General features: G+C 35.4%; 6 protein-coding genes across 12 annotated transcripts; all 6 read left to right on the forward strand.

Moving 5' to 3' along the window:
- Positions 1-886: 886 nt before the first annotated feature.
- On the forward strand, positions 887-31,323 carry LOC141906744 (uncharacterized). 2 transcript variants are annotated; one of them, XM_074796056.1, is made up of 64 exons: positions 887-1,120; positions 1,653-1,784; positions 3,411-3,701; positions 3,799-4,134; positions 4,909-5,244; positions 5,677-5,946; positions 6,677-6,775; positions 7,964-8,038; positions 8,119-8,160; positions 9,379-9,423; positions 9,563-9,637; positions 9,944-9,991; positions 10,226-10,255; positions 10,336-10,386; positions 10,472-10,534; positions 10,843-10,926; positions 11,199-11,246; positions 11,329-11,367; positions 11,527-11,544; positions 11,629-11,676; positions 11,769-11,822; positions 11,976-12,023; positions 12,574-12,642; positions 13,191-13,229; positions 13,381-13,536; positions 13,737-13,772; positions 13,848-13,865; positions 13,990-14,037; positions 14,438-14,503; positions 14,636-14,683; positions 15,178-15,261; positions 15,523-15,567; positions 15,652-15,702; positions 16,022-16,057; positions 16,317-16,334; positions 16,543-16,590; positions 17,428-17,517; positions 17,599-17,676; positions 17,767-17,814; positions 18,585-18,638; positions 19,446-19,481; positions 19,717-19,734; positions 20,173-20,220; positions 20,309-20,395; positions 20,564-20,611; positions 21,115-21,198; positions 21,392-21,436; positions 21,603-21,653; positions 22,325-22,369; positions 22,914-22,931; positions 23,786-23,833; positions 24,094-24,180; positions 24,262-24,339; positions 24,432-24,479; positions 24,661-24,714; positions 25,541-25,585; positions 27,843-27,896; positions 27,981-28,022; positions 28,126-28,167; positions 28,882-28,908; positions 28,983-29,012; positions 29,313-29,348; positions 29,437-29,490; positions 30,014-31,323. In XM_074796056.1, exons 2-64 carry the CDS (start codon positions 1,670-1,672, stop codon positions 30,220-30,222), a joined length of 4,581 nt encoding a protein of 1,526 aa, XP_074652157.1. In that variant the 5' UTR covers positions 887-1,120; positions 1,653-1,669; the 3' UTR covers positions 30,223-31,323. The 2 variants fall into 2 exon arrangements, 1 of the variants encoding a protein (XP_074652157.1); XR_012619410.1 differs by lacking the exons at positions 23,786-23,833; positions 24,094-24,180; positions 24,262-24,339; ... (9 more) ...; positions 29,437-29,490; positions 30,014-31,323 and adding an exon at positions 22,011-22,232.
- A 1,590-nt stretch (positions 31,324-32,913) lies between these two features.
- On the forward strand, positions 32,914-36,896 carry LOC141907567 (uncharacterized). Its single transcript, XM_074797248.1, has 6 exons — positions 32,914-33,046; positions 33,513-33,833; positions 34,549-34,588; positions 35,024-35,066; positions 35,358-35,467; positions 35,719-36,896. The coding sequence occupies exons 1-6, from the start codon at positions 32,947-32,949 to the stop codon at positions 36,227-36,229; spliced, it is 1,125 nt and encodes a 374-aa protein (XP_074653349.1). The 5' UTR covers positions 32,914-32,946; the 3' UTR covers positions 36,230-36,896.
- Positions 36,897-37,499: 603 nt separating this feature from the next.
- Positions 37,500-71,199, forward strand: LOC141906693 (uncharacterized). 4 transcript variants are annotated; one of them, XM_074795977.1, is made up of 66 exons: positions 37,500-37,732; positions 39,381-39,512; positions 41,175-41,465; positions 41,563-41,898; positions 42,598-42,924; positions 43,857-44,126; positions 44,866-44,961; positions 46,144-46,218; positions 46,299-46,340; positions 47,495-47,536; positions 47,675-47,749; positions 48,056-48,103; positions 48,384-48,413; positions 48,496-48,546; positions 48,633-48,695; positions 49,113-49,196; positions 49,469-49,516; positions 49,604-49,642; positions 49,798-49,815; positions 49,900-49,947; positions 50,029-50,082; positions 50,248-50,295; positions 50,553-50,621; positions 50,991-51,020; positions 51,243-51,281; positions 51,433-51,588; positions 51,789-51,824; positions 51,899-51,916; positions 52,041-52,088; positions 52,489-52,554; positions 52,687-52,731; positions 53,226-53,309; positions 53,462-53,506; positions 53,591-53,641; positions 54,302-54,337; positions 54,591-54,608; positions 54,817-54,864; positions 55,281-55,370; positions 55,452-55,529; positions 55,620-55,667; positions 55,960-56,013; positions 56,662-56,697; positions 56,923-56,940; positions 57,260-57,307; positions 57,392-57,520; positions 57,686-57,733; positions 58,337-58,420; positions 58,574-58,618; positions 58,783-58,833; positions 60,289-60,324; positions 62,960-62,977; positions 63,334-63,384; positions 63,531-63,620; positions 64,212-64,289; positions 64,379-64,426; positions 64,616-64,669; positions 66,610-66,645; positions 66,733-66,786; positions 66,871-66,912; positions 67,015-67,056; positions 67,276-67,302; positions 67,393-67,422; positions 67,514-67,549; positions 67,634-67,687; positions 68,295-68,333; positions 69,993-71,199. In XM_074795977.1, exons 2-66 carry the CDS (start codon positions 39,398-39,400, stop codon positions 70,115-70,117), a joined length of 4,578 nt encoding a protein of 1,525 aa, XP_074652078.1. In that variant the 5' UTR covers positions 37,500-37,732; positions 39,381-39,397; the 3' UTR covers positions 70,118-71,199. The 4 variants fall into 4 exon arrangements, with proteins under 4 accessions (XP_074652078.1, XP_074652080.1, XP_074652081.1 ...); XM_074795979.1 differs by lacking the exon at positions 56,923-56,940; XM_074795980.1 differs by lacking the exon at positions 53,462-53,506.
- Positions 71,200-72,846: 1,647 nt separating this feature from the next.
- On the forward strand, positions 72,847-75,231 carry LOC141907851 (uncharacterized). The gene is made up of 5 exons (XM_074797595.1): positions 72,847-72,947; positions 73,486-73,806; positions 74,529-74,568; positions 75,004-75,062; positions 75,215-75,231. The coding sequence occupies exons 1-5, from the start codon at positions 72,848-72,850 to the stop codon at positions 75,229-75,231; spliced, it is 537 nt and encodes a 178-aa protein (XP_074653696.1). The 5' UTR covers position 72,847.
- A 109-nt stretch (positions 75,232-75,340) lies between these two features.
- LOC141907605 (uncharacterized) lies at positions 75,341-76,855 on the forward strand. The gene is made up of 2 exons (XM_074797296.1): positions 75,341-75,446; positions 75,697-76,855. The coding sequence occupies exons 1-2, from the start codon at positions 75,367-75,369 to the stop codon at positions 76,205-76,207; spliced, it is 591 nt and encodes a 196-aa protein (XP_074653397.1). The 5' UTR covers positions 75,341-75,366; the 3' UTR covers positions 76,208-76,855.
- A 1,286-nt stretch (positions 76,856-78,141) lies between these two features.
- Positions 78,142-108,719, forward strand: LOC141906847 (uncharacterized). 3 transcript variants are annotated; one of them, XM_074796282.1, is made up of 71 exons: positions 78,142-78,298; positions 79,016-79,125; positions 79,517-79,801; positions 80,311-80,646; positions 81,418-81,753; positions 82,219-82,488; positions 83,203-83,301; positions 83,391-83,435; positions 83,934-84,026; positions 84,108-84,185; positions 84,265-84,300; positions 85,326-85,400; positions 85,481-85,522; positions 86,378-86,419; positions 86,557-86,631; positions 86,938-86,985; positions 87,258-87,287; positions 87,368-87,418; positions 87,504-87,566; positions 87,870-87,953; positions 88,249-88,296; positions 88,379-88,417; positions 88,627-88,644; positions 88,729-88,776; positions 88,869-88,922; positions 89,030-89,077; positions 89,298-89,366; positions 89,902-89,931; positions 90,181-90,219; positions 90,368-90,523; positions 90,724-90,759; positions 90,843-90,860; positions 90,985-91,032; positions 91,435-91,500; positions 91,625-91,672; positions 92,167-92,250; positions 92,446-92,490; positions 92,575-92,625; positions 93,289-93,324; positions 93,586-93,603; positions 93,814-93,864; positions 95,419-95,508; positions 95,590-95,667; positions 95,757-95,804; positions 96,083-96,136; positions 96,798-96,833; positions 97,067-97,084; positions 97,404-97,460; positions 97,545-97,673; positions 97,841-97,888; positions 98,465-98,548; positions 98,748-98,792; positions 98,877-98,927; positions 99,272-99,307; positions 99,558-99,575; positions 99,789-99,839; positions 100,063-100,152; positions 100,234-100,311; positions 100,403-100,450; positions 100,649-100,702; positions 100,959-101,006; positions 104,431-104,484; positions 104,569-104,610; positions 104,708-104,749; positions 105,474-105,500; positions 105,600-105,629; positions 105,705-105,737; positions 106,036-106,071; positions 106,160-106,213; positions 106,752-106,790; positions 107,503-108,719. In XM_074796282.1, exons 2-71 carry the CDS (start codon positions 79,038-79,040, stop codon positions 107,715-107,717), a joined length of 4,959 nt encoding a protein of 1,652 aa, XP_074652383.1. In that variant the 5' UTR covers positions 78,142-78,298; positions 79,016-79,037; the 3' UTR covers positions 107,718-108,719. The 3 variants fall into 3 exon arrangements, with proteins under 3 accessions (XP_074652383.1, XP_074652385.1, XP_074652384.1); XM_074796284.1 differs by lacking the exon at positions 99,272-99,307; XM_074796283.1 differs by lacking the exon at positions 78,142-78,298 and having other exon boundaries at positions 78,859-79,125.
- Positions 108,720-110,910: the final 2,191 nt, after the last annotated feature.

Below are 110,910 nucleotides of genomic sequence, written 5' to 3' on the forward strand. Positions count from 1 at the left end.
AGTATAAATTCATGATATTCAGCTACCGATGGCCTTTAAATCGTAGACTGTTATGAGGACTTAAATTTTTTAAATGGCAAATTGACATGTCAATCATCTTCAGGGGCGGATCCAAGTAAGGCCGAAGCCTCCCCTTATCTCTTTTGCCAAGAAAATATTCTCACAACCCGGATTAGGAATGTAACAAATATAATAGAAAGTCTTTGTCATTCATTTTGTTCTTGATTTACTCTAGATGCCCCCAGAAAATGATCCATTCCTTGATTCCCTTAAAAAGATATATAAAATATAGTACAATATTCGCAGTCAATCAGTTGGTTTGTCTCATTCTTTTCTTGATGATTTATTTTCTTTTTTCCTCTTAACTACTTCGGTCAAACAAGAAACATTACACGATGGTAAAAGCTTTCCTAAAATAGATGTGCTTTAAGATTTCATTCAGAAGTATCGACAGGATGAGGATTCCGGAATACTGGACGGTCAAACATTCCACATTGCTGGGACAGTGAACTTCAAAGCTCTATTGCCAAATGACCTTCTTGGAGACAGGTTTGACTAGAGGTGTTATCATTTATATCGACTCGTATTCTATTCATCCATTATTAGATCAAGCACATTCTAATGATCTTAAAATTTTTATCAATATGTTCATTTCAGTTACTTTCACTTTGTCTCACTTTAAACCCATGTTTTAGTCTCTGGTTTGCTGTTACACATTTTTTCAGTTAATCAGACGGTTCACAGATCATTTTGTGCCTCGATAAGTACAAACCAATCACTTTGTGCCTCGATATTTACCAACCATTGATATGTAGATGAACCGACCGATGTGTTTTACCAGGTGTTATCATTATATTGACTCATATTCTATTCATGCACAGCGTTTATCGTTGACTCAATACATTTTGTATAGTTCCATTATTCACCCTCTAAGGATTATATTTTATAGGATACTTCCATTTTTCAAGATATTTTCTTCGGGCTGATAGAACATCTTACGTGAAGTTAACAATTGATCGTTCAGATTTTTTTGACTTTTCAAATGCATATCAGAATCGAGGATTAGTTGCTTTGTTTATGGATATTTAGAGTAGTTTCACTTTGTTTTTTTTTCATTAAGGTAAAAATCATTTCCTCATTAAACTCTTTTCACATCTGGGTTTCGTTTCATGAAAAGTTTTAAGCTTTAGACAGTTAAATATGAATTGTTGTCCTCATTACAAACTTGAAGTAACCAATCATAGCAGCTGACCTTGAGAGATTCAAGTTATTTTCACTCTGCTTTGTAATATTGGACCCCGAGCGAGACTCCTGGTTTTGATGTACACAGTCTTGTATGCAGTGACTATCCATCACTTGGACGTTACCAAAAATACAAATGAAATTGAAATGCTGGTCGAATTAATACTAGGAATAGTTCGTTAACTCATTCGTCGCCTAGGAATCTAATTGACGTTTCGTCTTCGTAGTTCTCAACTTCCGCGACGATTCTAAAATGAGAACTACTAAACCGAAACGAAATTTCGATTCCTAGGTAGTTAAAGAAATACGATCTTATTCCTAGAATTAATTCGGCCATCATATCACAAACTCCCAATCAGTCTAGTTTTCTGTATGTGATAATGATCTGAAGTTTGTGTCTTTATACTTAGGCAATGAATGAACCAAGATGAAGAATCTATGGAGGAATCCGCAGAAGTGTTTAGTGATCTACGTGATTATACTGTTGAATCTCATGGCGAACAACAACAGCCCACAAGCGTTTAGAGTCAAGAGAAATACAGGTAAGACAACGTGAAAGAACATATCATAGAGTTTATATGGAGAATGTATTACATAAGATGAAACTTATCACCAGACTTTGGAAACTTGTATTTGAAATATCTGGGACAAAATGATAGTAGCTGAATAGTCCACTTGAACTGATACATTTACCTCGAATGAAAACCCACAATCTCTCAAGTGTTTTACATTTTACCATTAAACATTTTAACTATTCAATAATTGTATTTTATCTTCTAAAACTCCATCTACACTTGATTCTTATACCCGGGTTATGCGTCTCCACTACGATGCTGGTTTTCCGCAAAACCTGGGTTTTAGAAACCGTATTGAAAAAGAAGGGTCCACTCCTTATTCAACCACGTTCGCGTAAAACTTTTAGAATTTTTACTAGAAGTGTAGAAAGTAGACCCGCGCAACGATTGAACTTAAAATTGAACTACAGATTGGTAGAAATCCCACAATAAAATCAGCGAAAGAAATTGAAATCAGAATTCAGAATTCATTGTAAACGAGAATATATTTCGAGCAACGTTTCGGCTAAACACAACTATGAGCCAATCATCAGGCGTACCGATACACGAGATATATTTAACAAGATATTTATACAGAAAATGAACTGAAGAATGAGTGATCGAAGTTAAATACAGAGTAAAGTTATTCAAAACATAGACAAGGAAACAATAGTAGAAAGAGTTAAGCAACAGCAAACAGCAAACTAGGGGTAAAACGAGGAGGTAAATAAAACACAAAACCCGAAACTAAAACGAGGAGGTAAACCACAGGGTAATCTAACAATCACAGAATACATCACAGGCTGTGTCTCAAAATCATAGATAATGCGTGTGAATATTAGATCTTAAAAACATCAAATCAGATTATTGTTTATTTCTTGTCGAACCTCTTCAAACGGTGACAACTATCGGAAGACAATTTGCTTAAACAAGTCTGGGGCTCTAGTTCCTCTGAAGTCGGTTTAAGGTGAATGAAATTGAGATGTTAATTGGTCAATTCTGAACAATGGCTCTGACAGAAAGATTGCCATTTATTTCAGCACCTGATGGAGTTGTACTGGACAGTGTGAATGTATTACCGGGTACAAGAATATTACGTATATTGTGTATTTGATATTTCAGCACCTGATCTAGTTGTACTGGACAGCGTGAATGTATTACCGGGTACAAGAATATTACGTATATTGTGTATTTGATATTTCAGCACCTGATGGAGTTGTACTGGACAGTGTGAATGTATTACCGGGTACAAGAATATTACGTATATTGTGTATTTGATATTTCAGCACCTGATCTAGTTGTACTGGACAGCGTGAATGTATTACCGGGTACAAGAATATTACGTATATTGTGTATTTGATATTTCAGCACCTGATGGAGTTGTACTGGACAGCGTGAATGTATTACCGGGTACAAGAATATTACGCATATGGTGTATTTGATATTTCAGCACCTGATGGAGTTGTACTGGACAGTGTGAATGTATTACCGGGTACAAGAATATTACGTATATTGTGTATTTGATATTTCAGCACCTGATGGAGTTGTACTGGACAGTGTGAATGTATTACCGGGTACAAGAATATTACGTATATTGTGTATTTGATATTTCAGCACCTGATGGAGTTGTACTGGACAGTGTGAATGTATTACCGGGTACAAATATGTTACTGTCGCAGGAAGGTAAAACTGTTAGTATTACCTGTAAACAGAGCAGCTCTGCAGCGACTGGTGTAGCATTCCAGCTACAAGTGAATAATGGACCAGAAGGGACCTGGATTGCATTACCTTCAGAATCAGCACCAGTTTGGGTTTTTCAGCCCGATGCTCGTAAAATGTATAAATGTGTGGCCATTAATTCAGCCGGAATTAAAGAAAGTCAAATCTACCAATCAGATGTAATCAGTGAGTATGCATCACTTATCAAATAATGCTGGGAAAATAGAAAAAAAGTTTCCTGTGCACATGTTATATTTTTTCGTGCATATAACTTTTATTTCAGGTATAAAGATAAATGAAAACCCGTGTAAACTGCATGAATTCAAACCATCACTAACTTGTACTTGTAAAGCCACTAGTAAGATTGGTAATCCAATCATCAAAGTAAAATGGTATGCTGATGGATTTACTGAAGGTTCAACGGATATTGATCAGATTCCCGATCAAGGCGTAAATACTCCGGTGAAAGATGGAGTTATCAACAGGAATCAGATGCGGTTTAATTTAATGCTGTACGCAATATTGATTCAATGTCGGTTATGGAAGTATAATGGGATAGAGTTACCGAAACAAAAACTTCAAGAACAAATACTACATCAAACTCCAATGAACGTTACGTGTAAGTTGGAGAATATTTTCATGAGAGATTTTTCATTCGATATCAGAGTGACAATAATACATGTTACATCGTTTATTCTATTGGTAACTGCCCATAGTTGGAGATTTAAGAGTTACTATTTCATAACGACTGGTGATAATGCCTATGAAATTCTTTCGTTTTAATATTTGGTCCCAAGAAGGTATTTCGAATACTGAAGCGAATTGTTAATAATAACATTAAAAGGACTAGAATATGATTGTGCATGAATTTGCTTTTGAAATCGAACCTACTAGAAAACGATTTCACCTTCAATGATTAGGCTTAAGATTTTGAGCCCACATGGAAAAATTGCAGCGAAATTGGTTAAAATGTTGACGTAAAAAGTTCGTTTCTGTAACAATTGTCGTCTTCGGGTATTCTTATGGCTATATCAGGGATTTTTAGTTTGTAATATGGGACAAAGCTTCTTGAACCGGGACAATAGGATCACGCACAACTCACCAGAACAAAGGATTCTTTTCATGAGTGCGATAGATACGCCACCTATCGTTGATATGTATTGTTGCAAAAACAAATAAACTATATTACAATATAATTATGTCGGGAGTTACACCGTTACATTTCCGTCGATTCAAATTTCGACGCCCTTGATAAACACACATTCCTCGGAGCGCAAGTAATATTTTACCATGTTTTATGGACGGACGTTTTCTCGATTTTGCACCGATCAGTGAAATTGAAGTGGATAAACATGATATCATCCAAAAATATATTTGCATCTTTATCTTTTAGATTTTCCCGATGAAATTGAAACACCAGATACTTTCACCGGAGAACCTGACATTAGAAATGAAGGAGATGTTGTAGAATATACTTGTAGAACAGTGATAGGAAGGCCCGATCCTACAGTGATATACCAACAGAAGAGAAGAGATTCTGAACGATGGCAGCCAATTCCTGATCCACAACCTCGTAAAGTACCTCTCAAAATGGGTTTAAAAGGTTTTGATACGACGTACAAGTTCAAAGCTGATTTCAAACTGCACAATGGAACGTCATTTCGATGTGCTGTAAAGGAGAACCTTACGTTTCCAGAACCTCGACAATTTAATCCAATCATTGTTCATTGTAAGTAACAGTTTCTTTCTCGAATTCGAGAAATAAGTAATTTTCCCTGCAACAATACAGACCCCAGTGATAGTACAGACCTATCCACACATATAGTATGACACAATGTAACCATGCTAAGGAGGAACATGGCAGAATCTCATGATGTCATCAGGTTCAAATCCCTGCCGAGGGAGGAACGTGGCAGAATCTCATGATGTCATCAGGTTCAAATCCCTGCTAGGGAGGAACGTGGCAGAGTCTCACGATGTAATCAGGTTCGAATTCCTGCTGAGGGAGGATGTGTCTACTATGTGTCTACTGTGTTTGTACTGTGACAGAGTCTCACGATGTCATCAGGTTCGAATCCCTGCCGAGGATGATGGGTCTACTATGACAGGGCTTAAGAACTGTGCTAGGTTAGATACTAATGTTTCTTTGTTTTTCAATCAGATTTTGCTGCACCAGTTTACAAGAAATCCAGTGAAAATGAAACAAATGCAGCGTATATTGTAACAGTTAATAGTTACCCATTGACTCAACAAGTTACATGTGACCCTCCAGCTGTCGTTCAAAAACTATCAAACTCTCAGTGGAATATAACGATACCTATCGTAAACAGTACCACAACTGACTATAGAGGGCGGTGTTTGGTTGATGGTATTAATGAAAGGGTTATTGATGTCGCTGGTTATCATCACGCCGGTCCAACTGATGAACCAGGTAAGATTCCGGGTCACGACTGGATGAATTTTACATGAATTTGAAGATTCAAATGATTCAATTCCATGACATTATAAAACTCGAGGCCATCATCTCTTAACTCGAAATCATTTCTACACAATCAAACAATTTACTTATGAAAGTCGTTATTTTCTAAATTGTCACAAAACCTATTAATATATTTCAAAGTCTCAATTTACTAAGTCATTTGTCATTATTATTGGGTCTCATTTTACTAGGTGTAAGTCGTCATTCATTTAAAGCGTCACATACATACATATTACAAAAAAATAATTTTTGTATTTTACCTAAAGTGTAAATCATTTAGATTAGTCAGCACAGCGGAGGAGTCTCGTGACGTCATCAGATTTTAAATCCGTGCGCGATGACGTAATTCTCTGTGTCGTCAGAATTGAGCGTTTTCTATTATTATCTGTGAATTCATCACATTCAAATATTACACAATGATTTAGCATCTTTAACTTTCTATCTTGAGGCTGTTTGACCCAATCAAGGAACGATTAATTTTCTCCCATTTTAAAAACAACTTATTTGCTTTATTCAGAGACTATTTGAGCTTTGAAATTAAGGAACAATTAATTTTTGTTTGACCTAGTTAATTATTCAATTAAATTGCTGTTACTTTTATCAATAGTTACAATGGAACTATTTCTAGCTTTATCTAATTCAATTCAATCGCATCACCGATTAGTTTGAATTTCCGTTTCAGATGCAGGAAATGGAGGAATTGTGGCTGGTGTTGTAATCGGTATATTACTGATATTACTGATTCTAATAATACTGTTTATACTGTGGCGTCGTGGCTGCTGTAAGTTTTACATAAAACCATCAATAAATCTGAAAAACAATAATAAACAAACTGCAGAAATGAAATACTCTATTAGGGGTAGAAAACCTAATGATGAACTGGTGGAAATTGTTAGTTCTATAATATATCATATACAGAATGCTAGAAATCCAAAAGTAGTGAACACAGCTGGAAGAATTCAGGGGTCCCAAGGTGGCCAGATACAGTTCATTCTCAATTATCTGTTCAAATTTCATTCATGCAATTGAATTCAAGAATGTTTGGAACTTAGAAGAACAGAATGTTATCATTTCTGGGATTCAGCACGGGTTGGGTCGTAGTTTCAGATGGCAGCAAACATGAAATGTGCTACGACCAAACATTCACCGATTCCATAACAATCATTTTGATAGAAACCGCCGGCATAGGTTTTCTTAGCCTCCAGGAGAAGCTACTAAGTAACATCGTTCTCTTCACAAATAACGGTGTTTGAAAAAGTATCCATTTTATAATGTTTAGCATCATTCAACTTTCAATCAATTTTCTAGACACAATACGCGCATTATTCAAACCAGAATTTAGATGCACGAGACGCATTAAAAATCTAAAGCCAGAATATGCATAATGTTTATTTATTTTCGTCTGACATCGATCACTTTCAGATCTGAATCAGTGCGGTCTAAATAAAATATCGTTTTTATATCTATTGTAAAATGCAGCATTAATTGAATTATCTAATGGCGAATGAATTACTCGTAGATGCACAGTCTTCGGTACAGGCTCGATACAAGTCTCTGCGGGGTCATCAATCAACGTTGATAGGTTAAGATTTCTTGCCTACGTAGGTTCTGCATTTTCTCGTTGGGAAGTATCGTTAAGTTGTTGGGTGACGATAGTAATAAATTATCACATATGCCTACCGGGTATCGGTAATGAAAACTTGCGCCCGGTTCCTTGTCCCAGTTACCATTTATTGCCAACTAGAAGAAATTCCGTAAATCTCTGATTCCGAAAAATGACAGTACCGGTTTAAACTCGAAAAAGTTACGCAGTATCATTGGTTCAATTGTCTCATGGCATTAGTATCCATGACTATCTTTAGTGGGTGGCTCCATGAATATCCAAATCACACTGTTTCTTTATTGGGTTGATTTGTCAGGTGAATGTGCATCGTGTAAATAAACAGTATTTCTGTTTTCTAATTTACAGTACCGTGTTTGGGTCCGAAATCTAAAGATGTGATTGAATTGTTGCGTTGGACAAGTGAAACCTGGTATGAAAAAGGTAAGATTCTCTCACATGATTTACTGCACATATTCTCAGATATCGGTTTGATAATTTTAGGTGTTGTTTTCTCTTTGTAGATCATGAGAATTGGGTGAAAACACGTGACCAACTGCAGCCGGGTATTCATAGAATTATTAACCCTTTATTTCTATTACCTGTAGAATATCTTGCATGAATAGAGTTCATAGTTTTAGAAATCATCCACTAATCATCTGAAAGATACACAACTGATTTTGCTTCATTATCTAAACTGTAATTATCAATTTAAGTTTATGGTTAACAACGTAATTTCTTGAAGATTTCTTGAGAATTGTTTGATCAATTGTGTTGATATTTCGTCTATATATGTTTTAACACACATCTGCAGTCTTTCTGGTGCATGCCTAGCGATCATTGTTCTTTAAAGAAATCAGCATTTCATGCACATTTTCGAAGTCTATGGGAAATTTCAAAGATATTTGGCTCATTTTTATTGAGGTCTGAAGTGGACAAAACAACATGCTCCGTAAAAAGACATTGGCTTGATCGAAATCAAGATGACTAATTTTCGATTTTCGTTTTCAAAAATCAGTACTATTTGCACATCATATTTTGAGGTTTTCTAGAGAAATTTTAATAGATTCTTTAATCTATTTTTTTTAATGTTTGGTTTATACATGTATCTACCCTAGATGTATCAGCAGTTCTAAAAATGAATAGTTGGAATCAAGACTGGCGGCTATTGTTACTCGGCAGGGCGGTTAAAACGACCCTCTCCTTTTTTACCAGGTCTAGAGGCTTTAAAAGATGGTCGTTTCTCAATATTTGTTTATTATGGAAATCTTCTTTCTGACCAGAAACTAGTCCATATTCACTTACGTGGAAATCCTGGACTTCACTTGTAGCAAGTGAGGATCCACCAGGTGCAAGGAGGCAATTCCTTGCTATTTTTAGAGTCTGACCTTTTCGTGAGAAAGAAGAAAAAGCATGTGAAAATCCCTGATAATGTGTAGGCCTAAGCGTTGTTGTCGTCGTTAACCGGCGCTTTTTTCGGCAGTCCTCCAGTTCATGGTGTTTCATCGATAGTTCATTGATGTGTTTGGTTGAATGACTGGACTGGTTCCGGGTCAGGCGTATTGTCTGATCGTGCCTAGAACGCGTCACCACGCATCTAATTTTAAAACGTTTTCCGCGGGAGGACGCCCACTAATTTAACCCCTCCCTCAAATCCTGGATCCGCCACGTAAGATGCGGCAATTGAGAATTCCCATTGAAAATCAACTATACACGAGAAACGTTTTTGGATGTCGTTTTTTCATGTTTATCTGTAGCTAATATTTGTGTTGTTTGTTTAACAGTTGAAACTGGAGACTTTGAGGTCATTGAAAGGTCATTAAGTCCAGGTATATATTTAATGGTTATTGTAATTTCATTTCAATAAAACAATATAAACTCAGATAATTCAGTTATAAATCAACTACTTGTTCGTAACGTCGATGAATTCATTTAAACAATTAATTTATTGTCAATTTTTCTTTCTAGAAATTGTTAGAATAATTGTCGATATTTATGGAACTAAGAATGATTGGGAGTTAACGAGGGATAAGGATAAACAAGGTAAGAGGAGTGATGACTCAGTTGCCAAGGTAAGAGCCAAACCGGCTGATTTGTTTGTTGCAACCCGGGGCCGGGCTTATAGACTGGTGTTAACTTTAAACCCGGGGGTTAATCTAATTAATTTTCAATTGAGTTAACCCTCTGGTTAAAGATAATACCCGCCTATAAAACCGGGTCCTGCATACAATACTGTACCGGAATATAACACTTCCCCGGGCCTCCTATCTTCATCCAGCAGTAATTCAAACTGTTTGATGCTCAGTTTATTCAAATATTGAAAAAAATGCTTTCTATATTTCATTTCAGCAATAGCTATCAGAGAATTTCTGTTTGGACAGTTATCAAGTGATCAAAGTAAGTAATTGTTTACCTATAGTTTGTTTTAAGTTTATGTACGCATGGGATGTATGTAAACATGCGCATGTGAGTTATGTGAACATGCACATGTGAGTAATGTGTACATGTACATTTGATTGATACATAGTAAGTTGTGAGTTGGGTAAACATGTTCATGTAAGTTAACATGCACATGTGATTAGTTTACGTGTTTTAAGTTAACACAAGTTTCATCAATGTTTATATTTTCAGGTATGTTAGATTTGGTGAAAGAAATTCTAAGTAAGTTTACGAAACGACTCAATATTTCCTCTTCAACTCGAATCTTGGATTCAAATGTGTTTATAATTATCTATTGACAGGAAAATACGTGAGAATAAACGATTTAAAAACGAAACTATCAAATGAGATCGGTAAGAGTTGATTGAATACAGTTATTGATGTATGAGTTTATTGATTATTATTCAACTGTCAACTCATTTTGTAAATGTATTACAGATACATTACTGAACAAGAAGAGGTCAATAGATGGCGCTGATGCAGTTTACAATAGAGATGAAGGTACCGTTATTATTTACTGTTCAAATGAAATATTCAGCTTCGCAGATAGAAATGTAACGAATTCTATTCAAGATGGCCGCATGGCAGCCTTTTGGCAATAATGAATAAACCTTATAAAAGCGACCAGTTTAAAATTTCATCTTAAAAATATCAGACTAGAGCTTCAGAAATACTCAAGTTACAACAAAATTATCAAATTTACAATTGTTATTTAAGAAATAAGATGTGATATAAACTAGGGGTAATGATACAGCATGAAACAGATTTTCAATTAAACTAATTTCAAATCTATTTTCTCCGTGTTTCAGATGAAGTTCATATTAGTTTTATGACGCAATTGAATGAAGAGAAAAGACCCCTGACAAACAAAGAGAAACAGTTCATCAGACATGGTCAGTAACACTATGAATTCGGTCTGAGTTCAATTTTCACATTTAGTTGACTACACAGGGTTACCACGAGTCTTAAGAGTGTTTAAAGAACTTACTGGCGAAAATGGCTTACTTTTTGGAAAAAGTAGTGATTTACTGTGTCGCTAGTGTTTAGGATTTATCTGTATTTATCGATTTGCAAAATAAAACGAGCGCCTGTGAATCACACTGAGCTTTTTTTCGTAGGTTTCAAATCCCCAGTAAATGGTTATAATGAATTTCTATATTTTCAGTTGCTTCAGCAGTTGAATTTATTGTTGATTTCTTTGCTAAAATGTCCGGTAGGTTCCATAAATCATTTCAGTAAAAATACTGTGGAGTTTGTTGTGGAATCATTGAATAATTGGTTTATTTTTACTGTAGATGCTGAATTATGTGAACGAGGAATATTCAACATTAAACGTAGGTTTTAATTCTCATTTATCCTCAACTGAGCGTATAAATTCACGCGCGCTCTAATCTACTGTACTTGTACATGTGCTTTATAATCTACTGTACATGTACAAGTCAGGTCTCTGAAGTTTATGTACGTTCTGTAAATACTTTTACCTTGTATTTCAGCTACTGTTGAAATTGCTGGTAAGTTATAATATTCACTATGATGTTTAAACTGGTGCTGAGTCTGTTCATTTATAACTGAAATATCACTGTATCTTTTTATAGAAATGTTTGTAAAAGATACACTTAATAAAGAAGTTAAACAACAGAATGGTGAGTGTTCAGTTAATCTAGGAATCTATCAAGGGAGGAGGGCTTACGACTATAAACTGATTACAAATTAAACATATTTTCTCTAATTACAGGAAACCTCGTCACACAAATAGAAAACCAGAAAGTAACTGATGAAACAAAGACAGGTTTGTTGTACATTAAACTAATAATCATAATTTATCCATAATTTATTCAGATGTTGTCAATATTAAACTATTTACCGGTACGAAAAAAGTGTAGATACAAATTTATCCTGCAATAGTGAATAATAGAAACTGTCCTTATGGTTGATATTACAGAAATGGGAGTGGCCGACTGGGGCCGTTTTGTGAACAAAGATATTTGTGGTAAGACTGAAAATGTTATTCTTTCCCGTTTTTTCACGCTAATTACAATCGTTTTGTTAATGAGAAATCTGAAGTACAATAAAACCAGCTAGACCCGGTGATGTGGAACAATTGGCAACGTTGTCAAAATTCATCCGCTTTCTGGGAAATTTAACGTGTTATAAAACCCGGTTAATCCAGATGTATTTGGATGAAATTCTAGTTAGAACTAATCTACCAGATCAGTTCAAACTAGAATTTCATGAATTTCATGTATTGTAATTTCATTAGAATAACATGAATATTGACCAGACAAAGATATTTGAGCGAAAGTTTTATTCTTTTATTTTTTACGTTTATTACAAATCGTTTCGTTAATGAGAAATCCGAGGTACAATAATAATATCACTACCTGGTAATGTGGAACAATTGGCAACGTTGTCAAAATTCATCCGCTTTGTGAAAAATTTAAGGTTTAATAATACCCGGTTAATCCAGATGTATTTGAGTGAAATTCTAGTTTGAACTGATCTGATCAATATTCATGTTATTTTATTCTATTCATTTGTAGAATCAGTTTTATTGGCGTCAAGTTTGCAGAAATTAGAAGAGAACAAACATTCTACAGAACTAGATAAAAGTAAGTGTAAACTTTCTTTGTCCCTAGAACTAAATTTACAGAGTATTTGATGACCATGAATTGAAGATGAAATTTATTGATGTCATCAGATTATCAGAGGCATCTGTTATGATTCAGAGCCACGTTTTAAGTGGTTTTAAACTAAGAATGTTGCTAGGTGACAGTTTGTGTTGATGTGACTATTCTTAAGACCGAGTTCGAATCATAGCTTGAAGAAACCGTGTTTTGATTGTCATGCATACATCACATGGGGTGGCTCTGACAATATCCAAATCATATCATCATTAGAGGCTAGCTGAGGGTGATTTCTGTCCAAATCTTGCATTATGGGAAATGATTTTGTGATAAGTTTATTTCATTGTTCAACTGTTTTTCAGGTATCTATGAAATAAGCCGAGCTATCCACGTGATTTCTCTTAATTTTCTGATAAAAAAACTTGTTGGATTGAATTTTTATCAGATATTTGAAAAGAGGTTTAAAATAGCAGTGTTGATTTTAGCAGTAGTTGATGCTGTGTTGGAATCATGAATTATATTCTTTTTTTCAGAAATTAAATTGAAAATCGCAGTTTTTGAATCTATCAAAGGTAAGAGGTTTATGTATAGATTGCATCAGAATCAGCAGGGTTTATTCCATCATTTTCCAAGATTCAACTTAAGCTCAATTTGTTTTCTGAGAACTCAATTTCAGTTCTGATGTCATTTTCCTGGTAATTTATCTTCACGAATCACTTCTAGAATTGTACGCTGAACGAGCTGAAAGATTTCAGAAAGAACTCAAAGAGAAACTGAAACAAGAGGAAAATGAAGAGAGAAAAAATGAGGAGGAATTGAACAGAATAATTCACAGTTCAGTTTGTCAGGCGTTTAAATATATCACTGATATGAATGAAAGTAAATATCGATTTTATATCTCAAATTATACATGCACTTAACATGTCACATATTATGTGTGAATGAATGCTCATGTAACATGTTCATGTGAATGAATGCACATGTAACATGCTACATGTAACATGTGAATGAATGCGCATGTAACATGTTCATGTAAATTAATGCACATGTTGCATGTTTAGTTCTCTGATATATTTCAGAAACTCTGATGGATAATAAAGTTGTAGGATATGGAGGTTTGTAAATAGTTCAATCACAAACCAGTTTTCATCGTAAATAATCTGTTTGATTTTTCTCAATTTATATTTCAGTGAGTCCAGAAGAGATAAGTGAGTTCTGATTGATATTTGTTAATATTCTCAGTACAGTAGACTGCGCGCTTGCCGCTGATTTCATGTTGTAATTCGTCATATTTACCTGTTTATAAGTTGCAGTGATTTTCTATATTGATAGATTCTAAACTACGTGAATTAGCCGATAAAGAGTTTGAAGACAGGAAAGGTACCGTACACATTACAAAGTGTGATGATGCTTGAATGGATTGTTTTGATATCGGTTACCCTAGATCCGGGTGTCGTACATAGAAAGCAAGCTAACCATTAGACCATGGGCGTATAAATTAGTCTAGTTTATACGCTCATGAGTAGACCAATAGAACTGTTTAGTGTTTATACAGCTTGTCCTATATGCGGAACGCTGTGACCTTTTTTGAGCCCAAAAAGTTCATTTTTGCCCTGAATTCCGAGACCTGTAGCTTCCGAATGGTTTGCCATTTTTCATTGAAATTCGTTATGGATATTTTTCGAAGGGCTCTTAAACATATCAGATGGGCTGACGTTGAATAATGGAATTTAGTAATGTTTTAAATTTTATTGATGTTTATGATCAATGTTTATTACAGTCGGTATAAAGACACTTGTAGAGATAGTGCCTCTAATACTGAATATACCGCACCAAATCAGCACTGGTAAGTGACTACACTGAAACTGGATGTTTGAATTGAAATTCAATACAGTAAACTTTAAATTTGTCGAGAATCAGGAAAATCGGTTTATCACAAACTTAAGGAATCTTTATTTGAATTTAATTTAATTTGTAGACTTGTATTCAGCTGGACGAGATCCAGTTATTCTGCCGGATCGAGCAGGTATTGTATAAGTCCGTAAAAAACTTAAGATAACCAGTTTAATTCCATTCCATAATCATGCCGTTATCAAACGCCAACATATTTCAGGGAATAAATCCCGCAAATCTAAATTCAGTGGAAATACCATTCTTTATAATGCCTTGTACTTCATCGGTCCCAACTGTTGCATCATGAAGGACTTTCACTGTGAACAAAATTTGAGTTTTTTAAGAGCATTAGCCTGAAATATTCTGCAACTGATCTTTGTCCCTGAAAGGACGATTAATTCTTCTAAGTTCTTGTAACGAATCCTTAAACTGCTCGTTATTAAAACCAGAAATCGCTCTTCCGTCATATACCTAATTGTTTGGTTAAGGCCCTGAAAATGGGGTTCTAACCATGGTTTACTGGTATTTTTAATGTCAAAATGCAAACTTAAAGCAACAACGGTTTTATAATGAAACCACACTCAATGAATGCTGTGTCTATGTTTGCTGTTTTTATGTGAATTTCAGTGGAATATTTCAAGGAAGAATTCATTAATGCAATACAATCTGATGAATCATTGACAACTGCTACTCAAACTGCTTTAGATAACGGTAAGTAACATCTACAGTAAACTACATTTGCATCTACAGTAAACTGCATTTACATCTACAATAAACTACATTTACATCTACAGTAAACTAAATTTACATCTACAGTAAACTACATTTACATCTACAGTAAACTACATTTAATACATCTACAGTAAACTACATTTACATCTACAGTAAACTACATTTACATCTACAGTCAACAATTAGATACGTTTATTCACTAAGATTGTCAATCATAGAAATTTGTTTGTGGTTTTTTAGAATCAAGTAAAATCAACGAATTCTTGAGGAAAGAAAAGTCGAATGGTAAAATTGTTTGATAAAATGCGGATAATTTGTTTGTTTTCACGAACCGAAAAATAATTCAAACGTTTTTCTTCTATTTCTTAGTTAATAGAATTTATGGTGAAGTGAAAAAGAGAATAGAATCAATATCTACAGGTTTGTATTTTAATGATTTTCTATCAATTCTTGCATTTAAATGTCGGATATATTTCCTCGTGTTGAGGTTTCTTTTCATAAAGCATGTTATAATATATCATATTTCTAATAAACATATCATATCATATCATATACCACTATCATATACAATGTCATCAAGTACATATATAAAATACGTATATCACATATCATATCACGTCATACCAGACATCATTTATGCTTGTAAAATGTGATTTTGAAGGTGATGAGTTTTGTTTTACTTTTTATCACGGATTGATTCATTGCTGAATTTACGTTATATTTCTATTTGTGATTTCAGAGGAATTAAATGAACGAGGAATCGTAGTTTATAGAAGTGAGTAAAAGTCAATTTGTCTGATTTGAATTCTAATCTGTTCATCAATTCCATAGTTTTCCTGTTCCATAGTTACCCTGATCCCATAAACTCCTAACAAGAGACTCCCAACACTAGAATCATAACCCCCCAGTTATTTTTAATTCAGATCTAAATCAAATTAAGTAAGAATTTTATAGTAAAAGTGAACTGTATGAATTTAACTGTTTAGATCTAATTAATGTATATTTATTAGTTACTGTTGTTTTCTGTTTTTCAGTAAAAGATGAAACAGCGAGTAAGTACTGATAACAACTTCCATGTTAAAGTTTAGATAAATATATATATGTCATGTCCTGTTTTAAATAGTAGTGGTTCTTATTAAAATCCAGTGAAACCGTTTTACAGATGATGAAAATACTTCCTTCAAGACTAAAGGAAGGATTGTGAAAGAAGATCATGTTTCTCTGTCCCTGCAGTAATCTATTATGTGTATTATTTTTCAGTGAGTCACATCAAACCAATTATTGCAAACAGAATCCTAGATTTTGAAGGTGAATACTGTTGACTGTTAGGTGTTCTTATTAACGAATTAAACCGGTACCGAGTGGTCGACTAGTACTGAGTTAGGGTGAAGGTCGACTGGCATTGAGTAAGGGTGAAGGTCGACTGGTACTGAGTAAGGGTGAAGGTCGACTGGTACTGAGTAAGGGTGAAGGTCGACTGGTAGTGAGTAAGGGTGAAGGTCGACTGGTACTGAGTAAGGGTGGCGGTCGACTGGTACTGAGTAAGGGTGAAGGTCGACTGGTACTGAGTAAGGGTGGCGGTCGACTGGTATTGAGTAAGGGTGAAGGTCGACTGGTACTGAGTAAGGGTGAAGGTCGACTGGTAGTGAGTAAGGGTGAAGGTCGACTGGTATTGAGTAAGGGTGAAGGTCGACTGGTACTGAGTAAGGGTGAAGGTCGACTAGTACTGAGTAAGGGTGAAGGTCGACTGGTATTGAGTAAGGGTGAAGGTCGACTGGTATTGAGTAAGGGTGAAGGTCGACTGGTACTGAGTAAGGGTGGCGGTCGACTGGTACTGAGTAAGGGTGAAGGTCGACTGGTACTGAGTAAGGGTGAAGGTCGACTGGTACTGAGTAAGGGTGAAGGTCGACTGGTACTGAGTAAGGGTGGCGGTCGACTGGTATTGAGTAAGGGTGAAGGTCGACTGGTACTGAGTAAGGGTGAAGGTCGACTGGTAGTGAGTAAGGGTGAAGGTCGACTGGTACTGAGTAAGGGTGAAGGTCGACTGTATTTTTAAGAGGATATTTGACGCTGTAGCAGCATATGAAAAGTTTACAACATCAGTCGATGTCACAGTTGTTTCTAATGAGCATTATATAATTACAGATTCACTAGAGACTGTTTTAGAAGAGAAATGTAAAGACAATCTCAGTATGTGGTCATCAAAACAGTGGGAATATGATATATCTACCGCGAGTAAGTTCAAGGTGAAATCAGTTTGTGATTTATAATAGAATTCTATTGTATAAAAACTTGTCTATTGTTTATTACATGTAGTGTCTGTACTCAGTGAATTTACCAGTACAACTTTAAAGACAAACACAGGTTATTGGAAACAAGTCAAAGAATGTTTCGGTAAATGATAAATTCTTGTTTCGCTTCTGAATGTTTTTAGTGATCAGATTTTTATGTTTTGAATAATAATTGTTTGTTCTGTTTGAATAGGAGATAAAATTGACAGTGAAAAAAATACAACTGAACTTACAAAAACAGGTGAATATCAATAGAATAACAGTTCTTTACTCAAATTAACAAATTGAATTTTGAAGTTGGATATCGAGTCTAGATATTTTAATTTCTCTGGTAAACTATTCCAGAATTTCGCTCCTTGAATTTTCATAGATATATACTTGTATTTAGATTTAGCAAAGATTTTGGGTGTTCCTGAGAATGAAAAAATCTTAGTGAAAATATTAGTTTATTTACTCCACAATTATACAATTGCGCAGAGCAGAAAATTATTTTACAATATACATTGCGACATTTAACATTTGAAATGTATTAAACATTTGCGTATATACAACGCCAGTTTTTTAAGGGTTTGGCAATTTGACTTGAACAAATCATACAATTTTACGTTATTGGGGAATCTCTAATAACGCTCCGGGATGTATCTTGCTCTGGATTCCTGGGGCAGACGAGTAAAAAGTGATATTCGTCCCCCACCGCCTCTAAATCACACTTTTGGCACGGCCTATTGGCACGGGCAATTATATAGGACTATATATATAACCACTGACCAAGTGAACTAGTTCTATTGGTCTAAATTTTTAAGTGTGTAACTGTAGATGAGTTAAATCCGTTGCGTTTAAACTAGGAAGTTACTCATTATCATCGGTTCAATTCTCGGCTAGAAATCGAGCATAGCTTGAAAAAAAACATGTTTAGAGTGTAAAACTAAGAGGTGTTTGAAAGTCGTCTTTGTTTACATTTTTTATCGGTATGAAAATTAAGTCAAACAAATTTTGTTTGTTTATACGTAGTTGATGAGTGTTTGGGTGAATGCATTAAAACAATGGTTGATGAATGGAATCCTGGTGAGTACCCCTCATATGGTGGCTGATAAGGGCCACGAAAATATGTCCTGACAAAAAAATAATTGCGTAATGAAAAATGAATTTCCATCTAAAAATATTCGTGAGTAAAAATAATTTGAGTTCAATTTGAGTACAGGACTCAAATGCAAATCGTAATTTCAGTACCTGAGTACCATAAGCTATTGGACCTTGAGTGAGTACCATTTATTGACTGTCGGAATAAGTCAGTATGATGAGAGTACATGCGGAGTACTTTAGCAAAAATAATAGACATGTATACTTATAATCGCGCTGTTGTTTTAATTCACCATTAATTAATTATTACTCACACAATCAGTTAGACAGCTGTCAATTCGACGCCTGTGATAACAGTTTGTTTTGTAATTAATTGTGTGCTCAAACATGTCTGTCAACTTTTATAGTATTATATAAATAGAATGTAAATCCATGAACAGCAGTTGAGTTTGAGACGAGTCTTGGAGCCTGATACATCTTTCAGGCAAATTCCCAAGCTACTCGATTGAGAATCTAAAGAATAAAATCGTCTACGTTTAGTGCTGAAAACTACTAGCTTTCTCATTGTTGCATAACTCAGGATTTAATCGTAGCTGGAGCTTCCCCGAAAGACGAGTTAGAACAATTAGTTTTGTTAAAGTACAGTCATACAGTCACTCAACTGAGTACCCGGCCCCGGTTACATGAATTGTGTGTAAAGGAATTAAAATGATGCTATTCAGAGATCAAGTTGAAACAAACTGCAAAATGAACAAGGTTAAGTGACAGAATTTCATGTTTTGTTGTTTGTAGATGCTTTCAAGTACAACAAGATGATTATAGGGACAGGTGAATATATCGTATATGAATCACCTAGGGCCGGTTCTATAGTAATCATTATAGTTAAAACCAGTCTAAGACGATTTCGGTTTTACAGCCGATCTAACAACTTAGAACCAGTTGTAAGATTTAAGACGAATTTTGGATTCAATTTTCGATTATGGAGCCGGCCACTGGTTCAATGAAAAACCAATTTGAATTCATAATAAAAATCTGTTTGATTTTCTATCTATTTATATTTCAGCGGGTCCAGAAGAGATAAGTGAGTTCTGAGATGAGTAGAATTTATTTTAGATTTTCACTATTTTGATCTTTAAAGTGATTGTTAGATGTGTGTAGTGACGGGTACCGGCATCTGTGTGAACTGATGCAGACAATCACGCACGATTCATTGGCTTCACAAGAGCAACAATCATTATGAGTTCAGTGATAACTTGTTATTCATAATTGCCGCCCCCATAAAACATTTTAATGCAATTTATTTCTCCAGATATTTTATACAGAAAAAAATATCACTAAAATAGAAGCCAGTTGTCAATATCATCACGTGGTGGACCTAAAACCTTAAGTAACACTTATCTGTTTATCAGACAGTTGTAGTCAGCGCTTGCCTCTGATTTTGTGGAAACAATGAATAATAGTGACGTCGAATTACAAGTCACACGAGTTTGTTTAAGTCAGTGATTTTCTATATTGATAGATTCTAAACTACATGAATTAGCTGATAAAGAGTTTGAAGATAAGAAAGGTACTGTACACATTACAAAGTGTGAAATTCAACATCTTTCATGTCTTAAATCTTATTGATGTTTTATGATCAATGATGTTTATTACAGTCATTAGGGAACAATCATTCGAACGTATAAAGACACCGGAAGAAATATTGCCTCTAAAACTGAAAATACCGGCACAACTCGGCACTGGTAAGTGACTACACTGAAAAACTGCATGTTTGAATTGGAATTCGATACAGTAAACTTTGCCTCGAATAAACTGTTAATATTTCACTGAGTTGAGAATCAGGTTAATCCTTTTATCACAAAACTTTCAGTATTTTCAAAATTTTAAGATTTTATCTAAAATTTTTGTAGATTTTGATTCAGCTGGACGAGATGCAGTTATTCTGCCGGATCAAGCAGGTATTGTATAAGTTAAGTCTGTAAAAAAAACTTAAGATAACCCGTTTAATGTCACTGATCTCTTAACGCCAACATATTTCAGGGAACAAATGCCGCAAATCTAAATTCAATGGAAATACCATTCTTTATAAAGCCACATATTTCATCGGTGCCAACAGTGGTATTATGAAAGACTTTTTCTGTGATAACAAAATTTTCAGTTTTTTAAGAGCACTAGCCTGAAATATATTCTGCAACTGATCTTTGTCCTTGAAAAGACGATAAATTCTTCTAAGTTCTTGTAACGAATCCTTAAACTGCTCTTTATTAATACCAGAAATCGCTCTTCCGTCATATACCTAATTGTGAGGTTAAGGCCCTGTTTATGGTGTTCTAACCCATGGTTTACTGGTCTTTTGAATGTCCAGGAAGTGAATGTCTTTTAAAGCGACAAAAGTTTTAAATTCAGAAACCACACTCAATGAATGTTGTGTCTATGTTTGCTGTTTTTATGTGAATTTCAGTGAAATATTTCAAGGATGAATTCATTATTGCAATACAATCTGATGAATCATTGAAAACTGCTACTCGAACTGCTTTAGATAACAGTAAGTTACGTCTACAGTAAACTACATTTATATCTACAGTAAACTACATTTACATCCATAGTAAACTACATTTACATCTACAGTAAACTACATTTGTGTACATCTGTAAGACTACATTTATCTACAAAATCAAAAATTAGATACAGTTATTCACTAAGATTTTCGATTCTTGAAATTTTTTTCTATTCTTAAGCATCAAGCGAAATCAACAATTTGCTGAAGAAAGAAAACTGGAAAGGTAAATTGTTTGATGAAATGTGTGTAAAATGTTTATTTTTACGAATAAAAAAAATGAATATTTTAGGAACCACAAATGACTGGTTTATTTTAATCACTTCTATGATTTCAAATTAACTGCTGATTTTACTGTGTAAAACAATTTAAAGATTTTCTTCTATTTTCAGTTAATGGAATTTATAATGATGTGAAATCCAGAATACAATCAATGTCTACAGGTTTGTATTTCAACGATTCACTATCAATTCACCCATTAAAATGTAACCGTATTCTCCCCCGGGCAAGCGCCCTTTTTGTGACCCATATCATATCATTTCATCACATCATACACTTGTATAACGGTTTATTCCAATTTCGCCGCTTATTTATTCCAATTTGGCCTTTTTCCCAATCAACCCCTTTTCCCATTTTGCCCCTTTCCTATTTCGCCCTTTGTTCACATTTTCACCCCGTTTTTGTACATTTTCAAAGAAGCTTAGTTGAATTTAAGCTGCATTGTAACATGATTATGTTAATTGTGCCTGTGCCTAAATAACTTCAGTCATTTAGATTATGTGAATTTCAATCAAAAACAGAAAGGTACAAGGTGGAAAAGGGGCAAAAAAAAGATTGGCGGGGCTGAAAAAATGGTAAGGGTGAAATTGAAAACGAGTGAGATGGGAAGGGGCTAAATGGAAAAGGGGTCAACTAGGAAGGGAAGACATCTTGTATATCATGTCAACACGCATGCACGCACGTCGCACGCACGCACGCACGCACACAATCATATTGCGTTACGTCATTTTTGCTTGTAAAATGTAATTTCGAAGTTGATTAACTTCATTTTATTTTTCATCACGGAACGATTTTCATTGCTGAATTTACGTTCTTTTTCTATTTGTGATTTCAGAGGAATTAAAGAAACGAAAGGAACGAAAAATCGTAGCTTATAGAAGTGAGTAAAATGCGTGTTTGATTTATTCAACAATTCCACAGTTTTGAGTTACCCTAAACCTATTAACACTAACACTAGACTCCCTTCCCCTAACACTAACTAGACTTCTAAGCTGTCCACTATTGAGATGAACAAAATTCAAAGAAATAGAAAATTAGGATATTTTTTTCTCAAAATCGCTTCACATCGCAAAAATACCTCAAACTCTTGACAAAAAACATAGACCAATATTACATACAATCTTGAAAATAAAGTATAGAATTAAAGCACACTGAATAATCATATAATGAATAATAATGATAATTTCAAAAAAAATAACAGAATTAAACATCAGCAGAAATAAATACTCATGAAAAAGAATAAATCTATAACTTTTTTTTGAAAGATGATAAAAGCGTTTAGTCGCAATGATATTCTACAAATGAATAAGATTTAAAGAAATTTAGATTTAAATGAAAACAAGTGAAAAGTGAACTGTATGAATTAACTTGTTTATATATACTCAATGTTTATATATGAATTATTGTTGTTTTCTGTTTTTCAGTAAAAGATGAAATAGCGAGTAAGTACTGATAACATCTTCCACATTAGAGTCTAGATAAATAGATATTTGTCATGTCCTGTTTTGAATAATGGTTCTCATATAGCTCCTAAATCAGTTCAGAGTACTTGAAATGCTGCACGAAATGCTGCCTTAGAAAGGAAACATTTCAGGGGCTTCCCACATTCATCAATGGATGAAATTGCCCGTGGAGGCTTCGGGCGGATCTAGCCTAGGTTTCTGTGAGTACCGCTCAACTGTGGAAGGGTAAGCCCAATCATAACCCAATTACGGTACTCCCTCAGAAAATCGTGAAGTTTTCTAGGAAATATTTATGAAAGCAATAAGAAGGTTACCATTTTCGATTATTCGAATTAACCATTTCTATTACTTCTACCAGATTACTAGCCTGGAATATAACATACATGGTGTACAACTCAAACCCTGATCAAATTCAAATCAACTCATCGATAATAACTCGCTTGCCAGGGGTAATTTCTTCCTGTTAAAACGAGATTTTCACGAGGAACGTGAAAAATAGAAGGGTTTTTCTACAAACTGAGTACCGTTCAAGGCGGTAGTAGGTTACGGTAAGCTGGATCCACCCCTGGGCGGCTTGTTCCACAAATTTGGGGTACTACATGTACTATTACTTCTTCATGGCTCGTAGTATTTGACTCGCAGTGGCTTTCGACTTAAATGAATAAATCTGTGGAGATGAAAAAATTGTCCTGATTGATCTTCGATATCCCGGTTTATTTATAAATCAGTACAATCAATATTCATTCTCTGGTTTATCGACTTGATTTGTAGATGTGAAAGGAGAACATGTTTCCCTCTCCCTGCAGTAATCTATTGTGTTTATTCTGTTTCAGTGAAAAACATCAAACTAATTATTGCAAACAGAATCCCAATATATAAAGGTGAATACATTGTGTAGACTGTTAAGTTATACTAGCAAAGAACCAGCCGTCCTGAACGGGTTTTATCGTGATTGAGTTTGAGTTGATTATTTTACTTCTCATGTGGAATACACAGTTATTTCGCATAAAGTCGACTGTATTTTGTAGGAGGATATTGTGACGCTATAGCAACATAAATAGTTTACATCAGTTGACATCATGATAGTTTATAAATATGTCTTTGCTCCTCATTAGGTACATTTTAACATTTATAATTACAGGCACGCTAGTGACTGTTTTAGAAGAGAAATGTAAAAAGGCTTCCAGTTGGACATTCAAGAACTGGGTTTATGATATATCACTCGTGTGTAAGTTCACAGTGAAATTAGTTTGTGATTTATAATAGAATTCTATTGTATAAAAACTTGTCTATTGTTTATTACATATAGTGTCTGAACTCAGTGAATTAACCAGTAAAACTTTAAAGACAAACACAGGTTATTGGAAACAAGTCAAAGAATGTTTCGGTGAATTATAAATTCTCGTTTCACTGAATATTAAGCTTTTTATTAAATAATTCAATCTAAATTTTGAATAATAATTGTTTCTGTTTGAATAGGAGATGAAATTGACAGGGAAACAAATAAAACTGAACTGACAGAAATAGGTGAATATAAAAAAAGATTCAGATAAACAAAATCATTGAGTTCATTAAAGATGAAATTAATCAGATCTCCAGAGGCATCAGTTTTGATTCAGAGTAATGTAAGATAAAAGTGTTTGAAAGACGTCGTCACTGTTTGATTGTTCACAGTTTGTATCTATGTGAAAATTTAATTTGTTTATAGTTGATGAGTGTTTGCGTGAATGCACTAAAACAATGCGTGATAAATGGAGTTCTGGTGAGTACCCCTCATCAGTACTTCTCGTGAGTACATCTCATGAGTACCAATTATGAGTACCTCTTTTAAGTACTTCTCATGAGTGAGTACCATATTCAAATAACTACCAGGCATCTTGGGTACGTCAAGTACAGGACTCAAATACAAATCGGAAATTGAGTACCCGCGAGTAACATATAGAAACCAGAAGTTTAGTGAGTTTAGTAATTTAACACAGATTAACAGTCCGGTACCTGAATAAAGACGTTTCCAGTTTCAAGGCGCCAGTGAGTTTCTAGTGAAATGGCGGTGCGCAGTGGGAGACCCCTTTGGCGTGTAATCTCGAACTCAAGCGGTTACAAATTAGTCGTCAGGAAAGATATTCAAAGAATTTTAATGCAGGCCCAAACTGCAAATAACCCTCTTTAACCTCTGCGAAAACTGGAAATATAGCTTTAAGAGATACTTAGATATTTTAAAATTAATAAATATCGCGATTTCTTTTACGCGCGGTTAAGATATGCGGTCCTTGGTTCAACATTGTCACTGTTCTCAATGTTTGCGTTCAAAACATCCAAAAATCATGTATAAATGCTGTATAACTTAAGTTCATCGAACAAGGGACTGCAGAACTATATGATATTCAATCTAAAGTTATGTTTGAAAAATGAGCGCAAATTATCGCAACAATGGGGACCTCGAGGGACCGCCACAAAATGACGCCTAGAAACTGGAAACCCTTTATTATGACATTTAAATGATGCAATTCATTGATCAAGTTAAACTAGCAGTAAACTGGACCAGTCTGAATGACTAGTTTTCTTTAAGCTTTTATTTCATGTTTTAGTATTTTTAGACGATTTCAAGACCAACAAGATGATTGTAGATTCAGGTAAATATGGAAATTCATTCACAGGTAACAGATAAGACTCAATCTTGAATTGAAATAAACTGGTCCCTAAATCTTCAAACTGTTTAATAAAGTTTTCTAATTTAAATATCCATCTTTGAAATAAATATATAGCGAGTTTAGCCCGCCGCACACGGCAAAACATTTGTTTCGCCGAAACAGAAAACACGTTTTTCAGAAAACGTTTTTTGCTCGTGAAGATCGTTTTTCAGTTCGGCGTTTTGTGTTTTGCCTCCCCCGCACACGGCATGACAAAAAACATCGAAAACGTTTTTGCACGAGGAAAAAACGTTTTTTGGGTGCCGTCTGCGTTGGGCTTTATTATTCAACTTAAAATCTGTCTCTTGCATGTGCAAGTCACGGAGTAAACGTTCTAATTTCTTAGAGAATGTCACAGAGTTAACCATTAATTGTTTTTTCCAAATACAAATGTTTACGACAAACCGCAGTCTTTAAAAATCTTAATAAATAACATCCAGGGGCTCTTAAACCTATCCTTAACATACAGGTTGAAATATATTTTATAGAGAATGTTGCATTAAGTTTAGTTTGTTTGCACGAAATCATTTTAACCCACAAGTTAATGATTCAACGCTTTACAATTGTAGGAAAAATGCCAGGGGTGTAAAAGTACAATAGTGAATATAAGTACACGCTTGGGGTAATATAAATTATCAAATCAGCCACGTTTTAGGAAATTTAAAGAGGGGGAACTTAGGGTACTAAAATACAACCAAATACAGCCAAATACAAACAAATCAACCAAATACAACAAATAAAACCAAATACAACCAAATACAATAATTAGTTGGAAATAGAAAGAGATCATTGATAAGATGACGGATAATTAATGCATTCAACTTGAATCTATGTAAATAACTGAATTTTTTCATAAGATGGCCTTTTTCCTCCTACACAATAAGTGGCATTTTTACCGGTGGCATTTTTCCTATGTCGCAAAATTTTTAATAGTTTCTAAATGTATCTCAATTCGAAGTGGTTTCGCGAAGTTCAGTAAACAGAGTGCAATCAAAGAGAAAATGTAATTCATCCCCAAAACATTGCAAATTGGGCACATTCTTTCATTTCTAGGTATATGGAAATTATGTGAATATGTCTATCGGGAATAAATCTATCCAGGAAAATTATGTCCCAGGGAATAAACGCCCTCTGAAAAAATATCCCTTTTCTAAGAAAGGACAAAATGTCCCAGTCTATCATTACCGGTACTTATTTGGTAATTAAGAAAATTTCATATCAAAATAACACGAGAGTTCAAACTTGTTAATTATGTAAATTTCAAACTAAACATCAAAAGAAAGAATTCATAAGTGATCATACGAATTATAAAATTTTAGTATCAGTTCGTTTTGCTTATGAGAATTGTTGTCAACTCAGTAAGAAATCAAAACAATTATTTCATTCAGGGTAATCCTGATAATGAATATCTCAGTGTATCAGCAAATGACTTCACTTTAATTCAAATTCGTAGAATTCGATAGATGATTCCATTGAGCTTAGATTGTTTACCAGATACAGTTTTACACCAAAAATTAATCATTCTACGCTTTACCTCAATGAACAAAGGATAACGCGCCCTAACTCTGCTAACACCGGTAAATTATGCGAATACTTCGTCACTATCATTAGAATTTTGCATAAATACATATTTTCTAATGAGTCTAAATTTTCATATCCGCAGACCTTGCAACCATACATGGCAACAGGGGCAACGCACATATCAAATAATTTAAACATTACGTCGATTGGAAGTTTCAGGCGCCTACCTTTTTGAATAATCGAAAACATAGCTCTCATAGCTTTATCGTAAAGATATTTTCTTGCTTTTGCAAAACTTCCGTTCCAGTTAAATGTAACTCAGAGATACACATTATCTTCAACTTCAATCTCCAATTCCTGATTACCGAACATAAATTTCTGAATTTGCTTAATTCTGGTTTTACTTCGCACAAACAAAGACTAATATTTTCGTTTTATTGACGTTTATCCCGAGTTCAGATTTGCTATAAACGATTAAGTTGGGTTGCCACGGTCATTTCAAAAAGTCCTAAATATCATTCAAAAATAAAAAAAAAGGAATAGGCCACAGGTTTTCTTGTCCTTCTGTCTTGTCTATAATAATTTACGCATATGTCACTAATTTGCAATTTTTCCTTCAGCCCAGTACTGCCCCCTGGTGACTGTATGAGATGTAACAATTCCGTTATTTGTATTGTAGAAGAGATTTTTGAAGCGATAAAAGGCGAATATTTTCAAACTCCCGAATTTAGAAGTAAGTTTCCAATAAAATCAGAACCTGTTTTAACAACCAGAACTCAAATATTAATATCTGTATGTATTGTATTATTATTTATAGGATCAGTTGTGACTGCAGTGAATGAAGCTATCCAGAATTCAGGTATTTGTTAAATATTCTTCAAAAGTTCGAATTCCGTGTTTGAATTGAGCTCAGTTTGACTGAAGGCGCTTTCTTTTTCAAAATGTAAACTTATATTTTACAGATAGATCACAACACGGCAAAACACCAAACTATGAAGCTGCAGGTTTGTAAAACTATAATTTCTGTAAATGAATTTGACTTGATGTGGCTGCTACACAGGACCGAATATCATAGATTAGGGGGCAAAATATTCCCCTGGACCCAGTTTTATAGACTGGTATTATCTTTAACCCGGGAGTTAACTTAATTGAAATTGAATCAAGTTAGCCCCCCGGATTAAAGTTAATACCAGTCTATAAAACCGACCCCTTGGCCCTGGAAACTTTTTGAAAATTGTCAGTAGTTAACATAGTTTCTCAATGTTGCTATGGTGGTTGTCAGCCTGTTTGAGGATTTTCCCCACGAGGATCATTCATTTATTACGTATGCAAAAAATTCAGAAAAAGCCTCGAGTAAGCTGATAATAGTTAGATCGAGTCCACTATGTAGAAAAAGAGTGGATGAAAATGTAGTCACGTGATAAAATTCATCCGGAGCAGAATTGAATTTTAAAAATCATTAAGGTGCGTACAATACGCATTATTATTTACCCCTCCCCCTTTTGTTCACAAAAGTATGCAATTTAATAAGACCCCCTTTGTACAATTTGATTTTTGAGTTTAACCCCCTCCCTACCCAAAATGCGTACCTAATAATTGGGTGACCCCTTAAAAGGTAACTTTGAACCCGCCCTATGAAACTAGGCCCATGATGATGACCACAAAGATGAGGTAATTTTCAGTTGCTTTCCCTTAAGGATTTTATTCTATTATTTCAGTGAAGTGGATAGCTGATAAAATGAAAGGTAAATTGACTGGTAATAATACTCAATTTCGTGATGAGTTTGTGTTGATGTTTACAAAAGAATTCTAATTTCAGGTTTCACGGTTAAACCATCTGAAACTTATGGTATGTAATATAATTGTTATATACAGTTGATTATAACGGTCGCTGTCATCGTTGTTGTCACTGTCACTGTTCACTCAACACGAACATTTATCAGAGAACAAATTTGTAAAATCAAACTCAAATTCAATGAAAATACCATTTATAAATCGCCAAAATTCATTATGAAGTCATATTTTTCATTGGTCCCAATAGTGGCTTGACTATATTTATACATGTATCTTGTGTGGATGCCTCATCTGTCAGACAACTGGGCGGGAAATTGAGTAACAATTCATTAAAAAATCCTGACGTTTTTTTCAGAGAGTAATGAATTTGCTAGACTTGTACGAGCAAAAGGTAATGAATGAATTATGTGTGTTAAAATTGATGTTATCGATTATGATAATGTTTTATGATGCTATACGTAATTTAATTTCTGTTTCAGTAATTGAAAAATCAAGAAATTTGATGGATGAGATACGTGCTATAACAAATAAAAGTAATCAATATTGACTTCAATAAACATTTTACTGACTCGATAATTCCATATTCATGGATTCATGTTTCCACATATATATATATATATAACGTGTCTTGTGGTCCCCAAACCGGAAAATCAGGAATTTCAAAATAATGTTCTTTAAATTCATTTTGCGCTTCAATTTTCTTCGGCGATCTTTTTTTGAAAATCTCCTTCATCCACGAATCACCAGTAAATGTTGACGTCACTGTAGTGTATGATGTTATCTGCTCAATTTCCATCTGGAAAATGAAAAATCACCCATGAAATACTCGGGTTTATTGACTTCATGTAATTGTGAGAACTATCCATAAATTCTGGAGCGGGTGATATATAGTTGTATAAAAACAGTTACAAGCTGAACACATCTAAAACAGAGCAAACTCTAGGGGCTACTGATAAAGTATTGTGAATATAAGTTAAAGTTGACGGGTATCTACACTTAGGGAGTGTGCAGTTGTATTTGGTGTTTGGTTTATATTGTACATATATCTATTTATAGAAGCTCCTCGTAAAGAAACTGCTGGTGATCGTAGATCAGGTATTAACCGACCAGTGAGTGATGATGGTGGGTCACCTGAAGGTGGTTTAGTGAAATATGAAGATGAACCTAAAGGTGCCTGTAGTCAGAGTGCTGCTGATGATAGTCACACAAGTGACACCGCATCGAGTGGTGATCGTGAGCGGGGTGATATCGGTACACAAGTCTAGTACCTACCCGTCGTTCCCCAAAAGGTTTGATTCGACACTAAAATCAGTTGTTGCATTGCAAGACATTGTATGGACAGTTTCTCACCAAACGTTGTAGGGAACCCGAAACAACGACTGGTATTCAGACTAGTACACAGGATTATAACCGCCAGTCTCTAGTGGTGGAACTGGGTCTGGGTGGAACTGGGTGTAACTCACAACTGTGGAACTGTGTTTTGTATCACGCTATTATCAAGATGTTTGTTAATCTCTTTTTGATTGGCTTGAATCATTTGAGATTTAATACGAAAAGAAAAAGAAAAAGATATGAACACAGTTTCTAATAAAATATTTATCTTTGTTATTCGGTTGTATGTAATTTCTGCGCTATTTGATTACTGTAGATCATTGATTGATTATTGCTGAAACGATTAATTGTAATAACATTAGTTAATCAAATAAATATATTTTCTGCTTTTATCTCTCATAAAAAACTGATGTCTCGTTTTTCCGCGTCGTATCTGGTTTTTTTCACTAGCGAGAAATCTTCTCTTTGTTTTGCTGAAATCTGTGAGGCTCACATTTGATTGTTTGACTTTTATCAGTCAAAATACTGAAATGTGCTAAAATATACAGTGTAACTGAAGTAGATGAAATACAGTGCAACTGAATGATTGCAGTATTGTATTGTACCGTAGTTGTAACTCTATCGAGCAGAAATAAATTGTAAACGAAATTTCTTTTTGCTAAATCATCAGCGGTTGTTCTTGGGGAATATTAGGCCTACATTGTAGTCAAACTTACGCTGTATAACTGTATTATGATACAATGTAACTGGTTTACTGTTTTACTATATATAAAATATGTTTTAAGTTGAAACTGTAAATATGCATTGCTGATTGATTTGATAAGTTACTGCATTACTGATTGGTTTGATTGATCATTGAAAACTGTGATTAGTTTTATTTCATTTAATTGAAAAATTGAAAAAAATTTTGTAAAAACGTGACATTTAATGAAACCATTGATGCGGTTTATAAGATCAGCTACACGCGGACTCCTGGTAAAACTTTGTGCCGTGGTTTTGCTAGAAATTGCTGATAATGTAACGTGCTAATTTTATTCGCTTGAATAAAAGAATTTATCTTTATAAATAAAGTCATTTATTTCTTTTTTATCAACCGCAGCCGGAGTAGAACCGACCCCGGGTCGGATGAGGTTGACTCTTGGTCATGTCCAATCTTACCAATAGCTTCCCGTTACCCCCAACTCTAGCCGAATAGGACTCGAACCTAAAATCTTCAGCGTGCCAGCCGAGCACACTAACCACTAGACCATACACCAGTAGTTTGTAAGTGCGTGTCTGGTCAGTGTGGTGAACATTTATCTGTGGTGACTATCAGTCGGGTGTGTGGTGACTGGTGACCATTCAGGTGCGGTGACTGGTGAGTCAGATGTGGAGACACTATTCACTAACAGTGCCCGCTCTATCATTCTGTGTTACAGTTACAGCAGTTTCAATGCAATTGTCAGCAATTTCTAAGAAAGTCGTTTCGTCCTGCAGCTCCTAAAAGTTGCCTCTTTTTCCATAGATGAAGTAGTCGAAATTACACCTTGTATCCATCTCTGAGACTTCTGCCTTCCCGACATCGTGAATGTATTTTACAATCTCTCGGAATTGATATCTTTTATTGTATTTCTTTAAGATTTTCTAATTGATATCTAAAAGTTTGATAATTTTTGATTTTTCAGTTTCTAAAAATGTATACCTTATTTTGAGTGGAATGGATTGATTTTAGTAGAGACCCGCAGTTTATGGAGCGTAGATGGATTATAAAAGTAATAGTTCATTGACTCCAATAGGTGTAAAATGCGATACATTGTTAAACCATTCTTGTCGTACGTGGCGTTGACCTCTTTTACCCGACTGGTATTTCTTCACACCTAAAGGTGCTCGCACATGTCACCCGTTATATCAAACGAGCACCGATACCTCTTGTGAAAAAATCATGAAATTCAACGAAAAGCTTAAGATGTAACTGATTAAAGGTGAGTTTGTTGAAGTATTTAACTCCACTCCAGTCGGATCTGTTCAACTCGGAGATAACCGTTCAACTCAGAGATAACCGTTCAACTCGGAGGATAACCGATCAACTCGGAGATAACCGTTCAACTCAGAGATAACCGATCAACTCGGAGGTAAGCGATCAAGTCGGAGATAACCGCAACTCGGATGTTGAAATATGTTTTTACGGCAGTATTTAAGAAATACATATCATCCAACTCGGATATCCCTCATCAAGTCGGACACTTTTTTTTGCGGTTCCAAAAGATCCGACTTGAGCGGAGTCTACTGTATTCAAGAATAAGAGTCAAACTTATACAGGCCTATATGCCACAATTTCATCTTTCAATTTTCTGACCTAAATTCTAAAATTCTAGTGAAACTTTCGACGATTTTGAAATATTTTCTGAAAGCGGTGAAAACTATGCATTTTGTACAAAAATAAATTTACAAAGCAGTCACTATTTGTGCCCCTGGACTTTGGACCCCGGGGCTGATATGTAGGTCATACGATTATTGAAGGACGACCAGTGATTTTAACACCTTTCGCTTCCTGCTCAACGCTCGAATATATTGAATGTATCACCGGCGCTGATCATCAAAATCTTATCTTTAACTTCCTCAATTATCAGACGAAGTGGAACTCGATTATTATCCTTTATTCTGTACTCTGTATCACAATGATGAACACACGTTCGTTCTTGATAATATACGCGATTTTATTACAACTTGGGAACTTAAACAGCGCAGAAACATCTGGAAATAAGACGCATAATTCAAGTAAGTCACTCGAACCAATGATAGCTTTTTCTGTTGTGTCGATTTCATAGATTTCTGTCGATGAGAATTCAACAATTCAAGGTGTTTGAGACTCCCCGTACATAGGTCTAGCTATACTAACGGGATCTATAAAGGGCCTGTCATGTGAATAAATTACCTAGAAGATGTTGCAGGCCCGTATGCTGCCTTTCTTTGTTGTGGGCAGTTCTCGATTACTGTATAGGAGGGGGAGCGTTTTGTGGGGATTCCCCAAGAAAACTTTGATCATTTAAAGCCATCAGTTTGAATTCATTACTGGCTAATTTATGTATAGCTGTAAACAAACGACTGTGTAGGACTGTGTAGGAACTAGAGATTTTGCTGGGGGGAGGGGGTCACGTGGTGGAAAAAGGACCTCAATAGATTATTCGAAGTTTGTGCGTTTTACTGTTTCATAGACTATTCATATTTATTTATTCGTTTTCAGTGATTTACCCGAAGCCTGTTCCCGATGGAAAACCCGATATTAAAACAAAAGGACAAACGATTGAATATATTTGTAGAACTAGTGTTAAATATCCTACAGTTATATTCCAAAAGAAGAGAAGAGATTCAGAACAATGGGAAACAATTCCAGACGAACTGATTCGTATAACTAGAAATGTGAAATATATTACTTCTGCTTCACTAGAATTCAAAGCAGATTTCAAACTGCACAATGGAACAACATTTAGATGTCTCGTTCTTAAGGAAGGCCAAACAGATTTTGATTATCTTCAGTTTGATCTAATCGTAGTTCATCGAACTGGTAAGTAACAGTTTTAAAATGTGAACCTTCCCAGTCTGGAATCCTGCTACTAAATAAACATCGAATCTATCAAAACAAATTAATATTGAAACACAGCATCCTGTTTCTTTTAAATTACTTCGCAGTCAATTGCATGAATTTATAGTTTAGCAGCTACGTATCAAAAGTGCGTTTATTGTAGCGTATGACATGTACATTTTAATGTATTCTGGAATTTATAGAAATAATTCTCAAATTGACGGCCATACGACTCGGCGTGAAATTCATATTTCTGTTTAACGGATATATAGCCGACAGTTTAATTTGTTGTAGCTTCCTCTTTCATATACCCGTCATTTGTTCATCCATTTCTATCTCCGCACAAACATATCTTCTTGTGTCAACTACTTATTTCAAGGTCGCTTGATGAGTTGTTGATTTTAAATTTTGTATATTTGATATTTAAAAACCTGAATTTCTTCATTTAAAAAGTAAAAATTTGTCGCCCTCGTCATTTTTGGAACTGGGAATAAAGCTTTTTATTATGTCTTTTTATTTCAAAAGGGATGTAAAAATAATAAGTATCGGCCGTTCTTGTCACTTTCCCAAAAAGGGGTTGATGAGAAACAACCATATTTATTTGGTATTAATGCACGCGTCAGTAAACTAACCAAACACAACCCAACCACAAACAGTCAAAGTTACTTTCTACAGGTAATTGTTTTTCTCATTTCAGATTTGAATCAAATCCCGGCGACTGAAATCAGTAAATCAGGGTCAGTATCTATTTCACTTAGCGCACTACATAAATCATATCATATATGTATATCATTTCTTTGTTGTCGATGCTTTTTGTGAAATAATTTTGAATTGATATCTCACTCGTCTCATTGGCTTCCGATTAACAGTTCACCTATCATTATTCATCTCAATTTTCACATTTTGCCACAAAAGGTAACAGTACGGGCAATTGTAAAATATGTGACCTCGATATCGCTACCACGAGCCCTGCCTTTTCACTTCTGAGCCCAGTTGCACAGTCGTGACTTAAGTCCAAAAGTAGTCTTAAATCTTAAGACTAGTCCTAATTTATTAGATTGGCAATAGAACTAAGTTGGTCTTAGACTGGTCTTAAGTCTAAGCCTTGACTATGCAACCGGCCTCTGTTCTGCTGGTTTATCTTAATTGTAAATTTCGTCCTTTTCATTCAGAGTTCGTCTGCTTACTGCTGAAAATGTGGCCTCGAAAAACAAGGTCATTATAAATTTAAGTAATAATCCAACTAACTTGTCAAATAAAGTCCCCCGGATCCCAGACACAGAGTCGAATTAAACCCACTGAACTGTGAACCTTGATTTAGGATATAAAAGCGAATTGAATTTTGTAATATAAACTGAATGATTAATTGATTGATATTTGCAGCTTGTGTTGAGGTTTGATTCTATTCTGTTGGTTTCTAGTTTATACCCGCGAATTGTCATCCGGTATATTCTACATCCTTCGAGTTTTCCTTATTTTTCTTTCTCTGACCAAATCGGTATACAGACTGGACTGGACCACAAACCTGACTGGACCATGATGATAATTTACATCGCTTGTGGAGCTATCGGTTTCCTCCTCGTCATCGTTATCATCGTTGTCATCGTCATTTGCAGGTTTGTACTCGTTAATCTCGGGCAGATTTCATATCTAAGATAATGCCCCTATGACGTCATATTAACACGTTAAATAATTTGATGAATCAGTGACGTTTTCGAAAAAAAGATGTCTTCATTCGTAAATTTGTATCTACCTCTGCGCCGATTACTGGCTGAGTCAATCCCAAATCAGCAGGAATAATTCAATATAATGACCGAAATATCCGAAATCTAAAATCTCTTCAACGCTTAAATTACCCATGTTTCAGACGCAGGCGATTGCCAGGTGAAGGTCGTGTGGAGGTTGCGACACCGCAGGTACTCGACGTCTATGACGAGTTGTATGATGACATAGATTCTGTTACTGTGACTGACAAACTGCACACCAGCGATCAGAAAGTTACTACAGATCCGTACGCGAATATCGAGGCCGGGAACGACAAAAATACGGCTCCGTACATGGATATGGCAGCCGCGAAGGGTAAAGACACAGCTTCATATATAGATATGGAAGCCGGGAAGGGCAAAGATACAACTCCTTATATGGATATGGGACCCGGGATAGAAGAGGATACGTACAGGAGTACGGAAACCGGGAAGGACAAACACACAACTCCTTACACGAATACCGGAGCCGAGAAGCGCAAAGATAGACATAGTTACGTGAATACTGAAGCCGGAAAGGCGCGCCGTTTGAAGAAAGATACTGATGAACCCGTGAAAGATGATGTTGAACTTTATTCTTACGCTACTGTTCAATATACTCGCAATAGGCGTTAGAGGGCGCCATTGAGCAAACGACCACTGATTATACATATGCAAAACATGAGGCAATTGATACCTAATTTTTCATAATCTGCTGAGCTCAAAAGTAGAATCAGCTGCATGCATACATTATTCATTTCTAAAAATAACAGACCCGGCAGTTTTAGAAATGAACTGACTACATATTTTATTCTAGTTCACAAAAATGACCCGGTCGACTAGGAGAAACAATTAGGTATGATTCACTAGCCTAAGTTTTAAGTTTTTGATATGTACCAGTAGTGTATTTGATGATCAAACTAAGGAACATCAATTCACTTCGACAATCATTCAAATTCCACTTTTAGCAAATGAAGATTATAGGTGAAATTGCGATGTCAAATGCTTCAGTTTACAGGGCAGTATTCAAACTGTGAAAGTATAAATTCATGATATTCAGCTACCGATGGCCTCGTAGACTCTTATGAGGACTTAAGTTTTTTAAGTGCCAATTGACTTGTCAAAATCATCTTCAGGGGCGTATCCAAGTAAGGCCGAAGCGGCCTCCTCCCCTTATCTATTTTGCCAAGAAAATATTTTCACAACATGGATTAGGAATGTAACAAATATAGTAGAAAGTCTTTGTCATTCATTTTGTTATTGATTTACTCTAGATGCCCCCAGAAAATGATCCAATCCTGATTCCCCTAAAAAGATATATAAAATATGGTATAAAATCCGTCAGTCTTATTCTTTTCTTGATGATTTATTTTCTTTTTTCCTCTTTTACTACTTCGGTCAAACAAGATACATTACACGATGGTAAAAGCTTTCCTAAAATAGATGTGTTTTAAGATTTCATTCAGAAGTATCGACGGATGAGGATTCCGGAATACTGGACGGTCAAACATTCCACATTGTTGGGACAGTGAACTTCAAAGCTCTATTGCCAAATGACCTTCTTGGAGACAGGTTTGACTAGAGGTGTTATCATTTATATCCACTCATATTCTATTCATCCATTATTAGATCAAGCACATTCTAATGATCTTAACATTTTATCAATATGTTCATTTCAGTTACTTTCACTTTGTCTCACTTTAAACCCTTGTTTTAGTCTCTGGTTTGCAGTTACACATTTTTTCATTTAATCAGACGGTTCACAGATCATTTCGTGCCTCGATATTTACCAACCAATCACTTCGTGCCTCGATATTTACCAACCAATGATATGTAGATGAACCGACCGATGTGTTTTACCAGGTGTTATCATTTATATTGACTCATATTCTATTCATGCACAGCGTTTATCGTTGACTCAATACATTTTCATAGTTCTATTATTCACCCTCTAAGGATTGTATTTTATAGGATACTTCCATTTTTCCACATATTTTCTTCGGGCTGATAGAACATCTTATGTGAAGTTAACAATTGATCGATCAGATTTTTTGACTTTTTAAATGCATCAGAATCGAGGATTAGTTGCTTTGTTTATGGATATTTAGAGTAGTTTCACTTTGTTTTTATTTCATTAAGGTAAAAATCATTTCCTCCTCTTTTCACATCTGGGTTTCGTTTCATGAAAAGTTTTAAGCTTTAGACAGTTAAATATGAATTGTTGTCCTCATTACAAACTTGAAGTAACCAATCATAGCAGCTGAACTTGAGAGATTCAAGTTATTTTTACTCTGTTTTGTAATATTGGACCCTGAGCGAGACTCCTGGTTTTGATGTACACATGTCTTGTATGCAGTGACTATCCATCACTTGGACGTTACCAAAAATACGAATGAAATTGAAATGCTGGTCGAATTAATACTAGGAATAGTTCGTTAACTCATTCGTCTCCTAGGAATCGAATTGACGTTTCGTCTTCGTAGTTCTCAACTTCCGCGACGATTCTAAAATGAGAACTACTAAACCGAAACGTAATTTCGATTCCTAGGTAGTTAAAGAAATACGATCTTATTCCTAGAATTAATTCGGCCATCATATCGCAAACCCCCAATCAGTCGCTTGCCGGCTCTGCCAAGACTGAAGATCCTTTCAGAATCGAATCAATTATACCAAGATAAGATATTTATTTCACTCCAACCATAAGAATGGTACATGGAGGCAAGATTGAATACAAAATATGAAATATAAAAATTTACAAAACATAAACAGAATTTTATACATATATACTTTCAGACGAAGCAAATGGGAAAATAATTCTATAACAAAGTTAAGATCCAATTTTTCAGTAAAACAATTTACAGACAAAGCAAGTACAGAGATTGAATTATATACAGCAAAATATACCACACGTATATACATATACACAATTTACTGGAGGGATTTTTATAAACTTAAACCTAACTCGATAAATTGAGCTATTTGTGGGTTAGGATTCGTTAATATTTCAGAGTTTCTGGACATACTTAAATGGATGGAATTATCACGCATATCATATAACATTAATGAAATGCAGGTCATCTCCTCTCTGACTACGTTACAGGCGGGGCACAGTCTTTCACTTCTGTATGAGCGTTCGATCGATTATCTACCGGTAACAAATAGGAACCAATTCTGAATTCGAATGAGCTATAACGCGCAAGACGATACTTTCAAATTTTCAGATATTTTCTTGAACATGTGAATTTAAAAATCGATCATGTATAAGTTTGTTAGACTTTTAAGTGCATATCAGAATGGGTTCACTTAGAATGGTTTAGTTTGATAGAATAGTTTTACTTTTCTGATAAACCGTTTTTCTTTTCATTAAGGAAAAACTCACTTTTTCCTAGACTCACTACACACCAGAGTTTGGTTTACTCCAGACGGTTATATTTGAAATCCATTATGAGTTTGAATTACTGTCCTCATTAAAAACTTAAGTCCTCACCTCATCAAGTTTTCTTCACTTTTTTGTGAATCGGACCCTGACCTACTAGTCTCCTAGACTTGATGTATATCTGTCTGCGGTAAAACATTGAACACTTTTAATTTTTGAACACCATTAATTTCCTATTCTTTTTGCATACCGGTAGAGATATTTACATCTTAACAATTGAACACCTCGTCTATAGAATTTCATAAAAATGCTTGTCGACAAGAGGTTCCCTGTGCAAGAGCGTCGTTGTAAGATGTGTTTAACTGTTTTCTGTATGTGACGATGATCTGAGGTTTGTGTCTTTATATCCAGGTAATGAATGAATCAAGATGAGGAATCTATGGAGGAATCCGCAGAAGTGTTTAGTGATCTACGTGATTATACTGTTGAATCTCATGGCGTACAACAACAGCCCACAAGCGTTTAGAGTCAAGAGAAATACAGGTAAGACAACGTGAAAGAACATATCATAGAGTATATATGGAAAATGTATTACATAAGATAAAACTTATCACCAGACTTTGGAAACTTGTATTTGAAATATCTGGGACAAAATGATAGTAGTTGAATAGTCCACTTGAACTGATACATTTACCTCGAATGAAAACCCACAATCTCTCAAGTGTTTACATTTTACCTTAAACATTTTAACTATTCAATAATTGTATTTTATCTTCTAAAACTCCATCTGCACTTGATTCTTATATCCGGGTTATGCGTCTCCACTACGCTCGCAACACGCCTTCAATGCTGAGTTTTCCGCAAAACCTGGGTTTTAGAAACCGTAGTTGAAAAAGAAGGGTCCACTCCTTATTCAACCACGTTCGCGTAAAACTTTTAGAATTTTTACTAGAAGTGTAGAAAGTAAACCCGCGCAACGATTGAACTTAAAATTGAACTACAGATTGGTAGAAATCCCACAATAAAATCAGCGAAAGAAATTGAAATCAGAATTCAGAATTCATTGTAAACGAGAATATATTTCGAGCAACGTTTCGGCTAAACACAACTATGAGCCAATCATCAGGCGTACCGATACACGAGATATATTTAACAAGATATTTATACAGAAAATGAACTGAAGAATGAGTGATCGAAGTTAAATACAGAGTAAAGTTATTCAAAACATAGACAAGGAAACAATAGTAGAAAGAGTTAAGCAACAGCAAACAGCAAACTAGGGGTAAAACGAGGAGGTAAATAAAACACAAAACCCGAAACTAAAACGAGGAGGTAAACCAGGGGGTAATCAAACAATGGCAAAAACATAACAAGGTTAATCAGAGAGTGAGGGGAAACAAAGAGGGCAGGATAGAAGGGAAAATTAATATAATGCGGGGACAGGTGAAGCGAGAAATTTTGAGATCAATAAGTTGTGGGGAAAATCGATATTCGAATTGTGGCAATTTTCCAGATGTTCAATTATCAGAGCTGATTTCTTAACGTGTCGTTTGGTTTGATTGGGACAGGGACACCGCACGAATACGTTTGTTCACTGACTTATGGCATATAATGTATATTTGATATTTCAGCACCTGATGGAGTTGTACTGGACAGTGTGAATGTATTACCGGGTACAAGAATATTACGTATATTGTGTATTTGATATTTCAGCACCTGATGGAGTTGTACTGGACAGTGTGAATGTATTACCGGGTACAAGAATATTACGTATATTGTGTATTTGATATTTCAGCACCTGATGGAGTTGTACTGGACAGTGTGAATGTATTACCGGGTACAAGAATATTACGTATATTGTGTATTTGATATTTCAGCACCTGATGGAGTTGTACTGGACAGTGTGAATGTATTACCGGGTACAAGAATATTACGTATATTGTTTATTTGATATTTCAGCACCTGATGGAGTTGTATTGGACAGTGTGAATGTATTACCGGGTACAAGAATATTACGTATATTGTGTATTTGATATTTCAGCACCTGATGGAGTTGTACTGGACAGTGTGAATGTATTACCGGGTACAAGAATATTACGTATATTGTGTATTTGATATTTCAGCACCTGATGGAGTTGTACTGGACAGTGTGAATGTATTACCGGGTACAAGAATATTACGTATATTGTGTATTTGATATTTCAGCACCTGATGGAGTTGTACTGGACAGTGTGAATGTATTACCGGGTTCAAATATGTTACTGTCGCAGGAAGGTAAAACTGTTAGTATTACCTGTAAACAGAGCAGCGCTGCAGCGACTGGTGTAGCATTCCAGCTACAAGTGAATAATGGACCAGAAGGGACCTGGATTGCATTACCTTCAGAATCAGCACCAGTTTGGGTTTTTCAGCCCGATGCTCGTAAAATATATAAATGTGTGGCCATTAATTCAGCCGGAATTAAAGAAAGTCAAATCTACCAATCAGATGTAATTAGTGAGTATGCATCACTTATCAAATAATGCTGGGAAAATAGAAAAAAAGTTTCCTGTGCACATGTTATATTTTTTCGTGCATATAACTTTTATTTCAGGTATAAAGATAAATGAAAACCCGTGTAAACTGCATGAATTCAAACCATCACTAACTTGTACTTGTAAAGCCACTAGTAAGATTGGTAATCCAATCATCAAAGTAAAATGGTATGCTGATGGATTTACTGAAGGTTCAACGGATATTGATCAGATTCCCGATCAAGGCGTAAATACTCCGGTGAAAGATGGAGTTATCAACAGGAATCAGATGCGGTTTAATTTAATGCTGTACGCAATATTGATTCAATGTCGGTTATGGAAGTATAATGGGATAGAGTTACCGAAACAAAAACTTCAAGAACAAATACTACATCAAACTCCAATGAACGTTACGTGTAAGTTGGAGAATATTTTAATGAGAGAATTTTCATACGATATCAGAGTGACAATAATGCATGTTACATCGTTTATTCTATTGGTAACTGCCCATAGTTGGAGATTTAAGAGTTACTATTTCATAACGACTGGTGATCATGCCTATGAAATTCTTTCGTTTTAATATTTGGTTCCAAGAAGGTATTTCGAGTACTGAAGCGAATTGTTAATAATAACATTAAAAGGACTAGAATATGAATGTGCATGAATTTGCCTTTGAAATCGAACCTACTAGAAAACGATTTCAAAAGTTCGTTTCTGTAACAATTGTCATCTTCGGGTATTCTTATGGCTATATCAGGGTTTTTTAATTTGTAATATGGGACAAAGCTTCTTGAACCGGGACAATAGGATCACGCACAACTCACCAGAATAAAGGATTCTTTTCATGAGTGCGATAGATACGCCACCTATCGTTGATATGTATCGTTGCAAAAACAAATAAACTATATTACAATATAATTATGTCGGGAGTTACACCGCTACATTTCCGTCGATTCTAATTTCGACGCCCTTGATAAACACACATTCCTCGGTGCGCAAGTAATATTTTACCATGTTTTATGGACGGACGTTTTCTCGATTTTGCACCGATCAGTGAAATTGAAGTGGATAAACTTGATATCCTCCAAAAATATATTTGCATCTTTATCTTTCAGATTTTCCCGATGAAATTGAAACACCAGATACTTTCACCGGAGAACCTGACATTAGAAATGAAGGAGAAGTTGTAGAATATACTTGTAGAACAGTGATAGGAAGGCCCGATCCTACAGTGATATACCAACAGAAGAGAAGAGGTTCTGAACAATGGCAGCCAATTCCTGATCCACAACCTCAAAGAGTACCTGTCTTGGGGGGTTTTGACACGACGTACAAGTTCAAAGCTGATTTCAAACTGCACAATGGAACGTCATTTCGATGTGCTGTAAAGGAGAACCTTACATTTCCAGAACCTCAGCAATTTAATCCAATCATTGTTTATTGTAAGTAACAGTTTCTTTCTCGAATTCGAGAAATAAGTAATTTTCCCTGCAACAATACAGACCCCAGTGGTAGTGCAGACCTATCCACACATATAGCATGTCACAATGTAACCATGCTAAGGAGGAACATGGCAGAATCTCATGATGTCATCAGGTTCAAATCCCTGCTAGGGAGGAACGTGACAGAGTCTCACGATGCCATCAAGTTCAAATCCCTGCTGAGGGAGGATGTGTCTACTAGGACAGGGGTTTGTACTGTGACAGAGTCTCACGATGCCATCAAGTTCAAATCCCTGCTGAGGGAGGATGTGTCTACTAGGACAGGGGTTTGTACTGTGACAGAGTCTCACGATGTCTTCAGGTTCAAATCCCGTCTGAGGGAGGATGTGTCTACTAGGACAGGGGTTTGTACTGTGACAGAGTCTCACGATGTCATCAGGTTTGAATCCCTGCTGAGGGAGGATGTGTCTACTAGGACAGGGGTTTGTACTGTGACAGAGTCTCACGATGCCATCAAGTTCAAATCCCTGCTGAGGGAGGATGTGTCTACTAGGACAGGGGTTTGTACTGTGACAGAGTCTCACGATGTCTTCAGGTTCAAATCCCGTCTGAGGGAGGATGTGTCTACTAGGACAGGGGTTTGTACTGTGACAGAGTCTCACGATGTCTTCAGGTTCAAATCCCGTCTGAGGGAGGATGTGTCTACTAGGACAGGGGTTTGTACTGTGACAGAGTCTCACGATGCCATCAAGTTCAAATCCCTGCTGAGGGAGGATGTGTCTACTAGGACAGGGGTTTGTACTGTGACAGAGTCTCACGATGTCATCAGGTTCGAATCCCTGCCGAGGATGATGGGTCTACTATGACAGGGCTTAAGAACTGTGCTAGGTCAGATATAACTTTTACTAATGTTTTGTTTGTTTTTCAATCAGATTTTGCCGCACCAGTTTACAAGAAATCCAGTGAAAATGAAACAAATGCAGCGTATATTGTAACAGTTAATAGTTACCCATTGACTCAACAAGTTACATGTGACCCTCCAGCTGTCGTCCAAAAACTATCAAACTCTCAGTGGAATATAACGATACCTATCGTAAATAGTACCACAACTGACTATAGAGGGCGGTGTTTGGCTGACGGTATTAATGAAAGGGTTATTGATGTCGCTGGTTATCATCACGCCGGTCCAACTGATGAACCAGGTAAGATTCCGGGTCACGACTGGATGAATTTTACATGAATTTGAAGATTCAAATGATTCAATTCCATGAAACATGATAAAACTCGAGGCCATCATCTCTTAACTCGAAATCATTTCTACACAATCAAACAATTTACTTATGAAAGTCGTTATTTTTCAAAATTGTCACAAAACCTAAATTAATATATTTCAAAGTCTCAATTTACTAAGTCATTTGTCATTATTATTGGGTCTCATTTTACTAGGTGTAAGTCGTCATTCATTTAAAAAGCGTCACATACATACATATTACAAAAAAATAATTTTTGTATTTTACCTAAAGTGTAAATGATTTAGAATAGTCAGCACAGCGGAGGAGTCTCGTGACGTCATCAGATTTTAAATCCGTGCGCGATGACGTAATTCTCTGTGTCGTCAGAATTGAGCGTTTTCTATTATTATCTGTGAATTCATCACATTCAAATATTACACAATGATTTAGCATCTTTAACTTTCTATCTTGAGGCTGTTTGACTCAATCAAGGAACAATTAATTTTCTCCCATTTTAAAAACAACTTATTTACTTTATTCAGAGACTATTTGAGCTTTGAAATTAAGGAACAATTAATTTTTGTTTGACCTAGTTAATTATTCAATTCTCAATTGCTGTTATTTTTATCAATAGTTACAATGGAACTATTTCTAGCTTTATATAATTCAATTCAATCGCATCACCGATTAGTTTGAATTTCCGTTTCAGATGCAGGAAATGGAGGCAGAGTGGCTGGTGCTGTAATCGGTATACTGATATTACTGATTCTGATAATACTGTTTATACTGTGGCGTCGTGGCTGCTGTAAGTTTTACATAAAACCATCATTAAATCTTTAAAAAAAATAAACAAACTGCAGAAATGAAATACTGTATTAGGTGTAGAAAACCTAATGATGAACTGTGTAGCTGTGGAAATAGTTAGTTCTATAATATTTCATATACAGAATGCTAGAAATCCAAAAGTAGTGTACACAGCTGGAAGAATTCAGGGGTCCCAAGGTGGCCAGATACAGTTCATTCTCAATTATCTGTTCAAATTTTATTCATGCAATTGAATTCAAGAATGTTTGGAACTTAGTAGAACAGAATGTTATCATTTCTGGGATTCAGCACGGGTTGGGTCGTAGTTTCAGATGGCTGCAAACGTGAAATGTGCTACGACCAAACATTCACCGGTTCCATAAAAATCATTTAGATGGAAACCGCCGCCATAGGTTTTCTTAGCCTCCAGGAGAAGCTACTATGTAACATCGTTCTCTTCACAAATAACGGTGTTTGAAAAAGTATCCATTTTATAATGTTTAGCATCATTCAACTTTCAATCAATTTTCTAGACACAATACGCGCATTATTCAGACCAGAATTTAGGTGCACGAGACGCATTAAAAATCTAAAGCCAGAATATGCATAATGTTTATTTATTTTCGTCTGACATCGATCACTTATAGATCTGAATCAGTGCGGTCTAAATAAAACATCGTTTTTATATCTATTGTAAAATGCAGCATTAATTGAATTATCTAATGGCGAATGAATTACTCGTAGATGCACAGTCTTGGGTACAGGCTCGATACAAGTCACTGCGGGGTCATCAATCACCGTTGATAGGTTAAGATTACTTGCCTACGTAGGTTCTGCATTTTCTCGTTGGGAAGTATCGTTAAGTTGTTGTGTGACGATAGTAATAAATTATCACATATGCCTACCAGTTATCGGTAATGAAAACTTGCGTCCGGTTCCTTGTCCCAGTTACCATTTATTGCGAACTAGAAATTCCGTAAATCCGTGATTCCGAAATAGTACCGGAAACTCAAGAAAGTTATGCAGTATTATTGCTTCAATTATCTCATAGCATTAGTATCCATGACTATCTTTAGTGGGTGGCTCCAACAATATCCAAATCACACTGTTTCTTTATTGGGTTGATTTGTCAGGTGAACGTGCATCATGTTAACAAACAGTATTTCTGTTTTCTAATTTACAGTACCGCGTTTATGTCCGAAATCTGAAGATGCGATTGAATTGTTGCGTTGGACAAGTGAAACCTGGTATGAAAAAGGTAAGATTCTCTCACATGATTTACTGCACATATTCTCAGATATCGGTTTGATAATTTTAGGTGTTGTTTTCTCTTTGTAGATCATGAGAATTGGGTGAAAACACGTGACCAACTGCAGCCAGGTACCTATTAACCCTATTTCTATGTAGAATATTTTGCATGAATACAGTTCATAGTTTTAGAAATCACCCAACTGTAAATGTCAATTTAAGTTTATGGTTTGTTAACAACGTAAGTTCTTGAAGATTTCTTGAGAATTCTTTGATCAATTATGTTGATATTTCGTTTACATATTTATTTACCCTAGACACACATCTGTAGTCTTACTGGCGCATGCCTAGCGACCATTGTTCTTAAAAGAAACCTCATGCACATTTTTGAAGTCTATGGGAAATTTCGAAGACATTTGGCTCATTTGTCTCGAGATCTGAAGTATACCCTGGACAAAACAACGTGCTCCGTAAAAAGACATTGGCTTGATCGAAATCAAGATGACTAATTTTCGATTTTCGTTTTCAAAAATCAGTACATTTTTGAAGTTTTCTAGAGAAATTTTGATAGAATCTATTTTTCTTGATGTTTGGTTTATACATGTATATACCCTAGATGTATCAACAGTTCTGAAAATGAATAGTTGGAATCAAGACTGGCGGCTATTGTTACTCGGCAGGGCGGTTAAAACGACCCTCTTCTTTTTTTTACCAGGTCTAGAGGCTTTAAAAGATGGTCGTTTCTCAATATTTGTTTATTATGGAAATCTTCTTTCTGACCAGAAACTAGTCCATATTCACTTACGTGGAAATCCTGGACTTCACTTGTAGCAAGTGAGGATCCACCAGGTGCAAGGAGGCAATTCCTTGCTATTTTTAGAGTCTGACCTTTTCGTGAGAAAGAAGAAAAAGCATGTGAAAATCCCTGATAATGTGTTGGCCTAAGCGTTGTTGTCGTCGTTAATCGGCGCTTTTTTCGGCAATCCTCCAGTTCATGGTGTTTCATCGATTGTTCATTGCTGTGTTTGGTTGAATGACTGGACTGGTTCTGGGTCAGGCGTATAGTCTGATCGTGCCTAGAACGCGTCACCACGCATCTAATTTTAAAACGTTTTCCGCGGGAGGACGCCCACTAATTTAACCCCTCCCTCAAATCCTGGATCCGCCACGTAAAATGCGGCAATAGTGGATTCCCATTGAAAATAAACTATACGCGAGAAACGTTTTTAGATGTCGTCTTTTTTCATGTATATCTGTAGCTAATATTTGTGTTGTTTGTTTAACAGTTGAAACTGGAGACTTCGAGGTCATTGACAGGTTCAGTCCAGGTATATTAGATATTTATTGTGATTTCATTTCAATCAAACAATATAAACTCAGATAATTCATCGATAAATCAACTACCTGTTTGTTAACATCGATGAATTCATTTCAAAAATCAATTTATTGTCAGTTTTTCTTTATAGAAATTGTTAGAATAATTGTCGATGTTTACGGAACTGAGAATGATTGGGAGTTAACGAGAGATAAGGATAAACAAGGTAAGAGGAGTGATGACTCAGTTGCCAGGGTAAGTGTCAAACCGGCTGATTGGTTTGTTGCAACCCGGGGCCGGGTTTATAGACTGGTGTTAACTTTAAACCCGGGGGTTAATCTAATTAATTTTCAATTGAGTTAACCCCCTGGTTAAAGATAATACCAGTCTATAAAACCGGGTCCTGCATACAATACTGTACCGGAATATGACACTTCCCCGGGCCTCCTATCTTCATCCAACAGTAATTCAAACTGTTTGATGCACAGTTTATTCAAATATTGAAAAAAATGCTTTTTATATTTCATTTCAGAAAAAGCTATCAGAGAATTCCTGTTCCAACAGTTATCACGTGATCAAAGTAAGTAATCGTTTACCTATAGTTTGTTTTAAGTTCATGTACGCTTGTGATGTATGTAAACATGCGCATGTGAGTTATGTGTACATGTACATGTGAGTAATGTGTACATGTACATGTGAGTAATGTGAACATGCACATGTGAGTAATGTGTGCATGTACATTTGATTGATACATAGTAAGTTGTGAGTTGCGGAAACATGTTCATGTAAGTTAACATGCACATGTGATTTGTTTACGTGTTTTAAGTTAACACAAGTTTGATCAATGTTTATATTTTCAGGTATGTTGGATTTGGTGAAGAAAATTCTAAGTAAGTACAAAATCTCATTATTTTTCTGACCTCTTCAACTCGAATCATGTCTCTAAATGTGTTTGTTATTATCTATTGACAGGAAAATACACGAGAATAAACAATTTAAAAACGAAACTATCAAATGAGATCGGTAAGAGTTGATTGAATACAGTAATTGATGTAATGAGTTTATTGATTATTATTCTACTGTCAACTCATTTTGTAAATGTATTACAGATACATTACTGAACGAGAAGAGGTCAATAGATGGCGCTGATGCAGTTTACAATAGAGATGAAGGTACCGTTATTATTTACTGTTCAAATGAAATATTCAGCATTGCTGATAGAAATGTAGCGAATTCTATTCAAGATGGCCGCTTGGCAGCCTTTTGGCAATAACCTGATAGAAGTGACCAGTTGGGAATTTGTAATATTTCAGTGTGTTATTTCGTGAAATGGAAAGTTACTCTCATGCCATTTTTGCCTAAATTCGTACCATTTTTGACAAATTGGATGCATCAAAAGTTGAGAGGGAAATTTCATCTTAAACGTATCAGACTAGAGCTTCAGAAATAATCAAGTTACAACAAAATAATCAGATTTACATTTGTTATTTAAGAAATAAGACTGATGTGATATAAACTAGGGGTAATGATACAGCATGAAACAGAATTTCAATTGAACTAATTTCAAATCTATTTTTTCCGTGTTACAGATGAAATTCGTGTTAATTTTATGACGCAATTGAATGAAGAGAAAAGACCCCTGACAAACAAAGAGAAAGAGTTCATCAGAGATGGTCAGTAAAACTATGAATTCGGTCTGAGTTCAATTTTCACATGTAGTTGACTACACAGGGTTACCACGAGTCTTAAGAGTGTTTAAAGAACTTACTGGCGAAAATGGCTTACTTTTTGGAAAAAGTAGTGATTTACTGTGTCGCTGCCGTTTAGGATTTATCTGTATTTATCGATTTGCAAAATAAAACGAGCGCCTGTGAATCACACTGAGCTTTTTTTCGTAGGTTTCAAATCCCCAGTAAATGTTTATAATGAATTTCTATATTTTCAGTTGCTTCATCAGTTGTATATATTGTTGATTTCTTTGCTAAAATGTCCGGTAGGTTCCATAAATCATTTCAGTAAAAATACTGTGGAGTTTGTTGTGGAATTATTGAATAATTGATTGTGTTTATTTTTACTGTAGATGCGGAATTATGTGAACGAGGAATATCCAACATTAAACGTAGGTTTTAATTCTCATTTTATCCTCAAATGTTTATAAATACATGTGCTCTATAATCTTCTTTACATGTGCATGTGAGTTCTCTGTAAATGTCCATGTTAGTTTTGTGAAGGATTTGTGAGTTCTGTGGTAAAAACCTTTACTTTATATTTCAGCTACTGTTGAAATTGTTGGTAAGTTGTAATATTCACTATGATGTTTAAACTGGTGCTGAGGCTGTTCAATTATAACTGAAATATCACTGTATCTTTTTATAGGTAAGTTTGTGAAGGAAACACTTCAAACAGAAGTTAAACAACAGAATGGTGAGTGTTCAGTTAATCTATCATTTCCTCCCTGAAAACTGTAATCTGATTACAAATTAAACATATTTTGTCTAATTACAGAAAACGTCGTTACACAAATAGAAAACCAGAAAGTAACTGATGAAACAAAGAGAGGTTTGTTATACAATAAACTGATTATCATAATTTATCCATAATTTATTCAGATGTTGTTAATATTGAACTATTTACCGGTACTGAAAAAATGTAGGTACAAATTAACCCGCAATAGTGAATAATAGGCCCGAATAATAGAAACTGTCTTTATGGTTGGTATTACAGAATTGGGAGTGGCCGACCGGGACCGTTTTGTGAACAAAGATATTTGTGGTAAGACTGAAAATGTTGTTCTTTTCTTATTTTTCATGCTAATTACAAATCGTTTCGTTAATGAGAAATCCAAGGTACAATTAAGCCAGCTGGACCCAGGTAATGTGAACAACTGGCAACGTTGTCAAAATTCATCCGCTTTGTGGGAAATTAAAGGTTTCATAAGACCCGGTTAATCCAGATGTATTTGGATGAAATTCTAGTTTAAACTGATCTAATCAATATTTATGTTATTCTATCCATGTATTCATTTGTAGAATCAGTTTTATCGGAGTCAAGTTTGCAGAAATTAGAAGAGAACAAACATTCTACAGAACTAGATAAAAGTAAGTTTAAACTTTCCTTGTCCCTAGAACTAAATTTACCGAGTATTTGATGACCATGAATTGAAGATGAAATTTATCGATGTCATCAGATTATCAGAAGCATCTGTTATGATTCAGAGCCGAGTTTTAAGTGGTGTTAAACTAAGAATGTATCTCGACAGTTTGTGTCGATAATCTTCAGACCGAGTTCGAATCATAGCTTGAAGAAACCATGTTTTGATTGTTATGCATACATCACATGGGGTGGCTCTGAGAATATCCAAATCATATCATCATAAGATGCTAGCTGAGGGTGATTTTTGTCAAAATCCTGCATTATGGGAAATGATTTTGTGATAAGTTTATTTCGTTGTTTAACTATATTTTCAGGTATTTATGAAATAAGTCGAGATGTTTTAGGTGAGAACTAAATAGTACTAACAAACTATAAATATCGTGGTCTAGGGTCGAGAGCAGACGCTTTAAAAGACATTTCTAGCGGACAAACTCTTAATTTCACTGATAAAAACTTGTTGGATTTAATTTTTATCAGATATTTGAAAAGAGGTTCAAAATAGCAGTGTTGATTTTCAGCAGCAGTTGATGCTGTGTTGAAATCATGAATTATATTCTTTTTTTCAGAAATCAAATTGAAAATCGCAGTTTTCAAATCTATCAAAGGTAAGAAGTCTATGTATGGATTGCATCAGAATCAGCCGGGTTTATTCCATCATTTGCCAAGATTCAACCTGAGCTCAATTTGTTTTCTGAGAACTCAATTTCAGTTCTGATGTCATTTTCCTGGTAATTTATCTTCAAGAATCACTTTTAGAATTATACGCTGGACGAGCTGAAAGATTTCTGAAAGAACTCAAAGAGAAACTGAAACAAGAGGAAAATGAAGAGAGAAAAAATGAGGAGGAAATGAACAGAATAATTCACAGTTCAGTTTGTCAGGCGTTTAAATATATCACTGATATGAATGAAAGTAAATATCGATTTTATATCTCAAATTATACATGCACTTAACATGTCACATATTATGTGTGAATGAATACACATGTAACATGTTCATGTGAATGAATACACATATAACATGCTACATGTTACATGTGAATGAATGCGCATGTTACATGTTCATGTAAATTAATGCACATGTTGCATGTTTAGTTCTCTGATATATTTCAGAAACTCTGATGGATAATAAAGTTGTAGGATATGGAGGTTTGTAAATAGTTCAATCACAAACCAGTTTTCAACGTAAATAATCTGTTTGATTTTCTCTATTTATATTTCAGTGAGTCCAGAAGAGATAAGTGAGTTCTGATTGATATTTATAAATATTCTCAGTACAGTAGACTGCGCGCTTGCCTCTGATTTCATGTTGTAATTCGTCATATTTACCTGTTTATAAGTTGCAGTGATTTTCTATATTGATAGATTCTAAACTACATGAATTTGCCGATAAAGAGTTTGAAGACAGAAAAGGTACCGTACACATTACAAAGTGTGATGATGCTTGAATGGATTGTTTTGATATCGGTTACCCTAGATCCGGGTGTCGTACATAGAAAGCAAGCTAACCAGTAGACCATGGGCGTATAAATTAGTCTAGTTTATACGCTCATGAGTAGACCAATAGAACTGTTTAGTGTTTATACAGCTTGTCCTATATGCGGAACGCTGTGACCTTTTTTGAGCCCAAAAAGTTCATTTTTGCCCTGAATTCCGAGACCTGTAGCTTCCGAATGGTTTGCCATTTTTCATTGAAATTCGTTATGGATATTTTTCGAAGGGCTCTTAAACATATCAGATGGGCTGACGTTGAATAATGGAATTTAGTAATGTTTTAAATTTTATTGATGTTTATGATCAATGTTTATTACAGTCGGTATAAAGACACTTGAAGAAATATTGCCTCTAAAACTGAATATACCGGACCAACTCAGCACTGGTAAGTGACTACACTGAAACTGGATGTTTGAATTGAAATTCAATACAGTAAACTTTAAATTTGTCGAGAATCAGGAAAATCGGTTTATCACAAACTTAAGGAATCTTTATTTGAATTTAATCTAATTTGTAGACTTGTATGCAGGACGAGATCCAGTTATTCTGCCGGATCGAGCAGGTATTGTATAAGTCCGTAAAAAACTTAAGATAACCAGTTTAATTCCATTCCATAATCATGCCGTTATCAAACGCCAACATATCTCAGGGAATAAATCCCGCAAATCTAAATTCAGTGGAAATACCATTCTTTATAATACCTTGTACTTCATCGGTCCCAACTGTTGCATCATGAAGGACTTTCACTGTGAACAAAATTTGAGTTTTTTAAGAGCATTAGCCTGAAATATTCTGCAACTGATCTTTGTCCCTGTAAGGACGATTAATTCTTCTAAGTTCTTGTAACGAATCCTTAAACTGCTCGTTATTAAAACCAGAAAATGCTCTTCCGTCATATACCTAATTGTGAGGTTAAGGCCCTGATAATGGTGTTCTAACCCTGGTTTACTGGTATTTTTAATGTCAAAATGCAAACTTAAAGCAATAACGGTTTTAAAATGAAACCGCACTCAATGAATGTTGTGTCTATGTTTGCTGTTTTTATATGAATTTCAGTGGAATATTTCAAGGAAGAATTCATTATTGCAATACAATCTGATGAATCATTAAAAACTGCTACTCGAACTGCTTTAGTTAACAGTAAGTTACATCTACAGTAAACTACATTTACATCTACAACAAACTACATTTACATCTACAGTAAACTACATTTAATACATCTACAATCAACAATTAGATACATTTATTCACTATGATTGTCAATCATAGAAACTTGTTTGTGGTTTTTTTAGAACCAAGTAAAATCAACGATTTGTTGAGGAAAGAAAAGTCGAATGGTAAAATTATTTGATGAAATGTGGATAATTTGTTTGTTTTCACGAACCGAAAAATAATTCAAACGTTTTTCTTCTATTTCTTAGTTAATAGAATTTATGGTGAAGTGAAAAAGAGAATAGAATCAATGTCTACAGGTTTGGATTTTAATGATTTTCTATCAATTCTTGCATTTAAATGTCGGATATATTTCGATCCTCGTGTTGAGGTTTCTTTTCATAAAGCATATTATAATATATCATATTTCGCATAACGAAGTGGCTACTCGTACGAATAATTCCGTAGGCTATTCGTATGCACCCGTCGGATAACTCTGGAATTATGTGTTCGGGAAGGGATAGGGTTAGGGTAAGGTGAGGCTATATGTAGTTAAAACATTCGACCGACCGTCAGCGAGCTCGGTGGTCTAGTGGTACGATGCCGGCTAGTAATTTACTAGCCCGGGTTCGAGTCTCGCTCAATCCGCTCTATTTTTCTCTAACTCTATTCTCCACACTTTCCTTGAATTTTCTAAGTCGTGCACCTCTGTACGCATGCGCGGCGTTAATCGGCCAATCAGCGACAGTTATTAGCGTACAGATCCTAGTCCCGTACGAATAGTCTCCAGAGTAATCCGTACGGGTCCGTACGAGTAGCCACAGCGTTCTCATAAACATGTCATATCATATTATAAACCACTAGCATATACAATAATAATATATAAAATGTGATTTTGAAGGTGATGAGTTTTGTTTTACTTTTTATCACGGATTGATTCATTGCTGAATTTACGTTATTATTTCTATTTGTGATTTCAGAGGAATTAAATGAACGAGGAATCGTAGTTTATAGAAGTGAGTAAAAGTCAATTTGTCTGATTTGAATTCTAATCTGTTCATCAATTCCATATCCTGCTCCATAGTTACCCTGATCCCATAAACTCCTAACAAGAGACTCCCAACACTAGAATCATAACCCCCTCAGTTTTTTAAATTCAGATTTAGATCAAATTAAGTAAGAATTTTATAGTAAAAGTGAACTGTATGAATTTATCTGTTTAGATCTAATTAATGTATATTTATTAGTTATTGTTGTTCTGTTTTTCAGTAAAAGATGAAATAGCGAGTAAGTACTGATAACAACTTCCATGTTAAAGTTTTGATAAATTTATATATCTCATGTCCTGTTTTAAATAGTAGTGGTTCTTATTAAAATCCAGTGAAACCGTTTTACAGATGATGAAAATACTTCCTTCAAGACAAAAGGAAGGATTGTGAAAGAAGAACATGTTTCCCTCTCCCTGCAGTAATCTATTGTGTTTATTCTGTTTCAGTGTTTCATATCAGACCAATTATTGCAAACAGAATCCCGGGATTTAAAGGTGAATACATTGTGTTGACTGTTAGGTGTTTTAATAATCAAATTAAATCGGTACCGAGAGTAAGAGTGGTCGACTGGTACTGAGTAAGGGTGGCGGTCGACTGGTACTGAGAAAGGGTGGCGGTCGACTGGTACTGAGTAAGGGTGGCGGTCGACTGGTACTGAGTAAGGGTGGCGGTCGACTGGTACTGAGTAAGGGTGGCGGTCGACTGGTACTGAGTAAGGGTGAAGGTCGACTGGTACTGAGTAAGGGTGAAGGTCGACTGGTACTGAGTAAGGGTGAAGGTCGACTGGTACTGAGTAAGGGTGAAGGTCGACTGTATTTTGTAGGAGGATATTTGACGCTGTAGCAGCATAAATAGTTTACATCATCAGTCGATGTCACAGTTGTTTCTAATCAACATTGTATAATTACAGATTCATTAGTGACTGTTTTAAAAGAGAAATGTAAAAAGGCTATCAGTATGTGGCCATCAAAACACTGGACATATGATATATCTACCGCGAGTAAGTTCACAGTGAAATCAGTTTGTGATTTATAATAGAATTCTATTGTATAAAAACTTGTCTATTGTTTATTACATATAGTGTCTGTACTCAGTAAATTAACCAGTAAAACTTTAAAGACAAACACAGGTTATTGGAAACAAGTCCAAGAATGTTTCGGTAAATAATAAATTCTTGTTTCACTGAACGTTTTATTAAATGATCTGATTTTTATGTTTTGAATAATAATTGTTTGTTCTGTTTGAATAGGAGATGAAATTGACAGTGAAACAAATACAACTGAACTGACAAAAATAGGTGAATATCAATACAACAACTTAATATTTCCAGATTAACAAAAATTATTTCGAATTTTGCGTTGAATTCATTGAAGATCGAAATTCATCAATGTGATCAGATCTTTAGAGGCATCTGTTTTGGTTCATGGGTTACACAGTATTATCAGTTGAATTCTCGGCTCAAAATCAATCATAGCTTGAAAAAATCACGTTTAGAGTGTAAAATTAAGAGGTGTTTGAAAATCGTCACTCTTTGGTTACATTTTGTATAGATGTGAAAATTTATTTATTATTCATTTGTTCGTTTATAGTTGATGATTGTTTGGGTGAATGCATTAAAACAATGAGTGATAAATGGAACACTGGTGAGTACCCCTCATATGGTGGCTGATAAGGGCCATGAAAATATTTCCTGACCAAAAATTATTTCGTCATGAAAAATAATATTCCATCGAAAAATGTTCGTAAGTAAAAATAATTTCGTTGTGAAAAATAAATTCTCATCAAAAATATTCATACGCTAAAATAATTTTATTAATAATCGCCTCCTAAATATAGGCGTGAGTAAAAATAATTCCGCTATGAAAAATAAATTGCCTTCCTTCAAAATATATTCCTAAAAATAATTGTGGGTTTTTCCGCTAGTGCACGCGTGCGCGCACGCGCTAGTCGCTAGTCACCCCTGATCTAGCCCTAAGTATAGTATAGTGGTACACACTGTGTGCATAATATACTTAAACTACACGGGGGACATACCGCACAGCTCTCATTTACACATGAATCAGGGTACTACGGTAGAGCTTTGGTTTATTTTTATCCTGAAATTTTTTGATGAGTCCTTGTGAACTAACTTTAGGAAGGGTGGGATGGTGGTGATGTCGTTGGGTCCATGTGAACAGAAATTATGTGGAGGCATTTAAATGAGGCTATTCAGAGTTGAAACAAACTGCAAAGTGAACAAGGTTAAGCGACAGTTTTCTATGAGGTTTAATTTCATGTTTTGTTATTTCTAGGCGATTTTAAGAACCGCAAGATGATTGTAGGGAAAGGTAAATATTCCGTATATAATTCCCTTAGAACCGGTTCTATAGTCATCATTACAATTGAGACCAGTCTAAGACGGTCTCGGTTCAATAAACAACTAGAACCAGTCGTAAGATTTAAGACGAATTTTGGATTCAATTTTCGATTATGGAGCCGGCCACTGGTTATATCAATGAAAAACCAATTTCATTATGAAAATCTGTTTGATTTTCTATCCATTTATATTTCAGCGAGTCCAGAAGAGATAAGTGAGTTCTGAGATTAGTAGAATTTATTTTAGATTTTCACTATTTTGATCTATAAAGTGATTGTTATGTATCCAGTGACAGGTATCTGTGTGAACTGGTGACCAAAATCACAAATGATTAATTAATTGTCTTCACTAAAATAGAAACCAGTTGTCAATATCATCCCATGGTGGACCTAAAACCTTAAGTCGCACTTATCTGTTTATCAGACAGTTGTAGTCAGCGCTTGCCTCTGATTTTGTGGAACCAGTGAATAATAGTGACGTCGAATTACAAGTCACACTAGTTTGTTTAAGTCAGTGATTTTCTATATTGATAGATTCTAAACTACATGAATTAGCCGATAAAGAGTTTGAAGATAGGAAAGGTACTGTACACATAACAAAGTGTGAATTTCAACATGTTTTATGTTTAAAATCTTATTGATGTTTATTATCAATGTTTATTACAGTCGGTGAATTTAATCAAATAAAGACACCTGATGATCAAATAAAGACACAAGATGCATCATTCGAACGCGTAAAAACACCTGAAGAAATATTGCCTCTAACACTGGATATACCGGCACAACTCAGCACCGGTAAGTGACTACACTGAAACTGCATGTTTGAATTTGAATTCAATACAGTAAACTCTGCCTGGAATAAACTGTTATTATTTCACCGAGTTGAGAATCAGGCAAATCCTTTTATCAAAAAACTTTCAGTATTTTCAAAATGTTAAGATTCCATTTAAATTTCTGTAGATTTAGATTCAGCTGGACGAGATGCAGTTATTCTGCCGGATCAAGCAGGTATTGTATAAGTTAAGTCTGTAAAAAACTTAAGGTAACCCGTCACTGCTCTCATAACGCCAACATATTTCAGGGAACAAATGCCGCAAATCTAAATTCAATGGAAATACCATTCTTTATAAAGCCACATATTTCATCGGTGCCAACAGTGGTATTATGAAAGACTTTTTCTGTGATAACAAAATTTTCAAAGGTTTTTTATGCCTGAAATATTCTGCGACTGATCTTTGTCCCTGAAAGGACGAATAATTCTGCTAAGTTCTTGAAAATCCTTTAACTGCTCGTTAGGAATACCAGAAAATGCTCTTCTATCATATGCCGGATTTTGAGGAACAGACCCTGAAAATGGTGTTCTAATCCTGGTTTACTTTTCTTTTGTATGTCCAGGAGAAGAGAATGTCTTTTAGTAATAATAATAATTAATAATATTAATAATAATTAATAATATTAACAATAATAATAATAATAATAATAGTGATGATGATGACGATGACGATGACGATGACGATGACGATGACGATGACTATTTAAAGCGACAACAGTTTTAAATTCAGAAACCACACTCAATGAATCCTGTGTTTGCTGTTTTTATATGAATTTCAGTGGAATATTTCAAGGATGAATTCATCAGCGCAATACAATCTGATGAATTATTGAAAACTGCGACTCAAACTGCTTTAGATAACAGTAAGTTACATCATTCTACAGTAAACTACATTTATATCTACAGTAAACTACATTTATATCTACAGTAAACTACATTTAATACATCTACAATCAACAATTATATATTCATTCACTAAGATTGTCGATTCTTAAAAATGTTTTTCCTTTTTTAAGAATCAAGCGAAATCAACAATTTGCTGAAGAGAGAAAACTGGAAAGGTAAATTGTTTGATGAAATGTGTGTAAAATGTTTATTTTTACGAATCAAAAATGAATGTTTTAAGATCCGCAAATGACTGGTTTATTTCAATCATTGCAATGAATTCAAATTGACAGCTGATTTTACTGTGTAAAACAATTTAAAGATTTTCTTCTATTTTCAGTTAATGGAATTTATAATGATGTGAAATCCAGAATACAATCAATGTCTACAGGTTTGTAGTTCAAACGATTCACTATCAATTCTTGCATTAAATTGAAACCGTATCTTGTGGGGCAAGCGCCCTTTTGTGACCCATATCATATCATATCATTGTATCATAAATAATGCATCATATATCAGCCGGTATATACACTTGTATAACGGTTTATTCCCATTTCGCCGCTCATTTATTCCAATTTGGCCTTTTTCCCAATCCACCCCTTTCCCATTTTGCCCCTTTCCTATTTCGCCCCTTTGTTCACATTTTTGCCCCTTTTTGTACATTTTCAAAGAAGCTTAGTTTAATTTAAGCAATGTTACATGATTATGCTAATTGTGCCCTCAGTCATTTAGTTAATTTGAATATCAATCAATAACACAAAAAGGTCCAAGGTGGGAAGGGAGCAAAATAAGAAAATTGGCAGGGCCGAAAAAATGGGATGGGTGAAATAGAAAAAGAGGCCAATCGGGAAGGGGCGAAATTGGAACACATTTTATATCAAGTCAACACGCTCACACACTCGCACGCATGCACGCACACACGCACGCATGCACGCATGCATGCATGCGAATCCAGGTTAAAATACCAGAAGTAAAAAATGCCAGAGGAAAAATCCCACCATAGGTAAAAATGCTAGAGGTAAAAATGCCAGACGGAAATATGAGGAAAATTAAGTGAAGAATTAACCAATATTGGACCTGATATTATATACACTAGATTTTACATAATGAATGCACAGTTTACATAACATATTCCTATGATCATAAAATTCAAAAAAATGAATGACAAATTTATGAAATAAAGAGAATCACAAATTTATGAAATAAAGTCTGACATAAGCAAGAAATTCATTGGAATCATTAATAATATTCTTATTTGGACGAGATGATATTAAGATACAACACATTTTTAGATCATTGGAAATTAGAAAATTAATGCGCATTTTCTTATATGATTGAAATCAAAAAGTAAAAATAGTCATGATATAACGCATTTCTAGATTAATGAATATTAACGAATTCAAATGAATGCACTGAGTTTATATTTCGAATGCACAGTTCAGATAAAGCATATTTCTAGGCATAATGATAATTATTAATTAGGTAAGATAATTAAATTCAAAATTTTTAGATGAGTTAGTTTGCTGTTTTTCATAACATCAAAACAACAATTCGATGAATAGTTTTTAAGTTTTGATACACTTGTTTCTTATAATCATTAAATCAATTTAACCTTCTGGCATTATTTCCTCTGGCATTTTTACCTCTAGCATTTTTACACCCCTGACATTTTTACCTCTAGCATTTTTACTTCATTATTACAGCATTATTACCTTCAATTTTACTGCATTATTACCGCGTACCCACTCACGCACAGGTCCTTTATCATATCATGCTATGTCATTTATTTTCCATCACGGATTGATTTATTGCTGAATTTACATTTTATTTCTATTTGTGATTTCAGAGAAATTAAATGGACGAGTAATCGTAGCTTATAGAAGTGAGTAGTTTGTTCATAAATTCCACAGTTTTGAGTTACCTTAACCTATAAACTCCTAAGACTAGACTCCTAACACTAGACTCCAAACCCTTAAACTCCTAACCCTTAAACTCCTAACAATTAAACTCATAGCTCTAGACTCCTAACACTAGACTCCTAACACTAAACTCCTGACCCTTTCACTCCTAAAAATTAAACTCATAACCCGAAACTCCTAACACTAGACTCCTGACACTAGACTCCTAACACTAAACTCCTAACATTAGACTCCTAACACTAGACTCCTAACACTAGACTCCTAACACTATACTCCTAACACTAGACTCCTAACACTAAACTCCTAACACTAAACTCCTAACACTAGACTCCTAACACTAGACTCCTAACATTAGACTCCTAACACTAGACTCCTAACACTAGACTCCTAACACTAGACTCCTAACACTAGACTCATAACACTAGACTCCTAACACTAGACTCCTAACACTAGACTCCTGACACTAGACTCCTAACACTAGACTCCTAACACTAAACTCCTAACACTAAACTCCTAACACTAAACTCCTAACACTAGACTCCTAACACTAGACTCCTAACATTAGACTCCTAACACTAGACTCCTAACACTAGACTCCTAACACTAGACTCCTAACACTAGACTCATAACACTAGACTCCTAACACTAGACTCCTAACACTAGACTCCTGACACTAGACTCCTAACACTAGACCCCTAACACTAGACTCCTAACACAAGACTCCTAACACTAGACTCCTAACACTAGACTCATAACACTAGACTCATAACACTAGACTCCTGACACTAAACTCCTAACACTAGACTCCTGACACTAGACTCCTAACACTAAACTCCTGACCCTTACACTCCTAAAAATTAAACTCATAACCCGAAACTCCTAACACTAGACTCCTGACACTAGACTCCTAACACTAAACTCCTAACATTAGACTCCTAACACTAGACTCCTAACACTAGACTCCTAACATTAGACTCCTAACACTAAACTCCTAACACTAGACTCCTAACACTAGACTCCTAACACTAGACTCCTAACACAAGACTCCTAACACTAGACCCCTAACACTAGAATCCTAACACTAGAATCCTAACACTAGACTCCTGACACTAGACTCCTGACACTAGACTCCTAACACTAGACACCTAACACTAGACCCCTAACACTAGACTCCTAACACTAGACTCCTAACACTAGACTCCTAACACTAGACCCCTAACACTAGACTCCTAACACTAGACTCCTAACACTAGACTCCTAACACTAGACTCCTGACACTAGACTCCTGACACTAGACTCCTGACACTAGAATCCTGACACTAGACCCCTAACACTAGACCCTTAACACTAGACTCCTAACACTAGACTCCTAACACTAAACTCCTAACACTAGACTCCTAACACTAGACTCCTAACACTAGACTCATAACACTAGACTCCTAACACTAAACTCCTAACACTAAACTCCTGACACTAGACTCCTGACACTAGACTCCTAACACTAAACTCCTAACATTAGACTCCTAACACTAGACTCCTAACACTAGACTCCTAACACTAGACTCCTAACACTAGACTCCTAACACTAGACTCCTGACACTAGACTCCTGACACTAGACTCCTAACACTAGACTCCTGACACTAGACTCCTGACACTAGACTCCTGACACTAGACTCCTGACACTAGACTCCTGACACTAGACTCCTAACACTAGACTCCTAACACTAGACTCATAACACTAGACTCCTGACACTAGACTCCTGACACTAGACTCCTGACACTAGACTCCTAACACTAGACTCCTGACACTAGACTCCTGACACTAGACTCCTGACACTAGACTCCTGACACTAGACTCCTGACACTAGACTCCTGACACTAGACTCCTAACACTAGACTCCTAACACTAGACTCCTAACACTAGACTCCTAACACTAGACTCCTAACACTAAACTCCTAACACTAGACCCCTAACACTAGACCCCTAACACTAGACCCCTAACACTAAACTCCTAACACTAGACTCCTAACACTAGACTCCTTACACTAGACTCCTAACACTAGACTCCTAACACTAGACTCCTAACACTAGACTCCTAACACTTAACTCCTAACCCCAAGATCCTTTGCTGAGACTAAATTCAGCAATAAATAAAAATGATATTTATTTCTAAAAATCGCTTCACATCATGAAAATATCTCGAAGCTTTTAACCTGAAACATTGAAATGTTACAATATATCAAAAATATCAAATATCAAAAATAAGGTATAGAAATAAAGTAAAACATTGAATGACGATATAATGAACAATGATTACAATTACTTAGGAAATAAAAAGAATTTAGAATTGAATAAAACATCAACAGAAATAAATACTCATGTAACAGAAATTTGTTTAAAGTATTTTTTGAAAGATGAGAAAAGTGTTTAGTTTTCATTATATTCTATAAATAATTAAGTTATATAATGAGTTTTTTTAGATTTAGATTTAAATCAAAAGATGTGAGAATTATATAGTTAAAGTGAACCGTATGAATTGACCTGTTTATATCTACTCAATGTTTATATATGAATTATTGTTTTTCCTGTTTTTCAGTAAAAGATGAAACAGCGAGTAAGTACTGAGAACTGAATCGTTAAACTCTGTCTTGATATTTCCTGCTTTCAATAATACTGGTTCTTAGTAGCTCTAAATCCAGTGAAACTGCTCAAAGGGCTTTACACTGAAATGCTTTCTTAAGAAATAAACATTTTAAAGGCCGCCTGAATTTATAAATGGAAAGAACATCCCGTGGGCTGACTTGACTGAAGGCTAGGCCCCTTATCAATCTTCAATATTTTGGGTTGTTTAGAACCTGTACAGTCAATTTTCATTCTCCGGTTTAACTCAATCGACTAAATTTTAGGATGTGAAAGAAGATCATGTTTCATTCTCCCTGCAGTAAATATATTGTGTTTATTCTGTTTCAGTGAATCACATCAAACCAATTATTGCAAACAGAATCCAAACGGAATTTAAAGGTGAATACATTGTGTTGACTGAGAGACGTACGGGCGAAGGTCGACTGTTTTCTGTAGGAAGATATGTGACGCCATAGGCGAAGTATAGATATTTCACAATATCAGTCAATGTCACGGTAGTTTCTAATCAACATGTCTAATTATAGATTCACTAGTGACTGTTTTAAAAGAGAAACGTAAAAAGGCTAGCAGTACTGCGTTATCAAAATACTGGAAGTATGATATATCTCGCGCATGTAAGTTTATCAGTTTTTGATCTCTAATTGAATTCTATTGTCACTCTGATATGATATGTCACAAGTTATAATCATAAGTATCTACAATTTCATATCGAAATGTTCAAAATATTTCATATCTCTTACTTCATAAAATACTTATTAACTATCAAAATATAACAATAACAATGTAATATGATTTTACTAAATATGTTATTAATATGGGCTTTTATCGTAATCAACATGTCAGACTAGTCATAACGTATTCATAGTAATTAACTCCAGTCAATCCTCATCAATAATGAATTTGTGTCTCTCAAACATATCGTTAGTTTGTGATTCCTGTTGGCTACAACTTGTCTGACACCTCTCCCTCCATACACATGATTCTGTTTAATAAAGACTATGTAAAGTTATGATAATCATTCACATTGTGGGATGCAATACAGATAGTACATATAAGGTTTAACTGCCTGTTCCTGATGGATGGAGTTCTGTACCGCTGGTGTAAATGCTAGCCCCCCCCCCCCCCCCACCCAGCCTACCTGCCGATACAACAACCAGCCGGTTACACTATTGTATAAAAACTTGTCTATTGTTTATTACATATAGTGTCTGAACTCAGTGAATTTACCAGTAAAACTTTAAAGACAAACACAGATTATTGGAGACAAGTCAAAGAATGTTTCGGTAAATAATAAATTCTTGTTTCACTTCTGATTTTTTTAATGGTCTGACTTTCAGGTTTTGAATAATAATTGTTTGTTCTGTTTGAATAGGAGATGAAATTAACAGTGAAACAAATACAAATGAACTGACAGAAATAGGTGAATATCAATACAATAACAACTTATTATTCAAATAAACAAAATGTGTTGTTGAATTCCAGAAGATAAAATTCATCAATGTTTTCAGATCTTTAGAGGCATCTGTTTTGATTCAGAGCCATGTTCTAAGTTTGAAAGTCACATTTTTTATCTCTGTGAATGTTTATTTTATTTAATCATTTTTTTCAGTTGATGAGTGTATGGGTAAATGTACTAAAACAATATGGGATGAATGGAATGCTGGTGAGTACCCCTCATGAGTACCCTTCACGAGAACCATATATTACTAGTAGACTCAAAATGCAAGTCGTAATTTCAGTACCTGGGTACAAACTACTGGAAGTTAAGCCAGTAGTTTGTACCCAGATATGTGATCAGTGAAGTGAGTACAGATATATATATATATATATATGAGTACAGATATATATATATAATTGATGTGAAACTGGCCCTTTCTTGTGCGGCAGCCGCCGCACAAGGAAGGGCCAGTTTCACATCAATTTTACTTAATAAAAGTTGTCATAAGCAACTGATAGTTAATTTTCTTCGTGGGACTGACCCCAGTAAACATTCAATAGTATTCATAATCAATCTGATAATAGTGTATATGTAGGATACATTATCTATTGTCAACCTGACGACATAGTTTGCATAAATGGCGCAATAGAGGTATTCCAGGTTTCAAATAGTTGTTTTAGATTTTCAAGGCTTGAGATATTAAAAAGTTACGCGGGAGTAGGTGATCTTTTACTTCCGCATGTGCGAGGCATTCTAGCTGGGCATGGCGTTAATCGCCTAAGATTTGCATATTGCACTCATCACATTCGGCCATGCCACAGCCTTCCAATATATGTTTCATGCTAAACAACCATATGTAATCATTAACCTCTCCTGCGACTGTAAACATTACATAATACATTTTACTAGACAGGGATCTCTTATTTTCGGCGATAATTCGGGGTAGAGTGGTTTAGTCGTAGTATTCATTTACAAGAAGTTAGATGATTTTTTCAATACAGCTAATCCCCAAATTTCGCAAGCATATGATAAAATCGGTTTTACAAGTGCGTCAAAAAGATGGAAAGACGCGTCGTCCCCAAACCTATTTCTTGTGGATTTTTCTAAAACGTGGAATTGAGCCTTTGCACCACTGTCGGCTTACGTTTTGCGGCATTTGACAAAAGTTCCAGTATGGTTAAATATAACGCCAAGGTCCTTAAACTGGTCGACTATTTCGATTTCACCATTTGCTAAGTGAAAATTGAGGAAATATGGAAGTCTTAGAATGCCGGTTTCAAGTCGAGGACACGGAAATTATTGAAATATAATAAACATTCGTGTGATGTTGATATATAATCTATAACAAGCTTAACAGCTCCTTTTAAGCAGGTAAAATCACCACCAGTTGCTTTATCGTCTCCAACTCGACCATCAGCAATAGATAAGGCGTGATTCATTCTGTAACCATAATTATTGATACCACCAGTGTCACGGTTAAACATGTCTAAAATAGTATGCGCTCTGAGACGGTCGACAGCTTCATTCAGTTTGTCAAACAGACCGTCAACATTTAATTGATTGTCGCCATCGAGAAAAAGATATTGTAGTGTTCTTAGACACATTAGTAACTATCTTCATCACTATGGAAAAAAGGTATCGATCTAAATCATCAAACAAACCAGCATGGCCGTATATTCTTCAGGTTCGGGGCTGAAATAAACGCCGCAAATGATAACGTCTTGTTGCACAGTTGAATTCTAGTTTTACCCATAGACATACATCACTTGTCTCGGTTTTCAATATGAATTTAGCATATTAGTTCTTAACAAAGATTACGGTTCCGCCCGATCTGCGCACTACGGTTGTTTTATTCACGCGTTAAAGCCTAGGCTTTCCGCAAAATTTGACACCCAGGGTCCAGTTACAGTGATGAGTTAGAGTTAACTCTTTGTTAAGATTAGTTCATTTTCAATCAGTTAACGCTGGGTCAAATCTTAACTCAGAACTGTGGAACTGGGTCCAGAAATCCAGTGTTTTCCACCTTTGTTTCGGTTAACACATGAGTACCAAATAGAAACCCTCAACTGAGTACCCGGCCCTGGTACCTGAATTATGTAATTTCAATTCAGAGATCAAGTTTAACAAGTTTTTGTGAACTTATATTTCATGTTTCAACATTTTAGACGATTTTAAAAACCGAAAGATGATTGTAGAGACAGGTGAATATTGTGTAGCTCTGATATTCAGCCTAGTATTGCCCCCTGGTGACTGTATGAGAAGTAACTATTCTGTTATTTGTATTTTAGACGAGATTGTTGATGAGATAAAACGCGCACATTTTCAAACTCCCGAATTTATAAGTAAGTTTCCAATAAAATCAGAACCTGTTTTAACAACCAGAACTCAAATATTAATATCTGTATGTATTGTATTATTATTTATAGGATCAGTTGAGACTGCAGTGAATGAAGCTATCCAGAATTCAGGTAATTAAATATTCATCATAAGTTCGAATTCTGTGTTTGAATTGAGCTCAGTTTGGCTGAAGGTGTATTGTTTTATTGTGCCGGCTTTCATTATGTTTACAGGGAAATCGAAACATAACAAAAAACCAGACTATGAAGCTGCAGGTTTGTAAAATATTTCTACAATCAAACAATAACATTTTCTCATTTGACTGATGTAGTTAAGATGTGATCACTCCCTGATGACCACTAGGATGTGATCACTCCCTGATGACCACTAGGATGTGATCACTCCCTGATGACCACTAGGATGTGATCACTCCCTGATGACCACTAGGATGTGGTTTCTTGTTTTCCCCTCAGAATTATATCTTATCATTTCAGAGAAGTGGATAGCTGATGAAATGAAAGGTAAATTGACTGATAATAAATAAGTTTCATTCAGAGTTGAACAGTTTGTGAGGTTTTTCTATTTTTCATTTTACCAATTTTTAATTACAGATTTCAAATTTCCACTACCTGATATTTTTGGTATGTAATATTGTTACCTCTCAGTGGCGGCTACGAACTGAAATATTCAACTAATCGATCAATTGAGTAAAAATTATGTTGATTTTTTTAGAGCTCAATGACTATGCTAAACGGGCAGAGAAACAAGGTAAAATGAAGATGGAAATGTATGGATAAAATTCAGTCATCAATTTTGGTAATATTTTGTGAAGTTAATTAATTTATATTTCAGTCAGTAATTATTCCACATATTTGTTGAACAAGATACGTGCTATGAAAGATAAAGGTAATTAAAAGTGGCTTAAACATAAACATCTTACTGGCCATAATACTGACCAATACTAAAAAATATATTTGTCAATACTAAATCATACTTACTTAATATTAACTAAATTTTGACTCAATACTAACTTAATACTAACAATACTGACTCAATAAGACTTACAACTGACTCAAAACTAACTTAATACTGACTCAATACTGATTTGATACTGACTCAATGCTGATTCAATGTTAACCAATACCGACTCTATACCGACTCAATACCGACCACTCATTACCGACTCAATACTGATTTAATACCGACTAAATACCGATTCTATATCAACCAATACCGACTCTATACCGACTCAATACCGACCACTCATTACCGACTCAATACTGATTTAATACCGACTAAATACTGATTCTATATCAACCAATACCGACTCTATACCGACTCAATACCGACCACTCAATACCGACTCAATACTGATTCAATACTTAATGCTCAACTCTGATACAATACTTATAGGAACCATCTGTGATGTCTATTTGAGCTTCCTTTTAAAAATATGAAGTTGATTCAATATTATGAAAGAATATTGTGGTTGTGAATTTTATTTTATTTTCAGGCGATTTGAAAAGGAAAGGTTTCCTGGTAAATGAAACGAGTAAGTAAATTATGAAGTCGTTATTAGATTTAGAGCAGGCTCGAGAGATGAAATAGTCTGAGATAGAATAAATCGACGAAATTGAGATGAAATTTAGTTTCGTTTTCGTTTATGAGAAATCTGAAGTATGATTAAACCGGTTTAATCTGGATAACTGGCGGGACACCGGGATGAAATTCATGTAGTTTGAGTAGTTTATTCAACGTTTCGACTATATCCTAATAGTCATCTTCAGGAATACTGTATTCCTTAAGCTAGTGTAGTTTATTCAACGTTTCGACTATATCCTAATAGTCATCTTCAGGAATACTGTATTCATTGAGCTAGTGTAGTTTATTCAACGTTTCGACTATATCCTAATAGTCATCTTCAGGAATACTGTATTCCTTGAGCTAGTGTAGTTTATTCAACGTTTCGACTATATCCTAATAGTCATCTTCAGGAATACTGTATACCTTGAGCTAGTGTAGTTTATTCAACGTTTCGACTATATCCTAATAGTCATCTTCAGGAATACTGTATACCTTGAGCTAGTGTAGTTTATTCAACGTTTCGACTATATCCTAATAGTCATCTTCAGGAATACTGTATTCATTGAGCTAGTGCAGTTTATTCAACGTTTCGACTATATCCTAATAGTCATCTTCAGGAATACTGTATTCATTGAGCTAGTGTAGTTTATTCAACGTTTCGACTATATTCTAATAGTCATCTTCAGGAATACTGTATTCCTTGAGCTAGTGTAGTTTATTCAACGTTTCGACTATATCCTAATAGTCATCTTCAGGAATACTGTATTCATTGAGCTAGTGCAGTTTATTCAACGTTTCGACTATATCCTAATAGTCATCTTCAGGAATACTGTATTCCTTGAGCTAGTGTAGTTTATTCGACGTTTCGACTATATCCTAATAGTCATCTTCAGGAATACTGTATTCCTTGAGCTAGTGTAGTTTATTCAACGTTTCGACTATATCCTAATAGTCATCTTCAGGAATACTGTATTCCTTGAGCTAGTGTAGTTTATTCAACGTTTCGACTTTATTCTAATAGTCATCTTCAGGAATACTGTATTCCTTGAGCTAGTGTAGTTTATTCAACGTTTCGACTATATTCTAATAGTCATCTTCAGGAATACTGTATTCCTTGAGCTAGTGTAGTTTATTCAACGTTTCCACTATATCCTAATAGTAATCTTCAGGAATACTGTATTCCTTGAGCTAGCGTAGTTTATTCAACGTTTCGACTTTATCCTAATAGTCATCTTCAGGAATACTGTATTCCTGATCTCATAAATATGTATGTGGTGTAAGGAACACTTTGGACTTAATAAAACACCCAGAAAAAGAAATCAAAGATAATTCTAACTGAATCAGGGGTGGAATTAGTTGAGGTATTATTAACGATTGTCACTGTTAACAGTAAAGCCGTAATTAGTTGAATTTTCAAGAGGTTGTTCATTTTATGAAACAGACTGTAGCGGGTTATATATAGTTGTATAAAAACAGTTACAAGCTAAACACATCTAAAACAGAGTAAACTCTAGGGGCCACTGATAAAGTATTGTGAATATAAGTTAAAGTTGACGGGTATCTACATTTAGGGAGTGTGCAGTTGTATTCGGTGTTTGGTTTATATTGTACATATATCTATTTATAGAAGCTCCTAGTCAGAGTAAAGAAACTGCTGCTAGTGATGGTCAAAGTGCTGCTGATGATAGTCACACAAGTGATACCGTACCGAGTGGTGATCGTGAGTGGGGTGATATCGGTACACAAGTCTAGTTCCAACCCGTCGTTCCCCATAAGGGTTGATTTGACACTAAAATCAGTTGTTGCATTGCAAGACATTGCATGGACAGTTTCTCACCAAACGTTGTAGGGAACCCGAAACAACGACTGGTATTCAGACTACTACACATGATTATAACCGCCAGTCTCTAGTGGTGGAACTGGGTCTGGGTGGAACTGGGTGTAACTCACAACTGTGGAACTGTGTTTTGTATCACGCTATGATTAAGGATGTTTGTTAATCTCTTTTTGATTGGTTTGAATCATTGAGATTTTATACGAAAAGAAAAAGAAAAAGATATGAATACAGTTTCTAATAAAATCTTTATCTTTGTTATTCGGTTGTATGTAATTTCTGCGCTATTTGATTACTGTAGATCATTGTATAATTATTGCTGAAACAACTAATTATAATAACATAAGTTAATCATAAAATATATTTTTTGCTTTCATAAACTCTCATAAAATACTGATTATATATTTCTCGTTTTTCGGCGTCGTATCTGTTTTTTTTTTCGCTAGCGAGAAAACTTCTCTTTGTTTTGCTGAAATCTGTGAAGGTTCACATTTGATTGTTTGACTTTTATCAGTCAAAATACTGAAATGTGCTAAAATATACAGTGTAACTGAAGTAGATGAAATACAGTGTAACTGATCTAAAGTGTAGCTGAAATACAGTGTAACTGAATGATTGCAGTATTGTACCGTAGTTGTAACTATATCGAGCAGAAATAAATTGTAAACGAAATTGCTTTTTGCTAAATCATCAGCGGTTGTTCTTGGGGAATATTAGGCCTACATTGTAGTCCAACTTACGCTGTATAACTGTATTATGATACAATGTAACTGGTTTACTGTTTTACTATATATAAAATATGTTTTAAGTTAAAAACTGTAAAAATGCATCACTGATTGACTGAAGTATTATCATTGAAAAATTGTGATAAGTTTTATTTCATTTGAAAAAGTTTTGTAAAAACGTGACATTTTATGAAACCATTGATGCGGTTTATAAGATCAGCTACTTGCGGACTCCTGGTAAAACTTTGTGCCGTGTTTTTTGCAAGAAATTTTATTCGCTTAAATAAAAGAATTTATCTTTAAAAATAAAGTCATTGTTTTCTTTTCTATCAACTCAACTGCAGCCTGAGTAGAACCGGCCCCGGGTCGGATGAGGTTGACGCTTGGTCATGTCCAGTCTTACCAATAGCTTCCCGTTAACCCCAACTCTAGCCGAATAGGACTCGAACCTAAAATCTTCAGCGTGCCAGCCGAGCACACTAACCACTGGACCATACACCAGTAATTATTCGACGGGTTTGTAAGTTTGTCTGGTCAGGTGTGGTGAACATTTATCTGTGGTGACTATCAGTCGGGTGTGTGGTGACTGGTGACCATTCAGGTGCGGTGACTGTCGAGTCAGATGTGGAGACACTATTCACTAACAGTGCCCGCTCTATCATTCTGTGTTACAGTTACAGCAGTTTCAATGCAATTGTCAGCAATTTCTAAGGAAGTCGTTTTGTCCTGCAGCTCCTAAAAGTTGCCTCTTTTTCCATAGATGAAGTAGTCAAAATTACACCTTGTATCCATCTCTGAGACTTCTGCCTTCCCGACATCGTGAATGTATTTTGCAATCTCTCGGAATTGATATCTTTTATTGTATTTCATTAAGATTTTCTAATTGATATCTAAAAGTTTGATAATTTTTGATTATTCAGTTTCTAAAAATGTATACCTTATTTTGAGTGGAATGGATTGATTTTAGTAGAGACCCGCAGTTTATGGAGCGTAGATGGATTATAAAAGTAATAGTTCATTGACTCCATCCATCCAATAGGTGTAACATGCGATACATTGTTAAACCATTCTTGTCGTACGTGGCGTTGACCTCTTTTACCCGACTGGTATTTCTTCACACCTAAAGGTGCTCGCGCATGTCTCCCGTTATATCAAACGAGCACCTATACCTCTTGTGAAATAGTCATGAAATTCAACGAAAAGCTTAAGATGTAACTGATTAAAGGTGAGTTTGTTGAAGTATTTAACTCCACTCCAGTCGGATCTGTTCAACTCGGAGATAACCGTTCAACTCAGAGATAACCGTTCAACTCGGAGATAACCGATCAACTCGGAGATAACCGATCAACTCGGAGATAACCGTTCAACTCAGAGATAACCGTTCAACTCGGGGATAACCGTTCAACTCGGATGTTGAAATATGTTTTTGCGGCATTATTTAAGAAATACATATCATTCAACTCGGATATCCCTCATCAAGTCGGACCTTTTTTTTTGCGGTTCCAAAAGATCCGACTTGAGCGGAGTCTACTGTATTCAAGAATAAGAGTCAAACTCATACAGGCCTATATGCCACAATTTCATCTTTCAATTTTCTGACCAAAATTCTAAAATTCTAGTGAAACTTTTGACGATTTTAAAACATTTTCTGAAAGCGGTGAAAATTCTGCATTTTGTACAAAAAAATTTAGACAGCAGTCACTATTTAATGTGCCCCTTGACTTTGGACCCCGGGGCTGATATTAAGGTCATACAATTATTGAAGGACGACCAGTGATTTAAACACCTTTCGCTTCCTGCTCAACGCTCGAATATATTGAATGTATCACCGGCGCTGATCATCAAAATCTTATCTTTAACTTCCTCAATTATCAGACCAAGTGGAACTCGATTATTTTCCTTTATTCTGTACTCTGTATCACAATGATGAACACACGTTCGTTCTTGATAATATACACGATTTTATTACAACTTGGAAACTTAAACAGCGCAGAAACATCTGGAAATAAGACGCATAATTCAAGTAAGTCACTCGAATCAATGATAGCTTTTCTGTTGTGTCGATTTCATAGATTTCTGTCGATGATAATTCATGCACCTGAGGTATTACGCGCGTGACGTCACAGATAGTTTCACCGTCGGTGTTTGAGACTCCCGTACATAGGTCTAGCTATACTAACAAATAGGGGATTTATCAAGGGCCTGTCATGTAAATAAATTACCAAGAATCTAAGATGTTGCAGGCCCGTATGCTGCCTTTCTTTGTTGTGGGTAGTTCTCGAGTACTGTATAGGAGGGGAGTGTTTTGTGGGGATTCCCCAAGAAAACTTTGATCACTAAAGTCGTCAGTTTGAATTCATTACGTGGCTAATTTATGTATAACTTTAAACAAACGACTGTGGAGGACGATACGTGATGGGAAATGTAGTCTAAAAATTCGGAACTAGAGATTTTGCTGGGGGGAGGGGGTCACGTGGTGGAAAAAGGACCTAAATAGATTATTCGAAGTTTGTGCGTTTTACTGTTTCATAGACTATTCATATTTATTCATTCGTTTTCAGTGATTTATCCAAAACCTGTTCCCGATGGAAAACCCGATATTAAAAGAGAAGGACAATCGATTGAATATATTTGTAAAACACGTGTTAAATATCCTACAGTTATATTCCAACAGAAGAGAAGAGATTCAGAACAATGGGAAACAATTCCAGACGAACTGCTTCGTATAACTAGAAATGTGAAATATATTACTTCTGCTTCACTAGAATTCAAAGCAGATTTCAAACTGCACAATGGAACAACATTTAGATGTCTCGTTCTTAAGGAAGGCCAAACAGATTTTGATTATCTTCAGTTTGATCTAATCGTAGTTCATCGAACTGGTAAGTAACAGTTTTAAAATGTGAACCTTCCCAGTCTGGAATCCTGCTACTAAATAAACATCGAATCTATCAAAACGAATTAATATTGAAACACAGCGTCTCTGTTACTTTTAAATTACTTCGCAGTCGATTGCATGAATTTATAGTTTAGCAGCTACGTATCAAAAGTGCGTTTATTGTAGCGTATGACATGTACATTTTAATGCATTCTAGAATTTATAGAAATAATTCTCAATAAGACGGCCATACGACTCAGCGTGAAATTCATATTTCTGTTTAACGGATATATAGCCGACAGTTTAATTTGTTGTAGCTTCCTCTTTCATATACCCGTCATTTGTTCATCCATCTCTAATCTCCATACAAACATATCTTCTTGTGTCAACTACTAATTTCAAGGTCGCTTGATGAGTTGTTGATTTTACATTATGTTTATTTGATATCTAAAAACCTGAATTTCTTCATTTAAAAAGTAAAAAATTGTCGCCCTCGTCACTTTTGGAATTGGGAATAAGGCTTTTTATTTATGTCTTTTTATTTCAAAAGGGATGTAAAAATAATAAGTATCGGCCGTTCTTGTCACTTTCCCAAAAAGGGGTCGATGAGAAACAACCATATTTATTTGCGTGGCCTTAATGCACGCGTCAGTAAACTAACCAAACACAACCCAACCACAAACAGTCTAAGTTACTTTCTACAGGTAATTGTTTTTCTCATTTCAGATTTGAATCAAATCCCGGCGACGGAAATCAGTAAATCAGGGTCAGTATCTATTTCACTTAGCGCACTACATAAATCATATTCTATATGTAAATCATTTCTTTGTTGTCGATGCTTTTTGTGAAATAATTATGAATTGATATCTCACTCGTCTCATTGGCTTCCGATTAACAGTTCACCTATCATTATTCATCTCAATTTTCACATTTTGCCACAAAAGGTAACAGTAAGGGCAATTGCAAAATATGTGACCTCGATATCGCTACCACGAGCCCTGCCTTTTCACATCTGGGCCCAGTTGCACAGTCTTGGCTCAAGTCCAAAAGTAGTCTTAAATCTTAAGACTAGTCTTAATTTCTTAGATTAGCTATAGAACTAAGTTGGTCTTAGACTGGTCTTAAGTCTAAGCCATGACTATGCAACCGGCCTCTGTTCTGCTGATTTATCTTAATTGTAAATTTCGTCCTTTTCATTCAGAGTTCGTCTGCTTACTGCTGAAAATGTGGCCTCGAAAAACAAGGTCATTATAAATTTAAGTAATAATCCAACAAACTTGTCAAATAAAGTTCCCCGGATCCCAGACACAGAGTCGAATTAAACCCACTGAACTGTGAACCTTGATTTAGGATATAAAAGCGAATTGAATTGTATAATATAAACTGAATGATTAATTGATTGATATTTGCAGCTTGTGTTGAGGTTTGATTCCATTCTGTTCGTTTCTAGTTTATACCCGCGAATTGTCATCCGGTATATTCTACATCCTTCGAGTTTTCCTTTTTTTCTTTCTCTGACCAAATCGGTATACAGACTGGACCGGACCACAAACCTGACTGGACCATGATGATAATTTACATCGCTTGTGGAGCTATCGGTTTCCTCCTCGTCATCGTTATCATCGTTGTCATCGTCATTTGCAGGTTTGTACTCAATAATCTCGGGCAGATTTCATATCTAAGATAATCCCCCTATGACGTCATATTAAAACGTGAAATAATTTGATAAATCAGTGACGTTTTCCAAAAAGATGTCTTCATTCGTAAAATTTGTATCTACCTATGCGCCGATTACTGGCTGAGTCAATCCCAAATCAGCAGGAATAATTCAATATAATGACCGAAATATCCGAAATCTAAAATCTCTTCAACGCTTAAATTACCCATTTTTCAGACGCAGGCGATTGCCAGGTGAAGGTCGTGTGGAGGTTGCGACACCGCAGGTACTCGACGTCTATGACGAGTTGTATGATGACATAGATTCTGTTACTGTGACTGACAAACTGCACACCAGCGATCAGAAAGTTACTACAGATCCGTACGCGAATATCGAGGCCGGGAACGGCGAAGATACGGCTCGGTACATGGATATGGCAGCCGCGAAGGGTAAAGATACAACTTCATATATAGATATGGAAGCCGGGAAGGGCAAAGATACAACTCCTTATATGGATATGGGACCCGGGATAGAAGAGGATACGTACAGGAGTACTGAAACCGGGAAGGACAAACACACAACTCCTTACACGAATACCGGAGCCGAGAAGCGCAAAGATAGACATAGTTACGTGAATACCGAAGCCGGAAAGGCGCGCCATTTGAAGAAAGATACTGATGAACCCGTGAAAGATGATGTTGAACTTTATTCTTACGCTACTGTTCAATATACTCGCAATAGGCGTTAGAGGGCGCCATTGAGCAAACGACTACTGATTATACATATGCAAAACATAAGGCTAGAAACAATTGATTATTTTTCATAATCTGCTGAGCTCAAAAGTTGAATCAGCTGCATGCATACATTATTCATTTCTAAAGAATAACGGACCCGACAGTTTTAGTAATGAACTGACTACATATCTTATTCTAGTTCACAAAAATGACCCGGTCGACTAGGAGAAACAATTAGATATGATTTATTAGCCTAAGTTTTAAGTTTTTGATATACACGGCATTTGTAGATTAGACTAAGAAACATCAATCCACTTCAACAATCATTCAAATTCCACTTTTAGCAAAATCCACATGGAGAATGCTTCAGTTTACAGGGCAGTATATATTTTATGATATTCAGCTACCAATGGCCTATAGTTCGTAGACTCTTATGAGGAGTTTTAAGTGCCAAATTGACTTGTCAATCATCTTCAGGGGCGGATCCAAGTAAGGCCGAAGCGGCCTCCTCCCCTTATCTATTTTGCCAAGAAAATATTTTCACAACATGGATTAGGAATGTAACAAATATAGTAGAAAGTCTTCGTCATTCATTTTGTTATTGATTTACTCTAGATGCCCCCAGAAAATGATCCAATCCTGATTCCCTTAAAAATATATAAAATATGGTATAAAATCCGTCAGTCTTATTCTTTTCTTGATGATTTCTTTTCTTTTTTCCTCTTTTACTTCTTCGGTCAAACAAGATACATTACACGATGGTAAAAGCTTTCCTAAAATAGATGTGTTTTAGGATTTCATTCAGAAGTATCGACAGGACGAGGATTCCGGAATACTGGACGGTAAAACATTCCATATTGCTGGGACAGTGAACTTCAAAACTCTATTGCCAAATGAACTTCTTGGAGACAGGTTTGACTAGATCTGTTTGTATCTTGAATGGAACAGAGAACCACGTGGAACATGTAAGACCCTTCAAAGTCGATACCTTGTTTCTCATCAAATCGCGAAGCCGCCCACGTCACTCCCGAAAGCCAAAATAGAATGATAATAATAAAGTTCGAAACCCGCATCAGATTGTTTACGGTCGTTTTTTTCTTTTTAGAATAAAAAACACGTGACGCGCGCGCATGATGACGCGTTGTACGGTCGTCTTTTTATATATGTCGCTTTTTATCGATAATCAGTATTGTGTATTAGTAAGATGATATTCCTCAATCTCAGATTTCACCAAAACCTTCTTTACACTAGAATCGGGGGTCACTGTGGAAACAACTATACTGCCAGGACTGGTGGGTGAACCACTACCAGGTCTAGATGAACCGCTGCTAGGACTGGGTGAACCACTGCCAGGACTGGATGAACCACTGCCAGGACTAGGTGAACCACTGCCAGGACTGGGTGAACCACTACCAGGACTGGATGAACCACTGCCAGGACTGGATGAACCACTGCCAGGACTAGGTGAACCACTGCTAGGACTGGATGAACCGCTGCCAGGACTGGATGAACCACTGCCAGGACTGGGTGAACCACTACCAGGACTGGATGAACCACTACCAGGACTGGATGAACCACTACCAGGACTGGGTGAACCACTACCAGGACTGGGTGAACCGCTGCCAGGACTGGGTGAACCGCTGCCAGGACTGGGTGAACCACTACCAGGACTGGGTGAACCACTGCCAGGACTGGGTGAACCACTACCAGGACTGGGTGAACCGCTGCCAGGACTGGGTGAACCACTACCAGGACTAGGTGAACCACTGCCAGGACTGAGTGAACCACTACCAGGACTGGGTGAAGGTGTAGATGGGACAATGAGTCAGTCATTGACTACGCTTATCTCCTTTACCTATTTAGGTCTTTCACAAGATTGCGTCAAGTTTTTTTTCAACGACGCGATTGAATTCGTAAACGACACTATCTAATTCGTTCGTATACTCCTAATGATAACCAGGGAAGTTCACTCCCGACTACCTGCGATATTAACCAATGCACGTAGCAAGTTGTAACGTATAAAATAGGCAGAAATCTACGTGTTTTTATAATGGCAATAATTGAAACGTATTCTAGTGAGTAAGAGATTAAACTGGAGGGAAACGGTAAGTAAAACATCTGCGAAAATACCTATATATTTACAATCTTAAGTAACATTTGAAAGTGAAAGTACGATTTTACAAATGTGCATTCGTATATGTTGAACTATCTCCCACCGACAGGGATTGAAACTTGTGTCGAATCCCTGTCGAGGGGAGGAAGGTGACGGGATAGGGGTGACTGCAGCCTACTACCGTGACTGCTTTACACAGCGCCAATCATATTCAATAAGGTGACTTGTGTTGTTTGGGTGATGATTAAGAAGGAAAAAGATAAGAATAGTAAAACTGGTACAATTTGCTGACCTTTAGATAGGAATGAATCAGTATATTGATAAACTTATGTCATATCAAACCTGGGTCTTTCATTAAACTATTAGAGGATGGAGCTAGAAATATCTGATTTGAAAAAAAACGAGGGATCTGACAAGATATAGAGTTTAGTAGCAGACTAAAGTAAGCGTAGGATTTTAAAGTGGAAAGAGAATACACTGTTAGATAAAATAACAACTTTTGTGAAAAAGTGAAATCGAAAGTACTTATTTTTGTCTTGTTATTTCGGTTATTATCATATTATACATAGTTTTTTATCGGTCGCAAATTCAAAGTCGATGATAGCGTTTCTATATAAACACATACATGAGACGTGTGAGAAGAACGCGGAGTTTTCTCTACATAACAGTCGATTCCAATGATACCAAGTATCCAAACATATATTTCAAGGTGACACGTTAACGCCTTGAAGATGAACAACTGGATCCGTTTGTTAATTCTACTGCTGGAAATCTCGTTCAATTCAGAAGCTGCATCGATACGAAATAAGAGAAATACTGGTGAGTTAAAATGATGAACTACTTTTAAACTGCAGCGTCCGTTTTTATAGACTGGTATTTCAGCACCTGATGGAGTTGTACTGGACAGTGTGAATGTATTACCGGGTACAAGAATATTACGTATATTGTGTATTTGATATTTCAGCACCTGATGGAGTTGTACTGGACAGTGTGAATGTATTACCGGGTACAAGAATATTACGTATATTGTGTATTTGATATTTCAGCACCTGATGGAGTTGTACTGGACAGTGTGAATGTATTACCGGGTACAAGAATATTACGTATATTGTGTATTTGATATTTCAGCACCTGATGGAGTTGTACTGGACAGTGTGAATGTATTACCGGGTACAAGAATATTACGTATATTGTGTATTCGATATTTCAGCACCTGATGGAGTTGTACTGAACAGTGTCAATGTATTACCGGGTACAAATATATTACTGTCGCAGGAAGGTAAAACTGTTAGTATTACCTGTAAACAGAGCAGCTCTACAGCGACTGGTGTAGAATTCCAGCTACAAGTGTATCATGGAGGGACCTGGACTGCATTACCTACAGCATCAGCACCAGTTTGGGATATTGTACTTGACGCTGGAAACATCTATAAATGTGTGGCCACTAACTCGGCAGGAATAAAGGGAAGTCACATCTATGAATCAGATGTGATCAGTGAGTATGGTGACAATTTGAACTCTAAGAATCGGCTTGTCACGTGATAATTTATTTCTCCTCTGCAACTGAACCTAATTTCAATATTGCTGGGATAGGCTGAAAATAAGCCATGATTATAATTTCCCACAATCAGTTCAGAAAATGGCGAATAGATCGTGACGTAATCTAATTTATGTTTGATCTTCGTTTCGGCGTTAAATTCATTGTTATCTTCAGACAAATTCAAACGTTGACTCTACAAGAACTTATCGTCTTTTCTGAACTGATTGACAGATCTCTGGTACTGACTCGGATGACAATTACTAAACCAGTAGCCTTCATACATTTACTGTTCATTGTCGGTTATCTGACAATACATGTATTTTTGTGCCAAATTTCAACGCTCTTATTCTCTGTGGAAACAAGTCAGCATATCCTTTCATTCAGCACTTATCAAATAATGCTGGGTAAATAGAATAAAAGTTTCCTGTGCACTTGGTATTTTTTGTATATATTTTGTATTGTAGGTATAAAAATAAATGAAAACCCGTGTAAGCTGCATGAATTCAAACCATCACTAGCTTGTACTTGTAAAGCCACTAGTAAGATCGGTAATTCAAACATAGCAGTAAAATGGTATGCTGATGGATTTACTGAAGGTTCAACGGATATTGATCAGATCCCCGATCAAGGCGTAAATACTCCGATGAAAGATGGAGTTATCAACAGGAATCAGATGCGGTTTAATTTAATGCTGTACGCAATATTGATTCAATGTCGGTTATGGAAGTATAATGGGATCGAGTTACCGAAACTAACACTTCAAGAACAAATACTACATCAAACTCCAATGAACGTTACGTGTAAGTTGTATAATATTTTCATGAGAGATTTTTCATACGATATCAGAGTGACAATAATGCATGTTACATCGTTTATTCTATTGGTAACTGCCCATAGTTGGAGATTTAAGAGTTACTATTTCATAACGACTGGTGATCATGCCGATGAAATTCTTTCGTTTTAATATTTGGTCCCAAGAAGGTATTTCGAATACTGAAGCGAATTGTTAATAATAACATTAAAAGGACTAGAATATGATTGTGCATGAATTTGCTTTTGAAATCGAACCTACTAGAAAACGATTTCACCTTCTATGATTAGGCTTAAGATTTTGAGCCCACATGGAAAAATTGCAGCGAAATTGGTAAAAATGTTGACATAAAAAGTTTGTCGTCTTCGGGTATTCTTATGGCTATATCAGGGATTTTTAGTTTGTAATATGGGACAAAGCTTCTTGAACCGGGACAATAGGATCACGCACAACTCACCAGAACAAAGGATTCTTTTCATGAGTGCGATAGATACGCCACCTATCGTTGATATGTATTGTTGCAAAAACAAATAAACTATATTACAATATAATTATGTCGGGAGTTACACCGTTATATTTCCGTCGATTCAAATTTCGACGCCCTTGATAAACACACATTCCTCGGAGCGAAAGTAATATTTTACCATGTTTTATGGACGGACGTTTCCTCACGTAAATCAACGATTTTGCACCGATCAGTGAAATTGAAGTGGACAAACATGATATCATCCAAAAATGTATTTGCATCTTTATCTTTCAGATTTTCCCGATGAAATTCAAACACCAGATACTTTCACCGGAGAACCTGACATTAGAAATGAAGGAGATGTTGTAGAATATACTTGTCGAACAGTGATAGGAAGACCCGATCCTACAGTGATATACCAACAGAAAAGAAGAGGTTCTGAACAATGGGAGCCAATTCCTGATCCACAACCTCGTAAAGTACCTCTCAAAATGGTTTTAAAAGGTTTTGACACGACCTACAAGTTCAAAGCTGATTTCAAACTGCACAATGGAACGTCATTTCGATGTGCTGTAAAGGAGAACCTTACGTTTCCAGAACCTCAGCAATTTAATCCAATCATTGTTTATTGTAAGTAACAGTTTCTTTTTCGAATTCGAGAAATAAATAATTTTCCCTGCAACAATACAGACCCCAGTGGTAGTACAGACCTATCCACACATATAGCATGTCACAATGTAACCATGCTAAGCAGGAACATGGCAGAGTCTCGCGATGTCATCAGGTTCAAATCCCTGCCGAGGGAGGAACGTGGCAGAATCTCGCGATGTCATCAGGTTCGAATCCCTGCCGAGGGAGGAACGTGGCAGAGTCTCACGATGTCATCAGGTTCGAATCCCTGCCGAGGGAGGAACGTGGCAGAGTCTCACGATGTCATCAGGTTCGAATCCCTGCCGAGGGAGGAACGTGGCAGAGTCTCACGATGTCATCAGGTTCGAATCCCTGCCGAGGATGATGGGTCTACTATGACAGGGCTTAAGAACTGTGCTAGGTCAGATATAACTTTTACTAATGTTTTGTTTGTTTTTCAATCAGATTTTGCTGCACCAGTTTACAAGAAATCCAGTGAAAATGAAACAAATGCAGCGTATATTGTAACAGTTAATAGTAACCCATTGACTCAACAAGTTACATGTGACCCTCCAGCTGTCGTTCAAAAACTATCAACCTATCAGTGGAATATAACGATACCTATCGTAAATAGTACCACAACTGACTATAGAGGGCAGTGTTTGGCTGATGGTATTAATGAAAGGGTCATTAATGTCACTGGTTATCATCACGCCCGTCCAACTGATGAACCAGGTAAGATTCCGGGTCACAACTGGGTGAATTCTATCTGATTTTGAACATTAAAATGATTTAATTCCATGAAACATGATAAAACTCGAGGCCATCATCTCTTAACTCGAAATCATTTCTACACAATCAAACAATGTACTTACGAAAGTCGTTATTTTGATAAATTGTCACAAAATAACCTATTAATATATTTCATAGTCTCAATTTACTAAGTCACATTACTGGAGTTGTCTCTATCATTGGGTCTCATTTTACTAGGTGTAAGTCGTCATTCATTTGAGTCGTCACAATTCGTATTCGAATCAGCCACCAGTATTTTACCTAACCTGTAACTCAATTAGATTAGTCAGTACAGCGGATGAGTCTTATGGGAAATCCGTGCGCGATGACGTAATTCTCTGTGTCGTCCGAACTGAATGTATTTTTTGTGAATATATCACATTCAAATATTTCGCAATGATTTAGCATCTTTAACTTTCTATCTTGAGGCTGCTTGACCCAATCAAGGAACAATTAATTTTCTCCCATTTCAAAAACAACTTATATACTTCATTTAGAGAAAATTTGAGCTTTGAAAGTTAAGAAGCAGTTACTTTTTGCTTGACCTATTTAATAATTCAATTCAATTGCTGTTGTTTTTATCAATAGTTACAATGGAACTATTTCTAGCTTTATATAATTCTATTCAATCGCATCACTGATTTGTTTAAATTTCAGTTCCAGAAGAAGGGACTGGGGGAATAGTGTTTGCTGTAATCAGTATACTGATATTACTGATTCTGATAATACTGTTTATACTGTGTCTTTTTGGTTGCTGTAAGTTTTACATAAAACCATCATTTAATCTGAAAAACAATGATAAACAAACTGCAGAATCAGAATACTGTGTTATTTCTAATTGACAGTGCGGTGCAGAAAACCTGATGATGAACTGTGTAGATGTGGAAATTGTAAGTTATGTAATAATTCAAATAAAGAAAGCTAGAAATTGAAAATAGTGCATAAGGCCGAATGTATTCTAGAGCCCTAAGATAACCAGATACAGTTGATACTCAATTATCTGTCCACATTTTTAATCTCGGGACCCTAGTTGCGCAGTATCATTCAAAAAGTGTTCGTAAACTATTAATCTGGTCTTAAGTTGTTAGTTCGGCTACAAAACTAAAACTGTCTTTAACTGGCCTTGAATGTTAGCCATCACTGTGCACATTACAAAACATTTAGTTGAAACACACAATAAAATGATGTTATCTGCAATCGTAGATTTTCCCCTGACAAAACCGGTCTCGATAACTGAGAGTTCATGAGGTCTGAAATCAGTCACACTTCTAGATTATGCTTAAAATTGCATACATGGGCTTAAAGAAACAACACAATTTTGTGTGCTTGCGTTTGACAAAAGATGACGATTCAAAAAATGATTGTATTGTTTTTGTTTTTGTTTTCAGCACTGAATTTCAATAGTATAAGCCGTGAACTAATGATTTGTAATTGTCGCACCGAGGACTCGTCGGACGATGAACTATGTGTTTGTTGTTGCTGTAAGTGTCATAGAAAAATACCATCGTAGAATCGTAGAAAGGATTATCGCAAATTAGAATAATTTGTTTGTTTGTTTTTAGTGACTTGCAAATTACCTGCTGCCGATGAACCTGATAATGAGGATGATTCCTCAGATGAACTGTGTCATTGTTGCTGCTGTGAGTTCTATATATAAACTGATAAAGATTAATAGTCAGTAACTGTAGAATAAACGGTTGTATTATTTTCTATTTGCAGTGGTGTTGAGAAGGGAGCCGTGTACATGTAATTACTGTAAGTTGTATTAACATTGAAAACATTGATGATTAATCCTGCAAAATTAACTGTTATCGTCATTGGATATTCACGAATTCAAGAATGTTTGGAACTTAGAAGAACAGAATGTTATCATTTCTGGGATTCAGCGCGGGTTGGGTCGTAGTTTCAGATGGCTGCAAACGTGAAATGTTGCTACGACCAAACATTCACCGGTTCCGTAAAAATCATTTTGATATAAACCGCCGCCTAGTACCCATAGGAATTAACGCGGAGAAGCTACTATGTAACATCTTTCTCTTCACAAATAACGGTGTTTGAAAAAGTATCCATTTTATAATGTTTAGCATCATTCAACTTTCAATCAATTTTCTAGACACAATACGCGCATTATTCAGACCAGAATTTAGATGCACGAGACGCATTAAAAATCTAAAGCCAGAATATGCGTAATGTTTATTTATTTTCGTCCGACATCGATCACTTTCAGATCTGAATCAGTGCGGTCTAAATAAACCGTCATTTTTATATCTATTACACAGGCAGCATTAATTAGATTATCTAATGGCTAATCAGTAGCGAATGAATTACTCGTAGATGCAGTGTCTTGGGTACAGGCTCGATACAAGTCACTGCGGGGTCATCAATCAACGTTGATAGGTTAAGATTACTTGCCTACGTTAGGTTCTGCATTTTCTCGTTGGGAAGTATCGTTACGTTGTTGGGTGACGATAGTTATACATTATCACATATGCCCGCCGGGTATCGGTAATGAAAACTTGCGTCCGGTTCCTTGTCCCAGTTACCATTTATTGCGAACTAGAAGAAATTCCGTAAATCCGTGATTCCGAAATAGTACCGGTTTAAACTCAAGAAAGTTACGCAGTATCATTGGTTCAATTATCTCATAGCATTAGTATCCATGACTATCTTTAGTGGGTGGCTCCATGAATATCCAAATCACACTGTTTCTTTATTGGGTTGATTTGTCAGGTGAATGTGCATCATGTAAACAAACAGTATTTCTGTTTTCTAATTCACAGTACCGTGTTTGGGTCCGAAATCTAAAGATGTGATTGAATTGTTGCGTTGGACAAGTGAAACCTGGTATGAAAAAGGTAAGATTCTCTCACATGATTTACTGCACATATTCTCAGATATCGGTTTGATGATTTTAGGTGTTGTTTTCTCTTTGTAGATTATGAGAATTGGGTGAAAACACGTGACCACCTGCAGCCAGGTATTTACAGAATTATTAACCCTTTATTTCTATAACATGTAGAATATCTTGCATGAATACAGTTCATAGTTTTAGAGATCATCCACTAATCATCTGAAAGATACACAACTGATTTGCTTCATTATCAAAACCGTAATTATCAATTTAAGTTTATGGTTTGTTAACAACGTAATTTTTGACTATTTTATTGTATGTTTTTGGTAGATGTTTAATACAATTAACTGACAATTATTTCTATCTGTGAAGCACATTTGTAATAATGGCCTCCTAGATTAACTCACTGGATACAATGGAAACTCGTTTACGCAATGAAATAAACCAAATAATTTGGACCAAGAAACTTTTAGATTTTTCAGAAACTATTCCATATTCACGTACTAAATCCTGGACTTCACTTGTAGCAAGTGAGGATCCATCAGGTGCAAGGAGGCAATTCCTTGCTATTTTTAGGGACTGACCTTTTCGTGAGAAAGAAGAAAAAGCATGTGAAAATCCCTGATAATGTGTTTGCCTAAGCGTTGTTGTCGTCGTTAACCGGCGCTTTTTTTCGGCAGTCCTCCAGTTCATGGTGTTTCATCGATCGTCCATTGATGTGTTTGGTTGAATGACTGGACTGGTTCCGGGTCAGGCGTATAGTCTGATCGTGCCTAGAACGCGTCACCACGCATCTAATTTCAAAACGTTTCCCGCGGGAGGACACCCACTAATTTAACCCTCCCTCAAATCCTGGATCCGCCACGTAAGATGCGGCAATTGAGGATTCCCATTGAAAATCAACTATACACGAGAAACGTTTTTGGATGTCGTTTTTTCATGTATATTTGTAGCTAATATTTGTGTTGTTTTGTTTAACAGTTAAAACTGGAGACTTTGAGGTCATTGAAACATTCAGTCCAGGTATATTTGATATTTATTGTAATTTCATTTCAATAAAACAATATAAACTCAGATAATTCAGTTATAAATCAACTACTTGTTCGTAACGTCGATGAATTCATTTAAACAATTAATTCATTGTCAATTTTTCTTTCTAGAAATTGTTAGAATAATTGTCGATGTTTACGGAACTGAGAATGATTGGATGATAATGAGAGATAAGGATAAACAAGGTAAGAGGAGTGATGACTCAGTTGCCAGGGTAAGAGCCAAACCGGCTGATTGGTTTATTGCAACCCGGGGCCGGGTTAATAGACTGGTATTAACTTTAAACCCGGGGTTAGTTTAATTAATTTTCAATTGAGTTAGCCCCCGGGTTAAAGATAATACCAGTCTATAAAACCGGGTCCTGCATACAATACTGTACCGGAATATAACACTTCCCCGGGCCTCCTATCTTCACCCAACAGTAATTCAAACTGTTTGATGCACAGGTTTTTTTTATTATTGAAAAAAATGCTTTCTATATTTCATTTCAGCAATAGCTATCAGAGAATTCATGTTCCAACAGTTATCACATGATGAAAGTAAGTAATTGTTACCTATAGTTAAAGCTATGAACATCACATGTGCTTTATGTGAATATGCACATATGAATTCAGTTGACATGCACTTGTGAGTTATATGCACATGTTCATGTTATTATTTGTTTTACATTCATGAGTAATGCATGCATGTACATGTGAATGATACTTACATGTGAACATGTGCATGTGAGTTTTAACTGCGCATATGGTTTGTTAACACGCACATGTGTTTAAGTTTAAGTAGAGTTTGATCAATGTCTATGTATTTTCAGGTGTGTTAGATTTGGTGAAAGAAATCCTAAGTAAGTTTACGAAACGACTCAGTATTTCCTCTTCAACTCGAATCATCGATTCAAATGTGTTTGTTATTATTTATTGACAGGAAAATACGCGAGAATAAACAATTTAAAAACGAAACTATCAAATGAGATCGGTAAGATTTGATTGAATACAGTTATTGATGTATGAGTTTATTGATTATTATTCTACTGTCAACTCATTTTGTAAATGTATTACAGATACATTACTGAACAAGAACAGGTCAATAGATGGCGCTGATGCAGTTTACAATAGAGATGAAGGTACTTTATTATTCACTGTTCAAATGAAATATTCAACTTTGCTGATAGAAATGTAACGAATTCTATTCAACATGGCCGCATGGCAGCCTTTTGGCAATAATGAATAAACCTGATAAAAGCGACCAGTTTAAAATTTCATCTTAAACATATCAGACTAGAGCTTCAGAAATACTCAAGTTACAACAAAATTATCAAATTTACAATTGTTATTTAAGAAATAAGATGTGATACAAAGGGTAATGATACAATATGATACAGAATTTCAATTAAACTAATTTCAAATCTATTTTTTCCGTGTTTCAGATGTAATTCATGTTAGTTTTATTACGCAATCTAATGAAGAGAAAAGACCCCTGACAGACAAAGAGAAAGAGTTCATCAGAGATGGTCAGTAAAACTATGAATTCTATCTCTGAGTTCAATTTTCACATGTAGTTGACTACACGGGTTACCACGAGTCTTAAGAGTGTTTAAAGAACTTACTGGCGAAAATGGCTTACTTTTTGGAAAAAAGTAGTGATTTACTGTGTCGCTAGTGTTTAGGATTTATCTGTATTTATCGATTTGCAAAATAAAACGAGCGCCAAAGGGAAACTGCTCTGCGTGAATCACACTGAGCGTAGGTTTTTTTCGTAGGTTTCAAATCCCCAGTAAACGGTTATTATGAATTTCATATTTTCAGTTGCTTCAGCAGTTGAATCTATTGTTGATTTCTTTGCTAAAATGTCCGGTAGGTTCCATAAATCATTTCAGTAAAAATACTGTGGAGTTTGTTGTGGAATCATTGAATAATTGGTTTATTTTTACTGTAGATGCTGAATTATGTGAACGAGGAATAGCCAACATTAAACGTAGGTTTTAATTCTCATTTATCCTCAACAGAGTGTATAAAATACATGTGCGCTATAATCTACTGTACATGTTGTACATGTCAGTTCTCTGTACATATTCATGTGAGTTCTCTATATACTTACGTTTGTGTTCGCGATCTGTACATGTACATGTCAGGTCTCTGAAGAATTTGTAAGTTCTGCGGTAAAAACTTTTACTTATATTTCAGCTACTGATGAAATTGCTGGTAAGTTATAATATTCACTATGATGTTTAAACTGGTGCTGAGTCTGTTCAATCATAACTGAAATATCGCTGTATCTTTTTATAGAAATGTTTGTGAAAGAAACACTTGATAAAGAAATTAAACAACAGAATGGTGAGTGTTCAGTTAATCTAGAAATCTATCAGGGGGGGGGGGGTTACAACTGTAAACTGATTACATATTAAACATATTTTGTCTAATTACAGAAATACTCGTCACACAAATAGAAAACCAGAAAGTAACTGATAAAACAAAGATAGGTTTGTTATACAATAAACTAATTATCATAATCTATGGTGATTTATTCAGATGTTGTCAGTAAATCCTGTTAATCAAACTTCTGACATATATGTAAATACAATTACAGATATAGGACTGGCCGACCGGAACCGTTTTGTGTACAAAGATGATTGCGGTAAGACTTAAAATATCAAATATCCTTTTATTATTTTTTGCACTTCATGACAAATCGTTTTAGATTTCTGAGGTATGAATAAAACCAGACATTAGACATGAATTCATCCGCTTTATGGGAAATTCCAGCTTTTATGAAATCCAGATGTATTTGGATAAAATTCTAGTTTGAACTGATCTGGTCAATATTCATGTTATTCTATTCATGTATTCATTTGTAGAATCAGTTTTATTGGCGTCAAGTTTGCAGAAATTAGAAGAGAACAAACATTCTACTGAACTAGATAGAAGTAAGTGTAAACTTTCTTTGTTTGTATGTATGAACCTGTTTTTTGTGCTCTGTGCAAATGGAAATTTTGTGGAGCAATAAATTGTTATTGTAATTGTATGAAACTATTCGGTCACATTTTGTATTGATATCAATATTCTTCATGATTAAAATCAGTTGCGTAGTTACTCGGTTAAATTGTCGGTTCAAAATGAATCATAGCATCATAGTGAAGGATGTCCTAGTTGGCTCTGACAATATCTATGTAACTTCTTCCCTAAAGAATGGCTTCGGGTGGACTTCTGCCAAATGTTCCATTACAGGAAATTAGTTTTTGATCTGATAATTTAGTTGTTTATTTCAAACAAGAATGTTATGCAGGAACAAACTTAATCGTTAGCTTTTTGGTTGTCACGCTATCCAAGAAAGGGTGGCTCTCACAATATTCAGACCATTTCATCAGCAGGATAACTGAGGGTGGATTTTTGTAAAAATGTTGCATTTTTGGAAATTGTTTTGTTATTTTGTTTAATTTCATTGTTCAACTATATTTTCAGGTATCTATCTAATAAGCCGAGATGTTTTAGGTAAGAACTGCTAGTAACAAACTATGATCATTGACGTCTAGGGTCGAAAGCAGACCCTTTAAAAACAAATATCAGCATAAAAACTTAAAAGAGAATTTTTAGTCATTTTTCGTTTATATTTCTCTTGATTTTCTGATATGTCAGAAACTTGTTGGATCGAATTTTTATCAGATATTTAAAAGAGGTTTAGAATAGAAGTGTTATGCTGTGTTTGATCTAACCTCATTGTGAATTATGTTCTTTTTTTAGAAATGAAATTGAAAATCGCAGTTTTTGAATCTATCAAAGGTAAGACTTCATATAGATTGCATCAGAATCAGCCGGGTTTATTCCATCATTTGCCAAGATTCAACCTGAGCTCAATTTGTTTTCTGAGAACTCAATTTCTGTTCTGATGTCATTTTCCTGGTAATTTATCTTGACGAATCACTTTTAGAATTGTACGCTGAACGAGCTGAAAGATTTCAGAATGAACTCAAAGAGAAACTGAAACAAGAGGAAAATGAAGAGAGAAAAAATGAGGAGGAATTGAACAGAATAATTCACAGTTCAGTTTGTCAGGCGTTTAAATCTATCACTGATATGAATGAAAGTAAATATCGATTTTATATCTCAAATTATACATGGACTTAACATGTCACATATTATGTGTTAATGAATGCACATGTAACATGTTCATGTGAATGAATACACATATAACATGCTACATGTTACATGTGAATGAATGCGCATGTAACATGTTCATGTAAATTAATGCACATGTTGCATGTTTAGTTCTCTGATATATTTCAGAAACTCTGATGGATAATAAAGTTGTAGGATATGGAGGTTTGTATATAATTCACATGTTTCAATCACAAACCAGTTTTTATCGTTAATAATCTGTTTGATTTTCTCTATTTATATTTCAGTGAGTCCAGAAGAGATAAGTGAGTTCTGATTGATATTTATAAATATTCCCAGTACAGTAGACTGCGCGCTTGCCTCTGATTTCATGTTGTAATTCGTCATATTTACCTGTTTATAAGTTGCAGTGATTTTCTATATTGATAGATTCTAAACTACGTGAATTAGCCGATAAAGAGTTTGAAGACAGAACAGGTACTGTACACATTACAAAGTGTGAAGACGCTTCAATGGATTGATTTGATATCGGTTACCCTAGATCCCGAGTGTCGTACATAGAAAGCAAGCTAACCAGTAGACCATAGACGTATAAACTAGTCTAGTTTATACGCTCATGAGTAGACCAATAGAACTGTTTAGTGTTTATACAGCTTGTCCTATATGGGTAACGCTGTGACCTTTTTGTGCCCAAAAAAAGTTCATTTTCGCCCTGATTTCCGAGACCTGTAGTTTCCGAACGGTTTCCCATTTTTCATTGAAGTTCGTTATGGATATTTTTCGAAGGGCTCTTAAACATATCAGATGGGCTGACGTTGAATAATGGAATTTAGTAATGTTTTAAATTGTATTGATGTTTATGATCAATGTTTATTACAGTCGGTATAAAGACACTTGAAGAAATATTGCCTCTAAAACTGAATATACCGCACCAAATCAGCACTGGTAAGTGACTACAGTGAAACTGTATGTTTGAATTGGAATTCAATACAGTAAACTTTAAATTTGTCGAGAATCAGGAAAATCGCAAACTTAAGGAATCTTTATTTGAATTTAATCTAATTTGTAGACTTGTATTCAGCTGGACGAGATCCAGTTATTCTGCCGAATCGAGCAGGTATTGTATAAGTCCGTAAAAAACTTAAGATAACCAGTTTAATTCCATTCCATAATCATGCCGTTATCAAACGCCAACATATTTCAGGGAATAAATCCCGCAAATCTAAATTCAGTGGAAATACCATTCTTTATAATGCCTTGTACTTCATCGGTCCCAACTGTTGCATCATGAAGGACTTTCACTGTGAACAAAATTTGAGTTTTTTAAGAGCATTAGCCTGAAATATTCTGCAACTGATCTTTGTCCCTGAAAGGACGATTAATTCTTCTAAGTTCTTGTAACGAATCCTTAAACTGCTCGTTATTAAAACCAGAAAATGCTCTTCCGTCATATACCTAATTGTGAGGTTAAGGCCCTGATAATGGTGTTCTAACCCTGGTTTACTGGTATTTTTGATGTCAAAATGCAAACTTAAAGCAATAACGGTTTTAAAATGAAACCGCACTCAATGAATGTTGTGTCTATGTTTGCTGTTTTTATGTGAATTTCAGTGGAATATTTCAAGGATGAATTCATTAGCGCAATACAATCTGATGAATTATTGAAAACTGCTACTCGAACTGCTTTAGTTAACAGTAAGTTACATCTACAGTAAACTACATTTACATCTACAGTAAACTACATTTACATCTACAGTAAACTACATTTACATCTACAACAAACTACATTTACATCTACAGTAAACTACATTTAATACATCTACAATCAACAATTAGATACATTTATTCACTAAGATTGTCAATCATAGAAATTTGTTTGTGGTTTTTTAGAATCAAGTAAAATCAACGAATTGTTGAGGAAAGAAAAGTCGAATGGTAATATTGTTTGATGAAATGTGGATAAGATGTTTGCTTTTACGAACCGAAAAATAATTCAAACGTTTTTCTTCTATTTCTTAGTTAATAGAATTTATGATGAAGTGAAAAATAGAATAGAATCAATGTCTACAGGTTTGTATTTTAATGATTTTCTATCAATTCTTGCATTTAAATGTCGGATATATTTCGATCCTCGTGTTGAGGTTTCTTTTCATAAAGCATATTATAATATATCATATTTCGCATAACGCAGTGGCTACTCGTACGAATAATTCCGTAGGCTATTCGTACGCACCCGTCGGATAGCTCTGGAATTATGTGTACGGGAAGGGATAGGGTTAGGGTAAGGTGAGGCTATATGTAGTTAAAACATTCGACCGACCGTCAGCGAGCTCGGTGGTCTAGTGGTACGATGCCGGCTAGTAATTTACTAGCCCGGGTTCGAGTCTCGCTCAATCCGCTCTATTTTTCTCTAACTCTATTCTCCACACTTTCCTTGAATTTTTTGCTAAGTCGTGCACCTCTGTACGCATGCGCGGCGTTAATCGGCCAATCAGCGACAGTTATTAGCGTACAGATCCTAGTCCCGTACGAATAGTCTCCAGAGTAATCCGTACGGGTCCGTACGAGTAGCCACAGCGTTCTCATAAACATGTCATATCATATTATAAACCACTAGCATATACAATAATAATATATAAAATGTGATTTTGAAGGTGATGAGTTTTGTTTTACTTTTTATCACGGATTGATTCATTGCTGAATTTACGTTATTATTTCTATTTGTGATTTCAGAGGAATTAAATGAACGAGGAATCGTAGTTTATAGAAGTGAGTAAAAGTCAATTTGTCTGATTTGAATTCTAATCTGTTCATCAATTCCATAGTTTTCCTGCTCCATAGTTACCCTGATCCCATATACTCCTAACAAGAGACTCCCAACACTAGAATCATAACCCCTCAGTTTTTTAAATTCAGATTTAGATCAAATTAAGTAAGAATTTTATAGTAAAAGTGAACTGTATGAATTTATCTGTTTAGATCTACTCAATGTTTATATAAGAATTATTGTTGTTTTCTGTTTTTTTTCAGTAAAAGATGAAATAGCGAGTAAGTACTGATAACAACTTCCATGTTAAAGTTTAGATAAATATATATATATGTCATGTCCTGTTTTAAATAGTAGTGGTTCTTATTAAAATCCAGTGAAACCGTTTTACAGATGATGAAAATACTTCCTTCAAGACTAAAGGAAGGATTGTGAAAGAAGAACATGTTTCCCTCTCCCTGCAGTAATCTATTGTGTTTATTCTGTTTCAGTGTTTCATATCAGACCAATTATTGCAAACAGAATCCAAACGGAATTTAAAGGTGAATACATTGTGTTGACTGTTAAGTGTTTTAATTAACAAATTAAATCGGTACCGAGAGTAAGAGTGGTCGACTGGTACTGAGTAAGGGTGGCGGTCGACTGGTACTGAGTAAGGGTGGCGGTCGACTGGTACTGAGTAAGGGTGAAGGTCGACTGGTACTGAGTAAGGGTGAAGGTCGACTGGTACTGAGTAAGGGTGAAGGTCGACTGGCACTGAGTAAGGGTGAAGGTCGACTGGTACTGAGTAAGGGTGAAGGTCGACTGGTATTGAGTAAGGGTGAAGGTCGACTGGTACTGAGTAAGGGTGAAGGTCGACTGGTACTGAGTAAGGGTGAAGGTCGACTGGCACTGAGTAAGGGTGAAGGTCGACTGGTACTGAGTAAGGGTGAAGGTCGACTGGCATTGAGTAAGGGTGGCGGTCGACTGGTACTGAGTAAGGGTGGCGGTCGACTGGTACTGAGTAAGGGTGGCAGTCGACTGGTACTGAGTAAGGGTGGCAGTCGACTGGTACTGAGTAAGGGTGAAGGTCGACTGGTACTGAGTAAGGGTGAAGGTCGACTGGTACTGAGTAAGGGTGGCGGTCGACTGGTACTGAGTAAGGGTGAAGGTCGACTGGTACTGAGTAAGGGTGGCAGTCGACTGGTACCGAGAGTAAGGGTGAAGGTCGACTGGTACTGAGTAAGGGTGGCGGTCGACTGGTACTGAGTAAGGGTGAAGGTCGACTGGTACTGAGTAAGGGTGGCAGTCGACTGGTACTGAGTAAGGGTGGCAGTCGACTGGTACTGAGTAAGGGTGGCAGTCGACTGGTACTGAGTAAGGGTGAAGGTCGACTGGTACTGAGTAAGGGTGAAGGTCGACTGGTACTGAGTAAGGGTGAAGGTCGACTGGTACTGAGTAAGGGTGAAGGTCGACTGGTACTGAGTAAGGGTGGCAGTCGACTGGTACTGAGTAAGGGTGGCAGTCGACTGGTACTGAGTAAGGGTGAAGGTCGACTGGTACTGAGTAAGGGTGAAGGTCGACTGGTACTGAGTAAGGGTGGCGGTCGACTGGTACTGAGTAAGGGTGAAGGTCGACTGGTACTGAGTAAGGGTGGCAGTCGACTGGTACCGAGAGTAAGGGTGAAGGTCGACTGGTACTGAGTAAGGGTGGCGGTCGACTGGTACTGAGTAAGGGTGAAGGTCGACTGGTACTGAGTAAGGGTGGCAGTCGACTGGTACTGAGTAAGGGTGAAGGTCGACTGGTACTGAGTAAGGGTGAAGGTCGACTGGTACTGAGTAAGGGTGAAGGTCGACTGGTACTGAGTAAGGGTGAAGGTCGACTGGTACTGAGTAAGGGTGGCAGTCGACTGGTACTGAGTAAGGGTGAAGGTCGACTGGTACTGAGTAAGGGTGAAGGTCGACTGGTACTGAGTAAGGGTGAAGGTCGACTGGTACTGAGTAAGGGTGAAGGTCGACTGTATTTTGTAGGAGGATATTTGACGCTGTAGCAACATAAATAGTTTACATCATCAGTCGATATCACAGTTGTTTCTAATCAACAATGTATAATTACAGATTCACTAGAGACTGTTTTAGAAGAGAAATGTAAAGAGGCTCTCAATTGGTGGCCATCAAAACACTGGGCATATGATATATTTCGCGCGAGTAAGTTCACAGTGAAATCAGTTTGTAATTTATAATAGAATTCTATTGTATAAAAACTTGTCTATTGTTTATTACATATAGTGTCTGTACTCAGTGAATTTACCAGTACAACTTTAAAGATAAACACAGGTTATTGGAAACAAGTCAAACAATGTTTCGGTAAATAATAAATTCATGTTTCACTACTGATTCTTTTTCAATGATCTGATTTTAAGGATGATCAATAATTGTTTGTTTTGTTTGAATAGGAGATGAAATTGACAGTGAAACAAATACAACTGAACTGACAGAAATAGGTGAATATCAATACAACAACATAATATTTCCAGATTAACAAAAATTATTTCGAATTTTGCGTTGAATTCATTGAAGATCGAAATTCATCAATGTGATCAGATCTTTAGAGGCATCTGTTTTGGTTCATGGGTTACACAGTATTATCAGTTGAATTCTCGGCTCAAAATCAATCATAGCTTGAAAAAACCATGTTTAGAGTGTGAAACTAAGAGGTGTTTGAAAATCGTCACTCTTTGGTAACATTTTGTATAGATGTGAAAATTTAATTTGTTTATAGTTGATGGATGTTTGGGTGAATGCATTAAAACAATGAGTGATAAATGGAACACTGGTGAGTACCCCTCATATAATGGCTGATAAGGGCCATGAAAATATTTCCTGACCAAAAATTATTTCGTCATGAAAAATAATATTCCATCGAAAAATGTTCGTAAGTAAAAATAATTTCGTTGTGAAAAATAAATTCTCATCAAAAATATTCATAAGCTAAAATAATTTTATTAATAATCGCCTCCTAAATATAGGCGTGAGAAAAAATAATTCCGCTATGAAAAATAAATCGCCTTCCTTCAAAATATATTCCGATGACAAGATATTTTTGCAGCGTAAAAATAATTGTGGGTTTTTCCGTTAGTGCACGCGTGCGCGCACGCGCTAGTCGCTAGTCACCCCTGATCTAGCCCTAAGTATAGTATAGTGGTACACACTGTGTGCATAATATACTTAAACTACACGGGCACAGCTCTCACTTACACATGAATCAGGGTACTACGGTAGAGCTTTGGTTTATTTTTATCCTGAAATTTTTTGATGAGTCCTTGTGAACTAACTTTAGGAAGGGTGGGATGGTGGTGATGTCGTTGGGTCCATGTGAACACAAATTATGTAGAGGCATTTAAATGAGGCTATTCAGAGTTGAAACAAACTGCAAAGTGAACAAGGTTAAGCGACAGTTTTCTATGAGGTTTAATTTCATGTTTTGTTATTTCTAGGCGATTTTAAGAACCGCAAGATGATTGTAGGGAAAGGTAAATATTCCGTATATAATTCCCTTAGAACCGGTTCTATAGTCATCATTACAATTGAGACCAGTCTAAGACGGTCTCGGTTCTACAGCCAATAAACAACTTAGAACCAGTCGTAAGATTTAAGACGAATTTTGGATTCAATTTTCGATTATGGAGCCGGCCACTGGTTATATCAATGAAAAACCAATTTCATCATGAAAATCTGTTTGATTTTCTATCCATTTATATTTCAGCGAGTCCAGAAGAGATAAGTGAGTTCTGAGATGAGTAGAATTTATTTTAGATTTTCACTATTTTGATCTATAAAGTGATTGTTATGTATCCAGTGACAGGTATCTGTGTGAACTGGTGACCAAAATCACAAATAATTAATTAATTGTCTTCACTAAAATAGAAACCAGTTGTCAATATCATCCCATGGTGGACCTAAAACCTTAAGTCGCACTTATCTGTTTATCAGACAGTTGTAGTCAGCGCTTGCCTCTGATTTTGTGGAACCAGTGAATAATAGTGACGTCGAATTACAAGTCACACTAGTTTGTTTAAGTCAGTGATTTTCTATATTGATAGATTTTAAACTACATGAATTTGCCGATAAAGAGTTTGAAGAAAGGAAACGTGAGAGAGGTACTGTACACATTACAAAGTGTGAAATTCAACATGTTTTATGTTTTAAATCTTATTGATGTTTATTATCAATGTTTATTACAGTCGGTAGATTTAATCAAATAAAGACACCTGATGATCACATAAAGACACAAGATGCATCATTCGAATGGGTAAAGACACTTGAAGAAATATTGCCTCTAAAACTGGATATACCGGCACAACTCCGCTCTGGTAAGTGACTATACTGAAAAACTGCATGTCTGAATTTGAATTCAATACAGTAAACTCTGCCTGGAATAAACTGTTATTATTTCACCGAGTTGAGAATCAGGCAAATCCTTTTATCAAAAAACTTTCAGTATTTTCAAAATGTTAAGATTCCATTTAAATTTCTGTAGATTTAGATTCAGCTGGACGAGATGCAGTTATTCTGCCGGATCGAGCAGGTATTGTATAAGTTAAGTCTGTAAAAACTTAAGGTAACCCGTCACTGCCCTCATAACGCCAACATATTTCAGGGAACAAATTCCGCAAATCTAAATTCAATGGAAATACCATTCTTTATAACGCTATGTATTTCATTGGTCCCAAAAGACTTTAACTGTGATAACAAAATTTTCAAAGGTTTTTTATGCCTGAGATATTCTGCGACTGATCTTTGTCCCTGAAAGGACGAATAATTCTGCTAAGTTCTTGAAAATCCTTAAACTGCTCGTTAGGAATACCAGAAAATGCTCTTCTATCATATGCCGGATTTTGAGGAACAGACCCTGAAAATGGTGTTCTAATCCAGGTTTACTTTTCTTTTGTATGTCCAGAAGAGAATGTCTTTTAGTAATAATAATAATTAATAATATTAATAATAATTAATAATATTAATAATAATAATAATAATAATAATGATGATGATGACGATGACGATGACGATGACGATGACGATGACTATTTAAAGCGACAACAGTTTTAAATTCAGAAACCACACTCAATGAATCCTGTGTTTGCTGTTTTTATATGAATTTCAGTGGAATATTTCAAGGATGAATTCATTATTGCAATACAATCTGATGAATCATTGAAAACTGCTACTCAAACTGCTTTAGATAACAGTAAGTTACATCTACAGTAAACTGCATTTGTGTTCATCTGTAAGACTACATTTACATCTACAGTAAACTAAATTTACATCTACAGTAAACTACATTTATATCTACAATAAACTACATTTTCATACATCTACAATCAACAATTAGATACGTTTATTCACTAAGATTGTCAATCATAGAAATTTGTTTGTGGTTTTTTTAGAATCAAGTAAAATCAACGAATTGTTGAGGAAAGAAAAGTCGAATGGTAAAATTGTTTGATAAAATGCGGATGCGATGTTTGTTTTCACGAACCGAAAAATAATTCAAACGTTTTTCTTCTATTTCTTAGTTAATAGAATTTATGGTGAAGTGAAAAAGAGAATAGAATCAATATCTACAGGTTTGTATTTTCATGATCTTCTATCAATTCTTGCATTTAAATGTCGGATATAATATATCCGACATTTAAATGCGAAATATTATTTCGATCCTCGTGTTGAGATTTTTTTGTCATATAGCATATTATAATATATCATATTTCTCATAAACATATCATATCATACCACTATCATATACAATGTCATCAAGTACATATATAAAATACGTATATCACATATCATATCACGTCATATCATATCATTTATGCTTGTAAAATGTGATTTTGAAGGTGATGAGTTTTGTTTTATTTTTATCACGAATTGATACATTGCTGAATTTACGTTCAACTTCTATTTGTGATTTCAGAGGAATTAAATGAACGAGGAATCGTAGTTTATAGAAGTGAGTTAAAGTCAATTTGTGTGATTTGAATTCTAATCTGTTCATCAATTCCATATCCTGCTCCATAGTTACCCTGATCCCATATACTCCTCACAAGAGACTCCCAACACTAGCATCATAACCCCCCAGTTATTTTTAATTCAGATCTAAATCAAATTAAGAATTTTATAGTAAAAGTGAACTGTATGAATTTATCTGTTTAGATCTACACAATGTTTATATATGAATTATTGTGTTTTCTGTTTTTCAGTAAAAGATGAAACAGCGAGTAAGTACTAATAACAACTGAATCGTTAAAGTCTTCATAAACAGATATTTGTCATGTCCAGTTTTGAATAGTAGTGGTTCTAATTGAGCGCTAAATCCAGTAAACCGTTTTACAGATGATGAAAATACTTCCTTCAAGACAAAAGGAAGGATTGTGAAAGAAGAACATGTTTCCCTCTCCCTGCAGGAATCTATTGTGTTTATTCTGTTTCAGTGAAACACATCAAACCAATTATTGAAAACAGAATCCAAACGGAATTTAAAGGTGAATACTGTTGACTGTTAGGTGTTTTAATTAACAAATTAAACCGGTACCGAGAGTACGAGTGGTGGTCGACTGGTCCCAAATAAGGGCGAAGGTCAACTGGTACTGAGTAAGGGCGAAGGTCGACTGTATTTTGTAGGATATGTGACGCTTTAGTAGCATTATTAGTTTACATCATCAGTCAATGTTGTAATAGTTTCTAATCAACATTGTATATTTACAGATTCACTAGAGACTGTTTTAAAGGGGAAATGTAAAAAGGCTCTCAGTATGTGGTCATCAAAACACTGGGCATATGATATATCTACTGCGTGTAAGTTCACAGAGAAATCAGTTTGTGATTTACATTAGAATTCTATTGTATAAAAACTTGTCTATTGTTTATTACATATAGTGTCTGTACTCAGTGAATTTACCAGTAGAACTTTAAAGACAAACACGGGTTATTGGAAACAAGTCAGAGAATGTTTCGGTAAATGATTAATTCTTGTTTCACATCTGAATTGTTTTAGTGATCTGATTTTTTATGTTTTGAATAATAATTATTTGTTCTGTTTGAATAGGAGATGAAATTAACAGTGAAACAAATACAACTGAACTGACAAAAATAGGTGAATATAAAAAAATTCAGATAAACAGAAATATAGTATTGAATTCATTGAAGATGAAATTCATCAATTTAATCAGATCTTCACAGAGACCTGTTTTGATTCAGAGCAATTTGAACTAATTTCAAACTAAGAGCGCTTGAAAGTCCCGACCCTTTGGTCACAGTTTGAATCAATGTGAAAATTTATTTTTGTTTATAGTTACTGAGTGTTTGGGGGAATGCACTAAAACAATGCGTGATAAATGGAATACTGGTGAGTACCCCTCATGAGTACTTCATATGAGTACTCCTCATGAGGACCTCTCATAAGTACGTCTCTTGAGTACTTTTCATGAGTGAGTACCGTATTCAAATAACTATCAGCCATCTTGAGTACGTTAAGTAGAGGACTCAAATACAAATCGGAAACTGAGTACCCGAGTACCATATAGAAACTATCAGAAGTTTAGTGAGTAACACAAAATAACTAATCTTCTTTGAGCTTTAATTTCATGTTTTAATATTTTTAGACGATTTCAAGGAGAAATTCAAGCTCTACGGGATGATTGTAGATTCAGGTAGATATGAAAATTCATTCACAGGCAAAAGATGAGACTCAAGCTTGAATTGAAATAAACTGGTCCCTAAATCGCCATCAAACTGTTTAATAAAGTTTTCTAACTTAAATTCTGTCTCTCAGTTTCAGTTCAGTTTAGTTTATTCACTCCACAAGTTATAATAACATTGCACAGAGCACAAAAGTAGCGCATAGATTACAGCATATTACAAAAAATATAATGATAGTATTAATAATAATTATATTTATAATAATAACAATTATGATAATAGTAAAAATAATAATACTAATAGTGATAGCAATAATATAATACTTATAATAATAATTGTAATTATAATGAAATTATAATGCAAAAGATGAGGCGGAATAAACCATTTTACAGTTGCTAGCCGCCATTTTGTTAGGGTACTTTTGTCCCGTATTGTTGGGTCATTTTTTTCTCCTTTTTAAAAACTATCTGTGATGCGTGTTGTATCATATTTCATCTGTCCCTGAATGGATTTTGACAGTTTCAGCAACATTCAAACCGCGTGAATCTCTAGTTTTCAGTTATGTAAAAATCATTTCTCAAATTTACAACAATGCGACATGAGAGCGATATAAAAATCGGTGGTCAGTTTTTGCCGTGCGCATAGAAATCAAGGGTACTGAAATTTGAAGTTCGTTATTTTCAGAAATAATTTTTTAAAAAACCCAAACATTTCAAGAACTGTGCGCATAAATGCCCTCTTTCAGGTGAACTTTGAAATGTTAAGATATCTTGCCTAGTTTTTTTCCTATGGCACTTTAACTGCAGCGCGTGTATTGTCATTCCGAGATTCGGCGCTGTTTTCTTTGCGTGTATTTCAGTATATGGGAGTTATTTCTTCATTTTCACTACGAGTTGTTAGGTTTGCTAGTGAGGTAGTCATTCGATCAACTTTTTCGTTTACTTCCGGTAGAATGCTGATTTTCTGAAGGATTTCCTGGAGCAGAGTCTCGATGTTGCTGCAGCTCTTACACTAGTTGGTGGACATTTTTGTTCCTTTTCTTTTTCAGTATCGCTTTTTTGCGCACGCATTTGTTAACGGGAATACTGAGCGGTCATGTCAGATTGACGACTGCAATAACGGGAATAATGAGCGACCGGGAGTCACAAGCTTTGGTTGTTTACAGCTCGGTACTTTTTGTTCAGTAGAGCGGAACGATTTGAGTTCGGATCGGTTGTGTATGTCGAGTATGCACCACGATTGAATTAAAAATGGCGACTTATTTGAAGCAATTCCAATTTAAACACAAAACCAACAGAACCAACAAAAAGAAAAGTCAATATCTGACGAACGGCGATTTCTGCAGAGCCGTCTTTCTTACACTATAACGATCTCCTCAACTTTGCGCTAATTTAATATCAGCTGATTTGTGTTAAACGTGTTAAGCAACTATTAAAGTTTGAGCACACTCACGTACGGTTTTCCTCGGTGAAACACGGTCTAGGGCAGCTCTTGTGGCTTCAGATGCTGCCCAACGGTTCCTTCGACAGTATTCCAAAGTTCGAAAGTGTTTAGATTTTAAACGTAGTCACTGTTTTACTTTGAGCGGTAATGTTTAAGGACTATAGCGAAAACACGTCGACCGATTCCGCCATCTTGAATTGTCTACATCCATCTTGCACGTGCTGGTCGCGGAGTAAATATTCTAATTTCTTAGAGAATGTCATTGAGTTAACCATTAATTGTTGTTTACAAATACAAATGTTTTCGACAAACCGCAGTCATCAAAAATCTTAATAAATAACAGTCAGGGGCTCTTAAACCTATCCTTAAGATACAGGTTGAAAGATATTTTATAGAGAATGTTGCATTAAGTTTAGTTTGTTTGCACGAAATCATTTTAACCCACAAGTTTATGATTCTACACTTAACAATTGTAGGAAAAATGCCAGGGGTATAAAAGTACAATAGTAAATATAAGTACACGCTTGGGGTAATATACATTATCAAATCAGCAACGTTTTAGGAAATTTAAAGAGGGGGAACTTAGGGTACTTAAATACAACCAAATACAGCCAAATACAAACAAATCAACCAAATACAACAAATAAAACCAAATACAACCATATACAGTAATTAGTTGGAAATAGAAAGAGATCATTGATAAGATGACTGATAATTAACGCATTCAACTTGAATCTATGTAAATAACTGAATTTTTTCCTACGATGGTATTTTTCCTACTACACAATAAGTGGCATTTTTACCGGTGGCATTTTTCCTATGTCGCAAAAGTTTTAAAAGTTTCTAAATGTGTCTAAATTCGGAATGGTTTCGAGAAGTTCAGTAAGAAGGGTGCAATCAAAGAGAAAAATTAATCCCCAGAAACATTGCAAATTGGGCACATTCTTTCATTTCTAGGGAGATGGAGATTTGAAGTTGTCCCGGGAAAAAATGTATCCAGAAAAATTATGTCCCAGGGAATAAACGCCCTCGGAAAAAATGTCCCAGTCTATCATTACTAATTTGGTAATTAAGAAAATTTCATATCAAAATAACACGAGAGAACAAACTTGTTAATTATGTAAATTGCACACTAAACATCAAAATAAAGAATTCATAAGTGATCATACGAATTATCAAATTTTAGTATCAGTTCGTTTTGCTTATTGAGAATTGTTGTCAACTCAGTAAGAAATCAAAATAATTATTTCATTCAGGGTTATCCTGATAATCAAAATGTATGATTAGTGGATATCTCGGTGTATCAGCAAATGATTTCACTTAAATTCATATTCGTAGAATTCGATAGATGATTCCATTAAGCTTAGATTGTTTGCCAGATACAGTTTTACACCTAAAATTAATCATTCTACCTCAATGAACAAAGGATAACGCGCCCTAACTCTGCTAACACCGGTAAATACTTCGTCACTATCATTAGAATTTTGCAAAAATACATATTTTCTAATGAGTCCAAATTTTCATATCCGCAGACCTCGCAACCATACATGGCAACAGGGACAACAAAATAATAATTTAAACGTTACGTCGATTGGAAGTTTCAAGCGCCTACCTTTTTGAATAATCGAAAACATAGCTCTCATAGCTTTATCGTAAAGATATTTTCTCGCTTTTGCAAAACTTCCGTTCCAGTTAAATGTAACTCAGAGATACACATTATCTTCAACTTCAATCTCCAATTCCCGATTACCGAACATAAATTTCTGAATTCGCACAAACAAAGACTAATATTTTCGTTTTATTGACGTTTATCCCGAGTTCAGATTTGCTATAAACGATTAAGTTGGGTTGCCACGGTCATTAAAAAAGTCCTCAATATCATTCAAAACCTAATGAAAAGGCGACAGGTTTTCTTGTCTTTCTGTCTTGTCCTTCAGACCAGTGCTGCCCTCTAACGTATGAGATGTAACTATTCCGTTATTTGTATTGTAGAAGAGATTGTGAATGAGGTAAAACACGCACATTTTCAAACTCGCGAATTTAAAAGTAAGTTTCCAATAAAATCAGAACCTGTTTTAACAACACGAACTCAAATATTAATATCTGTATGTATTGTATTATTATTTATAGAATCAGTTGAGACTGCAGTGAATGAAGCTATCGAGAATTCAGGTAATTAAATATTCTTCATAAGTTCGCATTCTGTGTTTGAATTGAGTTCAGTTTGGCTGAAGGTGCTTCTTTAAATGTATAAACTTATATCTTACAGAAAAATCACAATACGGCAAAAAACCAAACTATGAAGCTGCAGGTTTGTAAAACTCTAATTTCTGTAAATGAATTTGACCTGATGTGGTTGCTGCCCTGGACCGAATTTCATAGATTGGGGGGGGGGGGCAAAATATTCCCCTGGACCCAGTTTTATAGACTGGTATTATCTTTAACCCGGGAGTTAACTTAATTGAAATTGAATCAAGTTAGCCTCCAGGTTAAAGATAATACCAGTCTATAAAACCGACCCCTTGGCCCTGGAAACCTTTTGAAAATTGTCAGTAGTTAACATAGTTTCTCAATGTTGCTATGGTGGTTGTCAGCCTGTTGAGGATTTTCCCCAAGAGGATCATTCATTTATTACGTATGCAAAAAATTCAGAAAAAGCCTCGAGTAAGCTGATAATAGTTAGATCGAGTCTATTATGTAGAAAAAGAGTGGATGAAAATGTAGTCACGTGATGAAATCTATTCGGAGCAGAATTGAATTTAAAAAGTCATTAAAGTGCGCACAATACGCATTATTATTTACCCCTCCCCCTTTTGTACACAATTGTATGCTGTATATTTAATAAGACCCCTTTGTACAATTTGATTTTTGAGTTTAACCCCCTCCCTACCCAAAATGCGTACCTAATAAATGGGTGACCCCTTAAAAGGTAACTTTGAAGCCGCCCTATGAAACTAGGCCCATGATGATGATGACCACAAAGATGAGATAATTTTCAGTTGCTTTCCATTCAGAATTTTATTCTATTATTTCAGTGAAATGGATAGTTGATGAAATGAAAGGTAAATTGACCAGTAATAATACTAAATTTGGTGAAAGGAGGTCTCTGTAACCAGGAAGATTATGTAATATTCTGTTCATATATCTTATTATTATTTCAGAGAAATGGATAGCTGTTGAAATTAGGAGAGGTAAATTGACTGATAATAAATACTCAGTTTCATAATGAGTTTGTGTTGATGTTTACAAAAGAATTCTAATTTCAGGTTTCACGGTTAAACCATCTGAAACATCATATGGTATGTAATATAATTGTTATATACAGTTGATTATAACGGTCGCTGTCATCGTTTTTGTCACTGTCACTGTTCACTCAACACGAACATTTTTCAGAGAACAAATTTGTAAAATCAAACTCAAATTCAATGAAAATACCATTTATAAATCGCCAAAATCATTATGAAGTCATATTTTTCATTGGTCCCCATAGTGGCTTGACTATATTTATACATGTATCTTGTGTGGATGCCTCATCAGTCAGTCAACTGGGCGGGAAATTGAGTAACAATTCACTAAATATCCTGATGTTTTTTTCAGAACGTAATGAATTTGCTGAACGTGCACGAGAAAAAGGTAATGAATAAATTATGAGTGTTAAAATTGATGTTATCGATTTTGATAATGTTTTATAATGTTAAACGTAATTTAATTTCTATTTCAGTAATTAAAAAATCAAGAAATTTGATGGATGAGATACGTGCTATAACAGATAAAAGTAATCAATATTTACTTCTATAAACATTTTACTGACTAATATTTCCATATTCATGAATTCATGTTTCCACATTTATATATAACGTGTCATATGGTCCCCAAACCGGGAAATCAGGAATTTCAGAATATTCTTTAAATTCATTTCGCGCTTCAACTTTCTTCGGCAATCTTTCCTGAAAATCATCAACCAATCACCAGTAAAATGACGTCACTGTAGTGTGTGATGTTATCTGCTTAATTTCCATCTGAAATGAAAAATCACCCATGAAATACTCGGGTTTATTGACTTCATGTAATTGTGAGAACTATCCATAAATTCTGTTTTGAGTTCGATCACAAACTTGTTTGGTCTTTACTTCTTTACATTTGAAGTAGATCTGATGTTATATGTGAATGATATTGCTGTTTATAGTTTGGATGCATCAGTTTTTCAAGAATATTTCTTTTCATTTTCAGAAAAATTTTAAAAAAGCCTGGTTTCCTGGTATAGTTCATACAAAATTTTCATTTTTTTCAGAAATATTTTATTTTATTTTCAGAAAAATTAAAAGATCTCGGTTTCCTGGTAGATGATTCGAGTAAGTAAATTATACAGTCATCACTTTAGGATTTAAACCATAATCAAATCACAATTAAGTTTGGGATGAAATTAAGTTTCGTGTTCGTTGATGAGAATCTGATGTATGATTAAACCGGTTTAATCTGGATTACTGGCGGGACACCGGGATGAAATTCATGTAGTTTGAGAAATCCAGATTTAAAATCGTATTCCATGAGATACTAGTTGATAATTAAATAAAGATTAGTAACCGAATCGAATCTGGATTAAACTGATCTCTTTCCCGCATGGCATTCATCGATCTACCGATCTATGTTTTCGGTAGATCATTAAACGTCAGTTCATTCCTTTGTCGGAGATCTCATAAATATGTATGTGGTGTAAGGAACACTTTGGACTTAATAGAACACCCAGAAAAAATCAAAGCTAATTCTAACTGAATCAGGGGTGGAAATAGTTGAGGTATTATTAACCATTGTCACTGTTAACAGTAAAGCCGTAATTAGTTGAATTTTCAAGTGGTTGTTCATTTTATGAAACAGACTGTAGCGGGTGATATATAGTTGTATAAAAACAGTTACAAGCTGAACACATCTAAAACAGAGTAAACTCTAGGGGCCACTGATAAAGTATTGTGAATATAAGTTAAAGTTGACGGGTATCTACATTTAGGGAGTGTGCAGTTGTATTTGGTGTTTGGTTTATATTGTACATTTTGTATATTTTTATAGAAGTTACTCATACAAGTAATGAAACTGCTGGTGATCGTAGATCAAGTATTGACCAGACATCGAGTAGTGGCGTTGGGCCACCTGGTGGTGATATAGTGAAATATGAAAATGAACCTAAAAGTGGCTGTAGTCAAAGTGCTGCTGATGATAGTCACACAAGTGATACCGTACCGAGTGGTGATCGTGAGCGGGGTGATGGTAGTACAGTAGTCTAGTTCCAAGCCGTCGTTCCCCAAAAGGTTTGATTCGACACTAAAATCAGTTGTCGGATTGCAAGAAACAGGAGTTAACCTCTAATGGACAGTTTATCATCAAACGTTGTAGGGAACCCGTAACAACGACTGGTATTCAGACTAGTACACAGGATTATAACCGCCAGTCTCTAGTGGTGGCAGGGTCTGGGTGGAACTGGGTGTAACTCACAACTGTGGAACTGTGTTTTGTATCACGCTATGATTAAGGATGTTTGTTAATCTCTTTTTGGGCTTGAATCATTTGAGATTTTATACGAAAAGAAAACGAAAAAGATATGAACACAGTTTCTAATAAAATCTTTATCTTTGTTATTTGGTTGTATGTAATTTCTGCGCTATTTAATTACTGTAGATCATTGTTTGATTATTGCTGAAACAATTTGTTGTAATTACATTAGTTAATCAAATAAATATGTTTTGCTTTTACTAAAATATACAGTGTAACTGAAGTAGATGAAATACAGTGTAACTGATTCATAGTGTAGCTGAAATACAGTGTAACTGAATGAATGTAGTATTGTATTGTACCGTAGTTGTAACTATATCCAGCAAAAATAAATTGTAAACGAAATTGCTTTTTGCTAAATCATCAGCGGTTGTTCTTGGGGAATATTAGGCCTACATTGTAGTCCAACTTACGCTGTATAACTGTATTATGATACAATGTAACAATGTAACTGGTTAACTGTTTTACTATATATAAAATATGTTTTAAGTTAAAAACTGTAAAAATGCATCACTGATTGATTTGATAAGTTACTGATTCCATAAATTACTGCATTAATGATCGATTTCATTGATCATTGGAAAACTGTGATAAGTTTTATTTCATTTAATTGAAAAAAATTTTGTAAAAACGTGACATTTTATGAAACCATTGATGCGGTTTATAAGATCAGCTACACGCGGACTCCTGGTAAAACTTCGTGCTGTATTTTTGCTAGAAATTGCTAACGATGTAACGTGCTAATTTCATTCGCTTAAATAAAAGAATTTATCTTTATAAATAAATTCATTTATTTCTTTTTTATCAACTGCAGCCGGAGTAGAACCGACCCCGGGTCGGATGAGGTTGACTCTTGGTCATGTCCAATCTTACCAATAGCTTCCCGTTAACCCCAACTCTAGCCGAATAGGACTCGAACCTAAAATCTTCAGCGTGCCAGCCGAGCACACTAACCACTAGACCATACACCAGTAGTTTGTAAGTGCGTGTCTGGTCAGGTGTGGTGAACATTTATCTGTGGTGACTATCAGTCGGGTGTGTGGTGACTGGTGACCATTCAGGTGCGGTGACTCTCGAGTCAGATGTGGAGACACTATTCACTAACAATGCTCGCTCTATCATTCTGTGTTACAGTTACAGCAGTTTCAATGTAATTGTCAGGAAGTTCTAAGGAAGTCTCTCTTTTTCCATAGATGAAGTAGTCAAAATTACACCTTGTATCCATCTCTGAGACTTCTGCCTTCCCGACGTCGTGAATGTATTTGACAATCTCTCGGAATTGATATCTTTTATTGTATTTCATTAAGATTTTCTAATTGATATCTAAAAGTTTGATAATTTTTTATTATTCAGTTTCTAAAAATGTATACCTTATTTTGAGTGGAATGGATTGATTTTAGTAGAGACCCGCAGTTTATGGAGCGTCGATGGATTATAAAAGTAATGGTTCATTGACTCCAATAGGTGTAAAATGCGATACATTGTTAAACCATTCTTGTCGTACGTGGCGTTGACCTCTTTTACCCGACTGGTATTTCTTCACACCCTAAAGGTGCTCGCGCATGTCACCCGTTATATCAAACGAGTACCGATACCTCTTGTGAAAAAATCATGAAATTCAACGAAAAGCTTAAGATGTAATTGATTAAAGGTGAGTTTGTTGAAGTATTTAACTCCACTCCAGTCGGATCTGTTCAACTCGGAGATAACCGTTCAACTCAGAGATAACCGTTCAACTCTGAGATAACCGTTCAACTCGGAGATAACCGATCAACTCGGAGATAACCGATCAACTCGGAGATAACCGTTCAACTCAGAGATAACCGATTAATCAGAGATAACCGTTCAACTCGGATGTTGAAATATGTTTTTACGGCAGTATTTAAGAAATACATATCATCCAACTCGGATATCCCTCATCAAGTCGGACACGTTTTTGCGGTTCCAAAAGATCCGACTTGAGCGGAGTCTACTGTATTCAAGAATAAGAGTCAAACTTATATACTAGGCCTATATGCCACAATTTCATTATTCAATTTTCTGACCTAAATTCTAAAATTCTAGTGAAACTTTCGACGATTTTGAAATATTTTCTGAAAGCGGTGAAAACTATGCATTTTGTACAAAAATAAATTTACAAAGCAGTCACTATTTGTGCCCCTGGACTTTGGACCCCGGGGCTGATATGTAGGTCATACGATTATTGAAGGACGACCAGTGATTTTAACACCTTTCGCTTCCTGCTCAACGCTCGAATATATTGAATGTATCACCGGCGCTGATCATCAAAATCTTATCTTTAACTTCCTCAATTATCAGACGAAAGTGGAACTCGATTTTTATTCTGTACTCTGTATCACAATGATGAACACACGTTTATTCGTAATAATCTACATAGTTTTATTACAACTTGGAAACTTAAACAGCGCAGAAACATCTGGAAATAAGACGCATAATTCAAGTAAGTCACTCGAACCAATGATAGCTTTTCTGTTGTGTCGATTTCATAGATTTCTGTCGATGAGAATTCAACAATTCAAGGTGTTTGAGACTCCCGTACATAGGTCTAGCTATACTAACGGGATCTATAAAGGGCCTGTCATGTAAATAAATTACAAAGAAGATGCTGCAGGCCCGTATGCTGCCTTTCTTTGTTGTGGGCAGTTCTCGAGTACTGTATATAGGAGGGGGGATTTTTTGTGGGGATTCCCCAAGAAAACTTTGATCATTTAAAGCCATCAGTTTGAATTCATTACTGGGTAATTTATGTATAGCTGTAAACAAACGACTGTGTAGGACGATACGTGATGGGAAATGTAGTCTAAAAATTCGGAACTAGAGATTTTGCTGGGGGGGGGAGGGGGTCACGTGGTGGAAAAAGGACCTAAATAGATTATTCGAAGTTTGTGCGTTTTACTGTTTCATAGA

The sequence above is a fragment of the Tubulanus polymorphus genome, chromosome 6 (genome assembly GCF_964204645.1).
Source record: "Tubulanus polymorphus chromosome 6, tnTubPoly1.2, whole genome shotgun sequence".
Taxonomy (NCBI): domain Eukaryota; kingdom Metazoa; phylum Nemertea; class Palaeonemertea; order Tubulaniformes; family Tubulanidae; genus Tubulanus; species Tubulanus polymorphus.

What these genes read in the sequence shown, in the direction of transcription:
- LOC141907851 (XM_074797595.1), top strand. Translation starts at nt 72,848, where the DNA reads ATGATGAACACACGTTCGTTCTTGATAATATACACGATTTTATTACAA. An exon ending in AAATAAGACGCATAATTCAA is followed by an intron (nt 72,948 to 73,485) that starts GTAAGTCACTCG and finishes ATTCGTTTTCAG; the next exon opens with TGATTTATCCAAAACCTGTT. An exon ending in AATCGTAGTTCATCGAACTG is followed by an intron (nt 73,807 to 74,528) that starts GTAAGTAACAGT and finishes TTCTCATTTCAG; the next exon opens with ATTTGAATCAAATCCCGGCG.
- LOC141907567 (XM_074797248.1), top strand. Translation starts at nt 32,947, where the DNA reads ATGATGAACACACGTTCGTTCTTGATAATATACGCGATTTTATTACAA. An exon ending in AATCGTAGTTCATCGAACTG is followed by an intron (nt 33,834 to 34,548) that starts GTAAGTAACAGT and finishes TTCTCATTTCAG; the next exon opens with ATTTGAATCAAATCCCGGCG. An exon ending in ACTGAAATCAGTAAATCAGG is followed by an intron (nt 34,589 to 35,023) that starts GTCAGTATCTAT and finishes CTTTTCATTCAG; the next exon opens with AGTTCGTCTGCTTACTGCTG.
- LOC141906744 (XM_074796056.1), top strand. Translation starts at nt 1,670, where the DNA reads ATGAAGAATCTATGGAGGAATCCGCAGAAGTGTTTAGTGATCTACGTG. An exon ending in AGTTTTTGAATCTATCAAAG is followed by an intron (nt 13,230 to 13,380) that starts GTAAGAGGTTTA and finishes AATCACTTCTAG; the next exon opens with AATTGTACGCTGAACGAGCT. An exon ending in CAGAATCCTAGATTTTGAAG is followed by an intron (nt 16,591 to 17,427) that starts GTGAATACTGTT and finishes ATATAATTACAG; the next exon opens with ATTCACTAGAGACTGTTTTA.
- LOC141906693 (XM_074795977.1), top strand. Translation starts at nt 39,398, where the DNA reads ATGAGGAATCTATGGAGGAATCCGCAGAAGTGTTTAGTGATCTACGTG. An exon ending in TTTCTTTGCTAAAATGTCCG is followed by an intron (nt 49,517 to 49,603) that starts GTAGGTTCCATA and finishes TTTTTACTGTAG; the next exon opens with ATGCGGAATTATGTGAACGA. An exon ending in GAGTGATAAATGGAACACTG is followed by an intron (nt 56,014 to 56,661) that starts GTGAGTACCCCT and finishes TGTTATTTCTAG; the next exon opens with GCGATTTTAAGAACCGCAAG.
- LOC141907605 (XM_074797296.1), top strand. Translation starts at nt 75,367, where the DNA reads ATGATGATAATTTACATCGCTTGTGGAGCTATCGGTTTCCTCCTCGTC. An exon ending in GTTGTCATCGTCATTTGCAG is followed by an intron (nt 75,447 to 75,696) that starts GTTTGTACTCAA and finishes CCCATTTTTCAG; the next exon opens with ACGCAGGCGATTGCCAGGTG.
- LOC141906847 (XM_074796282.1), top strand. Translation starts at nt 79,038, where the DNA reads ATGAACAACTGGATCCGTTTGTTAATTCTACTGCTGGAAATCTCGTTC. An exon ending in CCGTCCAACTGATGAACCAG is followed by an intron (nt 82,489 to 83,202) that starts GTAAGATTCCGG and finishes TTTAAATTTCAG; the next exon opens with TTCCAGAAGAAGGGACTGGG. An exon ending in AACTGAACTGACAGAAATAG is followed by an intron (nt 95,805 to 96,082) that starts GTGAATATCAAT and finishes ATTTGTTTATAG; the next exon opens with TTGATGGATGTTTGGGTGAA.